The 140,504-nt window shown below is 47.0% G+C and overlaps 8 protein-coding genes and 2 long non-coding RNA genes across 18 annotated transcripts; 3 read left to right on the forward strand and 7 right to left on the reverse strand.

Annotated features, from left to right (window-relative positions):
* The first annotated feature begins 796 nt into the window (after positions 1–796).
* On the forward strand, positions 797–3,427 carry LOC111098719. The gene is made up of 3 exons (XR_005354412.1): positions 797–1,059; positions 2,185–2,295; positions 2,775–3,427. It is a non-coding gene; the product is annotated as an uncharacterized LOC111098719 (long non-coding RNA).
* Positions 3,409–6,429, reverse strand: RNF225 (ring finger protein 225). The gene is made up of 2 exons (XM_038527556.1): positions 6,376–6,429; positions 3,409–5,776 (listed from the first exon to the last, which is right to left on the reverse strand). Exon 2 carries the CDS (start codon positions 5,763–5,765, stop codon positions 4,764–4,766), a length of 1,002 nt encoding a protein of 333 aa, XP_038383484.1. The 5' UTR covers positions 5,766–5,776; positions 6,376–6,429; the 3' UTR covers positions 3,409–4,763.
* Positions 6,430–7,286: 857 nt separating this feature from the next.
* Positions 7,287–12,927, reverse strand: RPS5 (ribosomal protein S5). Of its 2 annotated transcripts, none has more exons than XM_038527562.1 (6): positions 12,774–12,927; positions 11,943–12,051; positions 8,625–8,834; positions 8,337–8,465; positions 7,488–7,586; positions 7,287–7,408 (listed from the first exon to the last, which is right to left on the reverse strand). In XM_038527562.1, exons 2-6 carry the CDS (start codon positions 12,048–12,050, stop codon positions 7,340–7,342), a joined length of 615 nt encoding a protein of 204 aa, XP_038383490.1. In that variant the 5' UTR covers position 12,051; positions 12,774–12,927; the 3' UTR covers positions 7,287–7,339. The 2 variants fall into 2 exon arrangements, with proteins under 2 accessions (XP_038383490.1, XP_038383491.1); XM_038527563.1 differs by lacking the exon at positions 12,774–12,927 and adding an exon at positions 12,403–12,563.
* On the forward strand, positions 12,846–26,225 carry ZNF837 (zinc finger protein 837). The gene is given in 4 exon segments (XM_038527519.1): positions 12,846–13,279; positions 15,116–15,329; positions 24,398–24,634; positions 24,637–26,225. Coding segments are annotated over 2 exon segments (1,593 nt in total). The 5' UTR covers positions 12,846–13,279; positions 15,116–15,329; positions 24,398–24,438; the 3' UTR covers positions 26,034–26,225.
* A 15,923-nt stretch (positions 26,226–42,148) lies between these two features.
* Positions 42,149–55,645, forward strand: A1BG (alpha-1-B glycoprotein). Of its 2 annotated transcripts, none has more exons than XM_038527515.1 (9): positions 42,149–42,237; positions 51,092–51,260; positions 51,360–51,395; positions 51,487–51,765; positions 52,438–52,710; positions 53,058–53,351; positions 53,999–54,295; positions 54,808–55,107; positions 55,473–55,645. In XM_038527515.1, the coding sequence occupies exons 1-9, from the start codon at positions 42,199–42,201 to the stop codon at positions 55,478–55,480; spliced, it is 1,695 nt and encodes a 564-aa protein (XP_038383443.1). In that variant the 5' UTR covers positions 42,149–42,198; the 3' UTR covers positions 55,481–55,645. The 2 variants fall into 2 exon arrangements, with proteins under 2 accessions (XP_038383443.1, XP_038383444.1); XM_038527516.1 differs by lacking the exon at positions 42,149–42,237 and adding an exon at positions 43,047–43,091.
* LOC119870887 lies at positions 42,984–48,746 on the reverse strand. The gene is made up of 2 exons (XR_005354415.1): positions 48,688–48,746; positions 42,984–43,297 (listed from the first exon to the last, which is right to left on the reverse strand). It is a non-coding gene; the product is annotated as an uncharacterized LOC119870887 (long non-coding RNA).
* Positions 55,646–57,192: 1,547 nt separating the features above from the next.
* ZSCAN22 (zinc finger and SCAN domain containing 22) lies at positions 57,193–69,780 on the reverse strand. Of its 3 annotated transcripts, none has more exons than XM_038527526.1 (4): positions 69,575–69,780; positions 68,705–68,876; positions 64,921–65,373; positions 57,193–62,368 (listed from the first exon to the last, which is right to left on the reverse strand). In XM_038527526.1, the coding sequence occupies exons 3-4, from the start codon at positions 65,318–65,320 to the stop codon at positions 61,293–61,295; spliced, it is 1,476 nt and encodes a 491-aa protein (XP_038383454.1). In that variant the 5' UTR covers positions 65,321–65,373; positions 68,705–68,876; positions 69,575–69,780; the 3' UTR covers positions 57,193–61,292. The 3 variants fall into 3 exon arrangements, with proteins under 3 accessions (XP_038383454.1, XP_038383452.1, XP_038383453.1); XM_038527524.1 differs by having other exon boundaries at positions 69,316–69,780; XM_038527525.1 differs by having other exon boundaries at positions 69,301–69,780.
* An 8,338-nt stretch (positions 69,781–78,118) lies between these two features.
* On the reverse strand, positions 78,119–90,082 carry LOC102153707 (zinc finger protein 502-like). Of its 2 annotated transcripts, none has more exons than XM_038527557.1 (3): positions 89,685–90,082; positions 82,432–82,521; positions 78,119–80,081 (listed from the first exon to the last, which is right to left on the reverse strand). In XM_038527557.1, exon 3 carries the CDS (start codon positions 79,758–79,760, stop codon positions 78,906–78,908), a length of 855 nt encoding a protein of 284 aa, XP_038383485.1. In that variant the 5' UTR covers positions 79,761–80,081; positions 82,432–82,521; positions 89,685–90,082; the 3' UTR covers positions 78,119–78,905. The 2 variants fall into 2 exon arrangements, with proteins under 2 accessions (XP_038383485.1, XP_038383486.1); XM_038527558.1 differs by lacking the exon at positions 89,685–90,082 and adding an exon at positions 84,734–84,794.
* Positions 90,083–90,962: 880 nt separating this feature from the next.
* On the reverse strand, positions 90,963–103,512 carry ZNF8 (zinc finger protein 8). 4 transcript variants are annotated; one of them, XM_038527508.1, is made up of 4 exons: positions 103,333–103,512; positions 98,124–98,250; positions 97,727–97,822; positions 90,963–95,077 (listed from the first exon to the last, which is right to left on the reverse strand). In XM_038527508.1, exons 1-4 carry the CDS (start codon positions 103,396–103,398, stop codon positions 93,636–93,638), a joined length of 1,731 nt encoding a protein of 576 aa, XP_038383436.1. In that variant the 5' UTR covers positions 103,399–103,512; the 3' UTR covers positions 90,963–93,635. The 4 variants fall into 4 exon arrangements, with proteins under 4 accessions (XP_038383436.1, XP_038383438.1, XP_038383437.1 ...); XM_038527510.1 differs by lacking the exon at positions 103,333–103,512 and adding an exon at positions 103,105–103,311; XM_038527509.1 differs by lacking the exon at positions 103,333–103,512 and adding an exon at positions 100,213–102,036.
* Positions 103,513–103,521: 9 nt separating this feature from the next.
* On the reverse strand, positions 103,522–119,452 carry LOC119875914 (zinc finger protein 883-like). The gene is given in 3 exon segments (XM_038525517.1): positions 103,522–103,943; positions 118,256–119,132; positions 119,135–119,452. Coding segments are annotated over 3 exon segments (1,617 nt in total).
* Positions 119,453–140,504: the final 21,052 nt, after the last annotated feature.

The raw sequence follows: 140,504 nt of genomic DNA on the forward strand, positions 1-140,504 counted from the left end.
CCTGGTCCCTAGCATCTGTGCCATCTGCTGCCACCCTGCCTGCACTCACCCAGCGGTGATACAGAAATACTAGAGATAGCTGCAGGAAGGTTCTTTGTCCAGGTCAGAACCACAATGTTTCACTCCCAGTCCTCTAACATCAGAGGGCAAGAGGCCAGGAAAAGAGTCAACTCTTCTAATGCCATCACCCTTGACACACATCCTTCCACCAACACCCATGGCTCCATGTTTCCTCTCTTCCTCAAGATTTGGGGGCCTTGGTGGGCCTGGGTGGCTCAGTCTGTTAGGCATCTTCCTTTGGCTCAGATCATGATCCCAGGGTTCTGGGATGGAGACCTGCATCAGGCTCTCTGCTCAGTGAGGAGCCTATTTCTCCTGCCTGCTGCTCTCCCTACTTGTGCACTCTCTCTCACTCTCTGTCAAATAAAATTTTAAAAAAATTGGGGAGCCTGGAGACAGGTAAGAATGAAGCCCTTTCTCTCCTTGGTTCTAACATACTCGCTACTTGGCTGCTTCTTCCTTGCCTCACCCATACTCACAAAAAAGGTGACAGGGTCATCAGCCTGGGGATTCAGCCTGAACCAAAGGCCTGGGACTCTCTCTTGAGAGAGCAGGTCCAAGAAGTGGCACAGGCCTGCTTGGCTAAAGAAGACAGAGGACTGTGCTGGCGACTCCACTTTAGTAGAGTTCTGGCCTCCAAAATGACCACCATGAGTCTCATGATCTTGTATTCACACACTCAGTCTCTGAGAATATGGTATCCAATAGGATCTGGGGGAGATGATAGAATGTGACTTCTGAGATGAGATCATAAAAGGCACTGTGTCTTCTTCGGCTTTGTTCTCTCTTGGCTCACTTGCTCTGAGGGAAGCCCATTGCCATGTCCTGAGGACACTCAAGTAGCTCCCACCCAGGATTGCTACAAGTTCCCCCAAGGCCCCCTAGTTAGTGAGGAGGGAAGCCTCCACCTATGGAGAGAGAACTTTGACTGCAGGGCTGGGGGGAGCAGGAGAAAAAAACCAAGGCTGCCCCTCCAGGATGTGGAGTTGAGGGGAGAAGGTAGTTTGCAGAAAACTCTCTGGTTCTGGTTTGAATCCATGCCCTGCCTAGCCTGACAGCCTCAGTTTCCCCATATGTTAATCTGGACACTGCCACTCTCAGGGTCCAGTGAGGGCCCTCAGTGGCCCTTATTCTGTTGGCCTCAACACAAGATGCCCTGACGGCTAGGACCAGTGTGGTGTTGGCAGTCAACTCTTTGACTCTCATGAGAAAAGGCTGGCCTGATCCCTGTAGACTGGATCATCTGGTGTCCCTCTGGGTGCAGGGAGAGGGTAGAGCTAAGGGAGAACCCGGGGAAGGTGGGGGCTAAGGGAGGACCTGGGGAAGGTTGGGGGCTCCATGATTTTGACACGGAAGGCAGTGTGGCCAAGATGATGGCCCCTCTGCTCAGCTTTCTGGATGTCATCTGTCATGTGAGGGTCCTCCTTGTTCCTGAGATGCCCCAGTGCACCCTTGGTATACAGAAGGTGCTCAATAAATACTTGTAGATTAACTAATTTTCCTTGCAAGTTAAGTGTTTATTGTCACCCATTTTACAGAATAGAGAACCAAAGCCTGGCATCTCCTGCACCATGTCAGGCACTAAGGTTGATTCTGACTCTTTGGGTATTCACAGGCACTAGGACCAGGAGGAGGATCAGGCCTGCAGCAGAGGAGGGGTGGTTGTGCTGCAGGGATGAAGTGGGCAGACAGAGGGCTGGGAGGGCAGAGCTCTGGGTGGCCAAAGGGTGAGGAGGAGTCCCCCATCATCCTGGCCGCCAGGTGATTTTGGGAAGCCCCTTTGCTCATAGGCAGTGGGTGAGCAGGCATCGACATAGTAATTAGCAGACAGGAATGTTCAGGACCCCCTAGATCTGTCATCAGCCTCATTTTAAGGGGGGAGAAAGGAGAAACTGAGGCCTCAGACTCCCAGTTGGGAGAATAGAGAAGCCGTACTTTCCCTAGCTCCTAGAAGGAAGCTAGTTAGGACAGGTCAGCTCTGCCCACTGCCCTCAGCCACCACCTTACTGCCCCAGGTCCCTCTGCCTTGATGCCAGCTATTTCAAAGATACAGCTCTCCTTCCAGGCAGCCTTTCTTGAACATCCTCAGAGAGCATTTTCTCTCTCCCTTCTGTGTACCACCAGCTAAGGGTCCCCTTCTGACTTTCCTGGCTGGGCCCAACTCCTCCCCACTCTCTCTCCTAGCCTGGCATGGAGGAAGGAAGGGACAAGAAGAGGAATATCTGAGATCCTATGGTAAGCTGCATAATGGCCCCCAAAGGTAGCCAGATCCTAATCCCCAGAATCTATGAATCTGCTACCTTAAATGGCAAAATGTACTTTGCAGATGTGATTAAATTAAAATGTTGCTCTGGGGAAATTATCCTGGATCATTGAGGTGGACTCAATGTAATCACAGTGTCCTTATAAGTGAATGAGAGAAGCAGGACAGTCAGAGCTTTGAAAATGTGCTGCTGCCTTTGAAGATAGAGGAAGACAGGAAGGATGTCTGGCTGACTCCTGATCTTGGGATTGTGCGTTTAAGCCCCACAGGGTGTAGAGATTACTTTAAAAAATAAAATATGAAAATAGACGGGGATCCCTGAGTAGCTCAGTGGTTTGGCTCCCGCCTTCGGCCCAGGGCCTGATCCTGGAGTCCCGGGATCAAGTCTTGCATCGGGCTCCTTGCATGGAGCCTGCTTCTCCCTCTGCCTCTCTCTCTCTGCCTCTCATAGATAAATAAATAAAATTTAAAAAAAAATGAAGATAGAGGAAGAAGCCAAGGAATGCACCTCTAGAAGATGAAAAGAAATTCTCTCCTGGAGCCTCCAGAGGAACTAGCCCGGATGACACTTGACTTTAGCCAGGTAAAAATGATTTCGACTCTTGACCTGAAGAACTATAAGATAATTAATGTGTGTTGTTCCAAAGAACTTGATGGTAATTTGTTAAGGCAGTCAGAGAAAACTAATACAGACCACCAACCCTGCTCCTGCCTGACCAAGTCCCCTCACTGTATGAGCTAGGCTATGGCTGCCCAGTGACCCAGCACACTGGTCTCAGCCCCTGTGGATGACATTGGCACCTAGGTGTGGGACAAGAACTGGTCTGGGAAGACACTTCCTTGGATGTCCTGATGTCCTCCCTCTGGCTTCCCACCTGAAAGCAGCAGCTCCCATCAAAAGGAGCTCCACTGACATGCTTAGATCAGGGTGTCTACAAGCTAGCTAAGCCGAGAGTGCCCACAGGCATTCCCAGGCTGTCTCTTGGTCACCTGCAATGCTGTCACTCCCAAGAAAACTATTTGGCACCCCCTGTATGCCAGGCACTGAGGACACACATGTAAACAAATCAAACAAGAGACTCCAGCCCATGGAAGTAATCTTTATCTCTGGAAAATGCTGGATTCCTACCCACTATGCACAGAACTCTGACTTTGGATGAAGTGAGACAGGATGTGGGCTCCAGAGCCTGGGGGGAAACAGAACTGTTCAGTTTGTGTTGAGGATGACAGCTATCTACCTTGTAATGACTAACCCAGGAAGGCTTCTGAGAGGAGGATAGGAGCCCAAGAACCGCCCTCCCTGTAGGCTGCTGCCCAGGGCTGAGGCTTCACCTAGGGGAACAATAAGGGTGCCAAAAAGGTTGATGGGAAGAGGAGGTGCAATAACGGACCCTAAGAAATTAATGAGTGGAAATGGGAGTGACGCGGGTTCCAGCATCTAGGAAGACAGGCCAGCATGTCTCCTAGCAGCCCAGGAGCACCCACTCCCCAAATCATGTGGCACTGACCCAGAGGGCAATCTTGGCGTCTTTGAGCCTTGGTGACCACAACTGCCCCACAGCATTTCTGGGAGGATCCCAGAAGCTGTGGGCCAAGGCAGTAGTAGAGGCTACTTTGAGGCTTAGACCCTATGTGTCCCTCCTCAGCCCTGGCTAGGCCACCCCTGTCCCTCCAAGCCCAAGCCCCAGCCACGAGTGCAGAGAGACAACCCAGGACCAGCATGGAAACAGCTGGATCCCACCCAGACCAAATCTGCATGCAGCAGAGTGGAAAAGAACTCCACAGCCTTGGCAGGGGTGGGGACTGCAGTAGGCCAGGCAGTGAGATATCACTAGAGACCAGCAGCAGTAGCGGCTTTGCCACCAAAGACAGGACCTGTGGTGAGCTCAGAGTAAATCAGATGAGTAAATCAGAGCCTTCAGCCCTAGTTGCTAGCTGAGGATGCTCCCCTATGGGCCTGATGATGACTGGGGGTGCACTCAGTAGGACTCTGTAGGGCCTGATGGTGCCTCTAGCAGGGTACCTGCAGGATGTTGGACGTTGGTCAGAGGGGCACCCCAGCTGGAGTCCCTGAGATGAGTATCAAGGGTACTCCCAACTGGACCCTCGTGGAGACCTGGTTTAGGAGTGCCTCCCAGCAGGACCTTTTCAAAGATGGGGGTCAGGGTTGCCTCAGCTGGATGCCCATATTGATTGGGGTCATGGGTGCTCCCAGAGGGCCCTTGTGGGAATGAAGGCAGGGGTGCTCCTTGGGAGGGTCCCTGCTCCGTGGTGATGATGCCTGGAATGTTCCCTCTAGGCCTCCCTCATAGAAGTGAGCGCTTTCAATGCACCCTGCTGAGGCCTCCTCTAGGATCATGGCAAGTGATCCTGGTAGGGCCCCACCAGGACTACAGGGAGGTCCCCAGGCCTGGAGACAGGACCTGCAGCACAGATGCGTTTACTGTGGCCCCCACACCCTCCTCCTGCTCCAGCCCCGTGGGGCCCTGCCGGGTTCACCCTCTGCCCCCCACAGGCCATCCGGGGGCCTGTCCAGAGTTCCTTCGACCTCGGCTGTGTCCTCGGAGACCCCCTCAGGCTCCAGCACGTCTTCCGCAGCCCCGGGCAGGGCAGTGTCCTGGTCGGGGCCCACAGGGCGCGGTGTCCAGGCAGGGGTCCAGGGTGTCCCCGATGCGGGCTGTGGCGGGAACCAGGAGAACCCGGACGCCGGGGCGAGCGCCACGAGCTGGGGCCGTGCGGGACCAGAGGAGGTGGCGTGCGGGATGAGGAAGAAGATGTAGACGCCAGAGACGACGAGGCCCGCCGCCACCAGCACCGCCAGCGCCACGGCCGCGTTGAAGGCCCAGGCCGGGCTGGTCCAGGAGAGGCGGCGAGACAGTGGGCGGCCGAGGCGCAGCGGCGGCGGGGGCGGCGGCGGGCGCGCCGCGCGGAACTTGCGCGGCCCAGGCGGGGGCGGCGGCGGGCGCAGGTAGAGCAGGCCGCGGCGGCGGTCAAAGCGCACGGAGCCCTGGCGCGGCGGCGCCACGTGCGCATCGCGGGGCAGCAGGCCTGGCTGCGTGGGCAGCGCGGGCAGCCCTCGACGCGGAGCCAGGCGCGTGGGCGCGCGGCACACAGGACAGGCCACCGCGTCGCCGCCCCCCGCCGTGGCCAGGGACAGGCGAGCCAGGCACTCGAGGCAGAAGACGTGGCCGCAATCCAGGCGCTTAGGCAACTTGAACACCCCGTCGAAGGGAGACACGCAAATGAGACACTCCACTGGGGACGCGGAGGGCAGGATGGGGCCCAAGACTGGGCTGCTGTCCCCTTCTTCCTCCTCGCCGTCGTCGTCTTCGCCCCCCTCCCTGCTGGGGGAGCGGGTCGCGGAGAGTGAGCTCGGGGAGCTGGGGCTTGAGCCCTGAGGGGTCCGGGGGCGGGGGAGCCACGGCGGCCGAGGGCAGGGCATCTAGACGGAACCTGAGAGGACAGGCCGTCAGCCAGGGAAGGAGGCGGAGGAAGAAGGGAGGAGGGTCTGTGGAGGGTCGGTGGCTGGACTCTGGAGGGGATGGCCCAACTCAGAGGGGCGGCCTCCAGAGAAGGGGTTGTAGAACCCAGGAGCGAAGAGGATGGGAACAGTAAGCGACTAGCACAGAGAGAAGCAGTGTGTCCATGTAGAAGTCAAGGAAGCATCAGGACGGAGGGGGTGGGGTGGTGGTGGAAGAGATGGGAGGACAGAGGACTGGGGGCAAGGACCCAGGGGGCATGGTAGGTCCTAAGCTACAGACTTGGGGTGAGGGAGAAAGGGTAGGGAGGAAAATGGAGTACCTGTTACCAGGAAGGGCCCCAGAGAAACAATGTGGAGGATCCAACTCAGAGAGAACAAAGAGCAAAGATAGGAACCTCCAAGAGAACTAGTTAGACTCTGGTGGTGTATATATACAAGATTCCAGGAGGAGCAGATGGGACAGAACATCCAAGCCTCAGGATTGGAGCCCAACAGCACAGAGCAATGATGGAAGCCAGAGGTCCCCCACTGGACAATGACAGACCCCAGTTGGCTTTTGGGCCCTTCCTACCTGTTGGTGCTTCTCCGTCTGGCTGGCACGTCTCTGCCAGTTCTGACCCCAGTCCTCTGCCTATGAGCAGCTACATTCTAGGTGCCCCTCCCTGCAAGAGGGTGCTGCCTTGGTACCACTCCCTCCAGATCCCAGGTTCCCAAGGTACCTGTCAGACTTGTCTGACTGCCTGGGCCCACCCCTAAGACAGGTCCCTCCAGGATGAACACCAAGCCTGACCTTGGCCGGATGTCGGGGGCAGCAGAATGGTGATGGATGGCATAGGTTGACAAGCCAGGGAGTCTGGCGCCATGGGTGGGCAGTAACACTCTCCCCCACCCCCCAGTCTTCCAACATGTCATGAATCCACTTCTAAGCCACTGGTGGAATCAGATGAATCTGGTGTGGCAGTGGGTCTGTGGGATACCGAGGGTCAGGCTGCAGTCATGGTCACACAAGATGTGGAGGCAGCCTGGATCCCCGGGGGAACCTAGCCAGAGCAGAGGAATCGCTGGAGTTCTGGGGTGGAAGGTGGGCAGACCCCACAGTGGACTGGACAGAGCTGGCCCCTGCCAGACCAGCGGCCTTAGGTGCCTCTTCCTGGGGCTGATACATGCCACTCAGAATGGTGGGTTGCCACCCAGATCTCCTGGATAAACATCAAGTCCTTCCACAGACTAGAGTGACATATACACAGGACAACCCCACCCCTCTCATTTCCAACACCCGCTGGAACACTACAGGTGACCAGGCCTGCATCCCAGGCTGCCATGGTTCTGAGTCAGTGGTGCTTTCTGAGCAGAGTATTTCCCTAGTGAACCCGGGTTCCCACAGACCAAAAGACATGCCAGAAATGTAGGCAGCTCCTCAGGACACTGGGGCCATCCCCACTCTAGCTCCCAGAGCCCCACAAGGACAGACACTGGCACAAGTGGGTGAGGCTGCCCCAAGGGCAGACAGGTTTATTGAAGCCACAGCCAGGTGATCAACGGTTAGACTTGGCCACACGTTCCAGCTCATCCTTCTTCTTGATAGCATAGGAATTGGAAGAGCCCTGCAAGGAGATAGATGGTTAATTCTGAATGTTGGAGAAGCCTCCCCTTGAAATGGCTGCCACCCCAGTGTCTACTCACCTTGGCTGCATTGATGAGCTCATCTGCTAGGCACTCAGCAATAGTCTTGATGTTCCGGAAGGCGGCCTCACGGGCACCTGTGCACAGCAGCCAAATGGCCTAGGGAACACAGGTCAGCTAAGCCTGGGGACAGGGGATGCCCCCAAACTAGATAGGGCCGGTGTCCTCCAGTACCCTGTGCCCCTAACAAAGACTGGATATCGTATTACCATCCACTGGCCCAATGACACAGGACAACATAGGAGGACAAATCCGATCAGAGTAAGGGCCACAAAACCGAGGGTAGACACAGAAGCTGAAGCTGGGTCCCTGATTACAGATTTAAGACCTGCCACTGTAGGGAAATCCAATGCAGTGTGTGCTCTTGACCTGGACCCTTGATTGAAAATGGACAACTATAAAGGGTATACTGGGGACAGCTTCAGTGACGGAACATGAGATAATTTTATCGCTGTTAAATACCTTGAGTGATGGGCGGGGACAGAATATCCTTGTTCTTAGGAGATATCCAATGAAGTCTTAAGGGGAAAATGGTTAGAATGCCTACAACTAATCCTCAAAAGGTCTGCATAAAAAAAAATACATACCCACACACTGTATGTAAAAATATACAATCAAATGAAACTGTGCCTCAGGCAAATGTTGCTCAGGAGAGGGGCCAGAACCAGAATCTCTCCTGAACATGATGGAAATGCAGGAAGGCTTCCTGGAGGAAAGGACACTCCAGGTAAAACACAACAGGCAGGATAAACTGTCCCTTGTCCTAGTTTCTGCTGCAAGCAGACCCACACCAGGGCCCAGTGGCTATTCCTGCCCATTCATGTGTGTGCTAAAAAGCCTCAGGCCTACCTGATTCACACGGCGTAGGGGGGACACATCGACAGCCTGACGCCTCACTGTTCCAGCTCGCCCAATGCGGGTTGAGTCTTCCCGGGGACCACTGTTAATAATGGCATTCACCAGGACCTGCAGGGGGTTCTAGGAGAAGGCAGCCATGAACCTAACATCCAGTTCACATCCCTCCCCATCTCCTTATACCTAAAACCCAGTGGACCCTGGCATACACAGCACAGAGCAGCTACTGGCTTTAGGGTATACTAAAGACATTCTGTGCCTCATCAGGTCTCAGAGCCCTACCTCACCAGTGAGCAGATGGATGATCTCGAAGGCATGCTTGACAATGCGCACAGTCATGAGCTTCTTGCCATTGTTACGGCCATGCATCATCATTGAGTTGGTCAGGCGCTCCACAATGGGGCACTGTGCCTTACGGAAGCGCTTGGCTGCATAGCGGCCTGCACTGTGGGGCAGGTACTTGGCATACTTCTCCTTCACTGCAATGTAGTCCTGGGGCAGCAGGGAGAGGGGATGGAGGACCATGATCAGGAGCAGGATGGCCAGAAACCAGAAGGAATGAGCACCCACTCTGGATAGCCCCATCCACCTGTGGTTGCTTGACTGTGAGGGCCCTGCCTGCCACAAAAAAAGTAATATCCTAACAAGTGAATATCAAGTCAGTAAAAAGAGCACTTCCTTTATAATGGGAGGGAGAGCCATGGAGAACCACAACCATAGCTCAGAATCTCAGCTTTAAGTGTTCCTCAAACTCTACACTATGGACATTTTAAATCAGGTAACTCGGGATCCCGGAGTGGCTCAGTGGGTTTAGTGCCTGCCTTTGGCCCAGGGCGTGATCCTGGAGTCCCAGGATCCAGTCTCATGTCGGGCTCCCTGCATGGAGCCTGCTTCTCCTTCTGCCTGTGCCTGTGCCTCTCTCACTCTCTGTCTCTCTCATGGATAAATAAAATCTTAAAAAAAAAAAAAAAAAAAAATCAATCAATCAGGTAACTTGCTGTCCCGTACACTGTAGAATGTTTAGCAGCATCCATTATGCTAGTAGCAGCCCTCAGTTTTATTTTATTTTTAATTTTTATTTATTTATTCATGAGAGACACAGAGAGAGAGGCAGAGATGGAGGCAGAGGGAGAAGCAGGCTCCATGCAGGGAGCCTGATGTGGGACTCAATCCCGGGTCTCCAGGATCACGACCTGAGCCAAAGGCAGATGCTTTAACCGCTGAGCCACCCAGGCATCCCAGGCCTCAGTTTTAGCGCCCCAAAACTATATCCAGACATTGCCAAGTATCACCTAAGAGGGGTGAGGGAAATCACTCCAGAGAACCACGGTTCTAGAAGAATTTTCCAATAACCCTTCCTATATATACATTATTTCCCTAGAAAATGCCAAAATGTTATGGGGGTGTTGGAATCAGAGAAACTACATGTATATGAAGAGGACTACTGTCAACTGTTCCACTGTGAAATACACCCAGACGTCATTCTATCACTTAACACGAGAGGCCCCCCACACAACATATTTCTAAAACACAAGGAACAACAGAAAAAGAACACAATTCTGACATTAGAATGACAGCCCGGGGTCTACCCTGGAGAGAACCACCTGCACAAATAGGCAAGTAGGTAAGTCTCCATGCAGGGCTTTACACCAGGCAGGAAAAACCACAAACACCAAATGTCTTGGCAGGGTTTGGTTAAACTGTCCAGCTCTGCGGTAGAGCCTTGAACATCTTCCAAGATAAGAGAATTCTGGCACAATGTTGACTTCTGCTTCCCCAGACCCTAAGAGAGCACTAAGGAAAAATGAAAAAAAATTTTTTTTACACTTTTAAAAGGTTGCACACAAAAAAACTAAGGACACAAACACATAATATATTCACCACCTGGCCCTTCTAAGTTTGTGGACGTTGCTGAACAAAGCCATGAAGGAAACAGATCTACAAAATATCCAGGGTAAAAAGCAAGACTGAATCTTCCACTAGGCATAGTGCCTTGACCCCACGGTATGTTTATTTTTATTTTTTAGAAATAGAGGCTTTAAAAAAAAAAAAAAGATTGTATTTATTTATTCATGAGAGATAGAGAGAGGCAGAGACACAGGCAGAGGGAGGAGAAGCAGGCTCAAGGCAGGGACCCTAATGCGGGAATCGATCCTGGGACTCCAGGATCATGCCCTGGGCCAAAGGCAGGTGCTAAACAGCTGAGCCATCCAGGGATCCCCCACGGTGTGTTTACAGACAACAAAAAATGTCCTAATTTCTTTTAAAATGAAAAACAAAAACAAAACAAAAAAAAAACAACCAAAAAAAAAAAAAAAAAGACAAAAAGACGGGCACCTGTGTGGCTCAGTGTTTGAGCGTCTGCCTTTAGCTCAGGTCGTGATCCTGGGGTCCTAGGATCGAGTCCCACATCAGACTTCCCTCTGCCTATGTTTCTCTCTCATGAATAAACAAAATCTTAAAAAAAAAAAAAAAAAAAAAAAGGGAAAACTATGCAATCCAAACTTTGTCTTTATACCAATGCAACCACAAATGTAATTTCTTTTTTTTTTTAAAAGATTTTTATTTATTTATTCATGACAGAGAGAGAGGCAGACACAGGCAGTGGGAGAAGCAGGCTCCAGGCAGGGAGCCTGACGTGGGAATCCCGAGTCTCCAGGATCACACCCCAGGCCGAAGGCAGTGCTAAACCGCTGGGCCACTGGGGCTGCCCCTATTTATTTCTTTTTAATGAAGGGCCCATTAAAGTCCTAATGAGGCCCAGTGTAAAACACTTAACTAGGGATTATGATAAACTGGGAGGACTTCCACAGATTCCTGATTTCAAAACCTATTAAAAAGCTACAGTAAATCAAGACTGTGGTACTGGCTTAAGGATAGCTTTATAGACCAATAGAAAAGAATTCAGAGTCCAGACAAAAATCCACGTATCTATGCTCAACTTATTTTCAACAAGGATCCCAAGACATTCAATAGGGGAAATATTAATTTCAATAGTGGTGTTGAGATACATTTATACAATGTATAAAAGATTTGAGTTAGATAGCTTATAGCCTACATTTGCTAACTAAAATGCACAAAACTCCAAAAACAAAAACCAAATAGGGCTGGGGCAACTGGATCTCCACATGCAAAAGAATGATCCAAAACAAAACAGCAGCAACAAACGACAACAACAAAAAAACAAAATCGGGGCACCTGGGAGGCTCAGTTGGTTAAGCGTGCAACTCTTGGGTTCAGATCAAGTCAAGATCTCGTGGGTTGTGGGACCAAGCCCCAAGTCGGGCTTCTCTCCCACAGGGAAGTCTGCTTGGAAACTCTCTTTCTGCCCACCCCACCCCCATTCTCTCTCAAATAAATAAATCTTAACAAAAACAAACAACAACAAACACAGAGAAGAAACAGAACATGCACCCAAAAACCCCGTGAGATGTGATGTTACCACTGAGAAAAGAACCACCTTGTGTAGCAACTAATGAGCCAATCACAAGGAAGAAATGGACTGGTGGGTGCTACAAGTTCCAAGTGACCTCCCCTGAAAGATTTCATGTGTCCCCAAACCCCTAACTGGGGAGCACAACCACCACACTCCCCCCTCACCTGCAAAGAAATGTCATTGATCTGAACATCATCAGTGCTCCATTTCCCAAAGAGCTTGATGTCAGGGGTCTCCGCCACTGCTGGTGCAGCTGTCTCCCACTCGGTCATCCTAGGAACACAAATTGTCAGAGCCCAGATAAACCCCAACTGTGAGGCTGGCCCACGCGCTGTAAACTAGGAAATTATGTGGAACCAAGAAAGGCTGTAAACATCTGGGTCCATCTATCTTAGTCCTAGAAAAACCACTTAATGTAAGCAAGAAGCACGTCTTTTTCAGCAAGGACCCCGAGGACCAACGTCTGGCAGGCCCGGGTCAACTGCTGCGGCAGGGACCAGATCTCGAAAGGAGATGCCAAATACCCCGACACTGCATCCGCCTCAAATCAAATCCCAGTCATGACATTAACGAAGAGCCGGGCTTTAGACTCTGCTTCCTCTTGAATAAAATGGAAACGCTAACCTGCCATCAAGGACCACTACGCGAATCAAGGCAAAGGCTATGGTGCGTTTCCGACTCCAAGGAGATACTACTCAAGAGAAAAGCGCGTACAGGCCAGAGTGCATCAACTATCTAGGAATAACGGAAACTTCCTATATCGACGCACGATTGCAGGAACCAAACCGGTATTCTCGAGCCCCGCTGTGGGGCAAAGCTACAGGGGTGGCGGGGCACCAAGAAAAGCCTAACTTTCCGGCGCCTTCGCGTCCCTCAGCGCATTTTCCGGAGAAACAGGAAGCCCCCGAAGGGAAGCCCCGGGCCTCGGGGGTCCCTCATGGCTCCCCAGAAGATCCTGAATCACTCCTCGGATCCCGACCCAGCGACAGCCTCACCTGAAAGCGCAGCCGGGCCGTCACAATCGAACCGCGTGCACCACGCGCCGCCGTGGCACAGACAGGAAGAGACCGCGAATCGCGGGCGGAAGCTTTTAACTAGGGTGAAAACTTCCGGGTCAGTGGGGACGACCCGTGTGCAAAAAGACATGATATAGTCAAGGACCAATCCGGAACAAGAATGTAAAGGCGCCCTCTGGACCAAACGGAAGACGTAAATCCCCTGCGCATGCGTACTTGCAGAAGTGTGCCCACAAGCGTGCCTGGCGGACGTTCTGATTTCAGTCCTTGCCCCGGTCTTGGGGGGGCCCGTGCACAGGCGCAGAGATCTCCTTGAAGCCAAGGCCTCCATGTCTAATGAGGGCAGTAGTCAGGCTCTTGCTGTGCATCCCGTCGGGCCGCCCCACCTGCCGCGGATTTCCTGTAAGGTCGCCAGTTCGGCACCCTCTCATTCCTCGTCCAGGTCACCGCCGCTTCGTAGGCATGCGCGCGCTGCAGGCCCGGGGGTGAGGAGAGGCCTGGTGGTCAGGAACTGCCCTCCGCTGGTCCTGGCCCCACGTGCATGCTCGGGTCGGCCTCTCCCACACTCGCTCGCTTGGGGTTTTGCGGGCCTGAGCCGCCCATAGAGGGAGCCCATTCCGGCTTGACTTCCCTTCATCACGTGCCAGGGTATTCCCATCATCTCTCTACGACCCCTACAGCTCCTGCCTCCTCTCCTCGCGTGCGGTCGGAGGTTGGGAAGGAGCTCTGGACGTGGGGCCAGGGCTGTGCACACAGGCGGATTAGGGGGACGGCCTCCACTCTATTTGATGCATCTGGGTCCTCTTGTTGATGCTGAGGTCACTGGGTGAGTGCAGGGGGTCGACATTGGTGGCGGGTGCTGCGGCCACGTTGTAGCCCCACCCATTGGCCAGGTGGCTAGTTTGTGCCTGAAGCTTCATTCACCCTGTTTGTCGCCTCCTAAACCTAGACCCTGGAGTCTAGCTGGGCAGTGAACTACGTCCTGGTGGGCTTTCCAGAGGCAGCGACCCTGTGGCTGCTCAGCCATGCGGGCTGGCAGGAGGGTAATGCGCCGGCATCTGGTAGGGTTTTTCTCCAGGGCTGCATAGGGATCCTCACCTTCTGATACCTACCTATGCCTCCAAGGGGTTGCTCCCCCTAACCAGATCCCAGGGGGGCCCAGCCAGTTGACTTAAGCCGCCCTCTACATCCCCAGTGACCACCCCCCCTTGCCACTCTCTGAAGACTCATGGTAGGTGCTCAGCAGCTGCATTGTTTGTTTACTAATTGACTGATATTAAGGGCTAGCCCCTGCCCCTACCCCAATTTCAGGAGTGTTTCAGAGCAGAGACTCTGGGTCCCCTTGGACTGTTAGTCGTAGCTCATGCCACTGTTCAGGACACAGCCTGAAGCTGGCTTGAGCAGAGAGTTAGAACCTAGGTTGCCATGGGGGCACAGGAACTGCATCTGGGTAGGGAGGCCCCAGCCCCTGCAACTTGTGGCCTTTATCCCTGCACTCTGCCTTGGTATGTGAAAACGGCAGCCTTGGACCTCCCATTGGGGTTTGTGGGAGGATAGGGAGGGGACAAGTGGGCTCCTCCCTGGTCCTGCAGGAGGTCTCTGGAAAGGTGCTTGCTGGAGGAAAGCAGAGAAGCTGAGCGGGGCAAAGGCACTAGTTACCCTCACACTCAGCAGGATCCAAAGGCAGGCTCCTAACCCTGCCTCTTTCTCTTCAAAAGCTGAGAGCATCCCACCCCACCCCCCACCCCCGAACCTCAGTTTCCCCCTTCAGCATAGAAATGACAGCAGAATCAGGGGTGCCTAGCTGGCTCAGTTGGTAGAACATGTAACTCTAGATCTTAGGGTCATGAATTTGAGCCCCATGTTGGGCATGTTGCCTACTAAAAAAAAAAAAAAAGGTAAACGACTCAGGGCCAATTTGGATCCTGTGCCCTGGGCTACTTGACAGACTACTGGGCTCCTGTCACTTGGTAATAGGCTTTTTTTTTTTTTTTTTTTTTTTTGGTTTATTATTTTAGAGAGAGAGAGTATGAGCAAGTGAGGGGAGGGGCAGAGGGAGAGAGAGAGAGAGACTCAAGCAGACCCCCTGCTGAGTGGGGAGCCAGATGTAGGGCTTGCTCTCAGGACCGTGAGATCATGACCTGAGCCAAAATCAAGAGTCTGCCACTACCTGACTGAGCTGCCCAGGAGCCCCAGATAATAGACCTCTTTATAGATCTTGGTAAAGTGATCTGCTGTGCACTAGAGAGCAGGAGTAAAATCCCATAGTGTGAGGTGGAGGAGATCACTTTGCATAGCTAAATTCACATACCTCTTGCCAGGCATGGGGTGGTCTACGGTCCCCATCTCCAGGACACAGTGGAGGATATCTGAAGCCTGAACCCAGAGGTCTATGGATGTTGGCGCTGTGTTCTTCAGCCTGAAGGTGGAAAGTCTCTGCAGAGGCCACCCTCACTTCCTGGTGCATCATTTCTACTCTGAGCTGACAAGCCCTGACCATCTCTTCTGCCCTCTGTGTCACACTGCTCTATGAAGGTAAACTGGCTTATTACCTGCTGTATCCCCAGCTGCAAGCACTGAGTCTGGCACACAGTATGTGCCCATGAGTAACTTGAATAAATGATGGATGGATAGGCCAGTCGACCCTAGTCCCTCATACACTCACTGCTCCCACTCTGGGCTTCAGGCAGACAGAGTGGCTGGGCCTCCGTCCACTCCCTCCACACCAATTCCAGAGCCATGAATTTTAGTCCTATTCAGAAGACCTCCTTACCTTGGTCTGCCCCTCTTCTGGCTACCTCCTAGTTGAGGTCAGCGTGGGGAAGCCCCTCCCTGACTCCAGGCTCGCAGGTGGGCATTAGGAGTCTAGGAATCCAATCTTACTCTTGAAAGCAACTATATGAGATGGATGCCCCCATTTTATAGATAGTCATGGAGGCCCAGAGAGGAACAACAGACATCTTAATTGCTTCTCCAATTTCTACAGTGCTGTCCATCTGTTCCCTTCTCCCATGGCTCCTTGGCAGACAGGAAGTTGATTTTTCCCACTGGCTAGGGCCTACCACTGTCCTGGCCACCGACCAGCATCTGTAGAGCTGGGCTTACAAGGGTGGGTGGCTTGGCTGGGGAACTTGTTACAAGAGTGGGAATTCTAGACTTTAAGGCAGGGACAGGTGCCTGAGCCAGTCCACCTGTTGGGTGGGCTAGCCCAAGCTCTTTGCCTAGTTTCAGTTTGCTCAGCTGTAAATTATTTTTTTTTTTTTTTTTTTTTTCAGCTGTAAATTAGAACCACATATTCAGGGTGGCTCTGTGTAATTGTAGGTGGGGATGAGGCAACAGGGCAGAATGTATAGGGCTGGGATGATAATACTGGATCAGATCCTGACCTGTCCCCTCACTTGGGGCACTTAGGAGTAAAGAATAGAGGAGATGAGGTACTAGGTTGGATTTGAGAACCTTGGAACAGAGTCTTATTTTTTAATATTTTATTTATTTATTCATGAGAGACCCAGAGAGAGGTATAGACACAGGCAGAGACAGAGGGAGGCTCCATGCAGGCAGCCCCACTTGGGACCTGATCCTAGGTTCCAAGGATCACGCCCGGAGGTGGGCACCAAACCGCTGAGCCACCCAGGCATCCTGGAACAGTCTTAATAGAGGTCTCATGGACTTTGAAGAAGGTTAAACCTTATTGTTTGGAGATCCAAATTTCCAGAATTAGGGGGTGTATCAACACAAATGAACAAAACTCTTGAAAAATGTTAAAGAGAGAAGAGTTTTATTTGAGCCCAAGTTAGGACAGGTGCCCGGGATACACAATCTTCACAAAGGAGAGTGCTCCAGGGAAGGAAAACTGTGTAGAGTTATATATTTTTATACATAGTTACAAATCATCAGGGATGCTTGGGTGGCTCAGGGGTTGAGCACCTGCCTTCATGACCAGGGCGTGATCCTGGAGTCCCGGGATCAAGTCCCGCATTGGGCTCCCTGCATGGAGCCTGCTTCTCTCTCTTCTTCTGTCTCTGCCTTTCTCTCTCCGTGTCCCATGAGCAAATAAATAAAATCTTTAAAAAATAAAATAGCATCACTGTGAAGGACATTCCAGAAAGTTACAGACTTTATTTTCGCCTTCCACTATGTGCAAGTCTGTATGGCTTTAATCTTATGGGAACTACAGAGATTTTTTTGTTTTTATCTTTATGTTTGGAATGCTCTCCTTTTTTTTTTTTTTTTTTCTTTTAATGAAGCAGACATACAATGTGTGCTCAAGAACAGAAATAGGGGGATCCCTGGGTGGCGCAGCGGTTTAGCGCCTGCCTTTGGCCCAGGGCGCGATCCTGGAGACCCGGGATCGAATCCCACGTCGGGCTCCTGGTGCATGGAGCCTGCTTCTCCCTCTGCCTATGTCTCTGCCTCTCTCTCTCTTTCTCTGTGTGTGACTATCATTAAAAAAAAAAAAAAAAAAAAGAACAGAAATAGGGGCACCTAGGTGGCTCAGTGGTTGAGCATCTGCCTTTGGCTCAGGGTGTGATCCCAGGGTTCTGGGATCCAGCCCTGCATTGGGCTCCTCGCAGGGAGCCTGCTCTCCCTCTGCCTATGTCTCTGCCTCTCTGTCTGTGTCTCTCATGAATAAATAAAATCTAAGAAAAAAGAACAGAAATAGACCCCAGGTTTTGAGGTTTTGTGGAGTCATTTTGATCTTGGTAAATGTTAAAGTATAGCTGCCCTGGGAGCCCTGTGAAGGTTGAAAATTTCCATTATCAGTTGCAGGATATCAAATTTTGGAGACCAGATGTATGAATTCAGAACAGTTTCAACACAGGGATTGTGGTGGCAGCAATTTGAGGGTGCAAGGCACAAAGTGGGGGTAGAAATCGAGACCTGGACTTGAGGAGGGGGAATTTGAGGCTTTAAGTAGAAGAGAAACAGGGACCCTTATGGGGGTGGGGTGGGGAAAGGGACCCAGAGGCGGGAAATACTGAACAACTGGACACAAATATGGGTAAATTGAGACGCAAACATTAGAGAAGAAGCAGACATCAGGATATGGCGAACTAGGATCCCTGGGTGGCACAGCGGTTTGGCGCCTGCCTTTGGCCCAGGGCGTGATCCTGGAGACCCGGGATCGAGTCCCACATCGGGCTCCCTGCATGGAGCCTGCTTCTCCCTCTGCCTGTGTCTCTGCCGCGCTCTCGATCTCTCTTTGTGTCTGTCATTAATGAATAAATAAAATCTTAAAAAAAAAAAAAGAAAAGCTGGGGGAACACCCAGGGCAGATAGGAGGTCACTGCCAAGAACACTGGGGCAGATGCAGGGTGGGGTTGGAGACAGGCTCCAAGGAACCCTTGGCCGAGCTCAGCCTCGAGTCTCACATCCATGACTGGAAGGTCATCTAGATACAGGTGGAGTAGTTTTCAGGAGCAAGCTTGGAGCAGGACAAGAGAGGCAGGGAGACTCCGCCGTAGTCTGCAGCTTCCACCTGCTGTGTCTGATGCAGGGAGGCACGTTTTTGTCACGTTTTATATCGGCAGAGGAAGCCACCCGTGGGAGCAGGGTGTCTGGGGACAGTCTGGAGATGCCCTGTACACATAGGTAATGGGTGATCCTTGATCACCTGTGAGATCAGGGTTTCTTTCTGCTAGGTGGGAGTTGCTGCTTTGTCTTGGGACCACCCTGTCTTACCTGATCCTCTGCACTGAGCAGTCATCTGGTCGCATCACAGGGGATCAGGAGAGCCACCACACATAAATCCATTCATCCTATGAAGGGTGCTGGACCAGTCTCTACTAATTTTCTGTGGCTGTTGGAACAAATTGCTACCAACCAGGTAGTTTAAAACAGAAATGTATTCTCAGTTCTAGAAGCCAGAAGTTTGAAATAAGACATCAGCAGGGCTCCAGTCTCTGAAAGCCCTGAGGCAGAAAGCATCCCATGCAACTGTTCTAGCTTCTGGTGGTTTCAAATGTAACTCGGGTTGTGGCTGCATCACTCCAATCTTGGCCTCCACCTCGTCTCTCTTTCTCTCAGAAGGATTCTTGTTATTGGGTTTAGGGCCCACGCAGGGAATTCAAGATGATCCCATCTCAAGATCCTTAACTACACCTGCAAATATCCTTTCCCAATCAAGGTCACCATCACAGATTCTGGGGGTTAGGATATAGATGTATCTTTTGGGAATGTGGGCACCATTCAATCCACTACAGCTTCCTTCAGTGGAACCTGCCCAGTCCTAGGTGACCTCACATTCCAGGCCACCCATCCTCTGGTTTGACCATTTGTTACACAGTGATTGTTCTGGGTTGACCAGGGTGCCCCAGATGGATTTTCCCACCCTAGTGGGTCGTTGACCTCGATCCCTGCGGTTCCAGGCGGTTATGCTAGGTGCTGGCCTGCGGCCTTGCTCTGGCCACCAGCTGTTGTGCAAGCCAGGGTATGAGGCCAGCAACCATGACCCTACAGGGGCAGCATTTACTGGAAGCCATGGGGCAAAGCCATGGCAGACACCCAGGCCCCATTGTTCCTCACACCTGGAGCATAGCAACCTGGTATCATGCCAGATGTGTGTCCAGCTTCCTACCAAGAGTTTTCTTTTTGAGATGAGTGGATTAATAGACATTTGGTTGAAGAGAAGTCTGGGTCTGGGGGAGAATGCTGTTAACATAGAGGTTAAGCCTCTGATGTGAAAACTCTGCTTGTGTAAAGTCAGCTTGAGCATGTGGTAAAAGTCAATATTTTATTTTTACCTAGAAATTTTGGAAACCTTGATGTTCTCATTACAAAAGTGTTGTTAAACACACACACACACACACACACACACACACACCTCCCATGCATTACTATCCCCGTGGCTGGGGCTCAGATGACATCCTGGATGCTTCAGGGCAGACTGTCCCAGGCTCTTCTACAGCAGACACCTGGGCACACCAAAAGCAGGAATACTGTGCCATGGGTGCATTCTTTTTTTTTTTTTTTGAGATATAGTTCATATTAAAAAAATGAGCCATTTAGAAGTGTATAATTAAGGTTCCTTCTTATTATGATTTTTAGACTTTAATATATTTACTATGTTTTGCAACCATTGTCTAATTCCAAAACATTTTCAGCGCCCCAACATGAAATTGCATATTCATTAAGCAGTTACTCTCTGTTCTTCCATCCCTCAGCCCCTGGCAATCACTAATCTATCCTTTGTCTCAATGGATTTGCCTATTCTAGATTTTTCACATAAATGGAATTCTGCAACATGATCTTTTTGTGTCTGACTTCTTTCACTGAGCATAATGTTTTCTGAGGTCCATCCATGTATCAGTATTTCATTCCATTTTATTGCTGAGTAATATTCCCTTGTATGGATAGACTACATTTTGTTTATCCATTCATCAGTTGATGGATGAATGAGGGTTTTTTTCTACCTTTTGGCTGTTATGGAAAAGGCCATAATGAACATCTATGTGCAAGTTTTTGCTTGACTGTTTTCATTTCTCTTGGATAGAGAGTGGAATTGCTTTCATGTGGTAATGCCATGCTTAACCTTTTGGGGTACTGCCAGGCTCCTTTCCACAGAAGTTGGTTGCATCATTTTCTATCCCCACTAGCTGTGTGGGAGTGCATTGTGCAATTGCCTTTTTCCTGCCAGGTCTTCTAGCCTGTCTGTCATCATTAGGACAAAGTCTGATTGTTGAGAGTTAGGTAGAAGAAGCTAATCAGTCCACCTGCAGAGGGTCTGTGCAATACAACAGTTTTGCCAGTCCCAGTGTACAAGAGACACTTTTTGAAACTTGGTCGTCCAGCTTGTCTATTTTATTTGCACAGCAAGCTTCACATTCTAGAAAAAGTGCATCCCTTGGCCTTTCCTAGGTGGGGCCCGTTAGGACTCTGCAAGAGTCATGGCAACTGAGCCCGGGTCCATCAACCCTGGGCATGGTGTTCATTGCAGGTTAGATTCATATCCATCTACTGTTATGGTGGAGCCCACAGCTGTTTGCTCCCCGGTTAGCCTGTGTCATTCCCTACCCCTGTTTTTGGAGAGCTGCAGTTAGTATCTCAAGCCAGAAACACAATAACAGTATACAGTTGTGGACACTTCCCACCTGGAAAGAATATCCTTGGATGACACAGGTGTTTGGGAAAGAGATGTGTCCCTCATATCCTCCTGCTGGCTTACATAGTGATGCATCACTCTAGAGGGCCCCATGGATAGTCTGGCACTAGGGTACAACATGCCATTGTTTATTGTCACACACATGTCCTCGTGCTTGCTTGAAGTCCCTCTCTCTAGGGGCTCTGAGCACCTCTGAGTCTTGAGCTCTACATGGCTAAACTGTCAGATGGAGAAACAAAGGCACAAAGTGAGGAAGGTGTTGGATTTCCAAAGTATTAGCCCCCCTCAGTGCCACATATGGGAGAGAGAGCCAGCAAGGATCAATACCCTTATGGGCCTGAATGTGGCCTCATGGAATCTCAATCAACCCAGATGCTAAGTGGCTTTAAGGTGCAAATGGAGAAAGGTGGCCTCATCTGCCCTGGGTTGAAGGCCTGGAAGTTACAGGAGGGTTGGCAGTTATCACATGTGACTGGAGTGAGGACTGTTTGAGAAACTTCAGGTCACAGTGTGGTTCTGTCCTTCTTGCCACCTTTGTTTCTTTAGAGAATTCCCCAGATTCTTTACTCAATATGTGACCAGACAAACCACCCTTAATGTGGGCCCTTCAGCTTTCCACGTTCCAACAAGCAGCCTCCTGAAGAGCAGAGCACTAGTGGCCAAGCTGCTTTTGTGACCCCTCAGGATCTGTGAAACGTGTTCAACTCTGCAATTTCACCTTTAACCAATTCAGTATGTCTAATTTTCACTCCCCAAACATTTTCCTCCAAAGCACTAACCAGCAACCAATTTCTGCCGTTGTGGTTGTCCTGTCTGAGGGCCAAATAATCAGCATCCTGAAAAGAACCACACCCAGTTGCTCTGATGTGTCTTTGGCTGAAAACTTGTAGAGAGACTTGATTAAATGCTTCCTGATTCTTTTTAATTCCTAGTCATGTTATTTCAAGCCACCGGTGCCCCTGGGCACCTACTTGTTAGAAACTTGCAAAAATGGCAGAAAAGCGGCAGTGGGTCAAGCAAGAATGGGTGAAAACTGTTTCGCTAAATAGACTCAAATATCTGGAACTTTTTTTTTTTTTTTTAAGAGGCAGAAAGGCGGGGAGGCACATGGGGGAGAGAGAATCCTAAGCAGGCTTCACACCCAGTGCAGAGCCCCACACAGGACTCAGTCTCAAAACCCTGAGATCATCACCTGAGCTGAAATAAAGGATCAGATGCTTAACTGACTGAGCCACCCAGGTGCCCAAAATTTCTGGAACATTTGGTGAAGGAATATCTGCCTTCCACAGAAAAAACAGAGCAAAAGGACAAGAATCTGAGCCCTCCTGCTCAGCAAAGTGTTGAGTTACTGTGGTCACATATTTATATCCCAAAGGCTGTGCTGGGCAGGTCCATATTTGTTCTGGAAGGAACAAGAACATAGGAAGGATTCTCATTCTTACCATGGGCTCTTTAATAGGTCAGTCATCTATTAGTGACTGTCATTGATCAGTAACTTAATAGCATGCAAGTCCTTTCTGTATTTGTACCCATGAGGTGGGCCTTCTTTGCCTGACCCCTCCATGTATGTTTGCTGCACATCAGTCACCCTGCCTACTCTACAGGTTTTAGCTATGCCCTGCCAATGGGACTGTCCAGAGCCAAATGGGACTGTCCTGAGCTGCTTGTGTGTCCTTCAAGATTGCAGAGTAAACATTCTTTTTTTTTTTAATATGTTTTTTATTTATTCATGAGAGACACACAGAGAGAGGCAGAGACACAGGCAGAGGGAGAGGTAGGCTCCCCCCAGGGAGTCCAGTGCAGGACTTGATCCCACAACCCTGGGACCATGACCCAAGTCGAAGGCAGACACTCAACCACTGAGCCACCCAGATGCCCTGCAGGCTAAACATTCAGTTTTGTTTCACCTCAATGGCATCTTGATTCATACTGTGTTTTCCCAGTAAACCATACGAAGAACTCAGAAAAAGCCACTGTGATAGGCAGAATAATACCCCTCACCATCCCTAAAAGATGTGCATGTCCTAGTCCCTAGAACCTGTGAATATGTTACTTCACACAGCCGAAGGGACTATGAGGTACGATAGTGGATCTTGATATGGAAGATTATACTGGATTATTTATGGTTTGCCAAATGTAATCACAGTGTCTTTGTATAAGAAGAGGCAGGAGAGGGCAGCCCGGGTGGCTCAGCGGTTTAGTGCCTGACTTTTCCATGATCTTGGAGACCCGGGATCAAGTCCCATGTCAGATTCCCTGCATGGTGGAGCCTGCTTCTCCCTCTGCCTGTGTCTCTGCCCCTCTCTGTCTCTCATAAATATCTCTGTCTCTCATAAATAAATAAATAAAATCTAAAAAAAAAAAAAAAAAAAAAGAAGAGGCAGGAGAGGCAGAGTCTGATGTTTCAATGCTGGCACTGAAGATGGAAGACAGGGCCATGAGACAAGGAAAATAGGTGGCATCTAGAAGCTGGAAAAGGCAGGCAGGCACCCTGCCTTTGAGCCTCCAGAAGGAAGCAACACTGCTGAAACCTTGCCTTAGGACTTCTGTCCAGATCTGTGAGATAATAAATTTCCATTGCCTTAAGCCACTAAATTTGTGGTAATTTGTTACAGCAGCAATAGAAAACTAACAGCCACAGTGGAATTTGGGAATAGTAATAGTAGGCAACAGGCCCTCTTGGTGTTGATTGTTGCTGGAATGATCAGGGCCCCCAAGGTCAGCTGTTTACGTCTGTCATACCCATTTTGTAGATGAGGCTGCCAGACCGTAGAGAACCAAGGTTAGGGATCCCTGGGTGGCGCAGCGGTTTGGCGCCTGCCTTTGGCCCAGGGCGCGATCCTGGAGACCCAGGATCGAATCCCGCATCGGGCTCCCGGTGCATGGAGCCTGCTTCTCCCTCTGCCTGTGTCTCTGCCTCTCTCTCTCTCTCTGTGTGACTATCATAAATAAATTAAAAAAAAAAAAAATTAAAAAAAAAAAAGAGAACCAAGGTTACTTGGTAGAAGTGAGGAGGGGCAGACCTGGTGTTCAGTTCTGCCAGATGAGCCCCATCTCACAACTCCTAGAAGACCTGGCTGATGGCAGGCAATGAGGCTGGGCCAGATCAAGGCAGGGAGTCAGAAGGGCATGCTGCCAGGAAGCTGGTGCTTGGGAGTGGAGAAGGGATTCTGGGGAGTGGGCAGCTGAGCAGTTAGTGTATGTCTTGCTCAAGGGAAGGGCTGCTGAGGTCCCAAACCAGGGATGATGGTGCTCCAACAACTGGTAAAAGAGGAGGGGTGATGCTCTCTGGGGCCTCAGTGACATCCTAGACTCTGGCAGAGGTCAGGAGTCAGGGCAGGAAGCTCCCGGGTTCTCACTGCCTGATGTCATTCCTTCTCTTCTTTCCTGGGCTATGGAAAGCTGGGGCAACTCCATCAGTCCTGGGGTCATCATTCTTTGGCAGTTCTCCCCACCCCCCTCCTGAGAACTGCCAACCTCCGTTTCTCCTCTGCTCTTCCAGATCCTACAGCCAGGACACTGTGTTGGGGGCTGGCCCCAGGAATGGAGGCTTGGGCCCAGAACTCCAGGCAGGGAGGCATTCCCAAGGCAGATCTCCAGGGAGCCAAGAGGGGCCAGGAGGAAAGGCCCAAGATGGAACTAAGGCCCCTGGCAGAGGACCCAGCCAAGAGATACCACTCTCAGGAGGGAGACCTACATGAAAGGACAGCAGGTGGCAAGACAGGTGATCCTGGAGCTGGGGCCTTGGTGTGAGCCCCAGTCCAGGGACCCTCCAGAGTGCAGGAGCAGGACCCCTGGTACAAGAGCCATATGGCCCGGCCTCCTGTCAGGACCCTGACCTAGTCACTCCCCAGGGGCCACATGCTGGGGAGGACCCCTGTTGGTGCCCGGTTGGTGCCAAAGCCTCCAGTCATAACTGCTGCCTGGTGCAGCATCACAGAACATCTCCTAAGGAGAAGTCCCTGGTGTGTGATCACTGTGAAGGCCAGGTGTTGCTCTGGTGCTGCCCCAGGACCCAGCTGTGGGAGAGCCACACAAAGGATGGGTCATGTGGATGGCACACAGGCACCCAGACCTTCCCAAAGAGCCTGCACATGACCCTCCTTCAGCAGAACCCCTTGGAGGAGCTACCCCAGGCCTGCAATTGCAGTGAGGAAGACTTTCCCTGGAGGGCCCTGCTGGCCCGGCAGGAAATGATGCAGATGGCAGAGGAGCCCCACCTGTGTGGCCAGTGTGGAAAGCGCTTTGGCTACAACAAGCAGCAGCAGGTAGCCGAAGGCCCCTTAATGTGTCCTCACTGTGGCCAGGCCTCGGGTCCTGGTGGCAGTGCCCGGGACCCCCCGGCCCAGCGGCTCTACGTCTGTGACCAGTGTGGCAAGGCCTTCACGCGTACCTCAAGCCTGCTGCAGCATGAGCGCATCCACACGGGTGAGCGACCCTATGAGTGTGCTGAGTGTGGCAAGGCCTTTGTGCGCTGCTCGGGTCTCTACCGCCACCAAAAGACACACCCGGCCAAGCGCCACCGCCTCAACCTGCCCCTGGCACAGAGGTCCTTCCTCTTTGGGTGCCCGCCCTTTGGGGACTGCAGCGAGGGGACTCAGGGCCCTCCAAAGGTGTCGGTGGCGGGGGAGAAGCCATACGAGTGCGCTGAGTGCGCCAAGGCCTTTGGCCTGTTCTCCCACCTCGTAGAGCACCAGCGCATTCACACGGGCGAGAAACCCTATGCGTGCCCAGAGTGTGGCAAGGCCTTCAACCAGCGCTCAAACCTGAGCCGGCACCAGCGAACGCACAGCAGCGCCAAGCCCTACGCCTGCCCACTGTGCGAGAAAGCCTTCAAGGGCCGCTCGGGCCTGGTGCAGCACCAGCGCGCGCACACCGGCGAGCGGCCATATGGCTGCCCCGAGTGCGGCAAGACCTTCCGGGGCTGCTCCGAGCTGCGCCAGCACGAGCGCCTGCATTCGGGCGAGAAGCCCTTCATCTGCCGTGACTGCGGCAAGGCCTTCGTGCGCAATTGCAGTCTGGTACGCCACCAGCGCACACACACGGGCGAGCGACCCTACACCTGCGGCGAGTGCGGCCGAGCCTTCAGCCAGCGCTCCAACCTCAAGGAGCATCAGAAGCGGCACGCGGCCTCCTGACCTCGCATGGCTCCGGGCTCTGGGGGCTGTTCTCCCAGACACCTGGGCCACGGTTGTAGTCTTTCTTAAATCTCACTTGGTACTCACTGTATCTGCAGGTTTCCCCGACTCGAGTTTTATGTGGCCCTTTCAAGTGGGTGCATAATAATGGGTTTTGGTGAAGCGCTAATAAACACAGGGATGGAGCACTGATGTGACCCAGATGCTTCGTGGGCTATCAGGAGTCCTGCTCTGCCTCCCGCAGTGGGCTGGGAAGTGGGGAAGCAGAGATGTGGGGAGTGACTCCCCGGAGTCACAGTCAGAAAATGGTAGAGGTAACATCTGAACCCAGGGCCTCCCATTGCACCTTCCTAGGGGGCTTCATTAACCCTTGGTAGCCTCTGGGTGTTTGCACACCTTTTAGTGTAACTTGGCCCTGTCTCTCGTCTGGCCTCCCTGGGCCTCTGGAGAGGGACTCTGCATACTTCATGACCCTCCTGGGGCCGATGGCCATGGGCTTCGTGGGTAGGGCCTCTGCCCTGCCCCTGGGTTGCTTCTAGTCACTGGAGAAGGCTCCTGTTGGAAGGAGGAGGGATTCCCTGGCAGCCTTGGCCTTGTTTGTGATTGCAGGTGGGGACTTCATTGTGCTATGTCAAGGCAAGGTGGTCCAGTCAGTGCTCCTCATCTGTCAGAGGACTCCAAGCTGGATGCCATCTCCTGCTACCTGGAAGAATCAAGGAGGGGACCCAGATGTGTGGCCACAATTCCTCATGGCCACCACATAAGAGGGAGTCCACCAGAGGCTTAGAGCAAGCAACATGTTCTTTCAGAGCAGTATATATAGTTATGTACATATGTGATTCCAGTTTCCTCCCCACTCCATCCTCCATACTAGTTCCAAAATGATACTCCCACAGCTCTGCACTTTAGGGTGAGCTTACTATATGCCAGGCACTGCGCTGGGCACTCTACCCTTAATCACCCCCTTTGATCCTTGCCCTAACTGGGAGAGGAGGGACAGTTCTTGGCCTGTATCAAAGAGCCCCAGAGAGGCCACGTAGCCCAGCCAGAGTTCTGGGAGGGAGGGCAGAGCTGGCTTATCTTTGAGTCCTTAAGGGCCTGGGCACAGTGTACTTCCAAAATGTTCCCAGGTATGGGAAGTGCTCAAAGTTCTAAGCTCAAGCAGCCACAGAGAAAGGGGGCAGCCTAGAAAACCAGCCTCAGCGGCCCCAAGGGAGTCCACCCGGAAAGAGACTTACCATATAGTATCGTTCACCCTCAATGGCTCCCACAAAGACCCAGGTCCTGGGTCCTTTAATCCTTTAATCCAGGATTCACCCACTGAGGGCTTAAATCCTGCTCTGGAATATCTATCCTTCTTGAGGGACGCCCAGCCTGTCTTCCAGCCAGGTGGTCTCCTTGAAGCCTTCCCCAGTCTTAGGTGAGGGAGAAGAGTCCCTGCCCTGGCCTCACAGGGTAAGACCCAGTCACTCAGTACTCTTTCCACAGAAATCCTCAGAATCACAGCTCTCCTGGCTGCTTCACATTCCACCCTGGGAGAGGAGCTAAAAGTTGCAAAGTTGATATTCACTAATCTCTTTGCAAGTCCTGCAAAAATGAAAACACATACCCCTATGGTTCTATTCTCAGTATTTTGAAGGTCCATTTTAACTTCTTTTATACTAGTAAACATCGCAGAGTCATGCTGGACAGATACCCTGGGTAGCTCAAGGAAGACTGCAGCTGCCACCCACCCATTGGAGAGCTCATACCAGAAAGACAGCAGTTCCATGTGGCAAGTATGGGAAGCTGTTCAGTAGACGTTGAGAGTCTCCTTCCTCTCACGTGGCCAATATGGGGACCTCAGGCAAAAATGAATTTTTAATTAATTAATTTATTTTTTACTGTCCACACAGAATTTACTCTGGAGGGAAACCCAACTAAAATGGTATCCCCAAGGACAGCTCAATCTTTTACACACAACCAGAACATTCATTCTGGAGAGAAGTTCTATTATTGATAAATCAATCCTTGGTAGATGTAAGGGGATTGTTGAAGGAGATAAATTCTACCATTGGTCAATATGCCATGGATGACCTCCAACCATCAGCACGCCTTGACAGACCTAAAAACATTCAACCCAAAGAGAAACCCAAGTGATATGGTAAGTGTAATAAAACATTCCATCAAAACTCAACACAAGAGAATTCTTCCTGGAGAAAACCTGAGAATGTGACCAGGTGGGCTCAGTTCCACTGCAGTAACAAGCTTACTGCCTTATTGACTGCAAACATTAACCCTGTTCAAACTGTATGTCACGGGTTGGCAAGGGTGCTGCTCATTTCATTCCTATTCACTCGTCAGGGGCTCTGACTACAGAATAGCCATCATCTTCAACATGGCTGGCCACTAATATGAAATATAGGAAGGGACTTCTGAGTGTCTCACACCTCTCAAGTGAATGCACAGCCCAACAGAGCTGCAAGCTACTTCCTCTCACCACACATTGGCCAGAATGAGTCACATAACAGGATCTCACAAGGCTGAAGTCATCTGAAGTGTGACTGGGGTTGGAGGGTCCACTGACAAGATGGCTTGTTCATATAGTTGTCAAGTGGCTTCTGTCTAAAGGGTCTCTCCATAGAATTTCTTGAGTGTTCTCATGACATGGTAATTGAATCCCCCCCATAGCAATTCAAGAGTCCAAGTCACACACTCACTTATGCCATATTCTATTGGTGACACAGACCATTACCGATTCAATGTAGGAGAAAACTACACCAACAAGGGTGTGAATACCAAGAGGGATCATTGGCAGCCCTCTTGAAGGTTGGTTACTACACTATCTAAGAAGCATGTGGAAAAGCTTTGGTGGTGGTTCAACTTTGTCATGCACCAGAAAGTCTATATGGGCAAGGAGTTGAATGGCTACTTGAAAGGTTAGGAGTATAAGAGCCTCTAAGCCCAGTCAAAACCAGGGACTTCATGCTGGGGAAAACTCTTGAGTATGTAAGGGGTATGAGGAGGCCCTGGGGACATTCAATGCAAGTACAATGGACTATACTGTACTCTTGAGTGCTGCCAATATGAACTCAATATATAGGGGATATTATGGGTCCTATGGCAGAGATGGACTAAAATGCCCTGTAATCCCCTTCTCCTGCACCCACAAACATATTTCTCAGGTTTCCTGCAGTTACATGGAGTCATGTGATTGAGTTCTGGCTATTGGAATGTGGGCAGAAGTGATGGGTAACATAAAATGGCCTATATCACCTTCACTTGTTTCATCAGCCAGCTGGTTCTACAAGATTCAGCAGGAAATTCTGATGAAGACATAAGGAATAGAAAAGACCAAGATAGAAAGAGTCTGGATCCATGAATCAAGGACAGCCTTCTGGGAGGGTCACTTGATCACTTCACACTGTGACATGAGCAAAAAAGACATCTGTATTGTGTTCCTGAGATTCTTTGTTACTGCATGTATGATTACCTGCTGTTAAAGGATACATTTTTTTTTTAAGGTTTATTTATTTTAGAGAGAGAGAAAGCAAGCATAGGAGGGAGGAGCAGAGGGAGGGCAAGAAACACAGACCAACTCCTTGCTGAGCAGAGCCCAGCACGGGGCTCAATTCCCTAATGCTGAGATCATGACCTGAGCTGAAATGAAGAGTCAGACACTTACCAGCTGACAGCTATTCACGGTTTCAAGTTCCATAGAAACTAGAAGCCCTAGTAGTTCAGAAAGAACTTCTTGCTCCAGTGATATCCATAGAAAGTTGCTCCTATATTCATCCCGAGTCAATCATGAGGGCCAAGGGGCATGGAATGCTGTGTGCCCGAGTCACGCATTCACACTTGTCCAAACCACCTGGATTGAGAAACTTTTATATAGCAAAGAGTGATTCCAGCATGGACGTGCTGTTCCCCAGGGAAGGGCCGCGGGGCCAGTGCCTAGGTAGATGAGATGCGCACCCCTCCCCGCCAGGCCCCTGCTGGACAAGGTCCATGGGGTTGTAAAGAGGACTTGATGGCCAGAGAATAGACAGAGGTGAAAAATGTGCAACCCTCTGGCTGCAGAACAGTTCTTTCTCCAGATTTGCTTCCCGTGTCTGAGATCCGGCGACCTTAGCATGGAGGTCTGTGTGTCCCTCAGGAAGTGTAAATGAGGCCAGGGAGGGGCTAACGGAAAGGGCGGTGCGTATCCACGGCAACGGGTGCAGCTGGCCGGTCCCCATAGAAACCGAAGGACGCGGGCTGGTGACTGGGGACGAACTCCGCAGCTGCGCAGGCGCAGTGGGAAGTACCGCCAGGGCGCCTCGGTGGGCACTCTGCGCTCACCCCCACCCCGCCCGGTACCCCGCGGCCTGAGCCCGGGTGCTGACCAGGGCGCCGTCCTAGCTGGGCCGCGCCACGTGGATGCCGGGGCAGGCCAAGGACAGTGCGTGAGGCGAGCGGCCGCGGTCCGGCAGGGTTCGGACCCGCACCCGCGGCTCCCCCTGCCGGGCCGCGCAGACCAAGGCGGGCGCGCTCTGGGACCACCGAGAGTGAGGCCTTCGCACCGCCCAGAGGGCCCCGGAAGTGGCTCTGCCGCCTAGGGTTGGGGCAGAAGCGCTGTCACGGGGGAGCCCGTGAGCCTGCGCTGTCACCCCTAGAGGCCGTTCTTCGCCTCTCGCTCTTCCGTGGGCGTCCTCATTTACTTCCGTAGCATCTCTTCCCCCTGCTCTTTCATTCATTCACGTGTTTACTCGTCCCCTTGCTTTCTGGTTCCTCTGTTGCACTAAGCTGCCGGGTCATCCAACTCCGATTCGCTTGTCCATCTATTCACTCATCATTAATTCCTCCTGCTCTCCAGTCTCGCCCCTTAGTTCCCTAGGCCGTGCGCCATCATTCCTTCTTCTACGCATTCATTCATACACTCAGACCTCCTCCCCGCGCTGCTTCTGGGCCTCTGCACGTGCCTTATCCGCAGGAGCATCCAGCCTCCACTCTCAGTGGCCTCCTGGTGTGCTCCAAGCCCAACGCTTCCTGAGACCAAACCCCCCACGTTGGGCATTTCCTGCGCAGTGTTCCTTCCTTTCACCGTGTGCTTTTTCATCCAGCCCCCAATAGGTGAGAGCCCAGGCCTGAGGCTGGGTGGAGACACAAACAGTCACTTGTGATCCGTCGGATGAGAGCCAATTGTTGGTGTGGGAGATGGGGACTGACTGGGAGGTGGCCACAGACCATGGTGAGTAAGGATTTTTGGGGAAAAGGTGGTGGACAAGGCTTTCAGGCAGAAAAGGGGCACACAAGGTGAGTGTGAGGACAGTGGGGAGGCTGGTTCAGTGAAGGCAATCTGGAAGGACCTTCGGGGATTTGGATACCATCCCAAGATGGGCAGACTTCCAGGCAGGGAGACTCAATTAGAGGAGACAGGGCTGGGCAGCTCTGAAGCATAGGTCTTAGCTGGAGGGATATCCCAGTCAGGCTCCATCCTCAGAAACATGGGACTTCTGAAGCCAGGTCCTCTGGTCCTTCAAGAAACAAACAAGGATTTTCATTGAATCCTAATGGCTTAAAAAGATTTTTTTTTAGATAACTATAAATTCATATCTGAAAGAAATAATACAAATAGATCCTGTGTACCCTTTACCCAGTTTTGTCCAGTGGTAGCATTTTGCAGAACTAAGTATGATAACCAAGCTATTCAAATGGGAGTCAAGATACTGAATATTTCCACCACCTGTGATTCCTCCTGTTGCCCTTTCACCCCTCTCCTTAACCCTTGGTTTTCTGTTTTCTATTTCTACAACTTTTTCATTTAAAAAATGTTATATACATGTAATCATATGATAAGTAACCTTTTGAAATTGGTTGATGACTTTTTAATTAACCTTTCTAATATGTACAGTTGTATTGTTGTTGGTATATATTTACATTTTTGTGCAACCATCTCTACAATCTAATTCCAGGACATTTTCATCACCCTGAAAGAAACTCCATATCCATTTATCAAACTCCCATTTCTTCCTCCCCAGCTCCTGGCAGGCACTAATCTACTTTCTGTTTCTTACAGATTTGCCTATCCTGGACATTTCAGATAAATAAAATCATAGAATTTAAAGTCTTTTGTGTCTTGATTCTTTCATTTATCATGATGTTTTCAAGGTTTTTTTTTTTAAGGTTTTTGTATCATATAGGATGTATCTGTGTTTCATTCCTTTTTATGGCAGAATAATATTTGATTATAAGTATCCACCACATTTTGTTTATCCATTCATCAGTTGATGGACATTGACCTATTAACACTTTTCGGCTATTATAGTAATTGTATTAATATATATATATATATATATGACATGTGCAAACTTTTACATGGATACTTTTGTGTGTGTGTGTGTGAAGGACACCCTTCTCAACTTCTTGGTATATTTATAATCTTGACCAGGAGAAAGAAAGAGGAAGAGAGAAAAAGAAATGGGAGAAAGCTCAAATTCCCCTTAGCAAGAGTTCCCTCATCCCCAGCACTGCAACAGATCTCTATTTTTTTTTTAAGATTTTATCAATTTATTCATGAGAGACAGAGAGAGAAGCAGAGACACAAGCAGAAGAGAAGCAGGCTCCATGCAGGAAGCCCGATGTGGGACTCGATCCTTGTACCCTGGAATCATGCCCCGAGACCAAGGCGGACCCAACCGCTGAGCCACCAGGTGTCCCCAGATCTCTATTTTTTTTTTTTAATTTGAAAATACACACAAAATTAAGGAGGGAAAAAATGGCAAAAGGATACCTTAAGGGGGATCCCTGGGTGGCGCAGCGGTTTGGCGCCTGCCTTTGGCCCAGGGCGCGATCCTGGAGACCCGGGATTGAATCCCATGTCGGGCTCCCGGTGCATGGAACCTGCTTCTCCCTCTGCCTATGTCTCTGCCTCTCTCTCTTTCTCTCTCTGTGACTATCATAAATAAATAAAAATTTTAAAAAAAGGATACCTTAAGGTAGGTCATATAGTTCTTTGTTTTCATTTGTGTGCAAAAAAGCTGCCTGGACATGTTTTCATTTCTTTTGGGTAGATACCTAAGAGTGGAATTGCTGCATCCCATGGTAACTCTGTGTTTAGTGTTTAGCCATTTAAGGAACCACCAGAGTGTTTTCCACATAGGCCACACCATTTTACATTCCTACCAACATCTGATTACTTTTTAACATTGGTAATTCATTTAAATTTTTTAAAAAGCATGTTGGAAAGGGTCAGTCAAGCAAGATCTGTGTGCTGGCCAAATCTGGCTATCCAGTTTGCAGACTTTGGCATTCTCTGTGGAGGATGAATGGAGCCAAGTAGTTGAAGAAGCCAGGGCAGAGGCCCCTGAGAAAAGTAGGGAGAGAGGAGGAGATGGTACAGAAGACCACATACTGGGCCCCTCCGTACATCTCTTAAACACATGGACACAAAGGTGGGGACACTTACTTCCTGATTCACTAATAGACACAAGCACCCAGACCTGCAGATCCCATTTATTCTCAGAGTTCTCAGGAGGAGGCTTCATGGCCTGGCTGTGCTCAGAGGCTCACCTTTGTGTCTCCAGGTCCAGAGGAAGTGCCCTGGAACATGTGGCTGTCCTGCCTGGGAGGGGGTATGACGGCTGCCAGCTCTGGCCCCTGGGGTCCTTCAGAGCACACCAGCCCTAATGGTGGGTGAGCCCAGCTCTGAGACCCCTGGCCAGTGCTGCTGGGAGTTCTGCTACAAGGAGGAAGAGAGGCCCTATGAGGCCCTGGCCCAGCTCCAAGAGCCGTGCTGTCAATGGCTGCAGCCAGAGGCATGCTCCAAGGAGCAGATGCTGAGCCCCTCATACTGGAGCAGTTTCTGGGAGCGGTTTCTGCCACCTGAGATTCAGGCCTGTGTTTGGAGGCAGCAGCCATGCAGCCTGGAGGAGGCTGCTGCTCTGGTTGAGAGGCTGCAGCAGTAGCTGGCCAGTCTAGAACTCCAGGTGAGGGCTGGCTGGGTTGGGCTGCGTCGGCTTCCTCCTGAACCTGGCTTACAGTTCCCAGCTGGAACTGGTGACATGGAAGTGCTGTGGGAGAAGGGTGGTGGGAACTTGGTCTTGGCCCAGACCCCGGAGTTAGACAGATGCCCTCAAGTTCACACTTGAGATGTTTGTTCTCAGCACTGTCCTCAGAACGTGGGGAGGTGGGGGTCACCAAGAAGGATGGATGTGCTGCTGCATGCCCCTTATTTTCTCTGGATCTGTCAGCATCAGCCTGTCCTGCCTGCATCCCTGTCCCTTGGTCCCAGCTCCCAGTCCCCAAGAGGTGCTGGTCCCCAGGATAGAGGGAGAGGAGCACCAGGTTCCCCATGGCCTAGTTCCAGGTGCAGCACCTATCCATGCACTTGCTCCTACCTTGTCCTGGCAGCTGACCCAGGGCCACCCTGCTGGTGGCCTGAATGATGGGTGCTCCTGGGGTTTGCCTCACTCTGGAGCGGGTGGATTGGAGGCCCTGAGATCTTTGACAATTCATGTATGCGGCATGAGAGCACCAGCTGGCTACAGGCTCCACAGAGGACAACAAGGTGATCAGGGGAGCTGCAGATGGGCTTTGCTTGCTGTGGAGACACTGCTGAAGATGCAGGTGTGGCCTCAGGGCCAATACAGTCCCCCTGCCTCCCTGCCCCCCCTGCCCTCAGCCTCTCTCCCCCAGGGATCTGGCTGCACCACCACCCCTGTTTCTTGGTTTAGGCAGCTGGACAGCCTGGTTGGACTGAGGCAGAGGCCTGATGTGGCCTAACACTGCCTGGCAGCCACTGGGATTCCTCCTTCCCTGGAGTGGAAGTAGTTCATTTCTGATGTTTCTTTTTTCTTTTCTTGTTTTAAGATTTTATTTTTTTTGATCAAGAGAGAATGCCTGTGAGCATGGGGAGTGGCAGAGGGAGACAGAGAATCTCAAACAGACCCCATGCTGAGCACGAAGCCTGAGTCAGGGCTTAATCTCATGATTCTGATCATGACTGAGCCAATATTAAGAGTCAGACACTTCACTGACAGAGCCACCCAGATTCTCCTCATTTCTAGTGTTTTTACAAGTGGCCAGGTCCATTTTCATCCTCACAAACAGGTGTCCTCACTTCTCTGTTGCGTTGTGACCCCCAAGGTGGAGCAAGGGGATGAGAGCCAGGTCTTGGAGCTGCCTTGTGCAGAATTGGAGACCAAGGCCCTATGGGAGGCTAGTGGAGGTGAGGCAGGTGGCTTTTGAATATTTCCACAATCTTGGCACCCACATACCATACCTCCCAGCACCCTGCTGCCTAGTCAGTGTGTGGATGTGTGGGAAGTGACCATCCAGGCAAGCACACTGGTTCCCATAATGCTCCCATCATAGTCTCAGTTGCCCACATGCAGCAGGGCTGAGGTTTGACTCAGAGTTGGCCTTGGAGGCAGTCTCTATGGGGAAAGTTGGAGAGTCTGCAGGCCAACCTGCCCTGTTTCCCTGTTCCAGGCTGAAGAGGGGCCGGGGCACCAGCTCAGGAAAGGTGGGGGTGATGGCCATGCCCAGATACAGCCAGCTCCAAGCTTTACCCCTGCTCTAGATCTGTCACAATCACATCATTCATGAGACCCACCGGTCCCCTCTGCTCCATTTCCCAGAGTTCTTTGAGCTCTCAGGATTTGCTTTCTCTCTCTCTTGTTTCAGATGACAAAGGCAAGGTCGAGTCCCCAGGACAGTGGGCCCTGCAGGTGGCTCCAGGGAAAGGCTATGTTCCCTGGATTGTGCTGAAGACTGACACTACAGGCTGCATCTGGAGACCTGGAAGCCTGGAAAGACCCCACAGAGGGCCTGACGGAGGCAGAGGACCTGGAGGCCCCCAGAGGGGAGCTGGAGCCTACAGACTGTGGAAGAGACTGAGCTGGGCCCAGAAGCATCTGAGAAGACCTGGAAGTGCTAAGTTCCTTACCGCTCCCCCAGAGAGCCAGCCTGCTGGTGCAGTGAGTGCGGCAAGGTCTGCACCACAATACTGGTGCAGCATTGGCAAATGGGTGAGAAGCCCTGCAAGTGTCCAGAATGCAGCAAAGCCTTCAACTGGAACTCCAACTTCCTGGAGCACCCGTGTACACCTGCCCTGACTGCGGCAAGGCCTTCAGCCAGAGCTCTAACCTGGCGGAGCACCTTAAGATCCATGCAGGCACACAGCTGCATGCATGCCCCGAACGTGGCAAAGCCTTCCTGCCCTCGGCGGGCCTGCAGTGGCACGGGCACATACACGGTGGCAAGAGGCCCTTCACCTCCACTGAGGGTGGCAAGAGCTTCCACGAGAGCTCGCAGCTCTTGTAGTACCAGCGCACACACCAGCAAGAGGCCCTTCATCGTGGGCAGCTCGAGCCTGGCACACCACTGGCGCACGCACACCGGCGAGCAGCCCTACGCCTGCCCCGACTACAGCAAGGCCTTCTGCGGCAGCTCTGAGCTGCACCGGCCCCAGGGTGTGCACTCTGGGGAGAAGCCGTTTGTCTGCACCGACTGCGGCAAAGCTTTTGTGGGCAACTCTGAGCTCTTGAGCCACCGGCGCACGCACACGGGCGAGGGTTCCTATGTGTGCCCGGTGTGCAGCAAGCCCTTCAGCCATCCCTCCAACCTCAACGAGCACCAGAATCAGCTTGCGGATGGTGCCGCACCTTAACTCTGGGACGCCCTGGGAGATTGGGGGGCTGAGCCACCTTGGTGGTGCGGCACAGGACCTGGCCAGTGGTGGATCAAGATGAGAAGCACTGTGTAAAACCGCTAGGTGCTGGAGTGCTGTGGCAGGGGATCAAGCAGTTACAACAGTCCCTAGAACAATGAGGGTCTCACTGGTGACCCCTAAGGCCTGACTGCAGACGTGTGACCTCAAGTGGTTTACGGGGTAAAGTGGTGAATTTTGGTGCTGGGGGTTGGTGCAGAGGATGGAGGTTGCCACAGCCATGGTGGTCTTATTTCCTCCTCCTCCTCCTCCTTCTTCTTCTTCTTCTTCTCTTCTTCTTCTTCTTCTTCTTCTTCTTCTTCTTCTTCTTCTATCTTTTTAGATTTTATTTATTTATTAGAGAGAGACAGACAGAGCATGAACGGGTGGAGGGGCAGAAGGAGAGAGAGAGAAACAGACTGCCTGCTAAGCAGGGAGGCAGCAGTGGAGCTCCACCCCAAGACCCGGAGGTCATGACCGGAGCCAAAGGGAGAGGCTTAACCTACTGGGCCACCCAGGCACCCCAGATGTGGCGGTCTGGTCTCAGAAGCCTGTGAGACTGAGATCCAGAGCCCAGTTGGCTCCCCAAGAAAGAGGGCTGGATGAATGCGCTGCCCTGCATCCCTTCCACCTCAGCTGGATCGGAGGTTGCACAGGATTTTTTTGTTTTAAGCCAAGGGCCAGGGATGGCTGGGTGGCTCAGTGGTTGGGCGGCTGCCTTCTGCTGGGGTTGTGATCCCAGAATTCGGAATCCAGTCCCACGCTGGGCTCCTGCGGGGAGCCTGCTTCTCCCTCTATGTCTCTGCCTCTGTATGTGTGTGTCTCTCATGAATAAATAATTTTTAAAAACAACAACAACAAAAAACCCTACAAGAGCCAGAAGGTCAGAGGCCTTGCTAGGGGACCCTGGTGAGCAGCTGGAGGCGCAGGGCAAAGAGAGGAGTAGGGGTGGTCCCACCATCCTCCTCTCCCTCCTGTTCTCTCCACAGCTGTAGCCGGGAGTCCATTATAAAAAGATAAACCTAAGCAGCTTGAAGCATCTGTGGCTTGTTATGGACCCAGCATCACACCCACACATCTGGGGTTGTCACAGTCCCCAAGTCCTGCCTTCAGCGAGAGAGCAGGTTTCGGACCCATTTCCTGGCACCACGGAGGGGATTGTGGATGGCTTCAGAGCGAGGGAAGGCCAGCCGGGTGAGCGGCAGGACGGTGGGGGGCTGAGAACACACGGCAGCCAACGGGGCGGCCTCCGAGAAGGGACATTAGAGGAGGAGCCGGCCTGGAAAGTGCAGGATGCTGGGCCAGAGCATTTTCGCGTCTCCCTGGGAGAATGGTTGAGGTGGGAGGGGTCGGAGCGGACCATCCACAGAGCGCGGGGGTGGACGGGGCAGACTATCCACCAAACGCCGGGGGGAGTTTCCTATTCCAGCCACGCCTACCCCGGCCCCGGCCCCAGCTCCCACACCTGGTGCTTGTACCTCTTCTGGTGGAGGCCTGTTCTTTTCAGCAGCGCTCCAGTTCAGAAGCCCCTTCCCTGGTCCTGGGCAACTTTCTATGCATCTGCTCCCCTAGCCCTGGCCTAATTCCACTGCGCTGTGCTCGCTGAGGGGTGAGCACCAGCTCTGTCTAGCACCGCCACTAGATCCTCTCTGGACGGTGGCGCGGTCTGTTTCTCCTCTCCGGAATGTGCTGGGGACTGCCCCCAGCACGCCCACTGTGCACAAGGCCGCTTCTCTGGCCTGGCCACCACCACCCATTCTTGCTTCCCATTCCAGAATTGCCCCGGTCTGCGCCACTGTGTGCTCTGAGGTCTCCCCTGGAATCTGCGTGTTTGTCTGTCTTCTCTGCTCCACCACCTTTTTAGGGAGCATCTTTCTGCTTTTGGGTGCCACTGGATGTGCTGTGCTTCCTCCTGCTCCTGGGTCTGGGATCAGCAGCCTCCAGCATAAGCATGTGAGAGAAGCAGCCCTGACTTGTGAAACCTTTCTAGTTTGGAAAGTTCCTTCTCATCTTGTCTCCAGAGTGGAGCCCCAGAAGGACTCAATTAGCCCGAGGATTCCCAGCTGGTGAGAACCCTCTGTGGCTGTGTGCCAGAGTAGCAAAGTCTGATTATAAGCGTTACGGAGCATGACTGTACCATACATCTAGTGCTTTGTAGGGACTCCTCCACTGGCACCCTGACTGCTGAGTTGGGAGGCTGGCCCCAGGGGAGGGGAGAAGAGGTCAACATAGAGAGCTCAGATCTGCCTACTAGTATCTCACTGCAACTGGGTGGAGAGGAGCATCTGGCGGCTCACATGGTGGGTGGGATGTGGGCCAGAAGGGGGCTGTCTCAGGTAGGGGGCAGGCAGATAAGCAATCTCCCTAGGGATTTTGAGGGAATTGATTATTTAGCTTTGTAAGGCTAAAAGGATGCAAGGGGATACTGAAAACCCAGAGATGCATAACCCTAGAACAGCTACTACCTCTAGGTCTGGAGATGCAAAAGAGAAGGGGTGAACTTACAAGGGGCTGCGGGAAGAGGCTTGGGCCTCTGAGAAGGCTGTACCATAGCTATTGCTGGAACTTTGAAGGTGTACAGGAGAGACTGCTTTGAAAGCAGCAATGAATTCTGTTTGGGCTTGCCAAAGGCTCAACATAGCATCTTTATTTGCATGACACATTTAAACTATCCAGGAGCACCATTGGATCTTCTGGTAATAGGGGCTAAATACCAGAGCAGCCTGCTTTGTATCCAGGACTTGCAGCATGGCCCCCACACAAAACTGCAGGTGTAGGGGGATCCCTGGGTGCTCAGTGGTTTGGTGCCTGCCTTTGGCCCAGGGCGTGATCCTGGAGTCCCGCAATCGAGTCCCATGTCGGGCTCCTTGCATGGAGGCTGCTTCTCCCTCTGCCTATGTCTCTGCCTCTCTCTCTGTTTCTCTCATGAATAAATTAATAAAATCTTAAAAAAAAAAAACTGCAGGTGTAAACACACTGGAGCAGCACACTGAGGTATATGTGTCATGTCTGAGGTTCAGAGGCCTCCATTATTCCTCTTTTTTAGTGGTAACAGTACATGTTGCAGCAATGGATTTTTGTTCTTAGAAGGGCCTGTCTTAACATGTTCCAGATCCCTAGGCACTTGACAGAGGAGGTGAGTCCCTGGTGTGCATTTAACTGACTTAATGGTCTTTTTTTTTTTAAGGTTTTATTTATTTATATGTATGAGAGACATACAGAAAGAGAGGCAGAGACATAGGCAGAGGGAGTAGCAGGCTTCATGTAGAAAGCCCAATGTGGAACTTGATCCTGGGACTTTGGGATCAAGCCCTGAGCCAAAGGCAGACGCTCAACTGTTGAGCACCCAGGTGTCCCATCCCACTTAATGATCTAACGGACCTGCTACTTCATGCTCATTAGGTCCAGTCAGCTATTGTCATTCATATAGTAGCAATAATGCATGGGTGTGATGTTTTGTGGGAAGTCAGGATCATCAGGATCTTGATCAAGAAAAAGAAAGTTGAGTTGACAGTCCTGAGGCAAGCCATGAAAGTGTGCTATTGTCCCTGCCCCGTGAAAATAAGGTGCTTGTGGTGGTCCTTGCCTATTGGTAGAGAAGAAGCACTTGCAAGAACAATATCTGTTAAGGTGAGACTCTCTGAGCCCCTGAAGTCATCCTAAACCTCTTCCCACAGAAGCAGCCCCTCTGAGGGCTACAACATCCTAATTACTGCCTCATTGCTGCTGCCAACAGTGGCTAACTGGTAGTCTCTGCCATTGGAGCTCTGTTTTTTGTTTGTTTGTTTGTTTGTTTGTTTGTTTGTTTGTTTGTTTTAATCTCCATTGAAATCAGGCTTGATGGCAGCATCTCCCACACTGGCCTAGAGGGCACTGCTACTTTTCAGGGATGCAGATACCCTCGTAACTAACCTATTTCTCAATGTCTTTTTAAAAAGGGTGTCCTCTTCTTTACTGAGTTTGTGTGTAGGGGATGAGTGTGTACATGCATGTACCAGATTGCACATGATAAATACTTCCACATTCCTCTGCCCCTAAGCCTTCAGATTCCTTCTTGCATGTTTTACCAGGGAAGTCCAATTCAACCTCATCCAATTTAGGCCACTGTGAGCCAGGTCTACCAAACAAAATCTCCCTCAAGCTACTCAATCTAACATCTTAAATCCAGTCTTTGTAAATTGGCCCATATAAGTAAATTTGACCCAGCCCAGTGTTGTTGTATCTCATCCTCCTTGGTCAGATAGTCTTAGATGCTCTTCCCATGTTTATTTTCCAGGTCTATGCCAATACATGAGTAAAGCCTTGCAATTCTTTTAGAGTATAGAAGCATCAGATTCTACACTTGTCCACTTAGAGCATGTCCACTCGAATTGGAGGTCTAGGGAGCAATAAGAGGTAGTTGGAGAGAATGGAGACCTCCTTGCAAGGAAACTACCTCAGGTGGGCAACGTGCTAAAAAGCCATTTGACCAATGTGACAGGAAATACTCTCAATCTGGTGTTCAGAAGCCTGACTCTGAGATGTCACAGTAAAGACTCACAGTATCACTGAGTTTCCAGACCTAGGTTGTTGCCAGATGTAATGCCCCTGGATTGAAGGTAGATTAGTCCCTCTTAAGAAAGGATCAGATCTGCCACAAGAATAGACAGTAGATATTCCTCAGAGGGCCTGCTGCCATTTCCACAGGGGATGGGGGTGGGGAATCCAGATCTTTCAGGGATTGAGAATGACTAAGTTGAGGCTAATCCCCAAACACTCTGTGGTCCACTGGACAAAGCAGGGTTATGGGGGGTCAGAGAACACTGGATGAATGAGCCAAAATGCATTCTATAATAATAATAAAGTTACACGGCTGTTGTGAATCTTGTGCAAAAACAATATATTCTTATGTTTACTTTGAGGTGGAGACTTAGTATCAGAACAAGGCAAAATTCAATCCCTGATGTCAGGGGGTTATCTTAGGACAAAGAGAAGTGGGTCATAGGTATGCTCTAAGAGCTGGTATAACCTGAATGAGGTTGTAGGCTTTTTGTCTCTAGTAAAGAATGCAGGGCCTTGTTTGTTCGTGCACTGGGAACAGTCATGTGACCTTGAGTCCAGGCTTCTACAGAGATAGCTATTGGATTTGTCAGTGGGATCTGAAAAGACACAATAGTTGATTCCAGGAAACAGTTCTCTGAAAAACAAGTTTTAAACTTTCTGCTAGCTTCAGTCTCATTAGCCTTAAGGGGCACAGTCCCAGTTCTCCCCTGAATTATTATTATTATTATTATTTTTTTTAAAGATTTTATTTATTTATTCATGATAGTCACACAGAGAGAGACAGAGAGGCAGAGACACAGGCAGAGGGAGAAGCAGGCTCCATGCACCGGGAGCCCGACGTGGGATTCGATCCCGGGTCTCCAGGATCGCGCCCTGGGCCAAAGGCAGGCGCCAAACCGCTGCGCCACCCAGGGATCCTGAATTATTATTATTCCTCAATCTTGATGATTCAGGATGATGACGGTTCTAGCTACTTTTATCTCCTCAGCCAAGGTAGGTTTTGGATAAAGAGCAGTTTTTGCAAACCTTGGTTGTAACATGTCTATAAGCAGGGCTCAGCAGAAGTTTTTAACCTATGGGTCACAGCAGCAAGGGAAATAGAAGCAACAAGGAGTCAGGCATGTAAGTTTTTTCCTGTTATAATTGTCAATCCTGTATTCCACTTTTATGCAACATGAAAAGATGGTCCATCTTCTGCAACTGCTCCATGCTGAATTAGGGTGGAGTAGAGACTTTAGAATGAAAGCATTTGGGGCAGCCTGGGTGGCTCAGCGGTTTAGCACCGCCTTCCGCCCAGGGCATGATCCTAGAGACCCAGGATGGAGTCCCATGTTGGGCTCCCTGCATGGAGCCTGCTTCTTCCTCTGCCTATGTCTCTGCCTCTCTCTGTGTCTCTCATGAATAAATAAATAAAAATCTTAAAAAAAAAAAAAGAATGAAAGCATTTGGCATGGTGCAGGCTGTTAACTCCCTTGTTCTAATGGAAGGATATCAGAGATAGCCCTTATCTGAGAACTTGGATATTTCCTTTACATAGTTTGGCACTATAACATCACTAGTTTTATCCTCAAGTATATTCTAAGAAACTGTAATAGTGTCAATAGTTAAACCCTATTTTGTTATTCCCTCTAAAATTGATCTGATACCAGTGAGTATCCAAGAGAATATACCAGTAAACCAATCCCAGCCACTTTGGAAAGGGGGCTGTGGTAGTCAAGGGCTTCTTGTAGCCACATGGCTTGCTGTTTGATTTTTATTATTTGGATCCATATTTCCCAGGAGGAGTTGATATAGGTATAGCAAGTGGTGTTAGCCATATGACTCTGCCTTGTTCAGCCAGCAATCAGGTAATTAATAAGAGGCATTTGTATGGAAACAAAAGAAAAACAGTTAATGGTAGAAGCAGATTATCAATCACTGTGTGAGTCCCCAGTGAGAAGATTTTTAGATGTCAGGTTTGAAGCACCTCAGATGGAGTGGTGGCAGGCAGCAGCAATCTGATGGATTTTTCTTGTTCGTAGTTCAAATGTCTCTGGTGATCCTTTTGAGTGGCCTGTAGAACACGACTGGCCATAAGATTGTCTGTACATAGGGACACCTGGGTGGCTCAGCGGTTAAACATCTGCCTTCCACCCAGGGAGTGATCCTGGAGTCCCCAGATTGACTCCCATATTTGGCTCCCTGCATGGAGACTGCTTCTCTCTCTGCCTCTGTCTCTCAAGAATTAAAAAAAAAAAAAAAAAAAAAGAATGTCTGTACATGAGCTATTGTGGAAACTTCTCTGAGTTTATTTATTTTTTTTTTTAATTTATTTATGATAGGCACACAGTGAGAGAGAGAGAGGCAGAGACACAGGCAGAGGGAGAAGCAGGCTCCATGCACCGGGAGCCCGACGTGGGATTCGATCCCGGGTCTCCAGGATCGCGCCCTGGGTCAAAGGCAGGCGCCAAACCGCTGCGCCACCCAGGGATCCCTCTCTGAGTTTATCTCACGTTGTCTAGCTTTAGTTTGCAAGGCTGGAGGAAAACAAAAAGGTAGTTTTTAGTTCTTAATGATTTTAAGGTAAGTGAATGAGAGAAGATTGGTTTGGAGAAGAAACTTTGGTTTGGAGTCAGAATCAGATATCTGAGGAAACCAGAATTCAATATCCAGCCCAGTTTTAGAGGCAAACAGCAAATACTCAAAGATAATTAAACAAAACTAGAATTTAGCAACTAGAAAAATGTTATATAATCTTTCTCTCTAAAGTCACCCTCCTTCCTGTCAGAGATAGCTAAATTAAGACTAATTTGTTTGTAAAATAAGTTCAGTTTTAAGAAACTTGGCCTAATAATTTATGTAAGTGCAGCAAGAATAGTGATTGACTATATAGATTTTTCTAAATCTGTTTTGCAAAAACATTTTTTAAAAAAAGATTTATGGGCAGCCTGGGTGGCTCAGTGGTTTAGTGCTGCCTTCAGCCCGGGTCTGATCCTGGAGACCAGGGATCCAGTCCCATGTCAGGCTTCCTGCATGGAGCCTGTTTCTCCCTCTGCCTGCGTCTCTGCCTCTCTCTCTGTCTCTCATGAATAAGTGAATGAAATCTTTAAAAAAAAAAAAAAAAGGGACTGATACTTTAAAAAATTTTTTATTTATTATTTGAGAGAGAACGCATGAGAGAGAGCAAGAATGAGGGGTAGAGTGGGGTGGGGGGAGGGACAGAGGGGTAAGCAGGGAGACTCCCCACTGAGCAGGGAGCCTGATGCAGCACTCCATCCCAGGACCCCGAGATTACAACCTGAACAGAAGGCAGACATTTAACTGCTAGAACTTTTCTTTTATCTTTATTTTTTTATTTAAGATTTTATTTATTTATTCATGAGAGACAGAGAGAGATACACACACACAGAGGCAGAGACACAGGCAGGAAGTCTGATGTAGAACTCAATCCCAGGACTCAGGGATCAGCTTGACCGCTGAGCCACCCAGGAGTCCCCCTGCTAGAACTTTTTATAAGGAATTTCTGATTGGGCAGCCCGGGTGGCTCGGAGGTTTAGCGCCTGTCTTCAGCCCAGGGCATGACCCTCGTGACCCGGGATCAAGTCCCACATTGGGCTCCCTGCATGGAGCCTGCTTCTCCCTCTGCCTGTGTCTCTGCCTCTCTCTCTCTCTCTCTATCATGAATAAATAAATCTTAAAAGTTTTTAAAAAATAAATAAAATTTAAAAAAAATAAGGAATTTCTGATTGAGCCTTAAATAGCTATTTAAAGCCAGAAGCCCAGTCAAATAACCTGCCATTGGACTTTTCTGAAATACCTGTAGATTTGGGTGAATTCCTCTTTTTGAGGTCCCCAAAAGATCTTGAGGTCCCCAAACCTCATTCTTTACTTTAGTAAAGTGACATTCTTTACTCACTTGGTAAGGTATTGAAGATATTGAAATTTTAGGAGCTTTATATAAATTTTGGAACAGTTTTAGCATTTATCCACATAATAGAAACTAAGAAGATTTATTATTTGTTTGACAATGCTTTCCATGTAACTCAACATACCAAATAAATAAGCCTAATTGGTCAAAAGACTTTTTTTAGGATTTACATTTCTTGGAAGTCTGTGTGTGTGTATCCTATATAGCATCACAGATCATTACAAAACTTAAAACTTAATTATCTATTTAACCATTTAACTAAGGTGGCCATAAGAGAAGGTTATACGGTTGCTAGCAAAACTTAGCTCTTTTAATATTGAAAAGTTTAGTTTTCTTAAGAAATTAAAAACCGGGCAGCCCAGGTGGCTCAGTGGTTTAGTGGCGCCTTCGGCCCAGGGTGTGATCCTGGAGCCCCAGATCGAGTCCTGCATTGGGCTCCTTGCAGGTAGCCTGCTTCTCCCTTTGCCTGTGTCTCTGCCCCTCTCTCTCTGTGTCTCTCATGAATAAATAAATAAATCTTAAAAAAAAAAAAAAGAAATTAAAAACCTGGGGTCCCTGGGTGGCTCAGTGGTTTGGCACCTGCCTTTGGCCCAGGGCGTGATCTTGGGGTTCCAGGATCCAGTCCCACATCGGGCTCCTTGCATGGAGCCTGCTTCTCTCTCTGCTTGTGTCCCTGCCTTTCTCTCTGTGTCTCTCATGAATAAATAAATAAAATCTTTAAAAAATAAAAATAAATTAAAAACTTGATAAAAACAAATATAGAAATCTTGTTTTTTGAGCAGATAAGAAAAAGAAAACCTACCCTTGTTTATAATTTCTTCTCATGGGTAGGGCAACAAACCAAGAAAACCTTGTCTCTTTAACAGGGAGAAAAGCCGAATTTTAATTTATGCCAGTATACTTTTAAAACTCACTAATTTTTAAAAGTATTAGTCTTAGTCCTAATCATGCATAAAATTATTTCATTCAGATTTTGTCCTACATTTTCCCTAAGTAGCCAGTCTCATTTCAAGACAAAATTACTTTCTTTTCCCTCAATAAAAATGTATACTCATTCCTTATATCTGTCTTATAAGATATATAAGACATATAAGTATATAATGTACTTTTCTACATTCAGAGTTGTTCTCTTTATCATTTTCTATCAGTCTTAATTACATTTAGCAGAATTTTAAGTATTATTATAATACTTTTATTATATAATAATTTTAAGTATTATTAAACTTAGTCTCCAGTTAAAACTAAGTAGGAATCACTTGTGAACTGTTATACCAGAATTCTTTAGAGTGACAAATTTATGAATATATTTCATAATTTTTAGAAATGTGTTTTATTATATATAGTACAATTTTTAAATTTTTATTTTATTTTATTAAGTTTTTTTTTTAAGATTTTATTTATTTATTCATGAGAGACACACAGAGAGAGGCAGAGACAGGAGAAGCAGGCTCCATGCAAGGAGCCCGATATGGGATTTGATCCCAACACTCCAGGATCATGCCCTGAGCCAAAGGCAGATGCTCAACCGTTGAGCACCCAGGCGTCTTCAATTTTTAAAAATATTTTATTTATTTATTTAAGAGAGAGTATGTGTACAAGTATGGGGAGGGGTGGAGGGAGAGGGAGAAGCAGATTCTGCCACTGAGTACGGAGCCCTACGTGGGGCTCAATCCCACAATCCTGAGATCTCGACCTGAGCGGAAATCAAGAGTCAGATGCTGGGACGCCTTGGTGGCTCAGCGGTTGAGCATCTGCCTTCAGCTCAGGGTGTGATCCCAGGGTCCTGGGATCAAGTCGGCTCATTGCATGGAGCCTGCTTCTCCCTCTGCCAGTGTCTCTGCCTCTATCTCTATGTGTGTCTCTTTTTGATACATAAAATAAAATCTTAAAAAAAAGAGTTGGACGCTTAACCTACTGAGCCACCCAGGTGCCCCATGGTTCGATTTTTATAGAAAGTGTAACATACGTTTATTAACAGACCCAAGTATCTTTAGTTTTTTTCTGTAACAAGACAAAAGCAGACAAATCTTATGGTTTGGTAATTAATGTTTCAAGATTTTATCTTATTCGATAAAGACTTAGATATTCAGGGACACCTAGGTGGCTCTGTGATTGAGTGTCTGCCTTCGGCTCAGGTCCTGATTCCGGGATCTGGATCGAGTACCCCATTGGGCTCCTTGCAGGGAGCCTGCTTCTCCCTCTGCCTATGTCTCTGCCTCTCCCTCTGTGTCTCTCATGAATAAATAAATAAAATCTTTTTTTAAAAAAGACTTAGATATCCAATGATATCTTCAACCCAATTTATCATTTAACTTAGCAAAACTTCAAAGTTTTGGGTTACTAAATATTTTGGAAGGTATTTAAAAGTTTATCTATGAACATTTTATTTATTTAGCCTATTTCCTTTTAACAATTACCCATGAAAATTGTACAACACAGGCAAAATTAACCATCATTTTAAGTTACTGTTTTTGTTGGGGCGTCTGAGTGGCTCAGTGTCTACCTTCAGCTCAGGTCATGATCTCAGGATCTTGGGATCCTGGAATGAAGCCCCACATTGGGCTCCCTGCTCAGCAGGGAGTCTGCTTCTCCCTCTCCCTCTGTCTCTCTCCCACACCCATGCTGGCTCACCTGCGCTCTTTCTCTCAAATAAATAAAATCTTGAAAAAAAATGTTTTTGGGGATCCCTGGGTGGCGCAGCGGTTTAGCGCCTGCCTTTGGTCCAGGGCACGATCCTGGAGACCCAGGATCGAATCCCACGTCGGGCTCCCGGTACATGGAGCCTGCTTCTCCCTCTGCCTGTGTCTCTGCCTCTCTCTCTCTCTCTCTCTCTCTCTCTCTGTGTGACTATCATAAATAATAAATAAATTTTTAAAAAAAGGAATTCTTTTAAAAAAAATGTTTTTGTTTACAGATTGCAACAGAGATGACATGAACTTATTTGACCTTTAGAAAACCTTGGTAAAATAAAAGTTTTTTATATTTAATGAAATAACTCTAACATGTTTATCTTAATTAAACCAATAACCTTGAATTAGCTTTCATATCAAATATTTTGCACCTGTGTCCACTAAAAGGTTAATCAGTTTGTTTCCCCATTTGACAATTTTACTTGGGGCTCCTGTGGGGAAATCTAAAGCGGGCTGTTTAGATCCAGGGGATCACCTGGGCCCCTTCATGTTGATTTTGGAGGTGCTCCAGTTTGAACCTCGTAAGGAGATGTCCCAACAGCTTGGGGTGCTTTTTGCTCCTTGATAGTGAGGGGAGGAAGAGCAGGAGCTGATGGTACAGAAGTACAGAGGGTGGTAGAAGGGTTGGCTGTGCGAGTACAAGAACAGGAGGAGGTGGAGGTAGAGGCATCAGGGGTGCCATTGGCAAGGCTGGAGACAGATTTAAACTTTCTTTTCCTTCCTCCCTTCCTTCCTTTTTTCCCCCTCTGTCTTCTGGGGCACCTGTCTTCTGGGGCCCAGTCGGTAGAGTGCAACTTTTGATCTCAGGGTTGTGAGTTCAAGCCCCACACTGGGTGTACAGATTACCTAAAAATTAAATCTTGGGGATCCCTGGATGGCTCAGCGGTTTGGTGCCTGCCTTCAGCCCAGGGCATGGTCCTGGGGTCCTGGGATCGAGTCCCGCGTCGAGTCCCACGTCGAGCCCCACGTTGAGTCCCACGTCGGGCTCCCTTCGGCGAGCCTGCTTCTCTCTCTGCCTTTGTCTCTGCCTCTCTCTCTGTGTCTCTCTTGAATAAATAAATAAAATCTTTAAAAAATAAAAATAAAAGTCTTAAAAAAAAACCTCTGTCTCCTATCTTTTCCTCTGGGTGCTCTTTAGCCCTCTGGAAGAGGAGCAGGCAGTGGGTTGGGCTTTGGTTCTGGTGCTTGTGCTTGCGGGGGGTGGGGGGACTGTATTTAGGATTTCTAGTGTCTGCCTATTTTCTTCTTCCTTTTCCTCATTATTCTGACTATTGGGAAGGGGGTCAGGTGTCTTAAATTTTTGTTCATCTTTACCTCTTCAGACCATCAATCAGGTCCCTTCCTATAAGGCATCTTTATTATAGATTAACATAAAAGTCTGAATGTAGAATATTTTACCCCAGATAATTTTACCCTTGTGAGGTCTAGGACCAGTGAGTGGGCTTGGAGCATTGCAAAATCAATCCTTATGTGTGTATTCCTGGATGAGCCAATCACTAATTACCTTATGAGAAGGGAAATTCCTATGGGACTACTACACATCTGAGGAATATCCTCGGACACTTCTGCTAGGCCTTCATTCACCTGAAAGTACCATTTAACTCAAAGGAGCAGGTGTCCCTTCTCTTTGAGCTGAGCTATTCATATTTCTAGCCAGAAAATTTACTCAAGCTTTATATATTAATAACATCAATTAGTATAATGCCAAATTAAATCAACTAACCCATCAACCCCCTTAGAGGGCATCACTGGTAACCTTTAACAGTTCAAATAAAAGTCAGGACTGCCAACTCAAGTTGAAGAGGTTCAGGTATCAGGAGATCTCACCAGATACATCCACCCATGAGGTGCTGAGGAGCCAGAGGGGCACAGAGGGCCCAAGCTGGTACCAAGCACTGAGTTCCAGATAATCCCCAGATGTTCTCAGGCGAGTTGCTCTGATATCCTGTTGACTATGCCAAGAAATATTGATGTAAAATGAACAAACACTTTAAAATTTTTTAAAGAGAAAGGAAAAGAGTTTTATTCGAGCCCAAGTTAGGACAGGTGCCCAGGATACAGTTTGCACAAAGAAGAGAGTGCTCTAGGGAAGAAACATTTGATGCAAGGATATATATATTTTTTTACATAAAGAGTTAACAGGGGCAGCTGGGTGGCTCAGTCAGTTAAGCATCTGCCTTCAGCTCAAGTCATGATCCTGGACTCCTGGGATCGAGTCCCATATTGGGCACCCTGCATGGAGCCTGCTTATGTCTCTGCCTCTTTCTGTGTGTCTCTCATGAATAAATAAATAAAATCTTTAAAAAAAAAAAAGAATTACAAATCATCATGATGGACATTTCAGAAAGTTACAGACTTTATCTTCTGTTTTTAGTATCTGCAAGTCTGTATGACTTTAATCTTATGAGGCCCAGGTTGTTTTTAAAATTTTTCTCATCTCTATGTTTGAAATGCTCTTTTTTGTTGTTTGTTTTTTAAAGATTTTTAAAATTTATTTATTCATGACAGACAGAGAGAGGCAGAGACACAGGCAGAGGGAGAAGCAGGCTCCATGCAGGGAGTGGGACTCAATCGGGTCCTCAGGATCACACCCCATGGTGGAAGGGAAGGCGGCACCAAACTGCTGGGCCATTGGGGCTGCCCTTGTTTGTTTTAACGAAGCAGACACACAATGTGTGCTCAGGGCAGACACAGAGCCCACGCTTTGAGGTTTTGCGGAGTCATTTTGATCTTGATAAATTTTGAAATACAGCTTCCTGGGAGCCCTGGAGCAGGGCCCACAAACATTAAAAATTAAAAATTTCCTTTAAATGAACGAGGGGTAGTGGAAGGGGAAGTGGGCAGGGAGGTTGGGGTGACTGGGTGATGGGCAATGAGGGGGACACTTGGTGGGATGAGCACTGGGTGTTATGCTATATGTTGGCAAATTGAACTCCAATAAAAAAAATTTTTTTAAATGAAAATTTCCTTTATCAATTAGTATTTATTATATTATTTGTTTTGTTTTAATTTAATTTTTATTTTTAAATTGTATTTCTCAAAAAAATAAATTGTATTTCTCATATTTTAAGTCATATCATTTGTTGATATTGTTAGTTTGCGACTTAATTATATTATTTTTAATTTTTTAAATTATATTATTTTAAAATAATCATTATTTATTACTTAGTTTATTAATTATACATAATTATTGATTATAGTTATTGATGAGGCTCCAAGGCCTTGGAATTTTGCCCTTTGTCCCCTGCAGGAACACCCCCCTACCCCTGCCTTCTGGGAAGGACAAACAATAGGGAAGAGGTCAATGCCCCTTGCTGCCCCTTTGCCACCCTTGCTTGGGCTTTATCACCACAGACACTCACCGGCTGGAGGGAGACTGGCCATCATGTCCACGCTTGGGGCCTTCCTGGTGCTCTGGGGTGAGGTTGCTGGGGCCAAGGTCCCTTGGGGTGGGAGGAAAGGGGAGGGAGGAAAGGGGAGGGATAGGAATGGGGGTCTCACAGGTGCGGTCCCCGCAGGTTTCTTGCTGTGCCCAGCGACCAAGGCAGCCTTAGGTAAGTCCGGATCAGGTCTTGGGGATGGTGGGCACCTGCAGAGGTGAGCCTCTGTCCTGGGACCCAGCACTGACCTCCACCTGCCATGCAGTGTTTGAGACCCGGCCGAATTTGTGGGCAGAGGCCGAATCGCTGCTGGAGCCCTGGGCCAACTTGACGCTGACATGTCAGGCCCGCCTGGGGACTCCGGATTTTGAGCTGTTCAAGGATGGAGTAACCCAGGAACTTGTACACCTTGATTTACCGGCCATGGAGCACCGGTTCCCGCTAGGAGCAGTGACGAGTGACACCCGGGGCCTCTACCGCTGCCGTTCTGGCTTGAACAGCGGATGGACTCAGTTAAGCAACCTCCTGGAGGTGACTGGAGCAGGTAAGCAGGGGCTTTAGTGGGGCCACAAGACAGTAGGGAGAGGGCTGCTCACTTCCTCACTTCCTCCCTCCATTCCTTACTCTCCTGGTCCTACTTTTCTGGCATGGGGGTGGCGGTGGGTGGGTGGGGATTCCTGAGCAGCTAGGTGGCCTTTGGCAAGTCATCTTACATCTCTGATTCCATTTCCTCATCTGTAAAATGAGGATGATGATGATGATCCCAGAAGGTTGTGAGGAATAAATGACTGAATCTACAGAAAGTACTTGGGAAAAAGCCCAGCACACTTCCCTTACCATATCTGCTTTTCCCGTCTCTTATCCTTGCCTCCCTTTCCTCCATCAATGTCTTCCAACTCCCTATCTCCTTGATATTTTCTTTTTTCTTTCTCTCAAGATTTATTTGAGAGAGAGACAGACAGACAGACAAACAGAAAATTGTGCATGGGGGGAGGGGCAGAGGGAGAGGGAAAGAGAAAATCATTAAGCAGACTCCCCACTGAGCATGGAGCCCCCCCACCCCCTCAGATCATGACCTGAGTGGAAATCAAGAGTCGGAAACTCAGCCGACTGAGCCACCCAGATGCCCCTCATGAGTGTGGAGGTCCTGGTCTGTTTGGGCTCGCATGTCTGTCAAGTCATTTAGAACCACCCATCAACCCTGCTCCACACGCAGAATCCCTACCCCCACCTTTGCTTTCAACTGAGCCCGTGTCCTGGATCACACCGGGTCTGAAGACGAAACTGCTGTGCCATGGGGGGTTTCGTGGTGTGACCTACCTGCTGAGGCAGGAAGGCAATGATCAGTTTTTGGAGGTGGCTGAGGCCCCTGAAGACATGGAGGCCACCTTCCCAGTTCATCGGCCTGGCAATTATAGCTGCAGCTACCGGACCCACGCAGCAGGTGCACCCTCTGAGCCCAGTGCTACTGTGACAGTCGAGGAACTGGGTGAGCGTGTGGACGATCCCAGAGGGATTCCTGGGATAGGAGGCTCCTGGAAGTCAGAGCTATGTTTACCTTCACCCTCAACCCTGAATAACCTTGCCCAGAACTGGGTTGGGGAAACAGTGGTCACACAGTTGGATGGATCACACCTGACCTAAACATGGACACTGTGGCCCTGCGAGGTGGGGTGGGGGTGGGGTGTTGGGGATGGGCCACAAAGAAGGGTGTTCCTGGGGCTACTGCAGGGAGAGCAGAGGTCTGGGAGCTTGGGTGACTATAGCTTTCTCAGGAACAGTCCCACAGCAGGGGTTTCCAGGACTCTAGCTCTACTGACCCTCCCTGCCTTGCAGCGGCACCGTTGCCACCCAAGCTGAGTTTCCAGGGAGAGTCTGCAGGTCTCCTGCGCCCTGGTGCTGACGCCACTCTCGTCTGTGTGGCGCCCCTGAGCGGCGTGGACTTCCAGCTGCGGCAGGGAGAAGAGGAGCTGCTGGTACGCAGAAGCTCCAGCAACCCAGACCGCATCTCCTTTCACCTGGACATGGTGGCTTTAGGGTCTGGCGGTCTCTATACCTGCCGCTATCAGCTGCATGGCCAGCAAACCTGGTCTTCCGACAGTGCGCCTGTCGAGCTGCTGTTGAGTGATGGTGAGCCTGGCAGCCCCAGGCTGGAACGTGGACATGGGGCTGGGAGGGCAAGAGTGCTCTGCTCTGGGAGCGGGGAACAGGAGGAGGGATCCAGAGAGGGGTCCCCCGGAACTGGAGGGCTCTGGTGGGGGCCCATTCCCAACTCATCCACCTGGCCTCAGTTTCCCTGAGAATGAGACAATTAGCTCAGCAACTTCAATCAGAATAATTGGATGAACACACAAGTCTGCCACAGGCTGTGCAGGCAATGTCACCTGCCTGGGGTCCCCTCTATCTCCCGGGTCCAGATGGGCACTGGAGACCTGTTTGTTGAAGGCAGCCAGGTTGCAGCTGCAGGGCCTGCCAAGGACGGGGATCAGGAGGCCTGACCCCAAAAGAGGATCCAGGCCTGCAGGGGAGCACATCCTGGGCTTGGTAACAAAACTCAATCCCTTCCCCACATCTGTTTTCATGGACAAACGAACTAATAAGGAATAGTATAGGACAGTGTGTGAGGTATCTGGTGAGGTCTGGAGGGTGATGCAGTTTTAAGTTGAGGGAGAGAGGGGGCCCGCATAGGCTCTCAGGCAGGAGGAACCAGGCTGAATGGGGTATGAGGCCCAAGCCTTCCCCCTTGGCACCCGGATCAGCCCGTGTCCTCCCTGCAGAGACACTCCCAGCTCCGGAGCTCTCTGTGGAGCCCAAGACTCTACACCCCACGCCCGGCACGCTGGTGCAGCTGCGGTGTCAGGCACCCCGGGCCGGCTTGCGCTTCGCCCTGGTGAGCGAGGTCGCCAGAAAGCGCCGAGTGCACCATGTCCTGAGCCCCGAGGGGACAGAGGCCTGCTTCCAGCTGCGAGATGTCTCGGTGGTAGACTCAGCCAACTACAGCTGTGTCTACAAGGACACTGCGCCACCCTTCGCCGGCTCTGCTCCAAGCTCGAGCTTGGAACTGCGCATTGATGGTGAGCTGGTGGGGTGGGAGCAGCCATGAGCAAAGGAGGGTGCCCAAGGGAAGTGCTCCAGGCCTCAGTCCTGTCCGCATAGCAGACCTTTCAGACAAACGTAATTTGGGCTGATTTAGGCTGCCGCCCACAGCCTACTAGGGGATGCCTCCCATTTGGTTTATTTCCTGTTCCATGGCCAGGAACATCATTTCCCATGGCCATTTCTTTCTTTCCACACCTGTCCTGAGGCCCAAAGTGCCAAGTGCTGGGGACCCCAGGAAGTCTCAGAGCAGGCCCAGGTCTAGGGAACATGCAAGATCTTGGGGAAGAGGGTGACAGGGAGGATAATAGGAGAAGCCACTTCTGTTCAGGACCAGGAAAAGGAGGAAAGGTGTGTGCACAGGGTAGCTTCCTGGTGGGTGGAGCAGCCAGCAGGCCTGGGCTTAGTGGGAGGCAGGAAGGCAGAGGGGCACTGGGGCAGCTGCTGTCTGAGGAGAGGACCTCACTTGACCACTGACTGCTCCACCCAGGACCCCCTCCCAGGCCACAGCTCCAGGCTCTGTGGAGTGGGGCTATGATTCCTGGACGTGATGCCATCCTGCGCTGCAAGGGCCAGGTGCCGGAAGTCGTGCCGCACATCACTTTTGAGCTGTTGCAGGAAGGCAAAAAGGAGCCTTCAACCCAGGTCTGGGCCACCCACCCCTCAGCGGACCTTGTACTGACCTATGTGGGGCCCCAGCACGCAGGCAACTACAGCTGCCGCTATCGCTCATGGTTGCCCATCCCCTTCGTGTCTGAGCTCAGTGACCCAGTGGAGCTCCAGGTGGCAGGTAAACTTTTCCTCTGGTTCTGTGAGCTGGGTTCCTCCTCTGGCCTTTGCCCAGATTGTGCCCTTTATCACGAGGGCCCTTACCCTGAATTTTCTCCCAGCACATTGGTTAGTGTGCCTAGTGTGCTGGGGTTATGAGGGAAATTGCAGGTAGGGAAATGACAGGTGCAAAGGCCCTGAAGCAGAGTGGTTTGGTCAGTTAGAGCATCTGGAGGGAGGCCGAGGTGTGGGAGGGGTCTTGGCCGGCAGCTGACCAAGCTACTTTCTTCCTGAGGGGCCTCAGTGAGGTCTTCCCTGATTTCACTAGGGAGGAACACACATGATGCCCTGCTCCCCTACCATTTCTCTTTTATCACATTTGTCTAGGAAGTTGATCAAGCTGCAGACTAAGGCCGCTGATGCTATCTTTGGCAAGTGCTTTCTCTGGTCTGGCTATGATCCCTCATGCTGCAGCTAGAGGCTGGACTCCCCCTGGAAGTGCTGGAGGACTGTCCCTAATTCCTCCTGGGAATCAATAAATGTGAATAGAATCTTTAAAAGGTGTCCTTGGGGGATCCCTGGGTGGCTCGGTGGTTTAGCGCCTGCCTTTGGCCCAGGACGCGGTCCTGGGGTCCCGGGATCGAGTCCTGCGTTGGGCTCCCGGCATGGAGCCTGCTTCTCCCTCTGCCTGTGTCTCTGCCTCTCTCTCTCTCTATCATGAACAAGTAAATAAAATCTTTAAGAAAAAAAAAAAGGTGTCCTTGGCTAATGGCAGCCCTGATGCAGGGGCCTGTACTTCCACGGCTGAGGGAAGTGGGCTGGGGTCCTAAAGGTGGATGGCCTCTGGGTTGGATCCTGGGGATATACGGGCCAAAGATTGGCTACTTGGGTCCACATTGTTCAAGATTACCTTTTGCTTTCTTCAAGCTGCCTCCTACTCCCCAGGCACCTCTGCCTGGTCCCCAGTGGGTCTGGGGAAGTACCTTGAGGCTCCAGACATACCCAATCCCACCTTGACCAAATTGGTCCTCACACTGGGAGGCACTTCAGAGAGGCTGCATTTTGTAGTTTTGTTTTCTGGACTGAGTAGCCACCAGCTGGTGGAGCTGGACTCTTTCCCCAGCCAAAGGCTAGGTCTCTCACACTGGAGATTGAAACTTTTGGAGGGGTGGGGCTATTCTATTCTTTCCTCCTTCCCCTCAGATCTAAGGCCCTTTGCCTGACCCAATACCTTCCTGGACCATCTCATTGCAGTCCATTCAGAGCTTGGCTGTTAAGGTACTGGCATACCAAGGGGTATGTATTAGCATTATCAACTAACACTTGATAAATTTTGTTTAAGGAATTTGCCTATCTCATCTGAGTGATCTGATTTACTGGTATAGTTGTTTACAACATTCCTGTATTTTTCAATGCTTGCTGGATCTGTAGTTATGTCACCTCTTTCATGCTTGATACTGTGTCCTCCCCCACCTCAACTTCTCTCCCTCCTCTGTCAGTCTAGCTAGGGGTTTATCAATCGTATTAATGTTTTCAAATTACTAATTAACTTTTGGATTTGTTCATTTTTTTCTGGGGTCTCTTGTCTACTTTGTGGATCTCTACTTGTATCATTATTATTCCCTTCTTTCTACTTACTTCTGAATTAATTCGTCAGGAAACATAGATCCTTGATTTCTTGGGGGTAAACATCAGTAACAGCTCATTCTTAGGCTTAAAAACAAGTATTAGTTAAGTAATAGGATATTACTTCTTTGTGCATAAAAAATAATTGGCAATATTTAAATACTGGCGACTTCATCAATCATATCCAGTTGGTTGCTGTTGTTCAGTTCTTCTGTATCCTGATTTCCTATCTACTTGTTCTGTTGATTCTAGAAAGAAGGGTGTAGAAGTCCCCAATTATAATTATGAATTTATTTATTATTTCCCTTCTGTTCTCTTTTTGCTTCATATATATTAGGACTTTGTTGTTAAGATGCATACATATTTGGAATTATGTCTTTTTTGTAGATTGACATTTATCATTATGTAATGTCTCTTTATCATTGGTAATTTTCCTTGTTCTGAAGTTTACTTGGGAGATATTAATATAGTCACTCTAACATTTCTTGATTATATCTTTCTTCATCCTTTTATTTTTCAATTTTTTTTAGTATAGCTGACATACAATATTGCATTAGTTTCAGTTGTACAACCTAGTGATATGACAACTTTATATCTTTGAAACATAATGTATATGCATTAAAATATACAGATCTCAAATATATCACTGAATGAATTTTGATACTCTCCCCTCTTTATGTTGTAGTCATATACATATCAACATACACTGAAAACTCCACTGTTATAAATTTTGTTTTCAACAGCCATGTATATCTTTTTATAAAAACACTCATGTATCTTAAAGATCAAATATTTGCAATGTATTACTCTTTCTTCATTACCAAGGTTCCAATTTTCCTTCTGTTATCAGTTTCCTTCCACCAAAACAATGCTTTTAGCCAGCTGGCAAAAGACTGTTAGTTTTACATCATTTGAAAATGTTTTAATTTTGCTCTCCTTCCTTTTTTTTTTTTTTTAAAGATGTTATTTATTTATTCATGAGAGAGAGAGAGAGAGAGAGAGAGAGAGGCAGAAACACAGGCAAAGGCAGAAGCAGGCCCCATGCAAGGAGCCTGATGTGGGACTCGATCCCAGGACTCCAGGATTATGCCCTGGGCTGACGACAGGTGGTAAACCGCGGAGCCACCCAGGAATCCTGTATTTCACTCTCCTTCCTGATGTCAATTTTGGATTGACAGGGTTTTTTTCCCCCCAGCACTTTAAACATGTTGTTTCTCTGCCTTCTGGCTTCCAATATTTCTGACAAGAAACCCATAATCTTTTGCATTGACCTTTATATGATGCTTAGTTTTTCACAGACTGTTCAAAATTTTTAAATGTTTTGTTTTCATCAGTTCGATTATGATATGTGCAGGTATAGGTTTCTTTGAGATTATGCTGTTTGGGGTTCACTGAGCTTTCTAAACCTGTAAATGGACAACTTTTGCCAAATTTGGAAAGTTTTAGTAATTATTTCTTCAAATATTCTGTTATCACAAAGAATGTGGTAGCATTTCCAACTACACATATGGTCTTATCCATTTCCATGATTTCAACACATTTCAATCCATTTCTGTCTGGTTTCAAACTATCACATCTTTTAATGAATTGTTCTTTTTATAAAAAACATAGTGATCTATGACCCTACTAATGCTTTTCTGTGTCTATATCTACTTTGTCAAAATTAATACAGCTCTGTTGTCTTTCTTCAGATTCATGTCTGCCTTGTATATCCTTTTCTATTACTTTACCCTCAACTTTTCCACTTTAGATGTGTTTATTCTAAAGAACATTATATCCGGATTTGAAATCCAATGTTAATATTTGTCTTCCTTGGTTTGTTGAATATAGTGATGCTTATTGAAATTGCTGACATATTTGGATAGGTTTTCAAATCTCAATGCTTCCAGTCTCTGGCAGTATAAACTTGGCCACTTACATTCTCCAACCCCAAGTCCCTTCCTCTAGAAAGTGGGAATGGTCATCCTGCCCTAAGTGTTGTGAGATGATGTACATAATATTTAGCAGACTGGACAATGCATGTAGATCCTTAATAAAGATTCTTTGCCCCCCTGACTTCCTCTTTAGATAAACATGGGAAGACACATCTCGTGACAAAGAGAGTGCTGGAGATGCTCAGAGTGCCAGGGGGTGGAGAGTCAGTTCTTCAGTGCCAAAGAGCAGGAAGACAGGGACAGAAAGAGGTGGAGATTGATGCTACAAGCTGGTGGCCAGGCCTTGGTTTGGCTGCTGCACAAGTCAGGTCATCTTATTCATGCTTTACAGAAGAGCAGGTCACTGAAGTTCAGGGAAGTCACTTATCCAAGTCCCAAAAGCAGCCTTGGGGAGGAGTGGGGCTCTGTAGCCTAACTTTAGGCCCACATCTTTTCCACTGCCTGCAGGTTTGTTGGAGGCCTGTGTGATCATTTCACTAGGAATGTATATCTACCATCTCTGAGCTTTTCCCTACATCTGTCAACATTCTCTGAGTCTCTCAGCCTGTCTCATTATACCTGGCAGTCTGCCTGTGTGTAGGTGTATCGGGGACTCTCTCAGATACTGGCACAAGATTTCTGTTTCCCTGGGTCTCAGCCTTCCTGTTCTGAACCTCACTCCTTGGTTGGTCTGTGTGACTGTTTACTTGTGACATGGAGGGAACAAGTCCAAGACACACGGTGAAACATAGGGAGAGATGGTGACGATGAACAGTACAAAACCATATGGCAGATCAAATGGTTAACACATGGTGGGGATCATCAGAGAAAGAGATGAAGACTAACACCCTGACAGTTAAGAACAGAGGCTGTGACATCTAGTTACAGACATGGACCCTGAAAGAGGATATAGAACTGTGAGAAAAGGCCAGAGAGAGCAGAGAGAGAGCACTAACAGCATGTTGGCAACCACTGAGTCCAGGGGGATTCTGGGGCGAGAGAAAGGGTAGACTTAAAATACCGTAACATTTTATTGAGGCCATGGTATGCCAGGCTTGTCTGGGTGCTGGGGCTCTGGGAAAATCAGATTGTTCTTGTCCTGCATGGTGCTGAGGAGACAGCAAAGACATATATTAGGTTCCAGAGTGGACCATGGTGACTGCCTCCAGGAAGGCACCAGTCCCAGTATATTCATTCAACAGACATTGGTCAGAGCCTATTGTATCCTATGCTATGGATACTGAGAGTAAGACATGGCCCCTGCTCTTGGAAGCTCACAGTGTCTTTGAGAAACACAGACTTCAAGCTCTTCAAGGAGTAAATACAACATGGTAGGCAGTTAAAGAGAAGTTAAGGAGGTGCTCTGAAAGCAGAGAAGGCAAGTTGATGTCTGCTCAAGGAGGCAGAGAAGGCTTTGTTAGAGAGAGAGATGTGAAACATCTGAGTTGTGGGGGGAGAGAGGAGGTTTCCAGGTACAGGTACAGAGGCACATGGGTAGGAAAAATATGGCTTCTTTAAGAACCACAAGTATTCCACATGGCTGGTGTGTAGAAGGTGGGGGCTACTACAGTAGATGAGGCTGATCGTGAATGGCAGGTGAAAGAGTTTGACATATATCCTAAAGGACAGTATTTTGAAACTACTTTCACATAACTGCACACACAGCAAAATGACAATATTCACATGCACCTATAGCTGGAGAGGTTGTTTGGGGCTCAGAAAGACTTATGTCTCTGCATACTTGTAATCGTTCAGGAAGCTTTGCCACCGAAGGTGATGCAATGGAGAGCTTTCCATGACGGAGTGACACAATCAGGTTTGGATTACAGAAAGAACCCCCTGGAGGCTGGTGTGGAGAATGAAACAGTGAAGGAAGTCAGGGGAGAGAATGAAGGTAGGAGACTCCAGCTGTAATCCAGACGAGAGGAGATGAGAGCTCAAAGAAGTGAAAATGGCAGAGAAAACAGATTAGAGGTGAATTTTTGATAAAACCAACAGGGCTGATGACTGGTGGGATATTGGAGAGGGCAAGGAGAAACAGATGCTGGGCAAATATCATGCTGTACCCTCGATTAACGGAGAATGGGAGAGAGACTGAGGGCCTGGAGAAGGCATCACAGAACAGGCTGCCTCACAGGTTGGCCTTGGAGTTAGACATGAATAGGTGGAGTAAAAGAGTATGTGTGAAGGCACAGAGGTGGGCATGGGCCAGCATCCCTCCTGGGTTAAACAAAAGAGGAAAAGGCAAGAAGAGCAGCTACATGGGAACATGAAGCTGGAGCTTGTCTGCTCAGAGCATCTTGGGACCACTGAGTCCCAAAAGAAACTTCATCCTAATTGCCCTGGCTCTGAAGACCAATACAAGTTCTCAGCTCAGCTGTCCCTTCTCTGATGGACCTGAATGGGGTATGAAGAGAAGCAGGATCCTTCTGGAAGCTTACTTCTTCAGCTGACCTGAATAGCTTTGTATTCATCAGGCACCTCCATCTGGGTCTCCAAAAGCAGAGTTGTTTCCAGACAGCCCCAGAGTCTGCCCTTAAGCACCTTATCATTTTAGGGTACTATCAATCACCCATCCCATTCTTTGTTCTTTGGAATTTAGGGTTTCTCTTAGATGTTGAGCCTCTGAGGGGAAGTTGTTATTCTGGGTCCCAAGGGCTTTCTTTGGTTACTGCAGCACTGTGATGTGGATCCTCAAGTGAACCATGAGGGCCGAGCTGCGGCTAAAGGCTTTCCCACAGTCGCTGCATTTGTACGGCTTCTCTCCTGTGTGGATCCTCTGGTGCTCAATGAGGGAGGAGCTCTGTGCAAAGGCCTTCGGACAAATCTTACACTGATATGGTTTCTCTCCAGAATGGATTCTCAGGTGGCGGATCAGAGCTGAGCAGTCACTGAAGGCTCTCCCACAAGCATCACACTTGTAGGGCTTCTCCCCAGTGTGGATGCGCTGATGCTGAGTCAGATGGGTGCTCTGACTGAAGGCCTTCCCACACTCATCACACTCATAGGGCCTCTCCCCTGTGTGCACTCGCTGGTGCTGAGTGAGATGAGTACTGCGGCTGAAAGTTTTGCCACATTCCTCACACTTGTAGGGTTTTTCTCCAGTGTGGATCCTCTGGTGCTGAGTTAGGTGGGTGACTCGGCTAAAGGCCTTCCCACACTCTTTACACTCATGGGGCTTTGCCCCTGTGTGGATGACTTGATGCTGGGTCAAGTGAGTGCTCCGGCTGAAGGCTTTCCCACACTCACTACAAGTATAGGGTGTCTTCCGAGAATGGCTCTTCTGGTGTGTCTCAAGGGCTGAGGAGTTCTGGAATGTTTTCCCACATTCACCACACTTGGAAGACTTCCTCCCTGAGTATATGTATGGAGGCTCTGTCCTATCGCCATCCAGTGGATCAAATTTCTCTTCTGGTGTCTTATCTTGTGAGGTGAAATTTGGCCACACATTGGGACTATTCCCCAAGGCACCAGATTCACAGCTAGGTTGGTCTGTGGGAACATCCTTGTGAGGCTCTGAAGTTTTCCTGAAATCCATCTCTTGGGGGACAGACTTTGTCCAGATTTCCCCTGAGAGTCCTGCCTGCCTCTCTGAGCTGCCCTCAGGTTCACAAGCATCACTATAGGTGAGTCCCAGGGTAACACCTCTCATGAGGGTTTCAGTGGCCCTGTTTAATGACTCTGACTCTTCCAAATCACTCTGCTTGCAGCTTGCCTCTGAGAGCTTGGCTCCCAGGTCCCATCCTGAAACAATCCAAACCACAGCATCACCACTCTTTCCACACGGGGCTTCCCCCACTCAGCCTGGGCCCTGGGGTCTCACTCTCTAAGGGGAGACATAGACACTCCTGACATTTGGCCCTGTTTCCAAAGAAGAGTTTCTCATTTGGTATCCTCAATGACAAAAGGGCATAGGGCTGCTCTCCTACACCATGGAAAATTGGATCACAAGTTCCAATCCTCCCTTCTCCCCAAATTCTCCATTCTTCAAGGCTGCTGATTTTGGCTCCAGAGTCAGAAGGAAGACCCTGAGGTTGAACTGAACTGAAAGAGTGAGAGCAAGTAAGCATGCACAGGGGCTTGTGCTTGCCCAGTGCCCGTGTACTCACTCCCTCTGGGCAGTACCTTTCTCCCGGGGTTTGGACAGCCTACTGAGGATTTTCCGCAAACGTTCATTAAATACTGGCTAAATGAGGGAATCAATTCCAGATGCTGACAACTGTGCAATTTTCTCCAGTCGACTCTACCTTGAGCCCTAAATAGACAACAACTGCTGAGGGTGAGTGGGTGAAATGCCCACTTGGCCTCTTTAAGCCCCCAGGAGGCCTGGGGCCCACTCTTTATAAATGGCTGTGAAGGCAGAGCATAGTTAAAAGGTGGCAGGAGACTGGTTGTGAATGAGGTAGTAGATGCCTGAACTGACCCTCTGAACTGAACTGACCCTTGATGGGTGCACAGGGCACCTACGGACACTTAATAGCATCATGTACTGGACAGAATTCAGGAAGAGATGGGGGCAGGCAGAACAACTGCTGCTGGAGTCCACAGTGGAGCCGCACGCAGCTCTGCCACTAGCCAGCTCTGGGGCCTTGGGCAATCTTACCTTCACTTGGACCTGCTTCCCCACCTGGAAGAGAGGGATACTATAGTGCTCACCTCCCAAGGCTGCTGGTCATTACTAGGCTCTTGTTATGTGCTAGTTTCCAAGTACAGCGGGTAATTTCCATTGCCTCATTTCAGCTTTAGTCTGCTCTCACAGGACATACTGCAACAACTAACTTCACACAAGGAAAGTAAGGCCCAGCTGAAGGAAGTTCTTGCGTAACTAACTGGTACGAGATCACACAGTTAGCTAGTGGCCAAGCTGAGATTTCAGCTGTAGATTTCAGCTTTCCTCCTCTAAGCCCACAGAGGTTCTCCTAAGTACCCAACCTCCCCAGCCACATGCTTGGTCTCACATCCCCTTTCTTCCTCTATTCCAAAAATATCGCACAACCTGCTCTTTCCAGAATGCACTGGTCCATATCATACCACCTAGGCTTTCACCCCCACCATTCCCTCTGCCTGGACTGCCAGCTCTTTCTCCTCATCTCAGTGCCATATTGCCTTTTCTCTCACAAATTTCTCGACCCTGCAGGGGAATGGGGTCATTACCTCCTCTCCCTGTCCCTGTGACCTCTGCTTATGCATAGCTGTTAGGGCCAAGGAACATGATCAACCTCTCCAGAAAGGTCTGTTTCTCAAGGAGCTTAAAAAAAAAGAAATCATCCTAATAGCTACAGTTTCCACTGTGTTTAATCTGTACCAGGCACTGTTTCATGTGCTGCACAGGTAATGCCTCATTTACGCCTCTCAATGACGCTGAATAGGTATTATGACTGCAATTCCCATTTTATTGACAGGGAAACTGAGGCACAAGAAAGTCATGCGGCCAGGAGGGAGAGGAGCAGTGGTTGGATCTACCAAACCCTGATGATATTTCTGTTCCCTCTACCCACAGCACGCCTTCTCCCTGGTCCTGGCATACACACACTATCTGCTACCATCAGGCCAGGCCAAATTGGGCCAGGTCCTTTTGGGAGGAGCCTTCACTCCCTGCTCTTAACTGTCTTATGGCTGCTTACTCTAGGACCTCCCTGGGCTGGGACATAAATGTGGGTCCCCCAGAGCAACAGTGACTACTCTAGCTGAGGGCAGGTCTGATTCACACAGATCCTAGAGACCAGCAGAGGGGACATACCTGACATTTCTGTCACCCTCACCCCCACAGGCTTCCAGTCTCCAGCAGCCTGGTATTCTTTGCTCATGCCCATCCCTGGGATCTGGTCAGCCAAAGGCAAACACAAGACCCCAACCAGTTCAGTGGGGCTCAGGCTAAGAACCTTTTACTATTCTCCCCTGGGGTTTCTACATTAATAAGAAATAAGCCTGGGTTGCTGAGCCAACTTTGTCTCCAATGAGGATAGAAGATACTTAAGAGTAAAGCTAAGGGTGCCTGGGTAGCTCAGTCGGCTAAGTGTCTGCCTTCAGCTCGGGTTATGATCTCAGGGTACTGGGACTGAGCCTGTTGGGCTCTTGGCTCAGCAGGGAGTCTGCTTCTCCTTCTCCCTCTGCCCCTCCCCCTGCTTCTGCTCTCTCTCTCTCTCTCTCTCTCTCAAACTTAAAAAAAAAAAATAAAAGAGTTTGGGTGAAGTACAAAGGTGACAAGTGTGTGCATTAGAGCCCCCAAGCCCAAACCCTGCACTCCTACATTCCAGTACAGGCTTTGCTCTAAGTGTGCTGTTGCTCTCCCTCACCTCTCTTGTCGAATGCCTGAGTCAGACCTTCCACCAGCATGGCAGCCTCCTCACCACTCTTGGGGAGCTGGGCACCCACCCAGGACTGGATCTTGGGGGGCAGTGCGCCCAGGAACTGCTCCAACACCAACAGCTCCAGCATTTGCTCCTTGGAGTGTGCTTCAGGCTGCAGCCACTGGTGGCAGAGTTCACGGAGCTGGGCCAGGGCCTCATGTGGGTTGGATGCCTCTTCATAGCAGAAGTGCCGGAAGCGAAGACGTGCAGTCTCAGGGTGGGCAGTGTGGCCAAGGCTAGATTCCTGGATCTCAGAGAGGCTGGCCTCCTCATCCTCCACCTTCACATGTAGAAAGCCATCTTGTTCCCAGAGCACTGGGCTCAGAGGGCTCTTGGGCATGGCCATGAAGCAGCAGCAAAAAAGTGAGGCACAGGTTGGTTGGAGTGTTGGAATTGGATCTGCAGGAATGCCAGAACTTTATCATCATGTGGAACTTGGAGCTCTGCTCACACCAGTAGAACACAGCAGATGCAGGCTTGGGGCCTGTGAGATGTGACTCACTCTCACAGAGATATAGATGCTCAGAATAATCAGGTGTTAGGCACCATTCTAAACATTTGCATATAGTAACTAATTTAAAACCCACAACAAACTTGGGGTAGGAACTTCCTTTCCATTATATGGATATGGAAGCAGATACACAGGAAGAAAAGATTTGCCTAAAATTTCCCAGATACTGAAGGGACTGGGAAGCTGAGCTACAAATCGAGGGAGCCTGACCCCAGGGCCAGTCTGCTTACAGCCTGCTCCTCCCACACAGAACCAGGTCTCCCTCCTATCTCACACACACTCCTCAGGGAACCAAATGGTCATTCTCTCACTTTATTTGCTAATTATTTTGTAGCTTTTGCAATGGATACTTACATAATTGACTTTCAGCCTTTCTTTCCTCTTTTCTATTACACATACTTAAGGCTATAAATTTCCTTCTAAACACAGAGAGCATTAGCTGCATACCCACAAGTTTGATGTTGCACTTTCATTATCATTTAACGAGTTCAAAATATTTTCTAATTTCTGTTGTGGGTTATTTAGAAATCTGCAATTTCATTTCCAAAAAATTGGGGTTTTCTAGTTGTCTTTTTATTACTGATCTCCAGATTAAGTCTATTGTACTCAGAAAACGTGCTTTAGTCAATTTCAATCTTTTGAAATTTGCTGAGACTTGGTTTGTGACCCTGTGTATAGTTAATTTGGCCAGTGTTCTGCATAAACTTAAAAAAATGCAAAAATTAAAAACTACTATACAATCCAGCAATTCCATTTCTGGGCATTTATCCAAAGAAAATGAAAACACTAACTTGAAAAACTATATTCACCCCTGTATACATTGCAGCATTATTTATAATAGCTAAGATATGGACATAACCTAAGTGTCCATCGATAGATGAATGGATAAAGATGATGTGGCAAATATATATAATGGAATATTACTCAGCCATTAAAAAAGAACAAAATCTTGCCGTGAATTATAACACTGATGGACCCTGAGGGTATTATGCTAAATGAAATAGTCAGAGAAAGATAAATACCATATGATTTCACTTACATGTGGAATCTAAAAAACAAAACAAATGGACATTGTTGGGCCGGCGGGATCAAGGGGGATCGAGAGGCACCAACAAAATGGGGGCGGACCCTCCACCTTGTTGCCCCCACCTCAGAACTTTCCCATCACCAGAAGACTGCCCGAAGACAGTCATCAGGGGGAGACTGGACCTATGCAGGAAACCTGAACCGTACTTTACCCAGACCCCACATAAGGGCATGAGCAGTTATCCCTCATATTGATTTCACCAGTAATATGTCCTAATACTTATCACCCCGTACACACAACCCCTTACCCCTCCCCTCTTAAAAAGCCTGCTTACACTCCCCTACGTGCAACTTCCCCACGGGAGACTCCCTGCTCTCTCGCTCTCTCTCTCCCCTGTGGGCCACAGAACCTCACCAGAGAGCGGAGAGCGAGAGCCAGTCCCAATAAAAGCCTGAGTCCCGGGATCCCTGGGTGGCGCTGCGGTTTAGCGCCTGCCTTTGGCCCAGGGCGCGATCCTGGAGACCCGGGATCGAATCCCACGTCGGGCTCCCGGTGCATGGAGCCTGCTTCTCCCTCTGCCTGTGTCTCTGCCTCTCTCTCTCTCTCTCTCTGTGTGTGACTATCATAAATAAATAAAAATTAAAAAAAAAAAAAAAAAAAAAGCCTGAGTCCCATTAAAAGCCTGTTTCGACCAACTTTTGCCAAGCCTATTTCATCTGACTACCAATCAGATTAAACCTGACAGACATACAAAACAAAACTAGCTGCATATATACAGAAAACAGACTGATGGCTGCCAGAGGAGAAGGGGGTTTGGGACTGGGTGAAAGGGATCAAGAGGTACAAACTAACAGTTATAAAATAAATAGGTCATGGGGAAGTAAGGTATAGTACATGTAATACAGATAATGATATCGTATCAACTTTGTATGGTAAGAGATGGTAACTAGACTTATTCTGGTGATCATTTTATACTGTATATAAATGTTGAATCACTATGTTGTGCAGCTGAAATTAATATAATACTGTATGTTAACTATACTTCAATTAGAAAAATGCAAAGGCTTCCTGGATAAATGATGAAAGATAAAGTAGAAAAACAACTTCATCAAAATTAAAAACTTTCCCAATTTGAAGGACACCATCAAGAAAGCGAAAAGGCAACCCACAAAATGTCAGGAAATATTTGCAAATTATATACCTGAAAAGGAACCTGTATCTAAACAACTCCATAATAAAAAGACAAATAATCCAGTTAAAGAATGGGCAAAGATTTTGACTAGACATTTCTTCAAAGAAGATATACAAATGGCCAACAGGCGACACGAAAAGTTGCTCATCACGGCTACCAGAGAAATGCGAATCAAACCCACAATGAAATACCACTTTACACTGCTAAGATAGCTAAACTTAAAGAGATAACAAATGTTGCACTTGAGCCATGGCCGTGGGCATAGGGACAAGCAAACGTTAGTAAAATAAACTCCAACCCTAAAACCTTTCAGTGATAGCTGGCAACTTCTGGCAAAACTGTGTTTTAGCCCCCAACTCCATCATGAAGCTCTTGAGCCTCTTGTCACCTTGCCATTACTCTCAATCCCCATTTTCTCAGCCTTTGTCCCTGTTACCCTCTTTTTCTAAAATCTCTCTCTGCACTTAATTCTTCCTAGTCCTCCAAATGGCACTTTACCTGCCATCTTCTCCAAGAGCTGTCCAAGCACTTGGGAGCAAGTTAAGTATCTTTCTGAGGGCTCTGGGTCTCTCTTTACCCAGCTCTGGCTATAACCACATGTTGCCCCAGAGAGACTGGGCTTGCTCTTGCTGTAGCAACAGTTTCCAGGGCACGGTCTATGTCAAGTACATCATAGATGGGTGCTAAGCAAATGGAGGAATGAGGAAAGGCTGAGCATGGTCACCCACAGATGTGGGGAATCACCATACAGGGGGAGGGGAAGCAGGAATTTTAGGGATGACAATAAATGCAGCAAGATTCCAAGCTCCTTTTTGTACCTCTGGAGCTCCTGTCCTGGAAAATCACTGATAACAGTCTCTGAGACACATGTACACCCACCTGCCTCAGCCCATTCCCAACATGGTGACCTCATATCAGGTCAAGGCCTCCAAACCTTGAGTGTTTAACCAACTGAGGAGAATGGTCCTTACATGTAGTCACCCTATTAGCTGGCACCTACCTCAGAGAGCTGCTGTGAGGTTACCCAAGGTGATCCATGACAGATGTCCAGTACAGGTCTGGCACACAGCAAACATGTGGTAAACAACCAATCTGTTGACTGCCAGACTTAAGTCCACAGGTGCTGGGGGACATATCCATAAACCCTGCTACGGGTTGTCAAATAACTCCAACTGCAGACACACAAAGCACAAAGTCCCTGTCACCTACTTGGTGAACTCTCTGCAAATCACCCAAATTTCAGTAGGCCTGACAAAATCTTAGTCAATCACACAGTCACACACACACCCTATCTCAGGCATGGTGTCAGTCATACTCCAAACTATGCCCAGACGCACAAAATGCACAGTTAGTCCCATAAACACAGGCCCTCACAGCAGCGCCGTCACAGCGGAGGATGCCGGCACAGCCACTCATAATCTCAGCCCGTCAGTCACACGGTAGATGCTCGCGGTCACACCTGAGGTCACACGGCCAGCCACACCCCCACCCTCTCACTCATAGCATCACAGGATCCCCTGGAAGCTCAGGCCACCGTCTTGGTCAGCCGCATAGGACATCCGAAGACCCCCCCCACCACCACCACTCCCAGGCTACCAGTCAGAAACGCACGCCCGCGATGTGGCCGCTGCCGGAGCCCACAGGCAGGCTGCGTCCCAGTCAGCGGCTCCCACATCCGACAGGGAGTTCCACACTCGGTCCGTGCGTCAGTCAGTCGGTCCTCCAGCCGCGCCGCTGGTGGTTAGCGCTTCAAGCCCCCGTCGGCGAGTAGGGCCCGCCCGTCTGGCTCAGGCCGCCGCGGGCTTCGGGGCCTGGCGCTTTCCTCTCCCGCCGCGACTCCAGCGGACCGCACCCCGAGCAACCCCCTCACCCGCGCAGCTGCGGCCACTTCCGGGAGTGCTCTTGGAGGCGCCTCCTAGGCTAGGCCGCCTGCGCGCCCGCTCGCCGGGACCATGACTCCCAGAATGCGCTGCGCTGTCCAGCAGACGCGCCTGCTAGCCAGGATTACAGTTTTCATCAGGTCTCGCGTCTCGAGCTCCGCGGCCCCCAAAGCCCCGACGCCGCCGTCTCGTCCTTCTGGACCACAATCCCCAGAAGGCCTCGCGTCCTCCCTGCGCGTCCCGGGGCACGCCTGGAGTTGTAGTCTGAACGGGACAGCTGGCTGAAGGGTGGGCCTTTATTGGGTTGTGGTGGCGGTGAGCGGAGAGTTGGGCCGGGGTCTGTGCGGGAGGCAGCACCGTGCATGGTGCGTGAAGGTAAGGGGTGCGGGTGTTGGTGTGAAGAGTGTGCATCCTATATAGTGTGTGTTGCTTTCTGTGACCGTATACAGGTGATTCCATGTGTTTGTCCTGTGCGACTATAAGTGTCCTAGAGGTAGATTGCGTGTGTCATTCCCTATGACCACGTGTGTGGGTAGTTCTGTGTGTATGTGAGAGAGACCTCCGTGTTAGTCACCATATGTGATAATCCTGCAGCATTCTGTGTAATGCTGTCACATTGTGTAATGGTGTCTGTGAGACAGAGATGTGGTGCCCAGGAGGGCCTGATAGAGCATGAAGGTCCCAGACTGTGTATGACAGTCACATTCTGGGATATACTGGGGGTTAGGTTAGGATGTTAACATGTGAACTTGGCGGGGCACAGTTCAGCCCATAATGGGGTGAAAGGGCATTGGTATGAGTGTGAGGAGGCTTCTGAGGAGAGGTATCCATGCTGTCTTTAGTGAGAGGAACTGCAAATATGGCCAAGGGTACGGAAGGAGTGAAGAATTGAGCCAGTAATTTCATCCACTTCATCAAGCCTTTTGATTTCTTTTCAGTTTAGAAAGTCAACAAAGTGAAAAAACAAAACAAAACAAAAACAAGTCAACAAAGTTAACAACCTGGTTTCTTGCAGATAAGAAAGGTAACCACAGAGCATATTCAAAGACCTGCTGCGGTTCATCATCGTAGTAATAATGGAGGTCATCAGAAAAGAGATCTCATGGGGTTCTGCCTTCGAAGACATTGACACTCCTTTTTTTTTTTTTTTTTTTGGTAAAGATTTTGTTTATTTATTCATGAGAGGTAGAGAGAGAGGCAGAGACACAGACAGAGGTAGAAGCAGGCTCCATGCAGGGAGCCCGATGTGGGACTCAATCCTGGGGCTCCAGGATCACACCTTGGGCCGAAGGCAGGCTCTAAACCACTAAGCCACCCAGGGATCTCCAACATTGACACTCCTGAGGCCCACTCAGGGAACCAGAACAGAGGTCCTACTGAGGATCCTTTTCTGACAAGATTTTTTTTTTCTGACAAGAAGATTTAAACAAAGGTCAGTCCCCAACATGGAAACTCCTAGTGTGAGGAGAAGTTATAGGCAGTGAAGTTGTGAGGAGTGTTAGGATACCTTCCAGCCCTATCAAACGAGACAGCATTGCTGTGGAAAAGAAACCACACATGTTAGTTGCATATGGAAGCAGCTTTGAGTGGGTTCCAGAGCCAGCCATATTGTAGGTAGCCTGTGTGGACAGGAAACCCTGCAGGTGTGGCTTGTGCGGGAAAAGTTTCAAGCAGCACTTGGCCCTCTCTGTGCATGAGAGGACACATCCTAGGGAAAAGCCTATCAGACCTGTGGAAACACAGGATTCACACAAAGGAAGAGCCCTACCAGTGTCAGGATTATGGAAAAGCCTTCAAGTGGAGCTCATCCTGATCCACCATCAGTGACACACAGTGGTGAGAAGCTATTTGAATGCATTGAGTGTGGCAAGTCCTTTAGGCAGAGTTCCACACTCATTGAGCAGCACAAGTTCCACACAGGTGAGAAGCCCTGCAAGTACTTGGACTGTGTGGCAAAGCCTTCAAGGGCACTGCAGACCTCAGCCAGCACCAGCGAGTCCATACAGGTAAGAGGCCCTATGTGTGTGAAGAGTGTTGGCACACCTTCATGTGCAGTCAGGCCTTCATCCAGGGTTCATGGCTCAGCCAGCCCCGACAGAGTCACACAGGTGAGAAGCTCTATGAGTGCCCAGCATGTGGCAAGTCCTGCAGCTTACCTTGTTGAGCACCAGCAGGCCCATGCAGGTGAGAGGCCCTATGCCTACCTGGAGTGTGGCAAGGCCATGAGGCCTTCATCCAGCAGTCGTAGCCAGCACCAGTGCATCCACATGGGTAAGAAGCACTCCATGTGCAATGAGAGTGACAAGGCCTTCTGCTACAGTTCATACCTACCCATCACCAGAAGCTCCACACCAGGGAGTGGCACTGGTGGCCATGTTCTCTCCATGCCCCACATCAACTACCATTGTCTTGAAGGCCTGAGGCATCTCATCTCCCTCATCCTACACCTCATAGATTCTCATTGCTTCCCTTCCCTTTGCCAAGGTTTGTTCCTTCACCTGGTCCTCTTTCCATATTCTTTCCCTTTTAAAATTTAACTCTTCTTTCTTAGGTATAATTCACATACCTTAAGTTCACCCTTCTAAAATGTATAGTTTCACTTTCTAGTATATTCACAAGGTTGTGCAATGATCACCACTATTCCAGAAGGCTTTCATAACTCCACATACAAACCCCATACCCATTAGCAGTCACTCTCTATTCCCCCTGCCCTCAGTCTCTGAGGGCCATTAATCTACTTTCTGCCTCCATGGATTTACCTGCTCTGATATTTTGTATAAATGGCCCCTTTGTGTTTTCTGACCACTGTAGACCACAGCGGTTCTACTCCAAGGAATCCTTTGCTTTCCCCAACCAAGACCCATCTCCTGTCAAGCTCTGTACTGGGCTTTGGCCTGTAGATGGTACTGGCTGCCATCATCTCCTTGGGTCTTCTTGGCCTTCCTTGTGGTTTTATGCCTTCTGTTGTCAAAGGAACAACCCGAAGATGCTGACTCCCAATAATCATAACAATAAACCACACCTTCATTGGGCCCCTTTTGTGCACTAGGCACTCTCTGGGTACTGTCAGTTAACCCAGTTTCCCAACTCTGCTGTGATCATCTCTGCACCACTGAAGGCTTTATTTCTGGCAGCTCCTGCTTGCCAGCTCTCAGCCCTGCCTTTTCTGCACAGCCCCGCTTCACATCATTGATGCCTCCCTACCTCTAAGCAGAACTTGCCTTTCCACCTACCAGTGAAAAGAGCCCCACATTTTTCCTGGTTTTTACTTTATCACTTCCGTGAACCACCTTTCCTATTTTTCACCTGAGTATAATTGGCTGTGCTCAATTGGTCTGGTTGGTGTCTAGAGAGGCTCTATTGGTTTCCTATTGCTCTAACAAATGACCACATAGTGGTTTCTAACAACGAAAATCTATTATCTTACTTTTCTGGAAGTCAGACGTCCAAAATGGGTCTCACAGGGCTAAAATTGCCAGGGTGGCCCAGGTCCAGTTCCTTCTAGAGGCTCCAGGTGAAGACCTATTTCCTTGCCTCTCCTGGATTCCTTGTTTCTTTTTTCTTTTTCTTTTTTTTTTCTTTAAGATTTATTTATTCATTCAGAATAAGAGAGAGAGAGAGAGAGGCAGAGACACAGGCAGAGGGAGAAGCAGGCCCCATGCAGGAAGCCTGACATGGGACTCCATCCCAGGTCTCCAGGACCATACCCCAGGCCACCGGCGGTGCTAAACCGCTGCGCCACCGGAGCTGCCCCACATTCCTTGTTTCATCTCTGCTTCACCATTGTCTCATTTCCATCTCTCTGATCCTCTTTGCCTCTCTCTTTCACTCATAAGGACCCTTGTGATAACATTGGATATACTTGGTGACCCAGGATACTCTTTCCCATTTGCAAATTCTCTTTTGTTATATAAGGTAACATATTGATGGGTTCTGGGGATTAGAGTGTGCTCCGGGAGAGGAGGCATTATTCTGCCTATCACAGATCCAAATTTCATTGGTTTGGGGGTTGGCCTGGGCATCCAGATTTTTATCTGGGCAATTCTCATGTGTGGACAAGGCTGAGAACCACTGGCTAAGGAACAGCAGGGTGATGCACTAGGAAGCATGGGCTACAGAGGGGGATCCGGCTGATCTCGATTCCCAGTAAGATTCCCAGTAAGAAGTAAGTACTTCTTACTCTATCCTGTTCAAGCAGATGATTTGACTTCTCTGGTTCTCTACTTCTTTCTCCATAACATGGGGGATAATAAACCTGACTTTGTAACATGGAGAACTGAGATAAGAAACTCCCACCTCTTTCCAGCTGATTATGACACCCTCTACTTACCTCTGCCCATAGTGAGAGACAAAGTTGTGCCTGCTCAGATATAGCCACACACTGAGTCACACAGATGCACAGACATAGAGATCCCCGTAAAGACACACAGACACACAGGTAATACAACTTGTATCCAGAAAATATCAAGAGCTCTTATAACTCAACAAAGAACCAATTTAAGAATGGCCAAAGATGGGCAGCCCAGGTGGCTCAGCGGTTTAGCGTTGCCTTCGGCCCAGGGCCTGATCCTGGAGACCCTGGATTGAGTCCCATGTTGGGCTCCCTGCATGGAGCCTGCTTCTCCCTTGCCTGTGTCTGCCTCTCTCTCTCTCTCTGTCTCTCATGAATAAATAAAAATAAAAATAAATAATGGGCAAAGATGGGGCACCTGGGTGGCTCAATTGGTTGAGCATCTGCCTTCAGCTCAGGTCATGATCCTGGCATCCTGTGATCAAGGCCCGCATTGGGCTCCCTGCTCCTTGCGGAGCCTACCTCTCCCTTTCCCTCTCCCTGCAGCTTCCCCACCCTCTGTCAACTAAATAAAAAAGAATGGTAGAAAGAAAAGAAAAGAAAAGAAAAGAAGAAAAGAAAAAAAGAAAAGAAAAGAAAAGGAAAAGAAAAGAAAAGAAAAGAAAAAAGAAAAAAAAGAAAAGGTCAAAGACTGGACAAACCATAAGAGGTGGGAGCAGGGGGTAACTGTGTGATAGACATTAGGAGTGCACATGATATAATGATCACTGGGTATTATATAAGACTGATGAATCACTGACCTCTACCTCTAAAACCAATAATACATTATATGTTAATTGAATTGAATTTAAATCAAATTAAAAAGTTAAAAGAAAAGATTCTACCTCTCCCTGTGCCCTCAGTATAGAACTGGGCTCAACTCTGATTCCAACTCTGAGATTTATAGTCAGGGAGCAGCATGGGGGTCAGTGGAAAAACAGTTACTAAGAGGAAATGTCAGGGGAAAGGGGGTGTCAAACAGGATTCTTGCTGAAGGCAGGCCAGGGTGTGCAGACATCACTGGGGAGAGGGGGAGGAGGAGGAACCAGAGTAAACACATATGGAAGGTGGGAGATTCTTGCTAAAGTGACTTAGCTAGACTCTATAATGGACACAGAAGCTCCAGGTTTGAGGCCTCATCAAAAACTGCTCAGAACAACCTGACTGAAACTTGGTCATGGAGAGAATCTTTTGTCAGTGTGCAATGTGTGAGGGTGTGTTCAAGTGCAGATGCACACCCTACCAGGGGCCACCCAAGTAGAGAAGTGAGAACCTTGAGGCCCCATGGACTTCCCCTTCGCAGGACTGTCTGGCTGGGCCTGGATGCCCAGCCTCTGCCTCCTGCAGTCAGTGCCCATGGCTCCCCTGCCCTTGGCATGGTGTCTGGACAGCTCTTTGCAGACAGATGTTTGATATGAGAGAGAGGTGAGCTATCAATGGTAATGGGCAAAGAACTTGAAGACCATCTGCCTTATGGGAAGGAATGGCCCCAGGGACATTCTGTGGCTAGGACCCTGCTTCTGTGTGGTGCTGTGCCAGCCTCTGCCCTGACCATCAGATGCCAGAAAAGCTCAGGTCTTCCCAATCCGAAAGCCCATGCCTTTACAACTGCTATCCTCTCCACATGGCCAGCCAAGTTCCCATAGGGCCATTCACAATACCTTTGGCTGCACATCTTTCTCATTGCCCAACCGTAGCCAATCTATGACCATCACTGACCTGCCTCAACTGGAGACTGTTTCCTGGTGGAACAGCACTCATACTGGACATACTCTTTCTCTACAAGTTAACATGTTAAATCCTTGTAGGGAAGGGATCACTATCCCATTTTACAGATAAGGAATATGAGGCAGAGGGTAGAGACCCAGAGCTTATTTGGGTTGTGGTGGACTTAAACTCATGGAGCTGGATTTAGCTGGTTCTGAGGCCCAACCACCCTACAGAAAGGCCCATGGCAAGCCTGCCCCATCCATGCCATGTGATGCCCCAGAGGCTTACCAGCTGCCCAGTTTCTCCTACTTCTCAGCCTGGTCCCTGGGGCTCACACAGGATGCTTTCCTGAAGATGTAGCTCCTGAGGTGGTCTTGCCCTCTTGTGGGGGAATCTGGAGCATCCCAAACAACACTGCCTCCAGTTGGCTGAAGCCTCTTCTCTCTTGTGTGCTGTAGTAGTAGCTGTGGCACTTGGCTAGGTAAGGAGGCATCACTGGTCACCAGCTGCGCTGGGCCATTGTGCAGCAAAGAGTAGAACTCAGTAGACCTGGGATGTCCAAACTGCACATTACAAAGAATTGACAGGCCCTAGGGATTGGCTCCTGAGAGAACCTCCAAGCCCTTGGAATATCCTGCCTGATAAGTGTCTTTCCTCACCAGGAGCCTTAGGCTACACCAGGTGTGATTTATGATGGGACCTTGAGTCACACCGGATCAGGCTAATCTCTGAGACAACTGGAGGCTCAGGAACTAAGGCCAGTCATGCACATCTATGTGGCCAACCCCCAGTAAATGCCTCCAGGCTTGGGTAACCTTCCCTGGCTGCCAATACTTCATGTGTATTGTCACGCCTTGCGGGGAGTACTACAGAGTCTGTGTGACTACATTGGGAGAAGGCAAATGGAAGTTTGTACCTGGATTCCAGTTTATGTACCTTCTAACTTTGTGGTTATAATTTGTATTCTTTTCACTGTAATAAACAGTATCTCAGCTTTTCTGAGTTCTGGAGTCCTAGTGAGTCATGGAACCTGAAGGTGGTCTTGGGAACTCCCTTGCAGTAATTAAAAAAAAAAAAAAAGATTTTATTTACTTGAGAGAGAGAGAGCACAAGCAGGGGGGGAGAGGGAGAAGCAGGCTCCCTGCTGAGTTGGGAGTCCGATGTAGGACTTGATCTCAGAACCCTGGGGACCAGGACCTGAGCCAAAGGCAGATGTGTAACCAACTGAGCCACCCAGTCGTCCTCCTTGCAGTCATTTTGTATTTGGTGTCTCACTGATTCATTCATTCATTCCCTGTCGATTTTGGCCCTGCCACATGCCAGGAGATGGGTCTACAGAGTGTGCTAAAGGGCCTCTGGGTCCAGGGTGGGCTCTGAACAGGACATGGACAGTGACAACACAATGTTCATGCTGCCATGGGGGGCATTAGGGGAGGACAGGCTGCTTCTGATTCAGCCAGTAAGGAGGTGCCCTGGAGGGTACTGATGCTGAGGACACGGAACAAGCTGGGCTTGGACAACACAGGAATGACTGGAAATAAACCTGGAAAGATGGGCTGTGGGGGGTGAATTCAGAGGCTTCAAGGCCAGACCACATCCTGATGGCCACAGAGAACCCCTGAGTGAGGCTGTATGGAAAAGTGAAAGGCTCATGCCTGTGACAGAACAAAGGCATGGCTCCAGCAGGCACATAACCAACGTCTGGACTGAGCAATGGCTGCCCAGCTCCTACATTTCATCTTTCCCTAAGTCAGCCAGATGGCTCAACCTGCTTCTTCAAGGACATTACATTCTAGAGCTGCCTCTTTACAGTAAATGCCCCTGGCATATGCTGAAAAGGATGGAGGGATTATTGCCACTCTGTCCCACTCTATATGCCAACTCTAGTATTTTCATCTTGAAATATGAGTGGCTTCTCGCTAGGGGCCTCAGGCAAGTGGTTTAACCTCTCAAAATCTCAGCTCCTTGGGGCACCTGGATGATGCAGTTAAGCATCCAACTCTTGTGTTCAGCTCAGGTCATATCTGGATCATAAGATCATGCCCTGCATGGGGCTCATGCTCAATGAGGAGTCTGCTTGGGATTCTTTCTCCTCCACCTCTCCCTAAATATATAAATAAATAAATATTTTTTTAAAAACCTCAGCTCCTTGTCTATGAAGTGGGGATAAAAATATCTGCATTTCAGGGCTGCTGAGGAGAATAAACAAAACAATGTATGTAAATGCTTATGAAGTGCTAAAGTCTTACATAAATGTCACTGGCTCAACTGATTTTAATGAAGTCCTCATGCTGAAGCTGATGAATGACACACAGTCTTTTTAAAAACCACGACTTTATGACACAGCACATTTCAACATTATAAACTTTACTTTCTGGCAGAGGAGCAAAACAAAACCACATAACCCAAAACCATATGGCCTGAGTTAACACAAGGCACAAACAACTGAAAAAGCATCTTTGTTTTTTAAAGATTTATTTACTCATTTTAGAGAGAGTGAGCTCATGAGCAGTGGGGGGGGGGGGCGGGGGGGGGGGGGACAGGGGTAGAAGGAGAGAGAGGGGAAGCAGAATCCCCGCTGCGGAGCTCAATCTCTGAACTCCGAGATTATGACCAGAACCAAAACTAAGAGTCAGACTCAACTGACTGAGCCACCCACCTGCCCCCACAAAAAGCATCTTTAAGGTTTGTTTTTGTTTGTTTGTTTTCATTTTTGCTTGGCAAAACTGGAACAAGCTCTTTCAGGCTTGCTGAAACCGTCCAACCTGTGGATCTCTCCCACCATCTGGTGGACTTCTGTGGGAGCCTGTATGATGGAGAATGGGAGGGGCTGTTGCTCCCCTTTAAGGCTCACTCTGGCTTTCTCACCCAACTGGGTGACACTGCAGAGAGGCGTATGATGAGCAAGGGGGCTGCTCTGCACTGGTCCTGAGTTCCTGACATTCAGAGGGCCCTCTGCCAGATGAAGAACACCACACCAAGGACAGACAGAAGGTCTCTGCCATGTTTGGCATATCCCCAGTTCACTGATAGATGAAAACCAAAGAGTTGCTGAGGGTTTTCTGATACTCACTGCCCTCACATGGTGTCCCCTGGGAATGAATTTTCTGATGCTGGGCCACAGATCTGCTCCAGCTGAAGACTTTCTCACATTTATGACATTCAAAGGGCTTTTGTCCAGTGTGAATCCTCTGATGCAAAATGAGGGCCGTAGACTCATGGAAGGTTTTCTGACACAGGCCACATATGAAGGGCTTGGCACACGCATGGATGTGCTGGTGCTACATGAGGTGTGTGCTGTGGCTGAAGGCTTTGCTGTATAGATTGCACACATAGGGCCACTCCCCTCTGTGCACCCTGTAGTGCTCAGTGAAGGGTGACATCTGGATGTAAGCCTTGTCACACTCATTGCACTTGTAGAGCTTCTCCCTGGTGTATGTCCTGAGGTGGAGGGTGGGGGAGGAGCTCTGCACAAAGGCCCTGCCACAGTTGCCACACACAAAGGGCTTCTCCCCAGGGTGGATCCTCTTGTGCTGGGTAAGGAACTTGCTCTGGCTGAAGGTCTTCCCGCATTTTCCACAGGGGTAGGGCCTCTCGCTCGTGTGCATCTGCTGGTGCAGGACCAGGGCTGAAGAATCCCCAAAGGGTTTCCTACATTCACCACATATGAATGGTTTCTCACTACTATGAATCTTGAGGTGCTGGGTCAGGTAAGAGGCCTGGCTGAAAGTCTTCCTATTCTCTACACGTGTAGGGCTGCTCACCAGTGTGCACCTGCTGGTGTCTGGCCAGGGAGGACCTCTGGCTGAAAGCACACGGCCACAGTCCCTGCATGTGTATGGCTTCTCACCTGTGTATGTCCTCAGGTGCTTGCTGAGGGATGAGCTCTGGTTGAAGGTTTTCCCACATTTCCCACATTCCTGGCATATGTATGGCTTCTCTCCTATGTGGTAGTGCTCATGCTCAGCCAGGGAGGAGCTGAGGTTGAACGCCTTGCAGCACTTGTGGCACTCATAAGGCCTCTCTCCTGAGTGGGTCCTGTGGTGGATCAGGAGGGCTGGGGCGTCAGCAAAGGCTCTGCCACACTCACAACAGAGGAACGGCTTCTCCCCAGTGTGGACTTGCTGGTGCTGCATGAGGTGAGTGCTCTGACTAAAGGCATGCCCACAGTCACCACAGGTTTACAGCTTCTCACTTGTGTGCACCCGCTGGTGTTTGGCCAGGGATGGGTTCTCTCAGAAGCGCTTGTGGCAGTGGCTGCACGCATAGGGCTTCTCACCTGTGTGGATGTGCTAGTGCTTAACAAGGGTCGAGTTCTTGCTGAAGGCCTGTCCACACTCCTGGCATGTATTTGGCTTCTCACTAGTGTGGATTCTCTGGTGTTGAACAAGATGTGCGCTCTGTCCAAAGGCCTTCCCACACTCCTTGCCCGTGTAGGGCTTCCATTTAATGGGAATCTGAAAATAAATAAATAAATACATAAAATAAAAAAAAATAATGGGAATCTGTTGATAAACCACAGAGCATGCATTCTTGCCAAAGGCATCTTCCCACCCACCACACTCCAATGTGTCCTCCCTACTGTGAGTTCCTTGTGGGTGACGAAGGTCTGGAAAGGAACTAAGGGCCTCCATACACTTTCTCCTTGGCAGGGGTGCCCCTGATCTAGGACTGAAACACAGGCAAGGCCCTTCTTGCCAACATAGCTTGTGGAAGCTTGAGCCCTTGGGGAATTGCCCCCATGCTCAATGAGGAATGGGTTCCAGGAGAAGGTTCTAGCAAGGCTCCAGTCTGGGCTTTTCTTCCCCTTGCCGAGTGTCACTGCTTGGCATTGTCTTTCTGCCACCTGGCCTTCATGCTCTGTGACTTCTCTGGATGGTGTGCCAGAAATCCTGCCCTGTGAATCCCATTGTTATCTGCTCTTGAGGAAGAAGAGCTTTCTTTAGAGGCAGCCATGCACCTTAGTGCCTAGGCTCTGAGTCTGAAAAATAAGCAAAGAAACATTCTCAAGCCCTAACCTGAATGTGCACTGCCAATCTATGAGGGATGGACAGAACCTCAGCAGTCACACTGGGACAGTGCAGACCCATGGCTTTCAATGGTACTCCTGCAGATAAGGACAGAAGAGTGGATCAGTCCAGAAGATCTCTACAGCCTTGGTGATTCCCTAGGACTTACAGGACTCAACAGAGTCATACTCATGGCTGTGACTGATTAGAGCAAAAGGACACTGGGCAAAACCAGCAAAGGGAGAAGGCACAGGGGGCAGAGTCCTCTCCCAGTGGAGCCACACAGCACACGCCAAACCCCTCTAGCACTGGATTCTGACACATAAAGTGTCGTCTACAGTTTGTTAGAGACTCAGTGCCCAGGGTTTTACTAGGGGCTGGCCACATATGCACCCACTACGTAGCATGTACCAAAATTTCAGACTCCCAGAAGGAAAGTAGGCATTTGGTATAAATCACACTATTTGTACAAATTGCTTACATGCAGTGAACCACTCTTATCATTCAGGGAATGGTGGGAATCTTCCCACGATCCAAGTTTCCAGACACCAGCCAAAGGCCAGCCCTGTATCAGGCCTTTTGAAGAATGGTGACCTCATATCTGCTGTCAACCCTCTTCTGCACAATGGGCAAGGAAGGGGTAGAATGGAACACAGATAGGCATGGGCCAAGGCTGAGAGTCACCCCACCTGTCAGCTGCCATTGGGATTGTTTTATAACCAAACACTTACTGCAACAGGGCCTGGTCAAACAGAATGTCCAAAAAATCTGGACATGAATGTGCATAGAGCACTGTTCCCAGAGGTTAGAAGCCAGACAAAAATAAATAAATAAATAAATAAATAAATAAATAAATAAATAAATAAATAAGAAGCCAGACAAAAAGGATACACATAACATGACATATATCTATATGAAAAATAAATGAATTTGGGATGCCTGGGTGGCTCAGCAGTTTGGTGCCTGCTTTCGGCCCAGGGTGTGATCCTGGAGACCCGGGATCCAGTCCCATGTCGGGCTCCCTACATGGAGCCTGCTTCTCTCTATCTCTGACTCTCTTTGTATCTCTCATTAATAAATAAATACAATCTTTTTTAAAAAAGAAATGAATTTATATGAATACATTTATATAAACTTCATTTATCTGAAAGGTCAGAACAAGCAAATCATAGAGACAGAAAGCAGATTGGTGGCTGGCAGGTCCGGGGAAGTGACTACTAAATGACTGTCAGGTGTTTTCAGGCTCTTGCAACTACTAGATCCTTTCTGTTTGATGTATATTGCACCTCCTTTTCCCAGGAGGAGAAATAAACTGATCTGAAGCATCATGACTGTAGTTACGATACTGTATTGTATACCTCAAATTTCCTAAGAGTTGATTGGAAGCGTTCTCACTACAGAAAGAAACATCACAACTCTGTGAGTTGATGGATATATAAATTAGCTTGATAGTGACCATTTCATAATGTATATCAAAATACCATGTTGTATACTTTAAATATGTACAATTTTTATCTGTCAATTATACCTTTAAAAAAGCTGGGGGAAAAGATTAACTTTAAAAAATACCTGATCTGGGGATCCCTGGGTGGCTCAGCAGTTTAGTGCCTGCCTGCCTTTGGCCCAGGGTGTGATTTTGGAGTCCTGGGATCAAGTCCCACATCTGGCTCCCTGCACAGAGCCTGCTTCTCCCTCTGCCTATGTCTCTGCCTCTGTGTGTGTGTGTGTGTCTCTCATGAATAAATAAATAAAAATCTTTCAAAAAAATACCGATCTGATAGAATCTTATTTCACTCACCTGGACCTCTCAGGATATCTTTCTCCATAATCCAGGGGTCTTCCCGCTGCTCCAGCTTGGAGATCATATCTGGTTTGCAATCGTGAAGACCTGCCCATAGATATAAAGTAGGAGGGAAGTGTTGACGCTGTTGCCACAACCCAGCCAGGCCCCAACAGGCCCAATAGTGCAGTGTGTGTGCCTCAGGCATGGGAGAGGTCTCTCTGTGGTGATGTGGGGTGGGGCGTCCACTCTGTACAGACGGGATCCAAGTGGGGGACACACATCAGAGCAAGGACATACCTGGGTGTGGGTTGCTGGGGACAAGGCAGGGGATAAATATACACATGTATGTGTGAGCACACATGGAAATACACACATGGGACATGGATAAAAAGGTGACAGGAAGGCCTCACCCAGGGACACCGAGTTGCTGTAGTTCGTCAACATCACGTCATAGTACAGGATCCTCTGCGTGGGGTCCAGCAGCCCCCATTCCTCCTGTATGAAGTCTACGGCCACATCCTTAAATGTCACTGGCTTCTGAAACATCCCACATGCACTGGCTCAACCATGGGCCCTGTCTGACCAGCCCAGCCCCATGGGGAATAGCAAGATTGAATGTTCTGAGAACACTTGATTGTTATGGGGTAAGGGGTGTGGCTCATGCTGTGAGTGGCACTATTATCACCTTGACACTGAGTGCTGTGGTCCCACTGGAATAATTGTGTCTTTGCCAAATTCCTGTTAAAGCTTTATCCCTCAGTATAAAGGTGTTTAAAAGTGGAGCCTTTTGAAAAAAAAAAAAAAGTGGAGCCTTTTGGAGGGGGTGGGGTTAGGTTTAGATGAGGTCATGAGGATCGGGCCCCATGATGGGCCTAATGCCCTCATAAGAAGAGGGAGAGACCAAAGGTGTGCTCTCGCCTTGGCTCTCTCCCCAGTGTGTGAGGACACAGAGAGAAGACAGCTTGTCTGCAAGTCATGAAGAGAGCTCTCACTGGAACTCAGCCTTGCTGACACCCTCATCTTGGACTTCTAGTCTCCAAAACTATGAGGAATAAATGTTTTTTTTTTTATTTTTTATTTATTTATGATAGTCACACAGAGAGAGAGAGAGAGAGGCAGAGACACAGGCAGAGGGAGAAGCAGGCTCCATGTACCGGGAGCCTGACGTGGGATTCGATCCCGAGTCTCCAGGATCGCGCCCTGGGCCAAAGGCAGGCGCCAAACCGCTGCGCCACCCAGGGATCCCGAGGAATAAATTTGTTGATTAAGTTCACACACAGTTTACCATATTTTGTTACAGGAGCCTGAGCAGATTAAGACATAGTAATTCCAAAAAAAAAAAAAAAAAAAAAGACATAGTAATTCCTCATCACTTCCCAAAGCACTCAGCTTTGTGGCCCCCAGAGAAACAGCTGGATGGCCCCTGTCAGCCCCCCATAAAGCCATCTGTCACACCTGCATGGTCTGCATCCTCTTTAGGGCTGGGCAGGGGAGGCCTGGAGGATGGGATGGCACCCAACACCAGCCACATATGCTCTGGGACCAGTAAGTGTCCCCAACCTGGACTTTTTGCTCCACAGCAGCACCCCTAGGCTGTGGCAACAATCCCTCTGCTTGTGTGTTGCTGTCTCCTTGCAGACTCCATGAAGAAAGAGTCTGTCAGCAAGCAACATCAATTTCTTTTTTTTTTTTTAAAGAGATTTTATTTATTTATTCATGAGAGACACAGAGTGAGAGAGGCAGAGACACAGGCAGAGGGAGAAGCAGGCTCCTTGTGGGGAGCCTGACGTGGGACTAGATCGTGGATCTCCAGGATCAGGCCTTGGGCTGAAGGTGGCGCTAAACCGCTGGGCCACCAGGGCTGCCCGCAACATCAATTTCTGAGTAACTACTTACCATTAACACCCAAAGCCCCTAACCACCTTTCTAAATGCTGCTCAGTGCCACCATTCACTCATTTGCCCATTAATATCTTCCAGGTGTCTGCATATGACAGGCCCTGCTCTGTCCTTTCCTTGGATATTTGCTGATAAGCAGGGTGACCATAAAGAGCCTATGTCCCAGATTGGTCCAGGCCAGGATTTCCTCCAAGGTCCCCTAAATTGACAGGGTCACTAAGCCCCACCCTGCAGTGAAGAGAGAAGGAAGAAGAGGAAGAGGAGGAGGAGTGGCCAGGACAGAGGAAGGGGCCTTGCCCCAGGACTCATTTTCCTTGGGGGCTGTGGCTCCATTCCAGTGCCAAGGTGTAGAAGTACCACAGAAGGAAGAATAGAAAGGAGTATGTCTGATGAGACTGCTGGCATTTTTGAAAACTCACGTGGAAAACATCTGTTGGGAATGCAGTATTGTGGGCCTTGGGCTTGTCTTCCTTGATGCTCTACTGAGAAGGAAGAGCTGGAGGAGGAGAGGGGATGTGAGAGAGGCCAGATCTGCCCTCAGGCTCGAGACCCACACCCCAAAGTCCCCTCATCTCACATCTCTACCCTTGCCAGCCACTAGACTCTTTCCAGGGCCCCCCCCACCCCAGACCCTCCCATAGGTATTTCCTCCTACACCAACCACCTGGGCCTGCTCCCTCCTGATTACCTCCCAGGGATTGGCAGAACCATAGCACCCAACACTTACTACATGCTAGGCATGGTGTGGACATCTTACATCACCTTGCTTGATCCTTATTCTGTCCCTCTGAGGGATAGTTAGGATCAACACTACCAGACCTATTTTGCAGGAAGGAAACTAATGTACTGAAGAGCAAGATGCTTGCTTGAGTTGAGCTTCTGCAGTGAAGCACCCCTACTCTTGTTCCCACCTATGACCAGCCCAGATAGTGAATCCTATGGAGAAAGCAGTATCCACATGGACAGACAGAGGGTCCCACACCTCCCAGAATCAGTCTGGGGATGTGACAGCCCACCCGGGCTCTCGTAAAGGGGTCTACACAGCCACCACGGATCCAGGATGACCCAGAGGATGACAAATACTTGGGAGTAGGAAGCTCTGACCTGTGGCTCTACTATGTGCCACTATGTTGCACTAACTAGCCATATCCCTGCTCTGAGCCCATTTCTTCCTGGGTCCCCAGGAGGATGGATGGTGTTATGTCTCAGAAGGTCTTTGTGAAATGAAATATAATATAGGAACACCTCATGGTGTCCTTGCTGCCAGAAGCCACACCACCTTTATACCCTCCATCCCATCCTGGCTCCCAAGCTGGGTAGAAGGTCACTGAGCTCAGGGCTCCACAAGAAGCAGTCCTCTGATTTGATGCTTGGAGGCTGGACCTCAGAACCCTGCCTCTAAAACAGAACTATCCATGAGTCCCTGTGGGCAGCTATAGCTGCCGGTGCTGCAGCTCCATGCCACCCCAGGGTGCAGACTTCTCAAGGCTTGCTGTGCAATTCTGGCCAAGTTTCCTAATACAAGGAAAAAGAGGTACTATCATCACCCTGTTATACAGGTGAGGAGAGGGTCACAGGTTAAATCAAAGGTGTAAAGCCAGTGATGGGTGAGAATCTAAACTCAGGAAGTCAGACTTGAGTCTGCTTTCAAAAATGTATTTTTTTATTTTTATTTTTTCAAAGATTTTATTTATTTATTTTTTTTTTAATTTTTTTTTAAAATTTTTATTTATTTATGATAGTCACAGAGAGAGAGAGACAGGCGCAGAGACACAGGCAGAGGGAGAAGCAGGCTCCATGCACCGGGAGCCTGACGTGGGATTCGATCCCGGGTCTCCAGGATCGCGCCCTGGGCCAAAGGCAGGCGCCAAACCGCTGCACCACCCAGGGATCCCAAGATTTTATTTATTTATTCATGAGAGACACAGAGACAAGGAGAGAGAGAGGCAGAGACACAGGCAGAGGGAGAAGCAGGCCCCATGCAGGGAGCCCGATGTGGGACTCAATCCCGGGTCTTCAGGACCATGCCCCAGGCCAAAGGTGGCGCTAAACCACTGAGCCACCGGGGCTGCCCCATCAAAAAGATATATTTTTAATAGATGTATGAGTGCTCAGCTCAATGAGTTTTGACCAATGCACACACCTGTATAGGCACTGTCCAGATTAAGCTCTAGAACTTTCTGTGAGGATGAAAATGTGAAGCTATACTGTCCAATTGGCAGCCATCAGCTCCATGTGGCTCCTGAACAGTAGATACACAGGTGGTGTGACTGAGATACTGGATGTATAATTTGAAGTTTAACTGATTCACATTTTTAATATCTCCATGTGGCTCTTAGCTACCATTTCAGACAGCTCAGTACTAGGACTTTCAGCATCACAGACAGCCCCCGTCAGGCACCTCTTCCAGGAAGGTGGAAGCCCCAGCGTGACTGACTGCTGCTGGGACTTCAAACAGCACGTAAGTTGTGCCTATTCTTGAACTTCATACAAAGTAAATTATATGCTGTGTAACAGTCTGAGGTCTCAGCCCAATACTATCAGGTTTACAGACATTGCTGGCAGCAGACACCTGCCAGGATGCCTCCACAGGGATTGTTTGGGGACAAAGTGAGATACCAGGTAGGCAAATGCTCTGAGGGAAAAGCAATAGTCCCAGCTGTCCTGAATTCAGGTCCTATCAGACTCCCAGGAGTGAAGGACTGACATGGGACGTTTTGCACCCCCCAACCTCCAACACACACAAGGGTGAGAGTGGAGAGCTGATCCCTGGGGTCCTGATGTACCCAGTGCCCACACCTTCCTCCCAGTGTCATTCCTAGGCTGTAAACAGTGAGCATGAGGGATAAGTGGAGTCTGTCAGAATTTGGATCAAATCCCCTTACCACTCTCTGCTGGGTGACCTTGGGTTGCTCAATTCATCTAAGCCTGGGCTTTCTATCTGTAAAACTGGGCAATAGTACCTTTTGCAGAGGGTGTTTGTTCATTCATTCATTTACCAAATACTCCATGGAGACTGTGTACCACATCATGAACTTACAGTCTATGATGAATGGGAGCAAGTATAAAGTCTTCAAATGTAGTAAAGTGCTGAAAAGCATAATGTAGATATGTGTGGCACCTGTTTTGGATCAGGTGGTCAGGGAGGTCCTCTGAGGTAATATCTAAGCTTAAATGTTATTCAGTGGCCAGGGGCATGGGCAAAGGGAGAGCTGTAGGTGAAGCCTGGAAACGGGCAGACCCAGAAGGCATGGGAAGAATTGTAGATTTGGTCAAATCAGGGGTCAGCAAACCCATTGCTATACAGAGTGTGAGCTAAGAATAGTTTTTCCATTTTTAAGTGGTTGGGAGGGAAAAATCATCAGAAGATTAATGGTACATGAAATTCAGATATTAGCATTTGATAAAGTTCTGGATTTCATGCGGAAAAAATATGTGAAAAAATTTCTCTCATTAGGTAAGTATCTACCTGACATCTTTGGTTTTGCCTCTTAGCGTACAAAGCTGAAAACACTTGCTACCTGGTGTGGGGTTTTTTTAATTTTTTTTTTAAGATTTTATTTATTTATTCATGAGAGACACAGAGAGAGAGAGGCAGAGACACAGGCAGAGGCAGCAGCAGACTCCTTGTGGGGAGCCCAATGCGGGACTTGATTCCAGAACCCCAGGAGCACAGCCTGATTCAAAGGCAGAAGCTCAAGCACTGAGCCACCCAGGTGCCCCCCAATGAGCCACTCAGGTACCCCGCTACCTGGTATTTAAAGGGAGAGTTTGCCAACTCTGCTGTGACAACCAGGGCAGGGATGGAAGGTTTAAGGGGGACATAGCTTCACTGTTCAGGATTTAAAGACCCCTTCAGGGCAGTATAGAGAGCAATAGAGGGGGCAAGGGAAGGCAGGAGATCTGTGAGGAGATGGTAGTCTTGATTAGACTGAGGATGGCAGAACAGTGAAGGCAGGAGGAGAAGGGCATGTTTTGAGGAAGATCTGGTTTCTGAACATGTCCAGCCCTACCACCACCACTCTGCCATGTGCCTCACCGGCTCCTCAAGATCCATTGCCTGCCACTCTGCTGTCTCTGGGCTGCTTGACCACAGCAGCTTGACCACAGATAGGGGGCATGTGGTCTTAGTCTCAGACAGATCTCAAATTGTAGATGACTCTTGCAGGGCTGGATTCCAGTTCCCAAAGCCACTGCCTCCTCCCATCTACTCCCATATAGCAGTCAGGCTCCTGGCTTTCACTTGGGGGCTCAGGGCTAGGATTCTAGAAATGAAATACTACTGGGTAAGCAAAAGCAACAGGGAGCAGGTGTGGCCATACACAAGTACTTCCCTGGGACAGACCCAAATGCCTCCCTCCTCCAAACTGAAAATATATGTCCACACAAAAATCTGTGAGTGTTCACAGCAGCATTATTCAGGTAAACAAACGTGGTATATTAACAAAATGGAACATTATTCAGCTATAAAAATGAATAAAGTACTGATACATGGCCCAACATGGACTTTAAAAACATTATGTTCAGTGAAAAAAGCCAAACACAAAAAAGCCACATATTGTTTGATCCCATTTATATCACATATCCAGAACAGAGAAAATTAAAAGAAAGTAGATTACTGGTTGCCAGGGGCTGGAGAAAAGGGGAACAGGGAGTGATAACTAAGGGGTAGAGGCCATAGGCACACACTTGAGGTCATGCCTGCAGACACAAAGGAGGTGTCACACATTCAAAACACCCCTTCCCCACAAACATGCATGGTGACACACCTGACCACTCACACACACCTGAGGTCTCATCTGCATACACAGATGGTGTCAGATGTGCAATACACTCTTCCCTTCTGACATGCACAAGCAGTAATACATTCAGGCAAATGCACATACCTGAGGTCACACTTGCACACACAGGCTCCGACACACTGCCCCCCCCCCACATACACACACACCTGAGGTCTCATCTGCACACACAGGTGGTGTCTTGCATGCAGGATACCCTTCCCCCTGAAACGTACATGTGGTGACACATTCAGCCACATGCACAACCTGTTACACCTGCACACACAAGAACGGACGGACTGGGCCCCTCTCACACACTTAAGGGCTCATGCACACACAGGTGGTAACTCACATGCAAAACACCTCTCCTCTCTGACGCGCACACGTGCAGTGTCACATTCGGCCATACACAGCTGAGGTCTCACGGGCACGCACTGGTCTCTTCCTCACATCCCCCGGCATGTGCGCGCGCCCACTGTTCTTCCTCTCTCCCGTCCCCCACCCCAGGGCCGCGCTCCCTTCTGGGCCCCATTCGGCCACTCAGTCACTACCATGGCATGCACACGTGGGCCTCGTCGTCCCTCACACTCACATAAGCCACCACGCCGCCGGAACAGCAGACTCATCACCGCAGCCAACCCCTCACAGAGCGGGAATGGCGCCACCAGCCGTCGACGTGAGTACAATAGCCAAAGACACTTCCGGTCTGCTCTTCTGCCGGTGGCCCGCGCTGAGCTCGGGATATTCTCCCAGAGAGCCCTGCCCGATGCGTGCTGGAAACCGGCCAAGCATAGGGTCAACAGCCTTCTGGGAAAAGGAGTCCAAATGGCGCTCGGCACCAGGGAGGGAGCGTAGGAACCTGGTTGCTCTGCGCCGCTGGAGCGTAGGACCAGTCAGCTACACGCGTAGGCTATGTACTTTTAAATATACAGCGTACCCTTTTCTCTTCGCACACGCACGTACACCCACACATGTCTGGCTATGTATAGTCGGGGAAATTCCCCCCACACACACACACGCACCGTTTCCTGTAAAGCTTCATCAGATTTCCTCTAAGATCCAGTACATTCTTCTGCCTACCCAGGAAACCACACGATTACCTACTTCAGCCTATATGCTAATTTCTTCCAATGACGTCCTACCTTTTTGTTTTCGTCTTTTATTCAAAACCCAATAAAAAAACACGCACTGCACCCGGCCACCGCCTCGTGTGCAGGCTTTCTCACATTAGTTAATCCTCTCAGCCACTTACCTTCGACCAGCATTGTGCAAAAGAACTTTCTAGAGATGAGGAAAATGTAACTAGTGAGCAGTTTAAATGTGGTTATTCACATGAGGAATTCAATTGTTTTAATTTTAGGTGAATTTAAAATTACATTTAAATAGCTACATGTGGCTAGTGACTACCATGCTAGACAACTTGGAACGTCTGGAAGATATTCACCTTGGGTCTCCTTACAAGAAATTTATGGGAGACTGCTCTTCAGACTGGATGAGGAATTCTCCTCAGTTACCTTATGCACAAACGACTTGAGTATCTCTGAAGATGTACAAGGCGATACTGAAAATGGGCAACTTGGCTGTTGGCCACAATTCATGTGTTGTGTGGACTCTCATAATTTGGGCTGATACAGGGACTTTAATGAAATAACTTGAAAACTTATTTACTACTAAAATTTATGTGCTAATTTATAGCTTGGAGGAAAATTCATGGAGTCAAAGCTATTTTACACTTAACTGGTTCCATTAACTCAATCGTCAAACATGTGTGCCTATATAAGAACAACTATGGCTACGAATTTAGTGTGTGCCTGTGTGTGTGGCGGGGGGTGCATGACAGAGAACAATGAAACCAACTATCAAACTTTAATTTGCAAGAGTTGAGATTTTTAATTTAAATTTATTTTTTGAACTGTTAATACTTTTACATGTTTCAAAATTCCAAAAATATCAAAAGATATAGAATGAAAATTATTCCTCATCCCTTTCCTCCCAGTTCTCCTCCCCAAGAGCAACCAGTATGCCTTGTTACTTTGTACCCTTAGGAGATTGTGTTTGTCTGTGTGTGACCAAAAAAATTTTTTACACAAATGGAAACATACTTTACACACTGTTTTATACCTTTTCATTTAACAATGTATCTTGGAGCTCTTTCCCATATTATCACATAGACAGTCCCCATTTTTAAAGCTGTGTAGTTCTCCATTCCAGCACAAATCACTAACCCAGCTCCCCATGGTGGACACTAAGGTTGTTTACAAATTTTTACTTCTTAAATCAATACCATAGGGAAACCATGTACAAATAGTCTACAACATACAAATAAATCTATTGGATTCACTCCCAGCAACAGGTTTACTGAGACAAAGAGTTTGTGTCTTTGTAATTTTAGATAGCAACTAGTAAGTTGCCCTTCACAGAGCCTGTATCAATTTATACTTCCCCTGGAAATGTATAGGAAATCCTTCCCCCCTTTTGGATAAAAGTCAAGGCTGATAAAATGCTAGGTGGTCACACTGTTACAATCTTCCTGAAAGGTAATTTAAAAAGCTACATGAAATTCATTGGCAGAGGAAAATGCTCAAAATATAGTAAGAAACATGTGTTACAAGAGAACTAGAAAGGATTCCAATTTTCTAAACATAACAATACTATACATTTTTTGTGCGCCTAAGACCTAGTGTACACTATATGTATACATGTATTTTTAAGAAAAAATTATAGGAAAATTAAAATCTTAATGGTAATGACCATCTCTGGATAGTGGAAGTATGAGGAATTAAATTTTACTTTTGTGCATCTTCCACATTTGCGGTAAAGAATTTACATTACTTTTATACTTATAAAATCATGTCCTCTGTAGTTTATAGTAACCTCCCCTGAGGAGTTCATCTACCTTTGTTTCAAAACATCTGTAAGACTATCAGTAGGGATATTATGCCTAGGAAATGCGACCTGAAATGAGAAATAGAAAAATTTGTAAAGATCTCTGTTGCCTGGAGAGGAAGGCAAGTGACAAGCTTGCTCCCAGCTTACCCACCAAGGCCACTGTAACCTCAGCCTCTGAGACTGGGGAAACATGACCCTCAGGAGCTGCCATTATGGGGGCTGAGGTGGAGGTAAAGGGACAATTGCAGGCCTGGCTTCTAGAGCTGTCTGGAACCAGCAAGTTACCATTGGGTGTCCCCTACCCCAAAAAGCACTACTGATAGGTAGAACATTCCCAAATCTGTACCCCACACAGCAGTGAGGAGAAATGGTCAAAAGTGGGGCTTATTCATGTTTTACAATGTCCATGATAAAAATGCTAAAATTTGCATCACTCAGAAAAATAAGTAGATTCTCTTCCTTTTCTCACACCAATTAGGAATGTTGCAAAACAGTAAAAAAATCACCAGAAAACATTTATGTTTAAATCAATTAATGATATCATTTGTTAAAATCAAAGGTTTAGGGTTGTTAGTAGAGCCCTCACCTAATCTGGAAAACGTTGGCTGTAGTGCTGGGCATGATTTCCCTACCTTGGCATATTTGTGGCTAGATAATTCCTTGTTAAGGGGGCTATCTTGGGCATTATAGGATGTTTAGCAGCATTTTCCACCCACTAGCTGCCAAGTGGCACCCCTCTGTTCTGCCAGTTATGACAACCAACAATGTCTCCAGACATCACCAGATGTCTCCTGGAGGACAAATCCATCCTGATTGAGAACGTCTGGCTTAAGCAACACTGACAATTTCAAGGTAATGGCTTTCAGTAGGAGCTGTGACACCCCAAGAGAATGTAGTAGAATTTCACGGGGGCTTTTTTGTCATTTGATCTGGGCTTATGTGGTGGGTACCAAGTGTGTTCTAATGACTATGAAGTACAGAACTGGCCCCTGTGGACCATGTATGTATGTATGTGTGAAACAACCAGAGTGTAATGTATGAACTGAGATCCTAAGTCAGCTTCACATATAAACACAAATTAACTCCTGCATGCTTAGAATTTTATACAGAATATTCCAGAAATGAAATAATAGTATCTTGTTTTGTTCCAAACTTTTGCAAGAGTTAGTCACCACTTAAGAAAATCACATCCCATACAGGAATGCCCCTCACAATATTTTCATGGCCAACATTATACCCCATATACCAGATGACAACAGCCCACCCCAGGTGTCCATGCATAATGGCCCACACAGTCATATGGAGAAATACCACACCAACTGAGTACACATTACTCTACCATAAATTACTTTTAATTATGCTTTTAAAAAAGCGGCCATTTTTCGATTTTTTACACTACACGTGTATAGGTTATATTACCTGTGAATTCATTTTGTAGTATAGGGAATGGCACAAAACACCTGTGGTTAAAGGGGGCACTGGGCTTGACCGATCTGAGAACTACGAATCTCAGGTATTGCGAAGCACCACTTCCTTAAGAAATCAGAGGTCACCTTAGACATTTCTACCCCCAGTCCTCCTTTCGATGAACATACTATGTGGATCTACCACATTTTTGTACCTGCGGTTCCAAAAATCATATGTAGTTTCTCTCCTATGAGGATTCTCTAACGTCAAATAATACAGAAGCACCCATAGAAGACTCTTCAACCCCGATAACATGAACTGGGTTTTTCTCTTGCATGATTTCATGGATGTCAAACAAGGCAAGGGCCTGGCTTGCAGGCTGTCCTGCCTTTGTCCCACCCCCAGAGCTCTCGCTTGAGTGTGTGTGCTGATGGCGGCCAAGCTGTGAGGTCCGGCCAAAGGACTGCTCAAGCCGTCGCCGATTCCGTCCCTGGGGCTCCTCTCTGGTGTGAGTTATCTGGTGTCGGATGAGGTGCGAGCTCTGAATAAAACACTTCCCACAATGATTACACTTAAATGGCCTGTCGCTCCGGTGGGCTCTCTCATCTGGATTCAGAGGTGGGTCACAGCCAAGGGCTTCTGCCCACTCATGTTTTGTTAGAGCTGGTGTCTGCTCAAAGATTAGCCTCTGGCGGCACTCGTATGGCTTCTCCCCAGCATGCTTTCGCTGATGCTGGGCCAGAGAGGAGCTGTGCCTGAAGCCCTTCCCACAGTGGTTGCACTCATATGGCCTCTCCTCTGTGTGTGTCCTCAGATGCAAGAACAGGCAAGTGGTCCGTGAGAAGGATTTCCCACACACACTACAAGTGTATGGCTTCTCTCCGGTGTGTGTCCGCTTATGCCGGCCCAGGGATGAATTCTGGTTGAAGGCCCGTCCACAGTCCTGACATTCATAGGGTTTCTCTCCAGTGTGAATTCTCCGATGGACTGTAAGGTGTGTGCTATGGCAGAAAGACTTCCCACACTCAGCACATTTATAGGGCTTGTCTCCTGTGTGGATTCGCTCATGCTGAACCAGGGAGGAGTTCTGGCTGAAGGCTTTCCCACATTCTTTGCACATATAAGGTCTTTCTCCCGTGTGAATCCTTTTATGCACTGTGAGATGAGCATTGTGGTTAAATGACTTCCCGCAGTCTGTACATTTGTAGGGTTTATCCTGTACCTGGCTTCGTGTGAGTTCCAGAATTGGAATGGCCTGACTGGAAGTTCTACTACAGTCACTGCTGTCACACGGCTCTTTTCCTGAGGAGCCTGTCTGCTGACTGACTAAGCTTGAGTTACGTTCCGAGTTTATAACCTGTGAGTTGTAAGCACAGAGATACTCAATCCTAGAAATCTCTGGGAATGGATTTAGGTTTGAGCTCAGGACACCATTTTCCCCAAGTCTGAGGCTTTCATAGCTTTTATCTTGAATTGGCGCTTCTTTGAGGTTAAATTCCAATTGCCTCAAATTATCCTGTTCTTTCTCAGGCAACTTTACCTGGCCCTCACATTCCCGGTCTTCCCTCAGTATGGTGGGACAGGGAGCATCCCTCAGGAAGCCTTCCCCTTCAGTGACGTGGGATGGATCCACCTCAGGAAGGACATGCTCCTTGGGTGGCACTTGGCTTTCAGGTCCAGGCTCCCGGCCTAAAAGAATACCAAGAGCTCTGAGGGAGTTGGTGGAAAAAACATAGAGACGGTAACAGGCCCCCAACTCACTGGGTCTACATCCTTACTACCCCTGCCTCCAAGTAAATCTGTTCTGCTCTTATGCTGATACCAAGTGCGTCATCTGCAGAAACAGCCTTACACTTTCATTCATTCAACAAAAATCTCTTGAATATCTGCCATAGGCCCAGGTACTGGCCTAGATCAAAGGCTGGCAGACTTTGTGTTTGGAGCTGGAAGAAGCCAAACATGTTGGGCACTTCAGGATCTTTTGCCTCAGAGGAGACATGGTACTTCTGCATCCACTGCAGATTCACCCCTGCCCTAGGATGATAGGCTATACCCTCTTGTGGAGGTACATGTTATTTCCTGCAGGTCAGAAAGCCCTAGGTGGTGTCAGAGGCATTCTGTTGGGAGGCTAAGAAGCTATGTAACTACTCTGGCTATGTAACCTGTAGTCATAGCCTGACTACAATGTTGTCAGGGTACCAATGCACCAGTCCAGAGAAGGGATTGTAACAGATATAAGCCAATTATGACAATGCAGGCCTTCCTTCCAGCCTCCATAGAGGCTGGGGTAAGGTATGTAGATTTGACCCAGTCCTAACTAAGGAGACCTCAATGGACAAAATCTGGAGTTCTGAAAAAAGGGGACAAATGTAGGGATGCCTGGGGTGGGCCAGTGGTTGGGTGTCTGCCTTTGGCTCAGGAGGTGATCCCAGGGTCCTGGGATGGAGTCCCACATCTGGCTCCCTGCAGGGCACCTGCTTCTCCCTCTGCTTGTGTCTCTGCCTCTCTCTCTCTATGTCTCTCATGAATAAATAAATAAAATCTTTAAAAAATAAGGTGGAGACACACAAATGTGACTGTCAGTATTCTTCCTACCTCCCTCTCCCTGAAGCATAGATGTGATGGCCAGAGCTGCTGCATCCATGCCATTACCCCATGAAAAATCCAGAAGAATAAGAACCATCAGCCTTGGCATTACTGGAATGCTGAGCCGGATACAGCAGTGGCTGCTTTGTGGGGAATAGGGGGAACCAAAAACAAACCCTTTTGAGCTACACTAGCCCATTTCTCAAGATATGTACAAAGGAACACAATCCTTTTTTCTTTTTTTTTTTCTTTTTTTTTTTTTTAAAGATTTTATTTATTTATTCATGATAGTCACAGAGAGAGAGAGGCAGAGACACAGGCAGAGGGAGAAGCAGGCTCCATGCACCGGGAGCCCGATGTGGGATTCGATCCCGGGTCTCCAGGATCGCGCCCTGGGCCAAAGGCAGGCGCCAAACCGCTGCGCCACCCAGGGATCCCACACAATCCTTTTTTCTAAGAGAACATAAGAGTGTGGAGGTTTACAGAATCTGGACATTTATAGAGTAAAATGGAGAAGATGGAGGGCAAGTTCACACATTAGAAATGATGCTGTAGAGGGGCACCTGGCTGGCCCAGTCTGTAGAGCATGTGACTCTTGATCTCAGGGTTGTTAGTTCAAGCCCCACATCAAGTGTAGAGACTACTTAAATAACATCTTGAAAAAAAAAGAAGGGTGCCAGGTGGCTCAGTCAGTTAAGCGTCTGCCTTTGGCTCAGGTTGTGATCCTGGGATTGAGCCCCATGTTCGGTGCCCTGCCTGCTTCTCCCTCTTTCTCTCTCTCAAATAAATAAATATGAAATCTTAAAAAAAAAAAAAAGAAAGGAGGGAACCCTGGGTGGTGCAGCAGTTTGGCGCCTGCCTTTGGCCCAGGGCGCGATCTTGGAGACCCGGGATCGAATCCCACGTCGGGCTCCCGGTGCATGGAGCCTGCTTCTCCCTCTCCCTCTGCCTATGTCTCTGCCTCTCTGTATGACTATCATAAATAAATAAAAATTAAAAAAAAAAAAAAAAGGAAAAAGAAAAAGGAAAAGAAAAAGAAAAAGAAATGAGCCTGTGGAAAGGGCCCACTCAATGACTGGTGAGAGAGAACATGAGAGGGAGGAAGAAGTCATATTCTTACCACTGGAGAAAAGCAGATGGGGAGGAGGATGAGGAAAACAGGGAGTACAGGAGCAGAGCACAGACATTCTGTGCAGAAAACAGCTAACAGAGCAGGCCCGAGGCTACCATCCTTCCATCTTTAGAAGGACCAGCTTTTGAGATTGGCCCTCAGCTAGGTGTGAGAATCTGGGTTTTAGGGGTATTCCCACCACCATGATGAGTGGCTCACTATACCCAAACTGTGCCAACAATACGGTTTATGGTTAATACCCGCTTTCTCCTGGGAGTCTGGAATCTTAGTCTATGCCAGGCACAGCCTATGACCAGCCCCCAGTGAAACCCCCTGGCACTGAGCCTCTAATAAGCTTCCCTAGTAGCTAAGATTTCTCATGTATTGTCACAACTTACTGCTGGGGGACCTAAGCATGTCCCATGTGATTCTACTGGAAAACTCTATAATCTTGGTTTCTGGACTTTATCCCATCTGCCTTTTCTCCTTGCTGACTGACTTTTCTCTATATTCTTTCTCTCTGTGATCACTGGATCTTTGGGTGGTCTTGGGACACTGACACACCACCCTTTCCAAGCAGCATATCTGTAGTCACCTCTTGAGCTGTTCCCATTAGGGATTCCCATTTGGCAGCTTCTCACCTGGACAGTAGCCCTGGGCAATTTCTCTCTCTGCTGCCCATAGCTCAGCCCCTTGCTCCAGCTGGGAGATGACTTCAGGTTTTGGAAGCTCAGGCCCTGGAAAAAGGGAAAGACACAGAATGTGCAGATCTGCTATAGAGAGAAAGAACCAGCTCAAGATCCAGCCCTAGACTCCTGATAGGGCACGAGGACATCTAACAATAAGGTGAAACCTTTGCCCTGGGACAGAAAAGGGCAAAAAAAACCCTGCCCATTTGTTCCACAAGGGAGTGAGAATGCAAGATCTCTGATCACCACCCCAAGGTCAAGTCCTCATATCAGAGGCCCTATGACTTAAAACCCATCAAGAATAAGTCACTGTAGGAGACTGATCATCAGCTTGGGAAGCAGGCCTTACCCAGAGAGAGCAGATGCCCAAAGGTCTCCAGCATCACATCACGGTATAGGGTCCTCTGGGCAGGGCCCAGCTGCCCCCACTCTTCCTGGGTGAAGTCCACAGCCACATCCCGGAAAGTCACTGGCTCCTGAAACATCACACACACTCTTGACAGCTTGACTGTCTCTGTCAGTGCTCTCAGGAAGAGGAAGAGGAATGGAAAAGCAGAGGACAGGTAGGCCAGTGTCCTGAGAGAGTGCATGTTCTGAGTAGTAGGAGTCAGGTCTCACTGGGGGCATGTGAAAGTATCCAAGCAAGATCAAAACTAATTGCAGCTGATCGACAACTGATCTTAGGTGCAGATCTTTGGGCTAAAGAAATGGCTACTGGTTTAAGCCACTAAATTTCGGGATAGTTTGTTACACAGTAACATCTAAATGATACACTAAATAATCCTCTGATTCATTCAAAGAAAGGTTTATTAGACTCCCTGAAAAGAGAGGTTTACAGTTGGGAGTCAGAAACTCACCTACCTTTTCAGGGACCAGGCAGGCTCATTAGTGACTGAAATGGGCTACTTTAAGAGCCTACAAGGGTACTTAATTTTTGAGAGGCGACACTGAAGGTGACAGGTAATATAAGCCCTGTCTGAAGGGGCAGCTGAGACTCAGAACCAACTGAACATGGGGAAATATAAGCTTCATATGATTTCTAGTGAGTAGAATTTCTAGTGAGTAGCTGAAAATTTGTTCAAATTTTTAACTGACCACTTTAAATTTTTATAAGTTGATGTAATGTATCTAAAACATGTCCCACAAATCAAACCCTTCTGTGGGCTGGGTGTAGCCACTGTCAAAAGCTAGATATTTCTGAACTCTGAGTTTTGACTCTGCCACTTCTTCCTCAAGAAGTATACTTGAGCAGGTACTTATTTCTACTTCCTTGTTTTCTTGTCTACAAAGAATCACTTCTTGGGGGCTGTGATGGGGAATAAGTGGCTGTAAAACACTTTCTACAGGACAACATGCGAAAGAATAAAGTTGGTCCCCTACCTCACCAAATAAAAAGTTAACTCAAAATGGATAAAAGACAAAATATAAAAGCTAAAACTATGAAACCCTTAGAAGAAAGCATAGTGATAAATCTTCACTATCTTGGATTGGCAAATGATTCTTAGATATGACAGCAAAAACACAAGCAATGAAAGGAAAAATAAGTAAAGTTGGATTTCATCAAAATTAAAAACTTTTGTGCTCCAAAGGACACTATCAATAAAGTGAAATGGAAAAAAAATAAGTGAAAAGACATCTATATAGGGGATCCCTGGGTGGCGCAGCGGTTTAGCGCCTGCCTTTGGCCCAGGGCGCGATCCTGGAGACCCAGGATCGAATCCCACGTCAGGCCCCGGTGCATGGAGCCTGCTTCTCCCTCTGCCTGTGTCTCTGCCTCTCTCTCTCTCTCTCTCTCTCTCTGTGTGACTATCATAAATAAAATAAAATAAAATAAAATAATTTAAAAAAAAAGAAAAGACATCTACATACTGGGAGATAACAATAGCAAATCACACATCTGATGAGTGGCTTGTATCTGGAAAACATACCTCTTACAACTCAATAATAGCAACAACCCAATTAAAATGAGCAAAGGATTTAAATAGGTATTTCTTCAAAGAAAATATAAAATATACCAATATCGAATAAGCACATGAAAAGATGCTAAGCATCATTAACCAAGGGGTATTTTCTTTTAAGAAAAACACAAGTAGACTTTAAAATATTAAAGAAATCATAGTATAGGTGGCATATGGCTCTGACAAAAGTTGTGCAGGAGGTATGAAGAACCCTTTGGTTGGGAACAGAGGTCTCTGTTCCTGTCCCCATGTCCTCACCTCCCACTCAGAAGGTCCTCAAACCTTGATACATGCTCCCTGTACCTCCTGCCTCCCCCACTCTGCCCCTTCAACCATCACCCACCCTGCATGGGTTGTCAGTGACAGCCCAGGCATCAGGTCCACTGAGTACACAAGTACTTCATGTCTCCTCTTGAAATTCTAGCAGGAGACCATTCCTTGCCTTTTTTTCTTTTCTTTTTTTTTAGATTATTTATTTACCTGAGAAAGAGTGTGAGGATGTCGTGGGGGCCAGAAAGAGAGAAGCAGACTCCCTGCTCAGAGTATAGCCTGACATGTGGCTAGATCCCAGGAACCTGATATCATGACCTGAGCTAAAAGTCAGAAGCCTAACCAACTGAGTCACCCAGATGCCCAACATTCCTTGCTTTTTCATGGCCCTCTCTGCTGCTTCACCTCAGACCCCTGTAGCCCTCCTCTTGCTCTTCACTATTGGTGCCTGGAGGTATGGGCTGTCAGGCTCCTTTACTTTACACTCTCCCACGGCTGACCAAACCACACTGGCATGAGCCAGCACCTGGTCACTACCCACCTCCCCCACCACATCCTAGTTAGCTCTCAGTATTTCTCCTACCCTGACCTCCAAGATGCCTGAATGATTTTTTTTTTTTCAAACTCAAGTCATCTTGCTTAAAAAAATTTGAATGTCTCCTCATCTTTCTATCAGGATGACCTCTTTCAGCCTGGATATAGCTGACTGAATAATGGTCTCCAAAGATACGCAGGTCCTAGTTTCTGGAACCAGTGAATGTTCCATAAATGGAATGTGAATGTGATTAAGGATTTTAAGATGGGGAAATCAGGTGGGCCCTACATGCAATCACAAATGTCCTTCTAAGGGAAGGGTGGAGGGAGACTTAACTATAGACTACAAAAGGCAATGTGACCACTAAAGCAAGATGCCATACTGCTGGCTTTGAAGACTGACAAAGGGCCATTAGCCAAAGAATACACAGTCTACAGCTATAATAGCTAGAAAAGGTAAGGAAACCGATTCTCCCCTAGTTCCTCCACAGGAAGGGTGGCTCTGCCAACATCTTGATTTCAGTCCAGTAAAAATGATTTCCAATTTCTTACCCCCAGAACTGTAAGAATAAATGTGCATTGCTTTAAGCCACCAAATATGTGGTGCTGTTATAGTAGCCACAGGGAGCTTACACTAGACCTCAAAGCCCTCTACTTCCTTGCCTTATGTGGTGGCCAGCCTCCAAGACAACCCCCAATGACTCCCAGCCCTTGTCTAGTTGTGTAGTCCCTTCCTATTCTGTGCAGGTTTGACTTGTATAACCAATAGATACTGTGCAAATGACAGTGCATAAATTCTGACCCCAGAGCACATAATGCATTAGGGCTTCTACCTTGCCCTCTCCTGAATCACTCACTCTTTGGAAAGCCAGATGACAAGTTGTGAGGCCAGCCAAGCAGCTCCACATAGAGGCCCAAATGGGCAATGAGTTAGCCATCTCGAGGTGGATCTTCTAGCTCTACTAACATGTGTTAGCCATCTCCGAGGTGGATCTTCTAGCTCTACTCAAGTCCCATATGACAACAATCCAGATTGACATATTAATCATAATTTCATGCACCCAGGCCAGAACCCCTAGCTAAATCATTCAAGGATTCCTGTCATCAGAAACTGAAGTAATATTTATCGTTGCTTTATGCCACTAAGTTCTGGGTTGTTACAGACTCTCTCCTTGAGAGAGTATGGCTCCTCTGAACCCTCTTCTTAACTAGGCCCTGATCTCTAGGCTTCTTCTTCTTCTTTTTTTTTTAATCTCTAGCTTCTGTGTCCATTTTGCATTACTTAGATTCATAAAGAATTGGTATAATCAAAATCCCCACCCACCATATCTGATCACTCTCATATCTTTTCAAAGTCCTCATCCCCCACAGTCCTCCAGGCATTATCTGATCACTTGGCCTACTTCAGCAAGAATCCTGTTAGGTCATTGGGCACCTGGGTGGCTCAGTCAGTTAAGCATCCATCTAACTCTTGGTTTTGGTTCAGGTCATGACCTCAGGGTCATGATATCAAGCCCCACACTGGGCTCTGTGCTCAGCATGGAGTCCGTTGGAGATTCTTTCCTTTTCTCTCTCCCTCCACTTGTGCTCTCTCTAAAATAATAATAATAATAATAATAATAATAATAATAATAATAATAATAAAAGGATCCTGTTAGTTTAGCAAGAATTACACCCACCCCTAACCCCAGGTATAAATTCCCACTTTTACTTGTTGTATTTGGAATTGAGTCCAATTCTGTAATGAAGTCTCTTTCTCCTATTCCAAAAGGTTCTGAATAAAATATCTTGACTGAGGGGATTCCTGGGTGGCTCAGTGGTTTAGCACCTGCCTTTGGCCCAGGGCTGATCCTGAAGTCCCAGTATCCGATCCCACATCGGGCTCCCTGCATGGAGCCTGCTTCTCCCTCTGCCTGTCTCTTCCTCTCTCTGTGTGTCTCTCGTGAATAAATAAATAAAAATCTTTAAAAAATATACCTTGACTGCTTTTATTAGTATCCATCTCTGTTTTACTTTAACAAGGCTCATTCCTGCCCCACCCATCCACAGTAAAAGCAAACTAAAGCGTGGTTACATTTAATGGAAATCTGCGATCCCTGGGTGGCTCAGTGGTTTAGTGCCTGCCTTCGGCCTAGGGCGTGATCCTGGAGTCCCGGATGGAGTCCCGCATCAGGCTCCCTGCATGGAGCCTGCTTCTCCCTCTGCTCTGCCTGTCTCATGAATAAATAAATAAAATCTTAAAAAAAAATAAATCTGCAATAACACTATCTGAAAACATGCAAATTGAAGGTTATCAATCTAAAATAATGCAAATCCTTGTAAACAACAAAAGACAGTATGTGCAAAATTTCAAAGACGTGGCCTTCAGGAATTATCAATTATTTTTGGTTCCTGCCACATGGAGATAGCATTTTATGGAGACCACAGTCTAGAATTGCCGAGCTTTGAATCAGGCACCTGCCCAGGTGGCCTTGCAAGCAGGGACCATCCTGGGTTCTAGTGGGCCCCACTGCGCCCCCGGTAGTCGCTCCCGCCACACTAATGCGGTGCGTGGTGACCAGTTCTTACCCTCAGGTTGGGCCAGGGGCCACGCGATGGAGGGCTCTCGGTGGGTGTTTGCTGACTCCATGAATTAGAGCATTTCTATTCTGTTAATATTGTCATCTCGGCGCTCCACTGACACCAGTTACTGTGAGCCATCACACAGCAGGCGGCCTTCAGGGAGCGGGGAAGGCTTAAAGGCTCAATACCTGTGGGAGTCGCTCGGCCCGCTGCCATCATTATTATTATTGTTACCTGAAGCCATTCCGCTGGCAGCCCCGTAGCCATCGCCAGTGCAGTCGGTTCCTCTTCGGGGTTCATCCTGGACCGACAGGTCGAGGACAGTAGCCCGCAATGGCCGTAAACACTATAGCAGCCCCAGCCTCAGGGACCACTCCGCTCTCCGCCCGCCGCACAATGGCGGCCGCGCTGGTGACGCTGCGACTACAACTCCCAGAAGACCGTGCGGCGCGCTGCAGGGCCTGACCAATGGAAGCTTTTATCTGTCGAGCCTTCCACCAATGAGAGCCTTCTGGTTTCGGGCCAATGGGACCGTCCAGCCGTCTGGCCTCCGGCCACTGGGGGCGCTCCTGCAGCAGACCCGGCTAGGCGGTGCTGGGTGGGCAGCTGCGGGCGGTGCTCTCCCAGGTACTGGGCAACTGGGTGTCTCCATGCCCGGGACGAAGGGGAGCGCCGACGAGCTGCGAAGGGATGAGGCTGTGAGGGATCGTCCTCCCCCAGCAGCTGGGGGTTCGCGTCTGCGCGCGGCCGCGGCGCCGGGATGGCCCGCAGGCGCCCGCGTTCCGCGGCGGTGGCTCCCGCGGCCCCGCGTTGAGATGCCAGCTTGCCCTCGCTGGAGGGGTGCCCTGCTTGGAAACCCGGGCCTGGGCGTCCTAGCTGGCCATGCTTTACTCTTCGGAGTATATACAGCCTTTGTACTTAAAACCTATTTCTAGGCGTCAAAATTACACGTGTAATTTTGCGTGTAAACGTTTTGTTAATATCATGGATATGGGGGCTTAGTGACCGGAAGGGGGCAGGCGCGGCTTCTAATGCTGATTGTGTTCTCTTTCTGGATTTGGGATGTTCCCTTTGCGATGTGTCATTTCTGTGGGTCTTTTAGGGTCCATTAAAATTTTTATTAATAAAGAAGAGAGAGGGACGCCTGGGTGGCTCAGCGGTTGGGCGCCTGCCTTCGGCTCAGGTCGTGATCCCGGGATCCGGGATCGAGTCCCGCATCGGGTTCCCTGCGAGGAGCCTGCTTCTCCCCCTGCCTGTGTCTCTGTCTCTCTGTCTCAGTCTGTGACTCTCATATAAATAGATAAGTCTTTTTTAAGAAATAGAAACAATCGAACCGTAGCAAATATTTCACTATTTATTTGTGCTAGAAACCGAGCACAGAGAAGAGATAGCTGCCCCCAAGGGGCTGATGGTGTAGTGAAGAGGGACAGAAAATAAATGAGAAACATGATACATCTATCAATAAGTAGTCATTGGCTGGGATAGAGCAGCTGGCAAAGTCCACACTCGCCCATCACTGTCCTCTCTTCTCTGCCTCTCCTAGCCCTCCCCCCACCCCAAGGACAGCAACCAGTCCGCTCTCTGCAGGGACATTTCCCCTGGACACCCCGCCCACCGCCCAGCGTGACCAGCGCAGAGGTCCCAGGACGCGCATTGGTCAAGCATCTTCATTCACTTGAGCAGGTGGCAGTGGCTGCATTGGGAATCAAGAAACCCGCACTGAATTTGGCCGCTAATGGGTACCAAAACAATTTCCAGGCAGTATTCCTTTCTCGGTGGGCAGAGAAGGTCCCAGGAGGAACTATTGCCTTCCCCTTGGCAGCAGACCCCCAGAGGGTGGGAAAAGGGGAGGGAGGGTTGGGTCTATTATTTTTGTAGGAACAGCCCCGAGTATTTATATGGAATGAGTAACTGGGTTTAACTTTCCTCTTGGTTCTAATGGTGCTGGATCTTCAATGCATGATGTTTCCCTATTGTTTTAATTTTTAATTTTCTATTACTTGTATTTTGTTTTCTCCTGATTATATTATAGGGGTTTGTCTATTGCAATAGTTCTCAAAGTGTGGCCAGGGATACCTGGAGTTCCTGAGACCCTTCCTACCAGTCGGTGACTTCACGCCCCCACCCCCTCCTCTCACGAAAGTAGACAGAGTTTTCCGGAGGCTTCCAGATGAGTAATATTGCAACAGAATGAAAATGTTAAAGATAAACACAACGGATATTAGTTAACATGGTGAAAACAAATTTTATTCAATAACTGCTGACAGTAGGGGAAAGCACTGAACTTCATTTGCGTTTGTGGAGAGGTGACTGGACCTTTTAAAGAAGAATGAAAGAATCAGAAGGGGGACAGAGCAGGACCCGTGGAAAATTACTAAGTGTTGGTCAGTGTCTATATGATTAAGCCAGCCGTGCCACCAGCTGGTAATTATCGAAGTTAGGATTCTATCTTCCCTCAGAGACTGGAGACAGGAGCCCTCTCCTTCCTGTCAATAGTATTTCAAAGGAATGGCTTTCAGGTCCTTGAGAAAGATCCTTCTGAGTTGTAGGATATACACAGACGTCTCAAAGAGACAGAGAAAGAATTCACAATTCTAAAGTCTTTTTAGTAAATGCTGTAAGAAAGGGAGGTCAGGAGGTTCCTTGGACACAGTGAAAATTTAAGTTAGTAGTAACTTCTTTGCAAGCAGTTCATTGACTATTATTGCTAAAAAGAAGTAGGAAGAAAAAGCCTTCTGGCAGTCTGGGTTATTTCTTTAAGAGTTCTGACAGGGTGGGATGGATGAATGGAGTGGAATATGAACTTTGGACAAGTTAAACGGGACAGCCTTCCATGTTCATCTGTCTACCTCTTAACTGAATAAAAAATCCTACAGTTTTTAGGAAAAAAAGGAGGGAAGGGAGGTCAGGAGTCTATCCTTGGGTGTTGGTTAGAACAAACAGCAATTTCTCCTGGCAGTATTCCTCAGGGAGGCATTAAGCAGACATTTTAATAGGAGGCTGGTGTCCTTCTAGGGACACAGCATTATGCTGCCAGAAGCTTTGCTAGTGTTTGGTTCTCTCTCAATGCAGAGGTTTGGACTGAGTTCTCCAGTGCTGAGAGCTCTGCAGTTCTCAAGGACACAAGCAGCTTTGGAAATCACGTGCTTTTCATCAAGCCAGACATTAAGGAGATTTATAAAACTATAATGCAACGCTACTCTTTTTTTTAAAGATTTTATTTATTTATTCATGAGAGACACAGAGAGAGAGAGAGAGAGAGAAAGGGGCAGAGACACAGGCAGAGGGAGAAGCCGGCTCCATGCAGGGCGCCCGACGTCAGACTCCAGTGGGACTCAGTCTCAGGTCTCCAGGATGACGCCCCTGGCTGAAGGCGGCACTAAACCGCTGAGCCACCTAGGCTGCCCAACGCTAGTCTTTTCACTCATATTTATTTGTTTTGGAAATGTAGTTATTTTACATAAAGTAGGGTTAAAAAAAAGTGGTGTATTCATTTGTTAGGTCTGCCATAACGAAGTACCACAAACCGGGTGACTTAACAGAAATTTATTGTCTCAATTATGGAGTCTGGCAGTCCAAGATCAAGGTTTTGATGTGGTTTGGTCCTTCAGAGGACCTGAGAGAGATACTGCTCTCTCACTTTTCTCAGCTTCTGGTGGTTCCTGGAAATCCTTGGCCTCCCTTGGCCTGTGGATCTCTGCCTTCATCTTTATGTGACTGCTCCCTGTGTTCATGTCTGTCTCCAATTTTCTTCTTTTTATAAAGACATCCATCATATTGGAGCAGGGTTTACCATAGTGACCTCAGTTTAACTTAATTACCTCTGTGGAGATCCTATCTCAAAATAAGGTCACATCCTGAGCTATGGAGTTAGGACTTAAACACATGAATTTCCAGGGGACACAATTCAGCCTATAACATATTGTTAACATATAATGGCTTTATTTTTATTTTTAAGTGGATTTATTTTTAAAAATTAAATATTTTTTTCTGTTTTCATTCTTAATATGGCAAATATCGATAGATAGAACCCTCATAACACAAAAACTGGAGTCCTCAATTATTTTTAAGACTATGAAGGGGTTGGGGAACCCTGGGTGGCTCAGCGGTTTGGCGCCTGTCTTTGGCCCAGGGCACGATCCTGGAGTCCTGGGAATCGAGTCCCGCTTCGGGCTCCCTGCATGGAACCTGCTTCTCCCTCTGCCTGTGTGTCTGCCTCTCTCTCTCCTCTCTGTGTCTATCATAAATAAATAAATAAATCTTAAAAAAAAAAAGACTATGAAGGGGTTTTGGGGCACCTGCCTGGGTGGCTCCATCAGTTAAGTGTCTGCCTTCAGCTTGGATCACGATCCCAGGGTCCTGAGATCCAGCCTCACATCACATTGAATCAGGTTCCTTGCTCAGTGGGAAGCCTGCGTCTCCCTCTCCCTATGCCCCTTCTTCCTGCTCATGCTTGTTCTCTTTCCCTTGATCTTTCTCAAATAAATTTAAAAAACCTTTTAAAAAAATTCTCTTTCCCTCTCCCTTTGCCCCTCCCCCCCTCCCCCCCCCAAAAAAGACTGTGGAGTGATCTTGAGATACATTTGTCTATGGTACTGGCTTTTTTTTTTAATTTTAAAGCAAGTTTTTTTTTTAAAAAAAACAAGCTTTAATAATAATTTTATATGCATTCTTATAATTTTGTTATGAAGTATATTAATTTTTTAACTAAACAAAATCAATTTATTTTTATTTACTTATTTTGTTATTTTCCTCTTTGACCAAATAACTTATGGGTGATGTTTAAAATATCCAGATTGAACTCTTTATCTCAATTACTAATTTGTAATTTTGTTGCACCATTACAGAATGTAGTGATGGGATTTAGTAGTTAGGATGGATGATCTGATGGATGATTTCATGGATGATCAGGTCCGAAGGACATCTGAGATGGTTTCTCTTTAAACATATATTTTCTTTTTTTTTTTTTTTTATTTTTTTATTTTTTTATTTTTAAAGATTTTATTTATTTATTCATAGAGACACAGCTAGAGAGAGAGACAGAGACACAGGCAGAGGGAGAAGCAGGCTCCATGCAGGGAGCCCGATGTGGGACTCGATCCCGGGGTCTCCAGGATCACACCCTGGGCTGCAGGCGGCGCTAAACCGCTGCGCCACTGGGGCTGCCCTAAACATATATTTTCAATAGACTTCTTGCATATCTTCATCCAGTCTTGAGAGCTCATTGTACTCCTATCCACATCTTTCTTTTTACAACCCCTTTAGAGCATTCTCATACCATTCCTCTATGTGCTTGAAAATCTACTCTCTGAGGAGGGAAAATCTACAAGTGGGAGGAGGCATGAAGGAGATCGGGGCAGGGGCCATGGGGATATTTAGGTGGAAATTGTCCCAGGCAGAGATCACAGAAAGTGCAAGACTCTAGATGCTCAAAGAACACATTTTTATATCTCTCTTGTGAAACTTAAACAAATATAGGCACATCCTATGTTTTGTCCTTACTTGACTAACACTTTAACCTGGATAGCTCCACCTTGATGTCCCTTGGGCATCTCATACAACCTGTCCAAAAGAACACCTACTGTTCCTGAACTCTAAGCTTACTCCTTCATGTCACCTCAGCCTACTTCATTTGTTTGTATCATAATCTGATATAAGATTAAGATTCTTTGAGAAAGATTCCTTTCTCTCTATTAGTCCTGCTTGGGTCACTGAGTAATCCAGCTCCATATAAAGACGGCCCCAGGGATGCCTGGGTGGCTCAGTGGTTGAGCGTCTGCCTTTGGCTCAGGGCATGATCCTGGAGTGCCAGGATCGAGTCCCGCATCGGGCTCCCTGCATGGAGCCTGCTTCTCCCTCTGCCTGTGTCTCTGCCTGCCCCCTCTGTCTCTCATGAATGAATAAAAATTAAAATTAAAATCTTAAAAAAAAAGATGGCCCCAAAATCTGTTTCTCTGCCCACCAGGAGGTGGAATTTACCTACTCTCCCTCTGACTCTGGGCTGACCCTGACTGACCATACAATAAAATGTAGCAGAAGTGATGATGTGTGAGTTCTGAGGCCAGATCATCAGAAGCTTTTGCAGATTCTGCCTAGGTCTCCTGGAATGCTCATTCTTGGGACTTGCCATCTTAGAACCCAGCCACTACACTAAGAGGATCCTAAACCACGTGAAGGGGTCTGATGTGAATGCTCCAGTCAAGAGTCCCAGCTGAGCTCACAGCTGGCAGCTAGCATCAACTGCCAGTTTGTGAGTGTATCGCCTTCCTTCTGAGCTTTCAAATGACTCCAGTTCCCAGTGTATCTACCTGAAACTGCATGAGAGGCTGTTAGAAGAACCACCCAGCTGTTCCAAATCAACCTATGGAACAGTGAGAAATTAAATAATTCATAGTTTTAAACCACTATGTTTGGACAGCCCAGGTGGCTCAGCGGTTTAGCCTTCAGCCCAGGGCATGATCCTGAAGACTCAGGATCGAGTCCCCTGTCGGGCTCCCTGTGTGAAGTCGGCTTCTCCCTCTGCCTGTGTCTCTGCCTCTCTCTCTCTCCCTGTGTCTCTCATGAATAAATACATAAAATCTTAAAAATAAATCTTTATTTATTCATGAGAGACATAGAGAAAGAGGCAGAGACACAGGCAGGCAGAGAAACAGGCTCCCTGCAGGGAGCCCGATGTAGGACCTGATCCCAGAACCCCAAGATCACGCCCTGAGCCGAAGGCAGATGCCCAACCACTGAGCCCTCCAGGCATCCCTCACTTCATCCATTTAAAGTGCATAGAAATTGGAGCATAGAAACTTTCTGGGGCTGAAAAAATGACTTTCAAGTTAAGAACCTCAGTAAACAAACCAGGATGGAGAAGGGTATCTATAGAGAACCACCGAAGAAATGGCTCATGACAGGACAAATATAAAGAAATGGGAATCTTGATGGAAAAGATAATAGCCCAGGGGCACCTTGGTGGCTCAGTCAAGCATCAGCCCTTGGCTCAGATCATGATCCCAAGGTCCTGAGATTGAGCCCCACATTGAGCTCCCTGCTCTGTTAGGAGTCTGCTTCTCCCTCTGCCTCTTCTCCCTTCCCCTACTTGCTTGTGTTCTCTCTCATATAAATAAATAAAATCTAAAAAAAAAAAAAAAAAGACAGCCCTTGTGAAGACCTCATGGAGGAATAGGGAGGACTTTAGATGGAGAAAGGAGGACAGAGAGAGAAGCTAATGATCAGGGCAGCCACTGAGGAAAGTTTTCTGATGTGAATACACTCCTCAGGACACAGACAGGTCTTACCAAGTTCTTGGTAGGAGTAATGTATTAAACTGTTTGAAAACCTACTTAGTCACAAATACGTGTGTATATGTGTGTGTTTCATGAGTGTGTGAATATAACTATTGTGACTGTTATGTCAAACTTGTTAATCATCATTTCATGGTGAATCACTTATCTACTTAAACAGCCATTTTTTTCCCTGAGAGAAATATTTTAAACTTTCCCAAATGACTGTAGATTTACCCATTTTCCTGGTATTTCTACCATTTTTTTCAGTTGGACTATTTTAAAGGTTCATGGTCATTTAAAAATCTTTGTAGATTTTAACTTTTACTAACGTAAAATATCCTCCTGCAGAACAGAGGAGGTTATCAAATTAAGTAGTCTGAAATCCTATAAAGCTTTTCATGTCCCAGTTTTTTTCCAGAAACTGTACCCCTGGGCACTTCATCAGTGTATCTCTTGATCTTTAGAGTTTTAAAATAATAATAAAATAATGGGCTTTAGAGTTTTAAAATAATCCTTGCAAAGCCAGTGGGCATAGAACAGTACCTGGCCTTTTAATTTTCAATTCCCTAGGTTAGGTCTATGTATCTACTGCTAGATCATGTTTGAATCCTTACTTTTAACCATTTTTAATTGTCTTAGCTTTACTTTTGCCAGTTAATTTCAGAGTATTTGCTTACCTTGCTGAGCATATTATCACTCTATGTTAGTTCATCCAGTGTTTATTGGGTGTCCTCTCTGCTCTGGACTTTTTTGAGCCCTCTAGAGCCCTCTGGGCCCTCTGCCTGGCAGCAAGGAACAACTCCCTTGTCCTTAAATTTCATGGGAGAAAGATGCTGGGTTTCTTTGAGCATCTTCTTAAAGAACTTAGCACAGCTGTGGCCAAACACCAGGAAAACTTCTAGGGAAGACAATCCATTGGAGCAGAGCATTTCCAAGGTCAGGATACAGAGTGGCTGGAATCTCTGTACCTCCAAGGGAAAGGGTCCTGCTGTGAACCAGCTAGATGGAGAATCTTCAAATTTAGACTGATGAACAAGCTGTTTTCTACCTAGGATGGTTAGATGTGTCGTCCCAATGTGCAGTGGGCAAAGGGTGATCCCTTCCTACTCTCTGAGTGCAGCAATGTGGGAAGGGCTTCTACATGTGCAGGAGACACAAAAGCCACAATCAAGCTATTACATTTTCTCCAACTAGAAGTCTTCTTTCAACATGTTCCATGCCCTATCACATGTCTGAGAACACAGTTGGGCATGGCTCTATGCTTTAAGGGATCCTTCATTTTCCCCTCCAGAGATCCTAGTTCCAGCCTAGACTTGATGATTGACTCACTCTGTGTTCCTGAAACCCCCCCTCACAGGATGATGGCTTGATCTCTATCCCCTGAGAGAGCAAGATTAACATTTCATGTGTCAACATCTTCTCTGGAAGTCAGGAGATTGGTACCAGCTTGTGCAGTGGAAATGGGACCTGGAGAACATCCTTCATCTAAGAGAAGGGGACTGAGGAACAGAGAGGTGGGCATAAGTGCCCCCCCAGGCCACATAGCACATTCATTAAGGAAAATTCACTGAATATGACTAGTGAATTTTTTTAAAGATTTTATTTATTTATTCATGACAGAGAGAGAGAGAGAGAGGCAGAGACACAGGCAGAGGGAGAAGCAGGCTCCTTGCAGGGAGCCTGACGTGGGACTCGATCGTGGGACTCCAGGATCACGCCCTAGGCCGAAGGCGGCACTAAACCGCTGGGCCACTGGGGCTGCCCTGACTAGTGAATTTTTAATCTTTTCCAATTCCTCCCCAGATCTGCTCCTCTCTTTTTCCTCCATCATCCCTCCAGTGCTCAACTAAAAATAAAATAAAATATAAAATAAAATAAATAAAATAATTCTTCATTGAACAAAGAATGGCCATTATATACCAGGAACCGTTTATCAGAGAAGAAAACAAAAACCCTACCCTCATGAGCTGGCATTTTTTGTGCATGTGAGAGGTGGGGTAGTTGGATTAGAATTATTTTTTTAAACTACCTATTTTTATATAAGATGGTATCAGTCAGGATGGACTAGGTTCTGTTGAAGTAATAAACAAGCCCTGAGTTTCAGTGACTCAGGTCTATTTACAGTTGATTTAATATTTGCACTCTCTGTCCACTGGGGTTGGCAGTTGAGTGGGTGGGGAAGGGGATGTTGTCCAGCTCACCATAACCATAATGGATGTTGCTGGTTACCAGAGCCTCCTTGTCTTGACTCCGTATTCACCCCCTTCAGCAACACTCACTTGTACATTGTGGCTGAGTTGCTCTCTGTGAGATCTGCAAGCACCCTCTCAGTCCTGTGGGGGAGCAGGTGAGAAATGCAAGTGCTGAAATGATGATGATCTCCATGGCAGTTTAAGTTCCCTGTGATTTCCACACTGAGAACTTGAAGAAGACCAGAAAGGAGCCCAGTGAGCTGGGGCACTGAGAAGGACATAGCTCTGATACTTATGTGGAAGGAAAGCAGGATTACTGGGTCAGAAGGACAGATAATGAAAACAGAATATACAACCTGAAAGTGGAACAAGAACCTAAATACCCCAAAACTCTGCCATCAGTTACATTTCTTACAATAATGAATATGAATAGTATAAATAATACTTGGGTAACATTACATACACAGAGCACATTGTTTGATAGCCAATTGACAAAATTCACACAGTCTTAGTATCATATCCTCAAGAGCTAAGGTGATGTTGCTGAAAGAAAACTAGAAGCTTCCACAGCCCCCAGAAGGATAAACGTACAGTTAGTGGATCTGAGAGTCATCTTAGGTCAACACCATTCTGCTCATGCTGTCTTCATGTAATACCATGATGCAACATGCTTGCAGAGTAAACAAAAGTTCCAGCTAGTAACCTCAACCAGAATATTACTAAGAATGTTTAACACACCAAGGCACCTAGCTGGCTCAGTTGGTGGAACATGTGACTCTAGATCTCAAGGTTGTGAGTTCGAGCCCATTGGGTGTAGAGAATACTTTAAAATCTTTAAAAGAGAAAACAAAACAAGCCCCAAAACGTTAAGAAAAAAAAAAAGAAAGTCTACTTGAACTATGAAAATATCTAGGAACCACCTCAACCTGACCAAAGTGGACTCTCTGAAGACGGGCCTAGGAAACTCCAATCCAAAAAGCTCCTCTCAGGTGGGTCTTATGCATGTTTCAATCGGGAACCACTGGCCTCTGGATATGGGAACCATTCAGGTGGGGGTTTCACATTCCTATTTCAAATAAGCCCATTTCTTGGGTCCTAGAAGCCTCAGGTTTCTCACTTATGAGGGGGTAGAACACCTATCAGAGCAGGGTCTGATGCACTGGTTGCTTACACAGCAGCAGCTGCATCCTTCCATTCCCTGTCCAGTCATCTCCTTCTTCCAATTCCCACAGGGGTTAGTCTCCAGGTGCACATAACCACTAAGCCCCTTCGTGGAGTCCCCACTATGGAAAGAGGGACTTGAGGACACTGGCATCACACACATCTTCCGTCCTGGAGTCTCTAGTAGTGCCTTCATTGCTAATTTCATGACTTGCTGTATGCAGACACCTCTCAAGTGTTTGGTCAGGAATTGTCAAACAACATGCACTTCGCTGGATCTGTCGGGCAGATTTTTCTCTCAGGTTCTGGCATCTTTTGAGAGCTATACAATAACATTGGTCTAGGCAGCAGGATCAACCATCCAAAGCAAAGTCCCCATCTGTTCTGTGCAGGCTGTCCCAGCCCAGACATTTTCCATCTCGACCTCAGGGTTTCATATGAATCATGAGAGCTATATTACTTAAAGGGTTTTATAATGGATACCAGGTAACTGCCAGAGTGACCTTGAGGGAAGTACATTCAGTAATTGTTTATGCAAATTCGCACGACTATCCTGCCCCATCTTGTCCCAGGATACCGGTACCTCTCTAAGTCCCCACTCTTGGGAGCCTTCTGACTTCCTGGTATTAGGTTTCTGGAAAATCACATCTTAAAGACTAAACCACCCTCCTTTAATACCAGGGACTTCTAAGAAGCCAAGGAGCCTTCCTGCCCCCGGATAAAGTCTAATTGGCCAAATAGAAAAGTCTGACATATTTTTAAAAAAACTCTTGCTGTTTATTTTTATTCATTCATTTTATTTTATTTTTTTAAAGATTTTATTTATTCATTCATGAAAGACACAGAGGCACAGGCAGAGGGAGAAGCTGGCACCATGCAGGGAGCCAAATGCGGGACTCGATCCCAGATTCCAGGATCATGACCTGAGCTGAAGGCAGATGCTCAAACCAATGAGCCACCCAGGCATCCCATATTCATTTATTTTAAACAGATTTTTATTTATTTATTTGAGAGAGCACAAGAGAGCACAAGAGGGGGGAATGGTGGAAGAAGAGGGGAAAGCAGGCTCCTGCTTGCAGGGCTCGATCCCAGCACCCTGGGATCATGACCTCAGTTGAAGGCAGAAGCTCAACCAACTGAGCCACCCAGGAACCCCTGCTCTTGCTTTTTTTTTTCTCTTGCTTTTTATTTTTATTTTATTTTTTTTTATAAAGATTTTATTTATTTATGAGACACACACACACACACACACACACACACATGAGGCAGAGACACAGGCAGAGAGAAGCAGGCTCCACTCAGGGAGCCCCATGTGGGACTTGATCCCAGGACCCCAGGATTACGCCCTGGGCCAAAGGCAGGGACTAAACCACTGAGCCACCCAGGCATCCCAACCGCTGAGCCACCCAGGCATCCCTGCTCTTGCTTTTTAAATTGTCAATCTACTATTACAGCAACCCTGAATCAAAAGAAAGAAAATTGTATATAATCCCACAAATCAATTGCAGATATCCCCATGTACTGTTGTCTTGCTCATCTATAGGTACATGTTGGAAAGAATTTGTTACCCAAATAAGTAGTGTACCACCAAGGAAAGAGTTACTATGGAAGGTATAAAATGAAAACCAGTCGTCTCCTGCCCCACCCTATCTAATAGTCACACATCCCACCAACGACTTTTAACTGTTCCTATTCCAGTTCTTTCTGAGGCCATCTCTGTAATTCTAATCTTTTATGGCCTGTAAATTTACTGACTTCCTGCTCTTAAAAGGAATGTAGATTTGATTCACAATGTTGCTCCTCTATTTGCTTCCAATTTCTGTCATATTACCATTTTGTGCTCTAATTTTGGTATCCTAAACAATCTATCATATTATATTTAAGAGGCTACTTCCTAAGTTGAGGATATAGGGATACTCCTTCTCCCCACTATGTCTCTTTCCCCTTCTACTTTACAACAGCTACAGACTATACCATTACTGTTAGTAACAATGCTGGGAACAATGATGCTCTACTCTTGCCATTATGAAATCCTCATGTCACATGGCTTTCTTCCTTAAAAAAAGCAAAAAACAAAAACAAAACTCAATACCTCCTGTTTATATCATATCTATGCAAACACTGTTTGGTGAAGGGCAAATCAAAACAATCTGATTATATAGCCCTCTCTTTTATTCCAATTTCATGAGTTCTCTGCCTCTTGTAAGAAGAAGTATTAGCATCAGGGTCATATTCATGGATCTTGGGGTGCCTGGGTGACTCACTTGGTTAAGTGTCTGACTCTTGATTTTGTTCAGGTTCTGAACAGGTCCTGAGGATTATAAGATTAAGCCTGACATCAGGCTCTGCTTGAGATTCTGTTCCTTTCCCTCTGCCCCTCCCCCTCTCACTCTCTCAAAAAATCTATCAATCTTAAAAAAAGAGAGAATCTTGGATTTCTTTTTCATTTGCAGTTATTTTTTGACTCACTGTTAGTTAGAATAAAACTTTTAAATATTTGGTTCCCTGAATATCTTTTCTTTTGAGGCTGATTTCTTTTTGGCCTTACATATTTTTTCTTTCATGTTGAAGCCTTTCTTCATCTTTCATGCCTTGGCTCCCATCCATATTGAAGAGGCTATCAAAGAAGAGGGGAAGTTCAAGTAGGTGGGTGAGATTGGTTTGTTTTTTTAAGATTTTATTTATTTATTCTTGAGAGACACAGAGAGAAGCAGACACACAGGCAGAGGGAGGAGCATGCTCCCCACAGGGAGCCCAATGTGGGACTTGATCCCCAGACCGGGATCACACCATGAGCCAAAGGCAGGTGCTCAACCGCTGAGCCACCCAGGCATCCCAAGGGTGAGACTGGTTTAACGCCATGTTTTGCTAGAGGGTGAAAAGTACAAGAACCAGCTGTTAGGATGAAGGTCCTTGTAATGCCCAAATAAAGCAGCCTTTGTTCTGGAATATAATGAACCAAATTCTCTGGCTCCCCAGATTATTTTTAGTACATAACTTCCTCCCTACTTTATTTTTTGTTTACCCACAGCCAGATACTCACTGTAAGACAAGGGAAAAAAGGGGGGAGAAGGGAGAGCAAATGTGGAGTTTCATAGCTAGATCTTCAATTAGCCCCATTTTCTCATCCACATTTTGGTATACAGTTCTGCCAGGGGGCTGTGACCTCTTCTGCTGCAGCCCTCTCTTCACGTGAAACTGGCTTCAGCCTTTCCACTCTGCGTCTCCAGATGGTGCTTTCACATCTCCTTTTACCTTGACCAAATTGGCAGTTATGGCTTCTCCCACTTTCATCACACATCAGCCTTTTTTTCAACATGCTGCTGAGTTGACCTTCTTAATCAACCATCTGTGTATATGTTTTTTTATGTGGTTGTAAGATTTTGTGTATATACTACTTTGGGTCCTCTTTTCACTTCACCTGATAAATATTTTCCATATTGCCATACACCCAGCTCTGATTATAGTTAACCTGAGCAACAAAGTTAAATTAGAGCACAATGGAGTCCTTGACATATTCAGAGTCTATTTTTAATTCCAACAGAAACCATTTCAGAACACTTCCCATCTTCAGTCCTCCTCCAATTTGTATTAACTGCTTACATTGACTGGCTTCGTAATTCATCACTCAACACTAACTTTGCCATGCAAATATTTCTTCTTAGATTGAATGTTTGGGGTGTTGTATCAAGAACATCTTCCAGGGATCCCCGGGTGGCGCAGTGGTTTAGCGCCTGCCTTTGGCCCAGGGCGCGATCCTGGGGACCCGGGATCGAATCCCACATCGGGCTCCCGGTGCATGGAGCCTGCTTCTCCCTTTGCCTATGTCTCTGCCTCTCTCTCTCTGTGTGTGACTATCATAAATAAATAAAAAAAATGTAAAAAAAAAAAAAAAAAAAAAAAAGAACATCTTCCAGTCCAATAAAGTAAAATTAAAAAGAGAAAATCTTCCAGCCCATTATTTCTAGGAATGTGTTATAGAGACAATGTCTGATTAAATTTGGATGGTTGTTTACACTAAAAGGATTATTTGATGGATATAGCTACATATTCAATTTCTTAACTCCTGCTAAAAGCTCTGATAAAGTTTTAAATTGTGGTATGTTCACAGTTTCTCATTTAAATGCAGCAGTAAACACATTTTAATGTACATACAAATTATTTGTGCTGCATCTGGGAACTGTAGGCTCCTGAGTTTTATTGCCAGAGATTCTGATTTAGGAGATCAAGTTAAGCTTGGTAATGTGCAGTTTCAATGAACACTCCAAGCATACCTGATGTGGTCATTAGACCACACTCTGAGAGTCATACTTTTGTCACCTGATGTCTATAATAAAGTTTGGCAGCGAGCTTCTCCATCTTGATTATTCAGCTTCGCTACCTTGAGTTTTTTCATGTTGAATAAGGAATGTATAATAACTGAAAACCTTCATTCATTACATTCATAGGGGTTTTTTTTTTCTCCAGTATGAATTCTCTGGTGCCTAGTAAATTGACATCGCTGACTAAAGGCCTTTTCACAATGATTACATTCATAGGGTTTCTTGCCAGTGTGTATTCTCTCATGTTTTGTAAGGGTTGGCTGATCATTAAAGGCTTTCCCACAGTCAATACATTCATAGGGCTTAACTCCAGTATGTGTTCTCTGATGTTCAATAAGGTGTGACCTCTGACTGAAGGCTTTAATGCACATGTTACACTGATAGAGCTTGTCTTCAATGTGTGTTCTTTGATGCACAATGAGGGGAGACCTCTGGTTGAAAGCTTTTCCACAATGACTGCATTCATAAGGTTTCTCTCCAGTATAGGTTCGCTGATGCACAACAAGCTGTGACTGCTGCCAAAAGGATTTCCCATAGTCATTACATTCATATGGTTTCTCTCCAGAATGAATTCTCTGATGTGACAGAAGGTGAGAGCTTCCAGTAAAGGCTTTCCCACACGGATTACATTCAAAAGGTTTTTCTCCAGTATGAGTTCTCTGATGCTCAATAAGGTTAGAGCCTCTAGTGAAAGCTTTATCACATTGATTGCATTTATATGGCTTCTCTCCAGTGTGAATTCACAGATGCCTAATAAGTTGAGTGCTTCGAATGAAGGATTTTCCACACTGGTTACACGCAGAGGGTTTCTCTGCAGTGTGAGTCCTTTTATGTGCAACAAAGCCAGAGATCTGCCTGAAGGACTTTGCACAATGAGCACACTCATAAGGTTTCTCTCCAGTATGAATTCTTTGATGTACAATAAGGTTAGAATTCCACCTGAAAGATCTTCCACATTTGTGACATTTATATGGTTTTTCTCCAGTGTGAGTCTGTTGGTGTCTAATAAATTTGGAACTCTGGGTGAAGGATTTCCCACAATGGTTACATTCACAGGGCTTCTCTCCAGTGTGGGTTCTGTGATGTATGTGACATGGTCATAGCTCTGGCTGAAAGACTTCCCACACTGAGTGCATTCATAGGGTTTTTCTCCAGTGTGTGTTCTCTGGTGTACAACAAGCTTAGAGCAACAGCTGAAAGATTTTTCACACTGACTGTATGCATGTGATTTCTTTTTAGTCTGAATGATGTCACAGTCAGTAAAAGATGAGGCTGCATGAAAGGCATTATGTTCCTCCTTGTATCTAAATGGTGCTTCTTTAGGATCACTTATTTCAGTATGTATAACACATTCATCACACTCATGCTGACTTTCTCTAAAATGAATTGGCATGGGTTGATTCATGCTATGAGACATACTATGATTAATGACATTTCCATAGCCTGTACACTTTGCACTATTCTCTGCTGAAAAAAATTCTATTATGAAATCGAAGGGAGATACCATAGTTGAAAGAGTCAGTACTGACAGTATATTCATAAGACTTTTTATTTCTCATTTCAACATTTCCAAATTCATTCAGGTAAATGCTCTGACAGAAGGCTCTAACAATTTGGTGATTTTCACAGGGGTTCCAATCAGCCCAGCCTTTCTCATGATTAATGAAAACTGAATTCCATTTCAACCTTCTAACCTGTGAGTCAAGCATATGGAAATGTGTTCTTGTGGGTAATGTTGGAGATAGAAGGCTTAAACTCAGGTAACTTCCTCCAGGGTCATGCTCACAATGTTCCCCTTGAGCAAACAGTGTATCTGAGGTAAGTACCATTTGACTCAAAGAGTCCTCCTGGTGCTCCCTTAGCTGATCCCTCCAATCCTGCCTTTCTCCTAATGATACCAACCAGGGGCCTTCCTCCCATATGCAGTGTTTCATTTTTATGTGGTGGAATGGTTCTTTCACAGCAAAATCCTCTTTGGAAGCTGACTCTTTTCAAATGTATTCTTCCAGTCTGAAAGAAACCCCAAATACCTGAATTACTCAAGATGCATTTGAAGAGGAGGATGGGATAAAGGAGACCACCAAGTATGGAAGATGCTTTTGAGTTTGTTTCTAACCCATGGATTGTAATTTTATGCAGGATGTAAAAAAGGGGATGGATCAGAAAATGGGATATCAGTGATAAAGTATAAAAAACAAGCAAAGATATTGAAGAGGTGACCCAGGAGAACTGATCCCCAAAGAGGGAGGAGAGGAATATAAATAAGCAGGGAATGGTCAAGATTAAAGGAGGAATCCACAAAAGAATTGGGCCTAAAGTAGACAGCCCTCAATAATCACAAAAGATACCTACATTCTAATTGCTGGTACCTGTGAATATGGTACCTTATTTGGAAAAGGGTCTTAGCAGGTGCTTAAATTAAAAACTCGAGATGGGGAGAGTATCTGTGTGGGCCTTAAGTATCACCAGAAGTGTCCTTATAAGGGAGGGATAGAGATTTCATATGCAGAGAGGTGATATGAACATGGAACAAAAATATTTGAGGATGCTGGCCTTAAAGACTGAAGTGATGTGGGCACAAACCAAGGAATGCTGTTGCCACCAGAGCTGGAAGAGATGAGGAAGATTTCTTCCTGGACTATCCCAAGGAGCATGACTCTATTAATATCTTGATTTCAGCCCAATAGTATTTTTTAAAGATTTTATTTATTTATTTATTTATTTATTTATTTATTTATTTATTCATTCATTCACGACAGAGAGAAATAGAGACAGAGGCAGAGGGAGAAGTAGGCTCAGCCCGATGTGGGACTAGATCCTGGATCCCAGGGTCATGCCCTGAGTTGAAGGCAATGCTCAACCACTGAGCCACCCAGGCATCCCTCCCCAATGGTGTTGATTTCACTTTTCTGGCCTTCCAAACTGTGGGAGAATCAATTTGTGTTGTTTTAAGCCACCCAACTGGTAATCTATTACAGCAGTCACAAAAAATTAATATGGAAACCTAACTGGTACCTCAACCTAGATTATTGACCTAGAATGTCAGTCTATCTATTTTCTGGTTCCGCATCTTGAAACAGGATCCCAAACACCAACACTGACTTAATATTCTTAACATACCATTTCTACTATTTCTTCAGGCTACCCACAGAAAAAATTCTCTTTAACAACTCTGTAATCAATGCCACAAACTCCCCAGAAAAGCACTGTAGTCCTTGAAGTAGTGGGCTTAACTAACTAGCAACTACTGAAGCTTGGTTTCCTTGGTGGTAAGCCAGGAATAAAAATCCTTAGCTTACACGATTTACTCTAATGCACAAATGAACTGATATCTGAGTCCCACATGGTGCTTGGCCTGTGGTGCACTGCTGGCATGTGGTGCCATTGATATCACCACCCCTGTTATTGTCCTAATAGGGACTTCTCCCTCTGTTGAAATATTGGGCCTCTAGTGAGTGGAATAGGCTCCCAGCTCAGGACCTTGCCTAGGTCCTCCAAGATTTCCTCTTTATTGTCATTCTTCCCATTTCAGTCATGTAGCCACCCATGTCTAGTACTATCAAGGATTCTGATCAAGTCTCATGCTTCACCTCCATGTCTGCTAAGAAGAGAAGGATCCTCCAATTGGCAAAATATTAACTACACTCTGTGGCCCTCTTTTGACTTCCAGGAGAACCTTTCCCTATTGGACAAAGTCTTTATCTAAGCCCTACACCCTCTATGACCAACACTGTTCTCCTTCCCAAGATTCTGCTATGTTCCTTTTTGGTGTTGCCGTGGAATCCCTGATGATGAGAACTTTTTCAAATAAAACAATGGTCCAATGAAAGGGAGTGAAAGGGTATTTAGAGATGGGAAGAAGGAAAGAAGTGTTTGGGTGCCTATGATGTGTTCAAGTTATGCCTGGTCATTGGAAACTGGGCAAAGGAGGTTAAACATTTTACAGCAGTGTCTTCATCACAATTGCAAAATGAGAAGGCAGCCTGGGTGGTTCAGTGGTTTAGCGCCACCTTCAGCCCAAGGCATGATCCTGGAGACCTGGGGATCGAGTCCCACATTGGGCTCCCTGCATGGAGCCTGCTTCTCCCTCTGCCTGTGTCTCTGCCTCTCTCTCTCTTTCTCTCTCTCTCTGTCTATCATGAATAAATAAAATCTTTTTTAAAAAGTTGCAAAATGAGGAAAATGGACTGTGTGAGTCAGCTAGAAAGTAAATCTATGATAGATGAGAAGAAAGTCATTGCCCATAAACTGAATTCAGAATGGCATCATTTGAAGGACCAAAGCTAAGTAAAAGTTAGGTGACACTTCAGAGGAAAAAACAACAGAGGCTGTAGGTGAGAGTTACAGGGTAAGAAAGAGAAGGAACACACTAGGAGAATGTTCAAAGGTAGTGTGAAGGACACACATTATGCTTCTTGCCAACCGGAAGTAGCCGGTTGAGAAAGGCCATATATTGTATGATTCCAATTACAGGATACTGTGGGAAAGATATAACTAGAAAGAGGAAAATAACCAGTGGTTTCCAAGAATTATGGTGGAGGGAGGCAAGAACAGCTGGAGCACAGAGGATATTTAGGGCAGAGGAACTACTTTGTGTGATACTATAATGATGGAGATACGGTATTATACTCTTACCCAAACCCACAGAATGTACACCACCAAGAGTGAGCCTAATGAAAACTATTGGTCTCTACTGGTAATAATGTGTGAATACAGCTTCATCCATTGTCACAAATGTACCACAGAATACAAGAAATTAACAACAAGAAACTGTGTGTGTGGGAAGTGTGATATATGGGAACTCGGTCCTTTCTGCTCAACTTTCTGTAAACATAAAACTGCTCTAATAAATAAAATTTGTTAATTAAAACAAAATAATAACAAAAAATCAGAAGCAGCCCAATTACTTGGGGTGATGAACATGTTCTAAAATTGCTTACAGTGATAGATACACATGCTGTGAATATACTAAAATTCTTTGCATACTTTATTCTTTTTTAAATATTTTATTCATTTATTCATGAGAGACACAGAGAGAGAAGCAGAGACATAGGCAGAGGGAGAAGTAAGCTCCTTGTGGGGAGCCCGATGCACAATTTGACCCAGATCCTGGGATCATGCCCTGAGCAGAAGGCAGACACCCAACACCAGGAGCCCCCCTTTGCATACTTTAAATGAATGAATTGTATGGCACATTAATTGTATCTTGATCAGCTATTGAAGGAAAAAAAAGAGTTCCAATCAGGTTGACACACTGGGACATATAAGGAAGTGGGCCTATGGAATAAGAAGAGGTGGGAAAAAAAAGTTCAGGAATTGACTTAGTAGGAATCCTTCTGGAAGGAATAGGTTGTTGTCATTTCCTAGGATGTACCAGTTCTCACCACACCTCTGGATCATCTAGAAGTCGTGGGAATGTTCAACATGGAGGAGGAATGGACACCCAATTGCAGGGGAAAGACTAGGTGTGAGAAATCTGAGGAGCTGCATGAGGGAATCAAGAAAAAGAGAGGGCATAAGGACCTGGGAATAGATGAAGCAGTTGAGGGGTGAAGACAAAAGGGAAGATAGGAACAGAAGTGAACTCACACATGAGACAGCAGTGAAATGTGTTTCTCATGGATTGGGGGAAGAGAGACAGGAGGATCTGGATGAGAATGTGGCTGCCTTGTTGGATATAAGGAAGCAGCATGGTTCTCCAAGGAGCTCCCTGCTCTTCCTCCCCTCCTTGGACTCAGGGACCTGCAGAGAACAATATCACCATGTTAACTGACCAGGGCTCTGGCCTGCTCTCACCTCGGGGAGGTCCCTGTTCTGACCTCCATGGGTCTTGTCCTTGTTCCAGCCAGATGATCACATCTGGTTTGGAAAGCAGAAGCCTTGGTCAGTGGGGGAAAAACACAAGACTTTGTGCTCTGCTTGGATAGAAAGAGAACCATTTCCTCTGGCCCAGCCCTCGTTCCCTGGGGTCAGATCTGGATGGACTAGGAGAGCCCTGTGCTTCCCAAGGAAACTCCCAACAAAACTCTCAGCTCCTTAGAGCCAGAATGGGTGGCAATATCCAGGATCTATATCTATATATATCTATATCCAGTGGCAATATCCAAGGAACCCACTTCTGGAATGCTCTGGTCCAGCCCAAGCACACCCTTAAGAAGAGGCAGAGCTTTGAGTCCCTGAAGCAGAAAATTGCTATGATGGGCAGAGCCTGTCTTACGCAGAGACACAAGGTGGCTACAGGTCTCCAGAGTCATGTTGCCGTACACCATCCTCTGGGCCAGATCCAGCTGTCCTCACTCCTCCTGCGTGAAGGTCACAGCCACATCCTTGAAGTTCACAGGTGGCTGAAACATCACCCATGTTACCATGGGGCTCTGCCTCTCCCATGTGGAGGCTGGGTCAGGGGGATGAGACAGCACAGGGAGGGAGAGGACATGGGCTCAAGATGACATCAATGAACGTTCATGGGGTTCCCACCTTTGGGATCAGACAGCCCCAGGCCCATGGTGTTTACACTTTTGAGTGTCTCATCTATCACAGATCACAACAGTCCTTCTGATTTTTTGTACCAGGAAACAACAGGAACCCCACTGGGAGATCCCCACCCCTGGCTTCTCTAACCAAATCAGATTGGAAGCCAAAGAACATGTTCTAAATCAAGGATCACTAAACTTTGGCTCATAGGACAAATCAGGGCCATGTAAAAAAAAAATCAGGGCCATGTATATTTTTGGAAGGCTACTTCCATGAAATGAAATGTTTCCCCCAAAACTCACATGTTGAGGGCCTAACCCATAAAGTGACTCTATTTGGAGGCAGGGCCTTTATAGAAGTAATTAAGGCTAATGGAGGTCATAAGGGCAGTGCTCACTTATGATGAGATTGATGTCCTTATAATCCAAAGAGGAAACATCAAGGGCCTCACTCCCAACCTCTGTGTGAGGACACAAAGAAGGCACCATCTGCAAGCCAGGAAGAGTCCTCACTAGAAAGCAACACTGCTGGCACCTCAATCTTGGATTTTCAGTTTCCAGAACTGTGAAAAAATAAATGTCTGTTGCTTAATACCACCCAGTGGCATTTTGTTATGGCAACACAAATGGACTAATAGAGGTAAGAATGAATTTTTACATTTTTATTTTTTATTTATTTATTTTTTAATTTTTTATTTATTTATGATAGTCACACACACAGAGAGAGAGAGGCAAAGACACAGGCAGAGGGAGAAGCAGGCTCCATGCACCGGGAGCCCGACGTGGGATTCGATCCCGGGTCTCCAGGATCGCGCCCCGGGCCAAAGGCAGGCGCCAAACCGCTGCGCCACCCAGGGATCCCGAATTTTTACATTTTTAAAGGACAATGTGAAAAAAGAATGAAACAGAGACTATGTGGTCCAAAGAGCCTAACATAGTTCCCACCTGGCCCTTTACAGAAGGAGCGAGGTTGGGATCCCTGGGTGGCGCAGCGGTTTGGCGCCTGCCTTTGGCCCAGGGCGCGATCCTGGAGACCCGGGATCAAATCCCACGTCGGGCTCCCGGTGCATGGAGCCTGCTTCTCCCTCTGCCTGTGTCTCTGCCTCTCTCTCTCTCTCTGTGTGACTATCATAAATAAATAAAAAATTAAAAAAAAAAAAAAAAAAAAAAAAAAAAAGGAGCGAGGTCAAGCCTGCTCTCAAAGAAGGCTGACAGGCAAACACCCATGTGTCCTGGCCTTGGGGGGCCAGGCCTGAGTTGGCATCTCAGCTTCATGACTTCCTGAATGGACACCTGAACACATCCCTGAACTGCTCTAGCATGAGTTGCCCTCCCTCACGCAGAGAGCCTCCTGCATCAGGGAGTCTCACAGGACATGAGGGGAAGTACCAAGTAAGCACAAAGACATGTGTGGCATTGGAATGCTGAATGAGGTCAGTGACCCACCCCTCACCCCACTATTTGCCGCACCATGAGCCATCTAAGGGCAACTATCACACTTTAAGGGGACACTCTCAGTTGCTTTCCTGAGTAATCTCAGTGAGGGTCAAGGGCCCAGTGTATAGATGAGATATGGAGGCTTAGTTCTCCCCTTCCTCAAGAGCAAGCTCTGCAGCCATCACAAAGAGTCTGAGCCAGAGACCGATCCCAGGGAACCAGGTGCGGTATACTCATGTTGGGTCTCATCCTAGGAGCTCCTGACTCATCCATACAGAGTAGGTGCCTTATCTACAGAGAGCCTTTGGCTTTCACATGAAGGCACAGGGCAGCATTACAGTGCTGTCATGTGCTGGCCTGAGAAGGTGGGTGGTATTCCTGGACCCATTTTATAGCTGGGGAGACTGAGGCAAAGGGAGAAAACTTTTCTAACTTACCTGTGATGGGACCACGTGAGAATGTGTTTCCATTGCCTCTTCATACCTGAAGAACATGCTGTGAAGAGGGCAGAGGTTCTCAAAAGGCAGGGCTGGTGAAGTGAGAACAATTAGGAATTCAACCCCACCTCAGCAAGCCCATGTCACTGAGCCCATCTCCAACCCCAGATAAAGGGGAGGGCTGCAAGTGTCATTTGAGGAATATTACCTTGGGCCTGAGGAGCTAGGAGACAGGGCTCTGACCAAGTACCTAAAAAAGTCTAAGGCTCTGAGGTCAGCTGTGGCAGCCAAGCCAGCTTTCTAGATGTGGAATAGGCCATCCTGCAGTGCTATGAGCCTAGGGATGGACTTGGGCTAACCCAGGCTCAAGAAAAATGCCCAGGGACATGTAGGTGTATCTGATCTGTGAGCCCACAGATACACAGCCATCCCTCAACACCCAAATAAAGGACTGGCCAGTTTTCCTGTCATTTCAAGAGACTAAATTGGGGGAGGTGGAAGCAGTGTGTTAAGACAACTGTACAATTATATTAAGTATCCCAATGAAACATCAGTTGGTTTCCCAAGAAAACTGTACAATTTTTGGATACCAGTGAAACGTGAGCTGGCTTAAAAAAAAAAGATGCACAATTTTAAAGTATCACAATAAAACATCAGCTGGTTTCCAAAAATGGGGGTGGGAGGGATGGAGACAAGGAGGATAAAAATTCCCAGGAAGACAGCTAAGGGCACTCTGTGAAAGGTGTTGTCCCAGGTGTGTACTCCCCCAAGTCACTCTGGAGGTGCAGGATATGGCCCCACTGTGTATGGGGGGGCACACCCTTTATCTGCTACTTTACTGGTTTTTTTCATTGCTTCCGGTACTCTACTTAATAGCTTGGCTGGAATCATGTGACTGTCCCACTGAGGCAGCCAGGCAAAAATCCTGCCAGATCTTGCCTCTTGCTCACCCACTTGTATCAAAAGCACATCCACTCCTGTGTGTGTGTGTGTGCGCGCACGTGCACACACACACACACACACACACACACACACCATCTATCCAGTCACTGGTCATTAGGGATGACCCAACATTCCAGAAATATATACTGCATTTGTATGTTTGTTCACATGGAGCTACTGCTCATTCTGCCAGATGGCATCTTTTTTTTTTTTTTTTTTTCAGATGGCATCTTTGATTAGCATGGTGCCATCCAGGTCACAAAGAACCTTGGACACTCACCCTCTTGAAACTACAAATGACTATCATCTGGGCTACAGGCCCAAGGAAATTCACACCTCTCATTTGTTGCTTCCAGGAACTCTGGAGGCCGAGAAAATTAAGGCCATTCCACCTTAAATTCAGCGTTAGCACAAGTACAGCCATCTCAAGCCCTAGTAAATAAGAACTGAAATTTACATTATGTCAGTAACAGGAAAAAAACAGCTTACAGCTTAAATCCCTAGAAAGCCCCATATTAGAATGAGAACAGAGCTCAAGCCAGTGGCAGGAAGTCCCATATTAGAATGAGAACAGAGCTCAACTTCCGTGGTAGAAAGTCCCATATCAGAATGAGAACAGAGCTCAATGCTCTTGAAAGCCCCATATCAGAATGTAAACAGAACTTGAGAAATTCCTCCACCCCTTCTGGAGGTCCCCTAGACCAGCCCATAAAAACCCAGCTGGAACCCATCTCGGGGTCCAAGTCCCTGCTCTGCTGTGTGGGATATACTTGGACCCAAGCTCAAGCTTATTAATAAAACCCTCATGTATCGGTGCATCGGTGTTGGCTCCTTGGTGGTTTCTCAGATACGTAATCTTGGGCACAACAGAAGCAGACACTTGTTGTTCTCCCAGGATTCAATGGTGGCATTTTTCTTGTCTTGCTTTCTCTATAAAACCCATTTCCTTGGATAATCAAGAATCAAGTCACAAATCAGGGAAAGTGTGCTCTCTCCATGCCTCACGTTTTTGGCAGGTCTCACCTTTGCCTTCAGATGTTTAGATCAGTTACTCATCTCCTCTTTAAGATTCTCCAGGTGCTGTGGTTTCTCTTGGGTCCTGAGCTCCCCAAAGAGTGTATTGGAGGCCACTTCTGACCACAGCCAGCAGGAGCACGGTGCCTGGTGCCTACGGATGGGCCAGGACCCAACACTTGCAGCTGCTAGAGCCACAAAAGCCTCAGAAGCAGCTTCCCACTGTGCTCTCTCATTTCCAAGACAATCTGTTTTGAGAACTCTACTCCTTCCACACAGCTGGGGTCTGAGAACTCCTTTCCCAAGCTGAATTCTTCAGATACTCCCTGGCCATCACCTTCATGGTGGTTCCCAATCTCTCTTTCTCACACAAACCTAATATCTTTCAGGCAAAACGAGCACTCAAGTCCTCTGAGAATCACTATAAAAAAGAAAGAATGCTGGGGTACCTGAGTGGCTCAGTCATCAACTAAGCATCATACTCTTGATTTCAGTTCAGGTCATGATCTCGTGGCTGTGAGACTGAGCCCCACATCAAGCCTACGAGTGGAGTTGGGCTCCACACTGAGTGTGGTGCCTGCTTAAGATTCTTTCTTGCCCTCTCCCTCTATCCTCCCTCCCCCCGCATGTACCCTCTAAAAATAAATAAAATTTTAAACAAACAAATAGGAGAGAGTGCTGAGTATAGCCAGTTCAATACTAAAGCAGAAGACAATCGCTTGAAATGGCAGAGTTGTGTCCGATCTTGGCACTTGGCCCAATACAGATAAGGCAGCAATAACCATGCAAGAAATAGAATGCCAGAATGATTGGAATAGCTGTCAAGTAATCTTGTACCCAAGATTGCGAATCCGAGAAACCACCAAGGAGCCGACACCAATGCAAACACACAAGGGTTTATTTACAAGCTCGAGCTTGGGTCCAAGTGTACCCGACACAGCGGAGCAGGGACTTGGACCCCGAGGTGGGTTTCAGCTTAGTTTTTATAGGCTGGTCTAGGGGATCTTCAGAAGGGGTAGAGGAATTTCTCAAGTTCTGTTTACATTTTGATATGGGGCTTTCAAGGGCATAGAGCTCTGTTCTTATTCTAATAGGGGCTTCCTGCCCTTGGCTTGGGCTCTGTTCTCATTCTAATAGGGGCTTTCTAGGACGTTAAGCTGTAAGCTGTTTTCTTCCTGTAACTGAAGTAAGGTAAAGTTCAGCTCTTATTCACAGGGGCCTGGGATGGCTGCACTTGTGATAACGCTGAACTCAAAGTGGAATGGCCTTAATTTTCTCAGCCTCCACAGTAAGAAATTTTGGGGGAGGGGATTATTTATATTCCACTAAACATTTAAGGCAGAACATAAGTCTATGACAAAATGTTCAACTTTCAACTTTTAGAGCTGGTGTGAGTACACATTTACCTTATTCTCAGCATTAATTAAAAAGAACAGAATGACCCCCACCCCAAAAAGGTAAAAGTTGCACTCATCTACAATGACACTGGGATGGCCACACTGTCCATAGCTCACACCTAAATATAGTGAGTGTGCATGACAAGTTGACTCAGCAGGCCTGTGTGATCCATGCCCCATATATTCCAAAGAAAGGCCTGATGCCTGACCAGCTGCTGGGAGGTAACTTCTGAGCCTTTGGGAATATCCTGATAAAATGTCTCTGTTTACTTGGGAGACACTCCTACAAAGTGAGCATCAAGCTCAACTAAAGGACAAGGCCACAAAGAGAAACACATCTCCAGGAAGTGAAAGAAAGTTAGCCCTTTCTATAGAGCAGTGGTTCTCAACTGGGGGCAGGTCTGCCCTCAAGGGACATCTGGCAATGTTTGAAGATGTGTGGCTGTCACAACTTGCAGAGAGTGAGTGTGGAGGGTAGGCAAAAGTGAAAGGCAGTACCAAGCATTTCCCCTACCAGAGGATGACTCAGCTTCCAAAGTCAATAGTGCCTCAAAGGTTGAGAAACTGCTCTACAAGGAGACAGGAACTTGATGGTAAGACTGTGTCACAGGGTCACTAGGACTCTTCAGCTCTGGGCCAATCTCACAGATTAGCAGAACTGCAGAAAATCTGGCTCCCCCAGCCCTTTTTGTTTTCACCATCTTCTCTTCCCGAATGAAATGTAAAACTCAGAAGCTACTTAGGACAGAAACAACAGCAAACTCTGATGACACTCACCTTTTACTCACCAGAAGGAGAATCCACACAAAAGGCTGTCGCCTACCAGAATGCCACTAAACCTGTGTCCACACCACCTTTTGCTCTTCTTCTTCTTCTTCTTCTTTTTTTAAAAATTTATTTATTTATGATAGTCACAGAGAGAGAGAGAGAGAGAGAGAGGCAGAGACACAGGCAGAGGGAGAAGCAGGCTCCATGCACCGGGAGCCCCACGTGGGATTCGATCCTGGGTCTCCAGGATCGTGCCCTGGGCCAAAGGCAGGCGCCAAACCGCTGCGCCACCCAGGGATCTTTCTTTTTTTTTTTTTTTTTTAAAGATTTTTAAAAATTTATTCATGAGAGACACACAGAGAGAGAGAGAGATACGCAGAGGGAGAAGCAGGCTCCATGCAGGGACCCCAGGATTATGCCCTGAGCCAAAGGCAGATGACCAACTGCTGAGCCACCCAGGGGTCCTCCACCATTTCCTCTTCTGCACAGGGCACAGGATACCTGTCTCAGCTGACTTCTCCCTTTGCCCACTGATTAGTTTTGCAAATCTTTTGATCATGTCTGTGGTTGACTAATTGCCCCCAAAAGATGTCCATGTGCTAGTCCCTAGACCTTGTAAGTATGTTACCTTGCAGGCAAAAGCAACTCTGGAAATGTGATTCAATTCAAGATCTTGAGATGGAGAGATTATCTTAGATTTTCTTTCTTTTATTTTTTTAATGAGTACACCTGTTTAATAAAAGGAAAAAATGTACATTTTTTTGTTGTTGTTCTTTAAGAAATTTGATTGAGTTGCAAGGAAATGTCTGGTCATGGCTATGTATATCCTCAGGCAGGGCCGTCGGGCAGTGAAGATGGCTGGGCTGTTGTCTGTGTTGCATGTCATTGGGCCCCCTGGGACTGCTCGTCAATGCCACCGCCACTCAGGCTTCAGTCCCATGGAAGTGTCCCTAGGTCCATTCCCCAAGAGACCCAGAGCCTGAGCCTGTGTGCCAGGAGCCAGCCTGCCACCGAGGATGCAGGACAACAGGTGGGCTCCAGGGCTGCTGCTGCTCCTCCTCCTCCTCTTCCTGTCAAATTGAGAGACTATTTTTTAGAGAAGTTTGTTAATTGGTTGGGCAGTGGTTTTGGTTTTCATCATGGGATGCTATATCCCTTGGGGTTTTTGCCTGAGTTAAGAGAAAAGCTGGAAAGAAGAGCTTAAGGTAAAATGTGGGACAAAGGCTGGTGCATATAAGCTGGTGAGCAGTAAAGGTCGGATCTTGGGGTCTAGTTGGAGACAGTTTCTTGACCTTCCTTGGGGCCTTGCCATCTGGAAACTTGACCTCTTGACTCCAACTCCTCCCAATTCCCCCTCCTCCTAACATAAAAATTAAAGATGACCTTGGTTGCCTCGATTTTGACCTCAAACTTTCTAGTTGGGTTCTTCTTTCCAATTTGCCTCTTGGCTCAAGTAGAAGAACCTGAGGGCAAAGCATCCCCAGAAGGAAATCAAAATTACCCCCTCAAACAATAAGGACTGCCCTGAGCCAGCAAGACTCCATCTGTGATTGGCTCCAAGATAGTGATTGATTTGATCCTCAGTGCTCACCTTCGTGTCCCCACCCACCTTTGCCCTACATTTTCTTTTTTTTTTTTTATTTATGATAGTCACACAGAGAGAGAGAGAGAGAGAGAGAGAGAGGCAGAGACATAGGCAGAGGGAGAAGCAGGCTCCATGCACCGGGAGCCCGACGTGGGATTCGATCCCGGGTCTCCAGGATCGGGCCCTGGGCCAAAGGCAGGTGCTAAACCGCTGCGCCACCCAGGGATCCCTGCCCTACATTTTCCTTTCCTTGTAAACATGGAAGTATTTTCAGCACTTTGTAGATAGTCTTTGAGACATTAGTCCACTATCTTCCTGGTGTTGGCCTCACTGAAAAAAATTCCTTCCTGTTTCACCACCACTTGTCTATCTACCTTTGGATTTTGTCAGCATTAAGTGGCCAAACCTGATCTGTTAGGGACTTCCCAAGCGCCTGGGCTCAAATTTCACGCGGAGTTAAGATGTATTACTAAGTATGAACTCTGACTGTAGTATTTCCCACACTGTTGTCTTTAGGACAAGAGTCTGTCATCTTCTCAGTCTGCTGAATTCCTGAATAAAGTTGCTTTCCTTACCCTAACACCTTGCCTCTCCACTTATTGGCCTGTTCCACTGTGAGTGGAACAAGCTTGGACTTGGTTACATCATTATTTTCCCTCTAGAGTTAGATGTGTTCTCTTAGGGCCTGACCTCCTCCTCCCCAAAAATAACTTGGGCTTTCTTCTGCACTCTTTCTACTCAGAAAGACTTGAGATGTAAGGACAATGGAACATTAGTCTTAGACCATGGCCCTGTCTCAAGTGGATAAAGTAATGAAGATAATGGCAACTGTATTCAACTAAAAAAAAAAATCAGTATAACATCAGATTGCTACTTGTAAACTTTGCTCCAGTATTACAACACTAGATTTATCCCACCCTGTCCAGCCACTCCTTGGCCCTTTAGGATAGGGTAAAACTATAGCTGGGCACATTGATTACATTTATAGGGATTCTCTCCAATATGAGTTCTTTTATATTTAATGAGGTGAGAATTGTAGTTGAAAGATTTTCCACACTTGTGACACTCGTGAGGTTGCTCTTTAGTGTGAGTTCTCTATGCCTAATAAGTAAAGACCTCTAGCTGAGGATACTCATGCAGTTTCTCTCTAGTATGAATTCTCTGATGAGTAACAAAACGAGAACTCTGACTGTAGTATATCCCACACTGATTACATTCATAAGGCTTCTCTTCAATGTGAGTTCTCTGATGTGAAATAAAACCAGAGCTCTGAAAGAAATCTTTCTTATATTGTTACACTCATAAAATTTCCCTCTATTATGCTTTCTTTGATAAATATTAAAATGAAAGCTACGACTTAAAGATTACAACAGAATAGTTTCTCCTCAATGTGAGTTTTCTGATGCCTAATTAGTTGAGATGTCCTACCAAAAGTTCTCTCACATTCATGACATTCATGGAGTCTCTCTCCAGTAAGAATTATAGAATCTATAACAGGAGAGGAAAGCAGCTGAAAGGCATCCCATGTTGATTATATTCATAGTTTTTTTGGGGGGATGAGTTCTTTAGACTTGAATAAACATTATTAATACATTTTATGAAATTGAAGCATTCTTGCATTCAATCGTAAATAATAAATCAGTAATAGTGTTGTTCTTTAGATATGCTGCTGGATTTGATAAAATATTTTCTTTTCTCTCTCTTTATTTTTTTTAAATTTTTTATTTATTTATGATAGTCACACAGAGAGAGAGAGAGAGAGGCAGAGACACAGGCAGAGGGAGAAGCAGGCTCCATGCACCGGGAGCCTGACATGGGATTCGATCCCGGGTCTCCAGGATCGCACCCTGGGCCAAAGGCAGGCGCTAAACCGCTGCGCCACCCAGGGATCCCTTTTTCTCTCTCTTTAAATAAAATATTTTATTTTCAACTTATGTATTTATATTCATAGATGAGGCTGGGAGTGAATTTCTTTTTTATATCATCTTTATCCAATGTATTATGTTATCTTCATTTAATATTTTGTGAAGCTGTCCATTGTATTTTTTTTTAATATTTTTTTTTATTTATTTATGACAGTCACAGAGGGAGAGAGAGAGAGGCAGAGACACAGGCAGAGGGAGAAGCAGGCTCCATGCACCGGGAGCCTGACGTGGGATTCGATCCCGGGTCTCCAGGATCGCGCCCTGGGCCAAAGGCAGGCGCCAAACCGCTGCGCCACCCAGGGATCCCTGTCCATTGTATTTTGATGTGGAAATGTTTAACAATTTGGAGTAATTTATTCCTTAATGTTAGATTTAAAGTCAGCTATAAAGTCTCCTGGCCTTTGTGTCCACGTCACTTCTGTAGTAATTATTCTATTTGAGTTTTCTGCTGCTTCTTAGGTCACTGTTGTTTGTTTATTTTTGTTTATTTACTTATTTATTTTAATAAGTATTATATAGGATAGTTATGCATCTCTGCTACTTATCTTTTAAAGATTTTATTTATTTATTCACGAGAGACACAGTGAGAGAGGCAGAGATACAGGCAGAGGGAGAAGCAGGCTCCATGCCGGGAGACTGACGCAGAACTCAATCCCAGGACTCCAGGATCACACCCTGGGCCAAAGGCAGGCACTAAACCGCTGAACCACCCAGGCTTCCTGTTATTTATATTAGGAAAATTTCCATATAGTTCTATGTAAGTTTTTATAATTCCTTTCATCTTTTCTGTACCTGTGGTTTTCTTCTCATTTATAATACTTCTGTTCTCTCAATCAGGCTTGTGAGGGATTTATCTATTAACCTTTTCTCTCCTTTCCCTTTGCTCTCCATTTCATTAACTTTGGCTTTAATCTCAATTAACTTGAATAAATTTCTATTTTATTTTTTTATTGTTTTTCCAATTACTTAAAACAAAATATTCCTTTATTTTTGAGAATTCTGCCTTAATAATACAATTAAGGCCATAATATTTCATTATACAGTGTAGTGGTGCACCATTTATTTTGATGTGTTGTCTCTTTAATTTTATTATTTTTCGGGATCCCTGGGTAGCGCAGCGGTTTGGCACCTGCCTTTGGCCCAGGGCGCGATCCCGGAGACCCGGGATCGAATCCCACATCGGGCTCCCGGTGCATGGAGCCTGCTTCTCCCTCTGCCTGTGTCTCTGCCTCTCTCTCTTTCTCTCTCTGTGACTATCATAAATAAATAAAAATTTAAAAAAAATTATTATTTTTCAATTTAAAAAATTTATTTATTTATTTGAGAGAGAACACATATACATGTGTGAATGCCAGGGAGGGGAGCAGAGAAAGAGAATCTCAAGCATACTCCCTGCTGAGTGTGGAGCTTGTTGTGGGACACAGACCCATGACCCCGAGATCATGACCTGAGCCAAAATCAAGAGTCAGATGTCCAAATTGATTGAACCACCCAAGCATCCTGTGTTCTCTTTTTTTAGGGAGTTAATAATCTGATTTTATTTTCTCTTTGGTTCAAGGATTAATTTGGAAGTTATATATTAACGCACAGGAAATTAAGATTTTTTAAAAAAGATTTTACTTATTTATTCATGAGAGACACACAGAGGCAGAGATATAGGCAGAGAAAGAAGCAGGCTCCATTCAGCGAGCCAGATGTGTGGGACATGATCCCAGGTCTCAAGGATCATGCCTTGGGCTGAAGGCAATCGCCAAACTTCTGAGCCACCCAGGTGTCTTAGAAATAAGGATTTTTTAAATAATCTTTTTATTATTTACTTATACTTTTATTAACTTATGATCATATAATTCACCTGTAAAAATTCATACTTTAATATTTGCTAATTCTTTGTGATTAAGCACACATATATCCTTGAAACCATAAGGTACAAAAATCATATATATATATATAGAATTGAACTTATTAATTTTATTATTAAATTTTCATTATATTTACTTCATATACTAGATATGTCTCATTCCAAAGACAGCATATTAAATTCCTTCTCCACAATTGCTTTTTCTATTCTCTAATCAAGGTTTCCTTGTATCTCAAATTGATCTTTGCTTTATTTAAGTGCCATTTTTAGTTGCATATAGGTTTTAAACTGTTATTTCTTCTTTTTTTTTTTTAATTTTTATTTACTTATGATAGTCACAGAGAGAGAGAGAGGCAGAGACACAGGCAGAGGGAGAAGCAGGCTCCATGCACCGGGAGCCCGACGTGGGATTCGATCCCGGGTCTCCAGGATTGCGCCCTGGGCCAAAGGCAGGCGCCAAACCGCTGCGCCACCCAGGGATCCCTGTTATTTCTTCTTTTACAAAACCTTGTTCACACCAAATGGCTTTGTCCTGTTCAACCCTCTAACTTTTATTCCCACTGTGGTTGATATTAATATTGACACATGCTTCATTTTGTTTGCTTTTGCAGGTACTACTTTATAGGGAACTTTATCTCCAGTCATTCTTTAGACTTCTGGTTTACAGCATCTCAAATTAGAATGGTGTGACTGAACTTTTTTTTCACCTACTGTAACAGGCACTGTTTTTTTGATGGTGGCTGCTTTTTATTTTTTTATTTGTTTTTAATATTTATTTATCCATAAGACACAGACTGAGAGAGAGAGGCAGAGACACCGGCAGAGGGGGAAGCAGGCTTCTCACATGGAGCCTGATGCAGGACTCGATCAAGGATCCTGGGATTATGGCCTAAGCTGAAGGCAGGCACCCAACTGGTGAGCCACCCAGGAGTCCCCTATTTGTTTTTATTTAAGTTAGATTTGCCAACGTATACTATAACACCCAGTGCTCATCCTATCAGGTGCCCTCCTCAATTCCCGTCACCCAGCTACCCCAATCCCCTGCCCACCTCCCCTTCAACAATCCTTTGTTTCCTAGAGTTATGAGTCTCTCATGATTTTACTTCCTCTCTAATTTTTCCCACTCAGCTCCCCTCCTTTCTCTTATAATACCTTTTACTATTTCTTATAACCACGTATGAATGAAACCATATGATGATTGTCCTTCTCCAATTGACTTATTTCACTCAGCATAATACCCTTCAGTTCCATACACATTGAAGCAAATGGTGGGTATTCCTCCTTTCTTTTTTTTTTTTTTTGTATTCCTCCTTTCTGATGGTTGAGTAATATTCCATTATATATATAGACCACATCTTTATCCATTCATCATATGCCTAAGGGCATCATGGCTCCTTCCACAGTTTGGCTATTGTGGACATCTCTGCTATGAACATTGAGGTGCAGGTGTCCTGGCATTTCACTATGTCTGTATCTTTGGGGTAGGTACCCAGTAGTGCAATTCCTGGGTCGTAGGGTAGCTCTATTTTTAACTTCTTGAGGAACCTCCCCACTGTTTTCCAGAGTAGCTATACCAGTTTGCATTCCCATCAACAGTGCAAGAGGGTCCCCCATTCTCCTCATCCTCGCCAACATTTGTTGTTTCCTGTCTTGTTAACTTTCACCATTCTCATTGGTGTGAGGTGGTATCTCATTTTGAGATTTTGAGTGGTTCTATCTTCATTTTCATTAGTTGCCATAAATCTTTTTAATTCTCCTCTAATTTCCTGATTGACCAATTAATCTTTTTGTAGGTTGCTCTTTAACCTCCGTGTGTTTGAGTTTCTTTCACATTTCTTCTTGTGATTGAGTTCTAGTTTCAAAGCATTGTGGTCTGAAAATATTCAGGGGACAATCCCAATCTTTCATTATCAGTGGAGACCTGATTTGTGACCCAATATGTGGTCTATTCTGGCGAAAATTCCATGTTCACTTGAGAAGAATTTGTATTCAGTTGCATTCAGATGGAAAGTTCTGTATATATCTGTGAAATCCATTTGGTACATCATTTAAGGCCCTTGTTTCTTTGGTGATGTTCTGCTTAGAAGATCTGTCATTTGCTGAAAGTGCCATGTTGAAGTCTCCTACTATTAGTGTATTATTATCTAAGAATCTCATTACTTTGGTTATTAATTGATTGATATAGTTGGTAACTCCCACATTAGGGGCATAAATATCCATGATTGTTAGATCTTCTTGTTGGGGGATATCTGTGTGGCTCAGCGTTTAGTGCCTGGCTTCTGCCCAGGGCGTGATCCTGGGGACCCAGGATCGAGTCCCACATCAGACACCCTGCATGGAGCCTGCTTCTTCCTCTGCCTGTGTCTCTGCCTCTCTCTCTCTCTCTCTGTATCTCTCATGAATAAATAAATAAAATCTTGAAAGAAAGAAAAAAAATCTTCTTGTTGGATAGAACCTTTAAGTATGATATAGTGCCCCTCTTCATCTCTTACTACAGTCTTTGGTATAAACTTTAATTCATTAGATATTAGGATTGCTACCCCAGCTTTCTTTGAGGAACATTTGAATGGTAAATGGTCCTCCACCCCTTCATTTTCAGGCTGGAGGTGTCCTTAGGTCTAAAATGAGTCTCTTGTAGACAGCATATAGAGGAGTCTTGCTCTTTTATCCAGTCCAATACCCTGCATCTTTTGATGGGATCATTTAGCCCATTCACATTCAGAGTAACTATTGAAAGATAGGAATTTGGTGTCACTGTATTACCTATTTAGTCCCTGTTTTTGTGGACTGTTTCTTTGGGCTCCCTCTTTCTTTTACAGGGTCCCCCTTAATATTTCTTTGCAGAACTGGTTTGGTGGTCACATATTCCTTCAGTTTCTGCCTATCTTGGGAGATCTTTATCTCTCTTTCTATTCTGAATGACAGTCTTGCTGGATATTCTCGGGTGCATGTTCTTCTCATTTTGTACCCTGTATATATCATGCTAGCCGTTTCTGGCCTGCCAAGTCTCTATGGAGAGGTTTGCTGTTAATCTGATATTTCTCCCTATATAAGTTAAGAATCTCTTGTTTCTCTCTGCTTTAAGAATTTTCTCTTTATTTTTGAAATTTGCAAGTTTCATTATTAAATGTAGAGGTGTCGGATGGTTTTTATTGATTTTTGGGTGGGTCCTCTCTATCTCTTGGATCTCAATGCCTGTTTCCTTCCCCAGATTTGGGAAGTTCTCAGCTATGCATTGTTCAAATATACTTTGTGGTCCTCTCTCTCTGTCTCTCAGCCTATTCTGGAATCCCAATTAGATGTATATTCTTCTTTACAAGCTATCATTTATTTCCTTAAGCCTTTTCTTGTAGGCTCTTGTTTTTCTCTTTTTTCCTCAGCTTCCTTTCTTACCATCAAATTGTCTTCTGTGTCACTCATTCTCTCTTCCACCTCATTAACCCTGGCCGTTAAAACATTCAGTTTGCATTGCATCTCATTTAATCTATTTTTAATTTCAACCTGATTATATCTCAATTTTGCAGTAACGAAGCCTTAGAGTCCTTTACACTTTTTTCCAGAGCCACCAGCTTTTTAAAAAAAAATATTGTATTTATTTACTCGTGAGAGACACAGAGAGAAAGGCAGAGACACAAGCAGAGGGAGAAGCAGGCTCCCTGCAAGGAGCCTGATGTGGGACTCGATTCTGGGACTCCAAGATCACACCCTGAGCCAAAGGCAGATGCTCAACAGATGAGCTACCCAGGTGTCCCATTAAAGTTCCCACTTCTCCAGGGCTGGGCTTTCATGCCCTGGAGGCTCTCAGTGCTCCACTTTAGCCTGGCTAGTTGCAGTTCCCCTCCTCCACTTTATTCTTTTTCATTTTTTCATCTTCCACCTTGTTAAAAAGGTTAGAAAAAATTTCTCTCTGTACCATTCCAGCTACTTTCTCTTTAAATCTCAGGTCGAATTCATAGGTGTTCAGGATATTTTGAAAGTTATCTATGTAAGTTTGTGGGGCCAGGTTAGTTGAGGACCTCTACTCTTCCGCCATCTTGCCCCTCCTTCCATCCTTATATTTATTCATTTATCTATTTTTAAACATTTCTTTTTTTAAGATTTTATTTATTTATTCATAGACACAGAGAGAGAGGCAGAGACACAGGCAGAGGGAGAGGGAGAAGCAGGCTCCATGCAGGGAGCCCGACGCGGGACTCGATCCCAGGTCTCCAGGATCACACTCCAGGCTGCAGGCGGCGCCAAACCGCTGCACCACCAGGGCTGCCCTCCATCCTTATTTTTTTTTTTCCATCCTTATTTTTAATAAAGAATTTTGCCATTTACATTTAGTGCCACCCTATATAATTGATACCATTCTTACAGTTCTATGGCTATTTTTTAGGATTATTTATTTATTTATTCATGAGAGACACACACAGAGAGAGAGAGAGAGGCAGAAACACGGGCAGAAGGAGAAGCAGACTTTTCTCAGGAATCCCAGTATGGAACTCGATCTTGGGACTCCAGGATCCCATCCTGGACCAAAGGTAGGTGCTCAACCGCTGAGCCACCCAGGTTTCCCTATTATATTCTTCTTTCTTTCTTTCTTTCTTTCTTTCTTTCTTTCTTTCTTTCTTTCTTT

Source organism: Canis lupus, chromosome 1, assembly GCF_011100685.1.
Source record: "Canis lupus familiaris isolate Mischka breed German Shepherd chromosome 1, alternate assembly UU_Cfam_GSD_1.0, whole genome shotgun sequence".
In the NCBI taxonomy this organism is placed as follows: Eukaryota; Metazoa; Chordata; class Mammalia; order Carnivora; family Canidae; genus Canis; species Canis lupus.

What these genes read in the sequence shown, in the direction of transcription:
- RNF225 (XM_038527556.1), bottom strand. Translation starts at nt 5,765, where the DNA reads ATGCCCTGCCCTCGGCCGCCGTGGCTCCCCCGCCCCCGGACCCCTCAG.
- RPS5 (XM_038527562.1), bottom strand. Translation starts at nt 12,050, where the DNA reads ATGACCGAGTGGGAGACAGCTGCACCAGCAGTGGCGGAGACCCCTGAC. An exon ending in CCCTACGCCGTGTGAATCAG is followed by an intron (nt 7,587 to 8,336) that starts GTAGGCCTGAGG and finishes TGTGTTCCCTAG; the next exon opens with GCCATTTGGCTGCTGTGCAC. An exon ending in AGCTCATCAATGCAGCCAAG is followed by an intron (nt 7,409 to 7,487) that starts GTGAGTAGACAC and finishes ATCTCCTTGCAG; the next exon opens with GGCTCTTCCAATTCCTATGC.
- A1BG (XM_038527515.1), top strand. Translation starts at nt 42,199, where the DNA reads ATGATGACGGTTCTAGCTACTTTTATCTCCTCAGCCAAG. An exon ending in CTTTTATCTCCTCAGCCAAG is followed by an intron (nt 42,238 to 51,091) that starts GTAGGTTTTGGA and finishes TGTCCCCTGCAG; the next exon opens with GAACACCCCCCTACCCCTGC. An exon ending in CTTGGAACTGCGCATTGATG is followed by an intron (nt 54,296 to 54,807) that starts GTGAGCTGGTGG and finishes TGCTCCACCCAG; the next exon opens with GACCCCCTCCCAGGCCACAG.
- ZSCAN22 (XM_038527526.1), bottom strand. Translation starts at nt 65,320, where the DNA reads ATGGCCATGCCCAAGAGCCCTCTGAGCCCAGTGCTCTGGGAACAAGAT. An exon ending in TCAGGCATTCGACAAGAGAG is followed by an intron (nt 62,369 to 64,920) that starts GTGAGGGAGAGC and finishes GGATTGTTTCAG; the next exon opens with GATGGGACCTGGGAGCCAAG.
- LOC102153707 (XM_038527557.1), bottom strand. Translation starts at nt 79,760, where the DNA reads ATGCAGCACCAGCAAGTCCACACTGGGGAGAAGCCGTTCCTCTGTTGT.
- ZNF8 (XM_038527508.1), bottom strand. Translation starts at nt 103,398, where the DNA reads ATGAACCCCGAAGAGGAACCGACTGCACTGGCGATGGCTACGGGGCTG. An exon ending in TGCCAGCGGAATGGCTTCAG is followed by an intron (nt 98,251 to 103,332) that starts GTAACAATAATA and finishes GTGATGTTTCAG; the next exon opens with GAGCCAGTGACTTTCCGGGA. An exon ending in TGGGCATCTGCTCTCTCTGG is followed by an intron (nt 97,823 to 98,123) that starts GTAAGGCCTGCT and finishes CCCTTTTTCCAG; the next exon opens with GGCCTGAGCTTCCAAAACCT.